General features: G+C 43.4%; 1 protein-coding gene across 1 annotated transcript; it reads left to right on the forward strand.

Moving 5' to 3' along the window:
- Positions 1–14,677: 14,677 nt before the first annotated feature.
- LOC115110676 (transmembrane protein 104-like) lies at positions 14,678–111,583 on the forward strand. The gene is made up of 10 exons (XM_029636518.2): positions 14,678–14,860; positions 15,404–15,476; positions 28,246–28,367; positions 29,065–29,146; positions 30,132–30,219; positions 31,462–31,548; positions 37,895–37,994; positions 39,747–39,843; positions 88,498–88,591; positions 107,647–111,583. The coding sequence occupies exons 2-10, from the start codon at positions 15,432–15,434 to the stop codon at positions 108,408–108,410; spliced, it is 1,479 nt and encodes a 492-aa protein (XP_029492378.2). The 5' UTR covers positions 14,678–14,860; positions 15,404–15,431; the 3' UTR covers positions 108,411–111,583.
- Positions 111,584–144,179: the final 32,596 nt, after the last annotated feature.

The raw sequence follows: 144,179 nt of genomic DNA on the forward strand, positions 1-144,179 counted from the left end.
TCAGGACAAAAAGTGAATTGCTTTGCCACATGGTTTGCAGTTCTAATTTAGTGCTTTGTTGTAAATCCCTGAGCGGTTTCCTTGCTCTCCGGCAATTGAGTTAGGAAGGACACCTGTATCTTTGTAGTGACTTTGGAAAAAAAATGTTTACCCATCTACCAATAGGTGCCCTTCTTTGGGAGGTGTTTGAAAACCTCCCTGGTCTTTGAGTTTATTTTATTTTTACAGGGACAGTGCACATTAATCAACGTTTCAGTAAAAGTGCCGGTTTTAGCCAGCCGGCTAATTTTCAACCTCATTCCCTGGGCAGGTTATTAAAAACAATTACAATATAGACAATCATTGAGCAGTGAGCACACACAGAGCAACAAAGGACAAGCAAGACATAGCATACAGACAGAGCAACATAGGACAAGCAAGACGTAGCATACAGACAGAGCAACATAGAACAAAAAGCAGCAAGACAAAATTCATAAAAGCAACAGTGTTTCCACACCTCACAAGCTACAGACAACATGGAAAGCGGCAATACACAGCTAGGGATTATGTTCACAAATCTGATTGACCTTTAGCCATGTCTTCATGCATTTTGTGAAAGTGTGATATGTGGTGCACTTATGTGTGTCGTCTGGCAGTGTATTCCAGACATAGGAAGCTCTCACAGAGAAAGCGGATTTACTAAAGGTGCTTTTCCTTAGTCACCTCATGGCAGACCTGGTGGATATGCTGCCATATGTATGGGTTTTCTATTTAACAAAAATACTGAGTGGCGGGGGAGCCAGGCCATTTAGGATCTTGAATATAAGACATGCGTCGGTGTATTGCACAACATTTTCCCAACTCAGGAGCTCATGCTTTCTGAGGATGTAACCGTAATGATGGCTATTAGGCTTCCTATCAAGCACGTTGAGAGCCTGTTTGTAGACAGACTGAATAGGTTTTAATGTTGTACAGCAAGCTTGGGCCCAACTAGCCAAGCAGTATGTTAAGTGGGGAAGTATCATAGATTTGAAGTACAGTTTTGCTACCTCTGTAGTCAAACAATTTCCTATAAATCGGAAATTAGCTAGGTTGAATTTGGTTATCTAAATTACTCTTTTCACATGCTTTTTAAAAGAGAGGTTGGAATCAAGTATGATGCCAAGGTACTTAAAATCAGATACCACTTGGAGCTTCTCCCCTGACACACAAACATCTGGCTCAGTAGCATCTGTTGCCCTCTTTGTGAAGAACATGCAAACAGTTTTTTTCACATTGAGATGCAAACACGAGTTACTGAGCCACTTTGTAACCTGGACCATTACAGTAGTGAGTTTTTGTGCAGCTTGTTGTTTGCTCTTTGCATGCACATATATCACTATCATCAGCATACATTTGAACTTCAGACCCAGTACAGACAGAAGGAAGATCATTAATGTACAGGCTGAACAGGAGGGGCCCCAGTATTGACCCTTGGGGCATGCCCACATCATAGCTAAGAGTGGGCGACAGCTCATTGCTCACTCTGCCACACTGAGTTCTGCCTTCAAGGTATGATTTCATCCATCTCAAGGCATCGGAGGAAAAGTTGAACTTGGACAATTTTGTGATGAGAATCTCATGGTTAACAGTATCAAAAGCCTTCCTTAGGTCCAGAAACACAGCCCCAACAACACCCCCATTATGCCCCCATTATCCATATTGGACATCACATTTTCCAGAAGAAAGCAGTTGGCCGTTCCTGTGGAGTGTTTCGCTCTGAAGCCAAACTGGATGGAGTGTAATGTGAAGGGGCTGTTGTTGAGGTGGGCAATCAGTTGTTCTGCTACACACTTTTCAACAACCTTTGACACCACAGGTAGTATACTAATGGGCCTGTAGTTACTCAGGTCAGCAGGGTCGCCCGATTTAAAGATGGACGTTATTATGGCCGGCTTCCATACCCTTGGAAACAACCCCAGACAAATAGATGTGTTGGTGACATTCCAGTTAATTCCCTTAATTGCATTTTCAAAATAGTTTTATTCACTCTTAGGTATTCTTAGTTGATCCGGCTTTCTAACAGTAGAGAGGTTAAACCTGCTCTTAGACAGCTTTCTGGCTATAAGTGTCAGATTATAATCAGATAGCCCAGTAACCACATTGAATGATTTAGTCACTCTCTGGTTTATTACTCAACACCAAATCAATCTGTTTTAGAGCAACAAGTCACCCTGGTTGGAACTTTTTAACTAGCTGTGTAAGGTCAAAGGTATTAGTGATCCGTTTGAGGGTTTCCTACAAGACTTGTCTTCATAATTAATATTAAAATCTCCCATTAAGATGACCTCTTTCCCAAAATCACCTTCCCTAAGCATGTTATTAAACTGATCGAAAACACACTTTTGGTGGAAGGTGGCCTATACATTCCAATAAGGGTAAAAGACATTTGGGGAGACAGTGTAACGTTCAGGCCAATACATTCTACTTCATTATGACATGACCACTCAATTTGTTTACATTGAATATGTTCTTTAATGTAAATCATCACACCCCCTCCTCTTCCTTCAATCCTTTCTCTCCAGAAAACATTGTAGCCAGGCACAATCAAAGCAGCATATGGAGAGGTTTTTATGGATCCATGTCTCTGAGAGGCAGAGGAAGTCAAGGTTGGAGTCTGAGTAGATGTTGAATTGTATCACTTTTTGGAATGACACTACGAATGTTCAAGTGCCCCCTAGTAGTCCCTTGGGCTTAGCTCGTGGGTCCCAGATGACTCGAGAGTAATTGACACATTGAAAAAAGTTACATTTTCTGTGTTTTCTGACGGCTGGGTTTAGGCCGTTTTGATTAGGGGCAGTTCGGTTCGGTAGCGCAATTAACAATCCCTCCCGTCTGCACTGGATGCGGGGAACTAATTAAACATCTTGCGTACCAGAAACAGAGTCAGGGATCGCATATAACGACTTGGGTATGTTTGAAGAGTCAAAATCTATCCTGGAGCCGGGCGAGTCGAGAGAAACCATGGGACCATAGCACTCACCCACTTCCACAGCGGCGACGATCAGTGGACGAGGCCATCCACTGCTTTCCACTCCATTATTCAGAACATTATGGTATGCTGTGTACTGTCCGCTCCCATGGAACGGTGAACCAATGTGTTTGGTGTTGATATTCTCCTGCAGTAGATTTATTGTGTCATCCCAGCAAGGAGGCACTGAGATTATCAGTAGAGCAGCTACATAACTGACAATCATGGCCAAGTACTGGAGATAAAACACATAATTGCGCTTTAAGTCTTTGCTTGAGTTACTTAGCTGGGGTTGGGGTACACCTGATGTTTTAGATAAAATAACAGCATTCGTATGAGAAGTGGCACCTGCCGCACCACCCTGTCTTCCGTCCGTCATTATCCTGTTAAGGTTAGGAGACAGATGTCATCGCGTGATGTGGTTCAATCTGTGTTTGAAATTCACTGCTAGAAAGATAATTATATGTGTGGGGTTCAGAGATGAGGTAGTCATTCTAAAATCATGTTAAACACTAGTATTGCACACAGAGTGAGTCCATGCTTATTATGTGACTGGTTGAGCACATTTTTATTCCTGAATTTATTTAGGCTTGCTATAACACGGGTTGAATACTTAATGACTCAAGACACTTCAGCCTTTCATTTGTAAAATAATAATAATTGAAAAACATAATTCCACTTTTACATTATGGGATGTTGTGTGTAGGCCAATCTGAAGTTAAGTTAATACTTGCTTTGAACAAATATTACAAATAAATAGCAAAACTTCGTATTTTCCTACCCTTTAATACTGCAATGTTGCCCCGAGTCAACAAATTACATTGTAGGCTAGGGGTACAAAATATTATGATTGGATTATAATTTGTAGCCCCAAACCTCATAAAACAAGAGCTAAAAAATGTTTTGGATGAAAAACAAAAAGGCATGTAGTATATGGTACTGTGGTGTTTATAGCTTAATGTGGTTATTTCAATAATGTCAGCAGTTTGTTAGGAAGTGTGCAATTGCATTTCTGTTAGTACAAATACATGGTACACTCTTAGAAAAAAAAGTGCTATCTAAAAGGGTTCTTTGGCTGTCCCAATAGGAGAACCCTTTGAAGAACCCTTTTTGGTTTCAGGTAGAACCATTTCCTCAGAGGGTTCCATGTAGAGCCCTTTCCATAGCCCTTTTCACATGTAGAGCCCTTTCCACTGGAACCAAAAAGGGTTCTGCTATGGAGACAGCCAAAGAACCCTTTTGGAACCCTTTTTTTCTAAGAGTGTATGTACAGTGCCTTGCGAAAGTATTCGGCCCCCTTGAACTTTGCGACCTTTTGCCACATTTCAGGCTTCAAACATAAAGATATAAAACTGTATTTTTTTGTGAAGAATCAACAACAAGTGGGACACAATCATGAAGTGGAACGACATTTATTGGATATTTCAAACTTTTTTAACAAATCAAAAACTGAAAAATTGGGCGTGCAAAATTATTCTGTTCCGAACACACTAGACAATCAGTTCTTATAGCCTTTAGCTGTACCCTTATCCTCCTCCTCCTCTGTTCCTCTGGTGATGTAGAGGTTAATCCAGAACCTGCAGGGCCTAGCTCCACTCCCATTCCCCAGGCGCTCTCATTTGTTGACTTCTGTAACCGTAAAAGCCTTGGTTTCATGCATGTTAACATTAGAAGCCTCCTCCCTAAGTTTGTTTCATTCACTGCTTTAGCACACTCTGCCAACCCAGATGTCCTAGCCATGTCTGAATCCTGGCTTAGGAAGGCCACCAAAAACCCTGAAATTTTCATCCCTATATACAACATTTTCAGACAAGATAGAACTGCCAAAGGGGGCGGAGTTGCAATCTACTGTCGTACTATCCAGGTCTGTGCCCAAACAATTTGAGCTTCTACTTTTAAAAATACACCTTTCCAGAAACTAGTCTCTCTCTGTTGCCACTTACTATAGACCACCACCTGCACCCAGTTGTGCCCTGGAAACCATATGTGAATATCTTCAGAGCTCGTGCTGTTAGGTGACCAAAACTGGGACATGCTTAACACACCGGCCGTCCTACAATCTAAGATAGATGCCCTCAATCTCACACAAATTATCAATGAACCTACCAGTTACAACCCCAAATCTGTAAACACGGGCACCCTCATAGATATTATCCTAACCAACCTGCCCTCCAAACACACCTCTGCTGTCTTCAACCAGGATCTCAGCGATCACTGCCTTCTTTGCCTGCGTCCGTAATGGGTCTGCGGTCAAACGACCACCCCTCATCACTGTCAAACGCTCCCTAAAACACTTCAGCGAGCAGACCTTTCTAATCGACCTGGCCCAGGTATCCTGAAAGGATATTGACCTCATTCCGTCAGTAGAGGATGCCTGGTTATTCTATAAAAGTGCTTTCCTCACCATCTTAAATAAGCATGCCCCATTCAAAAAAAATTGAACCAGGAACAGATATAGCCCTTGGTTCACTCCAGACATGACTACCCTTGACCAGCACAAAAACATTCTGTGGCGTACTGCATTAGCATCAAATACGATATGCAACTTTTCAGGGAAATTAGGAACCAATATACACAGGCAGACTAGCTTTTTCAAACAGAAATTTGCATCCTGTAGCACAAATTCCAAAAGGTTCTGGGACACTAAAGTCCATGGAGAATAAGAGCACCTCCTCCAAGCTGCTCACTGCACTGAGGCTAGGAAACACTGTCAACACCGATAAATCCACCAGAATTGAGAATTTCAATAAGCATTTTTCTACGGCTGGCCATGCTTCCCACCTGGCTACCCCTACCCCGGTCAACAGTCCTGCACCCCCCACAGCAAATTGCTCAAGCCTCCCCCATTTCTTCTTCACCCAAACAAATCCAGATAGCTGATGTTCTGAAAGAGCTGCAAAATCTGGACCCCTACAAATCAGCCGGGCTAGACAATCTGGACCCTCTCTTTCTAAAATGAATCGCCGCAATTGATGCAACCCCTATTACTAGCCTGTTCAACCTCTCCTTTGTATCGTCTGAAATCCCCAAAGATTGGAAATATGCCGCGGTCATCCCCCTCTTTAAAGGGGGAAACACTTAGACCCAAACTGTTACAGACCTATATCTATCCTACCCTGCCTCTTCGAAGGCCAAATTAACAAACAGATCACTGACCATTTTGAATCCCACCATACCTTCTCCACTATGCAATCTGGTTTCTGAGCTGGTCATGGGTGCACCTCAGCCACGCTCAAGGTCCTAAACAATATCATAACCGCTGTCGATATAAGACAATACTGTGCAGCCGTATTCATCGACCTGGCCAAGGCTTTTGACTCTGTCAATCACCACATTCTTATCAGCAGACTCAAAAGCCTTGGTTTCTCAAATGACTGCCTCGCCTGGTTCACCAACTACTTCTCAGACAAACTTCAGTGTGTCAAATCGGAGGACCTGTTGTCCGGACCTCTGGCAGATCTTATAACATCTGGATAGGTATTTTGCGTATCAGCTAACCACATCATGGTCGCGTTCCTCTGCTCACACGTTGTATGAAACAACCAATGGTTGCATGCCATTGCTATAACATATGATGTGGTTAGTTGATATGTAAAATGCCTATCCAGGTGTTGTAAGATCTGCAAGGAGTCAGCAATGCCTGGGCAGAGGAACACACCCAATATATTATAGCAATCTGGTGCCCAATCTCACGTAACCATTGGTTAATGCATGCAACGTCTGAGCAGGGGAACGCATCCAGTGCATACAAAAAAGATGCCATTACTATAGCCAAAGCCAGTACAGTATTGTAATATTTGTGTTGTGGAGAAATGACCAGGCAGGAGACAGGAGTACAGTTAGTTTTCGTTTAGTCAAAAACCCCTCGTGCTCTACAGTTCCCGGCACCCTAGTGCGCATGTGCATTTCCTATTAGGTGTTGTAACGTAACACTGCCGTAATACATTACTGCTTAGTAACAGCATAGTAACTAATATAAACAGATGTAGATCCCAGATACTACATGTATGAAGATAGAAATCCCTTACCATGCTTGATCAGACTTGTAGGCGATGTCATGGCGACATTAGCTGGCTAAACTCATGCCCAGAAACAAGTCATCAGGTCTAACCAATTATCTATATGAATCTTTATCTACATAAAGATTGATGATGCTATGCATTGGCCATTGAGAGGCTTTGAAGCCACCTGTCAGCCATATTGGCACCAATAGGAGCAGTCCTCCATAGGGATGAATGGGATTCTACAGTATTTACATTCAATATTTCAAGGACAAAATTAAATGTTTTCAAGTATTTAACATTAGTCTTCTCTAAAAAGTATACATTAAGGACATTTATAAACAGTACCGATCGAAAGTTCGGCCACCTACTCATTCCATTTAAAAAAAACTATTTTCTACATTGTAGAATAATAGTGAAGACATCAGCACTATGGAATAATGCATGGAATCATGTAGTAACCAAAAAAGTGTTAAACAAATCTAAATATATTTTATATTTGAGATTCTTCAAAGTAGCCACACTTTGCCTTGATGACAGCTTGGCACACTTGGCATTCTCTCAACCAGCTTCACTTGGAATGCTTTTCCAACAGTCTTGAAGGAGTTCTCACATAAGCTGAGCACTTGTTGGCTGCATCTCAGTGCTAGAGGCGTCACTACAGACCCTGGTTCGATTCCGGGCTGTATCACGACCGGCCGTGATTGGGAGTCCCATAAGGGGGTGCACAATTGGCCCAGCATTGTTAGGGTTTGGCTGAGGTAGGCCGTCATTGTAAATAAGAATTTGTCTTAACTGACTTGCCTAGTAAAATAAATAAATAAATATCAATAATATTCATGCAATTACAGAATACAGATAATCTTATACCTGAATCATGTCATGTAGGAGGATATCTGTCTATGCTATTGTGTAGAACCATATTAAAGTCTCCCCCAAATATCAGCTTTGCAGTAGGAAAATGATCTTGGAGTGAATTTGCATTCTCTTTTAGGTCTTCCAAAAGTTTTAAATGTGCATTTCTTGAGTTATAACCATAAATATTACAAAGTAAGAACTGTTTACCAGCAGTTTCAATTACTAAACATACCCAGTGACCTCTTGTATGAGTCTTAGTTGTTAATACAACAACAACAAATGCCCATGCTGAAGATGTCTATATCGGTCCACTAATACAGGACTAGTAAAAGCCCAGTGCACTAGTTTTGTGAAAACATTTGAACTAACTGTATTTTAGTGTTTACCAGCATTTGTAACCTGAGTCGGATAATTATCTGTACAAAACAATGAATATGATAATATGATAATACTTGTGGAATATAAAAATACTTGCTTGATATATGTTTTCCAGTTTATTGAAATACTTTGCAAATGCATCTTATTTCATACTTTTCCCCCGTGGGTATAGAACCCACAAATCTAGCATTGTAAGTGCCATGCTTTACCAACTGAGCCACATTATCACATAATCACAAACCACTTTGATGTCTCAATGTACTCAATTACTGTATTGTGCATTGTTTTTCTTCATGGGGATGGGAAGTCTTCAGTTACAAACCTAGATGACCAGCTGTACAATACAGTAATGCACATTTACATATGGATTTGTTGGCTCTTTCTATATTTCCAGAAGACCTTTGACACTGTAAGCCATACTGTTTTTTTATACCCTCCACAAAATTTGGACATGTCTTTATTAACTCAATAAGAACTCTATACAATGGAAGTAATAGCGCTCTAAAACTTGCCAATGGTACATCACCTAAATTTGAAGTCAACAAAAGAGTGAGGCAAGGTTGCCCAATAGTCCATTCCTCTACCTCTTGACAGCTCAGTTTTTACATCTACTAGTATCCCAGGATTAATTTACAGGTATTAAGATAGATAGATGAAAGAGAAATTAAGATATCCCAATTGGCAGATGATACCACTATTTCTTTTAAACCATTTGGAAGTTCCTCTAGCCTTTGATGTAATCATAACTTTTTCAAAGATCTCATATTTAAATCTGAATTTGAAAAAGTGTGACATTCTAGCATTGAAAGGTACTGATATCACTGAAGCTTGCAGTATTCCATTCAGACACAAACTTATTTAGGGATAAAAATGACAAAAGAAAAGGAGAGAAGAACCTTAATCTTTGCCCAGTTGTCTCAGCTATAAAAAAAACAAGTTTAACTCATGGTTAGGCAGAGATTTGTCCATTCAAGGAAGAGTTTTGCTGACTAAGGCTTGTCTAGAGCCTCTTATGCGTTCTCTTGTCTTAATAGTCCCAAATCTATTTGCTCCCAATTAGATGGAAAAATAAACCTCACAAAGGGAAAAATATGTTCTTACAAATAGTGTGTGAGGATGGTCTTAACATGTTGGACTTTACTACTTTTAACCAAGTCTTAAAAATGTATTGGATGAAGCATTACTTTAAAGACACAAACAGATTTTGGTTTACAATACCAAATCTTATTTTCAATACATTTGGTGGTTTAAGTTTCCTTTTGCAGTGTCCTTATGCGCTTGAAAAATGTCCTGTTAAACTTGCTGATTTCCACAAACAAATGCTTCATTGTTGGTCCCTTCTATACAAACATCATTTCCCCCCTCATAAGTATGTTATATGGAATAGTCTTGTCATAAAATATCAAAACAAGTCACTGTTTTTGGAACATTTGTTAAGGAAGGACATTTTACTTGTGGGCCAGCTGCTCAACTTCGATGGACATCTGTATATGTACAATCACTTTTTGAGAATGTATCAGCTCCCTGTCTCACCAAAGGAATATGAAATGGTGTGAAAAGCAATACCAGATGGTGATCTAACACTTTTGAAACAAACTAGGGTCAATACAGATCCATCACTTGTAAATTCAACCATAGTAAATATGAACAGTTTCTCAATTATTGATCAAAATGTCAATAATTAATTCATTAGAGAAGCTTTTTATTTTTATGTTCCAATAGCAAAATGTTGGTGGGACTTGCAATGTGTTGTAAATTGGCCAAAATAACTCATATTACCCCTCCAATGAAAGTATTTGTAAACATATTATAAATGTTGATGAGAAATGTCAATCTGGGACAGAATCACTTGGGCATTTGTATTCCAATGTGTGTATGTGACTATGTTCTGGGTGGATCTTCGGCTGGACTTGGTAGGGACATCCATCTGCAGGTGATTGTCTTTTTGATTTTGATAGTCCAAGATTCTCCACTAGAAGTATGTGATGAATTTGATTGTAATTCTTGCTAAACATTACATCCATAAAATGCATTTTTTAAAGAACAAAATCCTATTTTAAGATAGATTTAAATAATGACTTTGCCATATTGAATACTATGCTCAGTAAGAATAAGAAGGTAAGGAAATAAATTCATACTCGTTTAAGCTTTTCAAATAGATTTGTCTGTAAAAACCCTATTTGTTTTTGTGTTTGTTTGTGATGTTTTGTGTTACCATTTTTAAGAAGGATGTATAGATTTTTGTAACACATTTGAATTTGTATCCTTCAAAATGTATGGAATTTCAACAAAATTATAATAATAAAAAATACTGAGGTACCGTAAGTCCCTTCGGTATGGAAGTGCCATGAAAAAGAGTCTTTCCACAGAGTTTCTAAACCCAGAAGCGCAACATCGCGAGACTTCCGGGAACGCTTGAGAAACAGACGAGCCCAAGGTTTGGGGTTTGAGAAGTCAATGAGAGAAGTGAACATTTTTTATTTTCTTGAAATCTAAAGGCACTACCTAACTTCGAGCCAATGTCTTAAGTAGCTGAACTTATTACTCCAACCTCATGAGAGCGACAAACTGATACTTTTTCATTTTCGTCAATAAAGAACTTTATATACAAGGTTATATCAAAAAAGGTTGCTAGATTGAATCCCCGAGCTGACAAGTTAAAATCGTTCTTTCTGCCCCATAAAAAGCTAGTTGACCCACTGTTCCTAGGCCGTCATTGTAAATACGAATTTGTTTTTAACTGACTTGCCTAGTTAAAGGTTAAATAAATAAATAAATTATTACATGCCTTTGATTTGACGGCTTGTCCATGCGCAGTACGGCGCGGAAGACCGTTAGACCCGAGGACGTTTTCTATGCATGATCTTAGCTAACCAACTTCGCCATGACCACGCCTATATGTGTGATCGGGAATTTCAGTTTTAGCTCAAACAGGCGTCTCGAAATAGCTATGCATATTCATAGCATGACGAGTCTAGTTTATGCCTCATTCAAACACAACTGGGAACTGGAAAATACGAGGTCAAATCATGATGTCAGTGATCTTCAGGTCGGAGTTCTAGAAAGCGGCCCGAGTGATATATCAGTGATATAGAATCTAAACAGTGTGATGAACCCATCAAAGTTGAAGAGATGAGAGTCTATCAAACATCTAAAGAACAATAAATCACCAGGTGTTGATGGAATTACATCAGAATTTTACAAATTATTTTCTGAACAAGTAGCTCCCTTCCTATTTGAAGTCTTTTTTTTAGAGAGTATTAAAAACAATGTTCTCCCTCCTACAATGAGTCAGGGGTTAATAACACTGATACCTAAACCTAAAAAAGAAGTGCTGCTCATCGATAACTGGCGTCCAATTTGTCTTCTTAATAATGACTATAAGATATTATCCTTACTACTTGCAAAAATAATTTTAAAAGTCCTGGATGCAATCATTGATGAAACACAGTCTGGCTTCATGAGGAACAGACATATTTCTAACAATGTCAGACTAGTATTAGACATACTTGACTACTCGACCAAATAACTTCATATTATTTTTAGATTTTTATAAAGCATTTGACACAGTAGAGCATCAGTTTCTCTTCCACTCCCTTGAGAGATTTGGCTTTGGGGATTTTTTCTTTAAGGCTATTAAGACTCTCTATGCAAATGGTAACAGCTCTATCAAATTGAAATATGGCACCTCACCTAGATTTGAGTTAAAGAGAGGAATTAGGCAAGGTTGTCCTATCTCTCCGTACCTGTTTCTATTAATCACCCAACTTCTTGCAAATTCTTTAAATAATAGGCCTGTACAAGGTATTTCCATAGCTGGTAAAGAAATTATTATAAGCCAGCTGCCTGATGATACTACACTTTTTCTGAAAGATGCTAACCAAATTCCCATATCGATCAATGTGATACAATCCTTTTCCAAAGCGTCTGGTCTATCTTAACATTAATAAATGTGAACTCTGTCGTGGAAATGTCCTCTATTTACCAAATCATGGGAGCAAACCACACACACAAGTCAGAGTTAGTTATCAAAGTCCATCTTTAATTATATGAGCTCTATCACAATCCTGTGACTCAGGTAATTCAGTGTCTCTCAGTGAATTCTCTGAGAGCCCCCTCCACATTGCAATAGCATTTTGACTTTCAACAGTTCAGTATCTCTAATGAAAAGTTGAGAGTCCCAACACAATGGCAAAATGGGATCCTTTATAGCAAAGATACACAGGATAAAACAGCATCGGCATAATTCATTGTTCAGCTTTGTCTCCTCTCTCAAACTCAGAACCATAAACCAACCCTCCATATCAACAGGCATATATCAAATTGTCATTTAGATACAACCAATTCTAAATACAACCAATCCTGGACAAGATCACAGAGACACACTGACTGGCACACAGACATTGTGGAGCAAAAGATATGTTTACACATGATGACACTTTGACCTCTCCCCTCTCTGCGGGCCATGCAACTTAGTCTTGACATAGAACAGATAACTGCAACCCTGCCACAGTATTATACAAAAATAACATTCTTGATGAGAAGTAACTTACAAACATATGATGAATATAAAACATCTTACATATGTTACCAACAAATTCTGATTATTCCACGACAACTCATAGCTGTCAAAGATTGTGTGACACCTTCATATTATGGTATTCCAGTAAAAGAAGAACTTACATATTTAGGCATAACCATTACAAAGGATCAGAAGTCTAGAGGCTTACTAAATTTTAACCCTCGTATTAAAAAAACCCAGAAGAAGCTAAATCAATGGCTACCGAGGGACTTATCTTTAATAACCAAGGTCGAAGGTATCTCTAGACTAACATATGGTGCTCTATCTTTATATCTTGACAGTAAAATAAGCAAGGAGAAAGACCAGATGCTTTTCAACTTTCTTTGGAGAAACCGTACCCATTACATTAGGAAAACTGTTGTAATGAACACTTATGAGAATGGTGAACTGAATTTTCTGGACTTTACTACTTTAAAGAATACTTTTAAGATCAATTGGATAAAACAATTCCTAAGAAGACCCACTTCTATCTGGAATTTTATTCCTCATCATGTCTTCTCTACTTTTGATGGCCTTAACTTCATGTTGTTTTGCAATTATAATATTGACAAACATCTTTGTTTTACTCAGTTATAAAGAATTCTTATCACTTTACAAGGTCCCTGTAACACCTAAAGATTTTGCAATTGTTTTAGATGCCATTCCCTCAGGTGTTGCTATGTTATTCAGGAACATGTCAAGACCTGACCCTCAGAGCCTACCTTCTATTGACCCTGTTAAATCTTTCCTACTGATGAGTCGTTTCTCTTTTGGTCCATTCAACAACAGAGCGATACGAACCTTGTTTCAGCAGGATGTTGTATCTATACCTTATGTCATGCCTTATTGGAATGGATTAATTGATAATATCTGTTGGAAAAAAGTTTGGATGTTGCCACTGTTGGATGTACTGTTTGGATTCTTTACATACAATAGAAATAAGCTGAAACATTTTTATGTAATTAATTTAATTATTCTTTTGGCCAAATTTCATATACACAAATGTAAATTTACAAACAGAAAAACACATTTTCGTACCCTACAAAAATCAAATTTAACTGTATTTTAAGACGGTTAAATGCTCTACTAACAAAAAAGCTGTTCGAATTGTAAGTATATGTGTGTCCCTTAAGTTCCTTGTGTAATTGTAATGTGATATTGTACCCCCTAGCTCGATTGTCCATTGCTTGTAATCTCTGTATGCTTGTGTTCCCTCGTGCTTTATGTATTGATTTGTTGTTAATAAATAATAATAAAAGAAAAGAAAGCGGCCCGAGTTCGAATTCAGAATTAGATGACCGTTTCCCAGTCGGAGCTATTTTTTTCCCCCAGGTTGCCATTCTTTGAACGCACGGAAGTCAGAGATTTACGAGTTCCCAGTTGTTTTGAACGCAGCAGTAGCATATCTCTCTATTTAATACAGACATTTGACGTCAAATACAGTCATCGAATATTAAAAATATGATTACAATAATGTATCCACCAATGCAAAGAAAATAGGCCGCTAGACAGCCCACCGTGTCGCTTTATGGACACCGACTCAATCGTTAGGGCGGAGAGACCTGTAATCTTGTCAGTGTTTCCAGAATCTTTGATTTGACTCCCGGTGACGTTCCGAATTTTGTTGTCTCGTGACCTACTAGATAAAGTCATAAACCCCTAAAATTGTTATTTTAAAAATATAATTTTAACCTTAACCACAATGATAACCATAACCTTAAATTAAGACCAAAAGCACATGTTTGTTGTCATACATTTTAACGAAAAATTCATTACGCCAATTCTGTTGCAAAACATTTATTTAACGGAAGCAAACGGAACGAAACGGGGGAGGGACCTACCTTGATTTGTCCAATAGAAACTCTCGTTTTGCAACTGTTTGGCTAATGATTACACCCCTGTTGTGCACAAAGCCATTGAATGTGCATGAGACAGAAGAATGGACAAAACAAGTTTATTGGCGGAGGATGTTTATTTTCTGCACGAGTTATTTATTATTGCCATTCGCTGTCTTGTTGGCTTGAAATTGAGCTTTCTGGTTTAGTTACCCTGAAAAAGATTCACTGAACGCAGGTGCGTGTTGTTTACATCTTACTTTGACTTTTTAAAATACTGTTGCAAGTGCTTGAAAACAATGTCTAGAGGTGATAAACGTAGCTAGATAACCAGTTCAACGCTCATACTAAATTTAACTACAGTACACATTATGGTACTAGCTACGTTAACGTTAGACTGGAGAATGTGTCTAGACAGTGCTAGCTACTTACTGCTGTAGCTCAGTTAGGGCAGGTTGTTTAGCTAGCTATCGTTAGCCAACTAACGTTAGCTAGCGTAGTTAACGTTACCTAGTGAGTGCAATACATTTATGCCACATAGCAGCAGATATAATGGCCTTAGCCAACTACTCAAGACAATGCATCACTAGTGTGATGGCATGGAATAGTTATCAGTGCTAGCTAGCTATCTGCTCTCTCACAAGGTGTTCTGCATTTTTGAAGCTACAGTCAACTAGATTTGTATAAAAGCGGTATCTATGAAAGTGAAACATTATATGATTGGTAGGACACAGTTTTGTGAATAATTTGATTTAGGATTTGCCATTACTGTATCTCCCAGGTTGTGATCTCCAGTATTGTTGCCCATCATGGCAGGAGGCATCACAGAGACCGGGGAGCTCTACTCCCCGTATGTGAGTATCACTATTAGACCCTGCAGTGTTATGCTCATTCTCCTGTTTCATGTCAGGTATTGGTGTGCATTATTTTTTATGTTACAGTATTTTTGTAAAATGTCATTCCATATACGAATTTATACATAAGAACAACAACTTCCAGACACACACTAAAATGACTACATCTCATCTGCCCAGACCCGCATGCTCACACCCCCATCCCTAGTGCCTGTATTATTGTTTGCCATAGTGCTTGTATTATTGTTTGCCACTTGGCCTGAAATTGTATCAATTTGTTTGCTTTTCTCTGTCGCCCATGCTATTTCAATATTTACATAAATAATTAGATAAAAAATAAATTAAAAAAGTGTTAATGATTGGTGCATTGATTTGATTTCCAGTCTTCAGATAACGTTTTTTGAAGATGAGTGTAAAACTAATAATGACTCAATAATCCATGCTTTCTGGGAATTATATAGTCCGGAAGTTGTTGGCGGAGCTAGAAAGTTGACTGTTATAGGTATCACAATGTAAATGTACTTTTAATCCTTCTGTCTGCATATTTCAAGACATGACATAGGGGGGTGTAGTGAGAGACCCAATGGGCTGGACAATTCTCTTCTCATCACTCAAGACATGACTCTGCCATTGTGCTGTAGGATTTGTGAATTTAGTCTCTCGTGTATATAATATATTCTATATATTAGTTTCTACTGGATTAAGTGTAAATGTTAGTTAACTGTAATGTCGTTAGATATGCTCCAACTTTCCCTCCATCTTGTTCCAACATAAGTTATTTTTTAGGTCTTTGTTCCAATCGTTTTTTTTCCGAAGAGATTGTCATTTGGATATGGTCTCTGCCAGGTTTTTATATATTTTTTTATAGAGGTTGACAAATGAATAATGGATAGCAAATGCTGAAAAATTATCTAGGCTAAATTAGTTCAAGTTACCTGCATGAGTCCAAAGTCTACACAATATGTGACAAAATCATTTAAAATAGTGATGTGCACCTACTCTCGTATATATTACATTTTTATCTCTAAAAATGTTCATGAATTCTGCCGCTTGAACAATCGGACTTTCAGATCATGCCTTTGTCCGCCTCTGCTTTGACCTTTGTAAAAGCATCCCTTGATCAAAGAGCTGGAAATTCAACACCTCCATGCTATCAAATGAAGCATTCCATACATTGGTCACTACATGGATAGACAACTACACACAATTAGAATCACAGCCGCATATATTCTCCCCCAAGCAGACACATCGACGGCCCTGAAGGGACTTTATTTGACTCTATGTAAACTGGAAACCATATATCCTGAGGCTGCATTCATTGTAGCTGGGGATTTTAACGAGGATAATCTGAAAACAAGACTGCCTAAATTCTATCAGCATATTGATTGTGTTACCAGGGCTTGTAAAACCCTGGATCATTGTTATTCTAACTTCCACAACGCATATAAGGCCGTCCCCCACCCCCCTTTTGGAAAAGCTGACCACGACTCCATTTTGTTGCTCCCAGCCTATAGACAGAGACTAAAACAGGAAGCTCCCGCGCTCAGGTCTGTTCAACACTGGTTCGACCAATCTGATTCCACGCTTCAAGATTGCTTCTATCACATGGATTGGGATATGTTCCACATTGCGTCAAACAACAACATTGACGAATACGCTGATTCGGTTAGCGAGTTTAGCAAGTGCATAGGCGATGTCGTACCCACCGCAACTATTAAAACTTTCCCAAACCAGAAACCGTGGATTGATGGCAGCATTCGTGCGAAACTGAAAGTGCGAACCACTGCTTTTAACCAGGGCAAGGTGACCGGAAACATGACCGAATACAAACAGTGTAGCTATTCCCTCCGCAAGGCAATCAAACAAGCTAAGCGTCAGTATAGAGACAAAGTGGAGTCGCAATTCAACGGCTCAGACACAAGAGGTATGTGGCAGGGTCTACAGTCAATCACGGATTACAAAAAGAAAACCAGCCCTGTCACAGACCACGATGTCTTGCTCCCAGACAGACTAAACAACTTCTTTGCTCGCTTTGAGGACAATACAGAGGACGCGGCCCGCTACCAAAACCCGTGGACTCTCCTTCACTGCAGCCGACGTGAGTGAAACATTTAAAATTGTTAACCCTCGCAAGGCTGCAGGCCCAGACGGCACCCCCAGCCGCGTCCTCAGAGCATGTGCAGACCAGCTGGCTGGTGTGTTTACGGACATATTCAATCAATCCTTATCCCAGTCTGCTGTTCCCACATGCTTCAAGAGGGCCACCATTGTTCCTGTTCCCAAGAAAGCTAAGGTAACTGAGCTAAACGACCACCCCGTAGCACTCACTTCCGTCATCATGAAGTTCTTTGAGAGACTAGTCAAGGACCATGTCACCCTGGGTCTCGACCCCGCCCTGTGCAACTGGGTACTCAACTTCCTGACGGGCCGTCCCCCAGGTGGTGAGGGTAGGTAACAACTCCACCCCGCTGATCCTCAACACTGGGGCCCCACACGGGTGCGTTCTGAGCCCTCTCCTGTGTACTCCCTGTTCACCCACGACTGCGTGGCCATGCACGCCTCCAACTCAATCATCAAGTTTGCAGACGACACTACAGTGGTAGGCTTGATTACCAACAACTACGAGACGGCCTACAGGGAGGAGGTGAGGGCCCTCGGAGTGTGGTGTCAGGAAAATAACCTCACACTCAACGTCAACAAAACAGAGGAGATGATCATGGACTTCAGGAAACAGCAGAGGGAGCCACCCCCCTATCCACATCGACGGGACAGTAGTGGAGAGGGTAGTAAGTCTTAAGTTCCTCGGCGTACACATTAAGGACAAACTGAATTGGTCCACCCACACAGACAGCGTGGCGTAGAAGGTGCAGCAGCGCCTCTTCAACCTCAACCTCAGGAGGCTGAAGAAATTCGGCTTGTCACCAAAAGCACTCACAAACTTTTAACTCCAGCCACTTTAATAATGGAAAAAATGATGTAAAAATGTATCACTAGCCACTTTAAACAATGCCACTTAATATAATGTTTACATACCCTACATTACTCATCTCATATGTATATACTGTACTCTATACCATCTACTGGATCTTGCCTATGCCGTTCTGTACCATCACTCATTCATATATTTTTATGTACATATTCTTCATCCCTTTACACTTGTGTGTATAAGGTAGTTGTAGTGGAATTGTTAGGTTAGATTACTTGTTGGTTATTACTGTATTGTCAGAACTAGAAGCACAAGCATTTCGCTACACTCGCATTAACATCTGCTAACCATGTGTATGTGACAAATACAATTTGATTTGATTTGAAGACAGACTCCTGTTTCTCCGGCCAAATGCGAGATGCTGCCAAAGCCACCCTAAGAGGTCATCCGATTGTATATGATTCCTCAGAGAAAAAAAGCAATGGAAGCACACAGGTTCGAGCTTGAGAAGGAACTGGAAGTACATAAACAATCTCCAGACAGCGCCTCCTGGATTCAACTTAAAGCAGCCAAAGCAAAACTAAACTTGGACTATACTCGAGAGATATTGCATACCAATTAAAAAAGAGCAGTCTGAGCATACAATCATGGCCATCCGAATAGAAGATGACGAGGTCACATATGATCCAAATAAGATACATTTAACTTTTCATAATTTTTTTCACAAAGGTTTTTGGCCACTACAAAATTAATTACCATATTGCTCGACGAGACTAAACAGTCTTCTTCCCAAAATAATAAAAGCGTACCAAACTGGATTTATTAGAGACAGGTACTCTTTTGAAACATTTTACCCCTTTTTCTCCCCAATTTCGTGGTATCCAATAGTTTTTTTAGTAGCTACTATCTTGTCTCATCGCTACAAATCCCGTACGGGCTCGGGAGAGACGAAGGTTGAAAGTCATGCGTCCTCCGAAACACAACCCAACCAAGCCGCACTGCTTCTTAACACAGCGCGCATCCAACCCGGAAGCCAGCCGCACCAATGTGTCGGAGGAAACACCTCCCGGTCGGTTACGACAGAGCCTGGGCTCTTTTTGATATTATAGATCAAGTAAACGCACGGAAGACCCCTGTTCTGCTGGCTTCACTGGATGCTGAGAAAGCATCCAGTGGGCTCCCGAGTGGCGCAGTGGTCTAAGGCACTGCAACTCCGTGCTAGAAGCATCACTACAGACCCTGGTTAGATTCCAGGCTGTATCATCAAATCAAATCAAATGTATTTATATAGCCCTTCGTACATCAGCTGATATCTCAAAGTGCTGTACAGAAACCCAGCCTAAAACCCCCAAACAGCAAGCAATGCAGGTGTAGAAGCATGGTGGCTAGGAAAAACTCCCAAGAAAGGCCAAAACCTAGGAAGAAACCTAGAGAGGAACCAGGCTATGTGGGGTGGCCAGTCCTCTTCTGGCTGTGCCGGGTGGAGATTATAACAGAACATGGCCAAGATGTTCAAATGTTCATAAATGACCAGCATGGTCCAATAATAATAAGGCAGAACAGTTGAAACTGGAGCAGCAGCACGGCCAGGTGGACTGGGGACAGCAAGGAGTCATCATGTCAGGTAGTCCTGAGGCATGGTCCTAGGGCTCAGGTCCTAGGGCTCAGGTCCTCAGAGAGAGAGAGAATTAGAGAGAGCACACTTAAATTCACACAGGGCACCGAATAGGACAGGAGAAGTACTCCAGATACAACAAACTGACCCTAGCCCCCCGACACATAAACTACTGCAGCATAAATACTGGAGGCTGAGACAGGAGGGGTCAGGAGACACTGTGGACCCATCCGAGGCCACCCCGGCAGGGCCAAACAGGAAGGATATAACCCCACCCACTTTGCCAAAGCACAGCCCCCACACCACTAGAGGGATATCTTCAACCACCAAGTTACCATCCTCAGACAAGGCCGAGTATAGCCCATAAAGATCTACGCCACGGCATAACCCAAGGGGGGGGGGGGCGCCAACCCAGACAGGAAGATCACAAGTGGGTTGATTGGGAGTCCCATAGGGTGGTTCACAATTGGTCCAGAGTTGTTAGGGTTTGGCCGGGGTAGGCCGTCATTGTAAATTAGAATTTGTTCTTAACTGACTTGCCTAGTTAAAGAAAAGGTCAAATAAAATAAAAAGAAACGTTCGACAGGATGGAGTGAAGCTTTCTGTTCTCAGTCTTAGAGAAGTTTAATATGGGCCCAAACTTTATCAAATGGATGGTGGTGTCTACTAATGGTCTAAACTCTGAGAGATTCTCTTTGGGATGGGGCACAAGACAAGGATGCTCGCTGTCTCCTCTCTCTAAGTGGATGATATCAAACACTACATATCCAATTCTGAGAAATTCCTCCCTTCCATTTGAGACACAATTTCTCAGTACATCAAGTTTTCAGGATATAAGATCAATTTGAATAAATCCATTGTTTGCCCTCTCAATCTTACCGGCTCTATGGAGACACTCTGCCCGTTCCAATGGAAGACACAGGCTTTCAATACCTTGGAATCTTTGTAACACCAGATCTGAATTGCCTTTTCAACTACTTCTTCTGGATCGAATCAAGAATGACCTCCGAACCTGGAGGTCCCAATTAGCTTAGTCAGAAGAATCAATGTTATCCATATCAACATCCTCCCTAGATTGAACTATTTATCTCCCTCACCAACTTTAAACATCTGGTATCTGAGCAGCTAACCGATCGCTGCAGCTGTACATAGTCCATCTGTAAATAATCCACACAATTTACCTACCTCATCCCCATACTGTTTTTATTTATCTACTTTTCTGCTCTTTTACACACCAGTATATCTTCTTGCACATGACCATATGATCATTTATCACTCCAGTGTTAATCTGCTAAATTGTAATTATTCGCCTACCTCCTCATGCCTTTTGCACACAATGTATATAGACTCTCTTTTTTTTCTACTGTGTTATTGACTTGTTTATCGTTTACTCCATGTGTAACTCTGTTGTCTGTTCACACTGCTATGCTTTATCTTGGCCAGGTCACAGTTGTAAATGAGAACTTGTTCTCAACTAGCCTACCTGGTTAAATAAAGGTGAAATAAATAAATAGCATGGAAGCATCTGAAATAAATTATCTATCTCCCAGTTTCATTTTTCAAAACAACCAACCAACACATCACTATTATTCAAAGGTTTTTTTTGTTAATTAAAATAATATAAAATTGATCAGAAATGCAGTGTAGATATTGTTGTAAATTACTATGGCTGATTACTATTACTAATTATTACTAATGATTAATTACTAATGGATGATTTTTAATGGAATATCTACATAGGCGTACATGAGGCCCATTTATCAGCAACCATCATTCCTGTGTTTCAATGGCACGTTGTTAGCTAATCCAAGTTTATAATTTTAAAAGGCTAGTTGATCATTAGAAAACCCTTTTACAATTATGTTAGCGCAGCTGAAAACTGTTGTCCTGATTTAAAGAAGCAATAAAACTGGTCTTCTTTGGACTAGTCGAGTATCTGGAGTATCAGCATTTGTGGGTTTGATTACAGGCTCAAAATGGCTCTAGCCAGAATATAAAGAGGGTAAGGCCCCGGTGCACAACTGAGCAAGAGGACTACTACATTTGTGTGTCTGGTTTGAGAAACGGACGCATCACAAGTCCTCAACTGGCAGCTTCATTAAATGGTACCAACAAAACACCAGTCTCAACGTCAACAGTGAAGAGGCATCTCCGGGATGCTGGCCTTCTAGGCAGAAAAAAAACAAGGACATTTCTAAGTGACCCAAAACATTTGAACGGTAGTGTATATGGGGCAATAAAAAAAACTTAGAATAAAGTTCTCCACTCTATCAAAACCTGAATCTAAGGGTGGTCATGCCCTTCCCTGCCTTTAAATCAAATTGGATTTGTCACATGTGCCGAATACAGCAGGTGTAGTAAACCTGACAGTGAAATGCTTACTTACAAGCCCTTAACCAACATTGCACTTTTAAGAAAAATACCCCCCCCCTAAAAAATAATAAATAAAAGTAACAAATAATCAAAGAGCAGCAGTAAAATAGCGAGGCTATATACAGGGGGTACTGGTACACAGTCAATGTGCGGGGGCACCGGTTAGTCGAGGTAATTGAGATATGTACATGTAGGTAGAGTTATTAAAGTGACTATGCATAGATAATAACAGAGTAGGAGCAGTGTAAAGGGTGGGGGGCAGTGAAAATAGTCTGGGTAGCCATTTGAGTAGATATGCAGGAGTCTTATGGCTGTTTAGAAGCCTCTTGGACCTAGACATGGCACTCCGGTACCACTTGCCGTGCGGTAGCAGAGAAAACAGACTATGACTAGGGTGGCTGGAGTCTTTGACAATTTCCTTCCTCTGACACCGCCTGGTATAGAGGTCCTGGATGGCAGGAAGCTTGCCCCATTGATGTACCGGGCCGTAAGCACTACCCTCTGTAGTGCCTTGCAGTTGGAGGCCGAGCAGTTGCTATACCAGGCAGTGATGCAACTTGTCAGGATGCTCTCAATGGTGCAGCTGTAGAACTTTTTGAGGATCTGAGGACCATTCCAAATATTTTTCACTCTCCTGAGGGTAGTGGTTTTGTCGTGCCCTCTTCATGACTGTCTTGGTGTGCTTGGACCATGTTAGTTTGTTGGTGATATGGATGCAAGGAACTTGAAGCTCTCAACCTGCTCCACTACAGCCCCTTTGATGAGAATGTTGGTGTGCTCGGTCCTCCTTTTCCTGTAGTCCACAATCATCTCCTTTGTGTTGATCACGTTGAGGGAGAGGTTGTTGTCCTTACGTTACACTGGCAGGTCTCTGATCTCCCTAAAGGCTGTCTCATCGTTGTCGGTGATCAGGCCTACCACTGTTGTGTCATCAGCAAACTTAATGATGGTTTTGGAGTCGTGCCTGGCCGTGCAGTCATGAGTGAACAGGGAGTACAAGAGGGGACTGAGCATGCACCCCCGAGGGGCCCCTGTGTTGAGGATCAGCATGGCAGATGTGTTGTTACCTAATATTACCACCTGGGGGCGGCCCGTCAGGAAGTCCAGGATCCAGTTGCAGAGGGTGGTGTTTAGTCCCAGGGTCCTTAGCTTAGAGATGAGCTTTGAGGGCACTATGGTGTTGAATGCTGAGCTGAAGTCAATGAATAGCATTCTCACATAAGTGTTCCTTTTGTCCAGGTGTGAAAGGGCAGTGTGGAGTGCAATAGAGATTGCATCATCTGTTGGGGAGGTATGCAAATTGAAGTGGGTCTAGGGTTTCTGGGATAATGGTGATGATGTGAGCCATGACCAGCCTTTCAAAGCACTTCATGGCTACAGACCTGAGGTGCTACGGGTTGGTAGTCATTTAGGCAGGTTACTTTGGTGTTCTTGGGCACAGGGACTATGATGGTCTACTTGAAACATGTTGGTATTACGGTCTCAGACAGGGAGAGATTGAAAATGTCAGTGAAGACACTTGCTAGTTGGTCAGCGCATGCTCAGAGTACACGTCCTGGTAATCCGTATGGCCCTGCGGCCTTGTGAATGTTGACCTGTTTAAAGGTCTTACTTACAACGGCTGTGAAGAGAGTGATCACACAGTCGTCTGGAACAGCTGATGCTCTCATGCATGTTTCAGTGTTCCTTGCCTCGAATTGAGCATAGAAGTAATTTATCTCATCTGGTAGGTTCGTGTCACTGGGCAGCTCGGCTGTGCTTCCCTTTTTAGTCTAATAGTTTGCCAGCCCTGCCACATCTGATGAGTGTTGGAGCCGGTGTAGTCCGATTTGATCTTAGTCCTGTATTGATGCTTTGCCTGTTTGATGGTTCGTCGGAGGACATTGTGTGATTTCTTATAAGCGCCACCTCTGGATCAGCGTTTTCCTGTTTGCTTATGGGGGTACACAGCTCATTGAGTGCTGTCTTCGTGCCAGCATCGGTCTGTGGTGGTATGTAGACAGCTACAAAAAAATACAGATAGTGTGGTCTACAGCTTATCATGAGATACTCTACCTCAGGAAATCAAAACCTAGAGACTTCCTTAGATATCCTGCACCAGTTTTTGTTTACAAATATACATAGACCGCCACCCCTTGTCTTACCAGAGGCTTCTGTTCTATCCTGCCGATACAGTGTATAACCCACCAGCTGTATGTTATTCATATCGTCGTTCGTCCACGGCTCGGTGAAACACAAGATATTAGTTTTTAAAGTCCTGTTGGTAGGACATATGTGCTTTTAGTTTGTCCAAGTAATTATCCAGCAATTGTATGTTGGCCAATAGCAGGCAGATTAGCCACTCTTTGGCAGATCCTCAAAAGGCACCCCGATCTCCTTCCACGATACCTCTTCTGTCTCTTTCTCCTTCAAATGACGGGGATGAGGGCCTGTTCGGGTATCTGGAGTAAATCCCTCTCGTCCGACTCATTAAAGAAAAATTATTCATCCAATTCATGGTGAGTAATCACTGTTCTGATGTCCAGAAGCTCTTTTTGGTCATATGAGACGGTAGCAGCAACATTATGTACAATTGTACTACTGGTCTGCCCAAATCAGCAACATGTTAACATGGATCACAAACAGACAAGACTCAATGTGGATTCAGATAGAGGCCCAATCCTGTGGTCAATTTCCTCTAAACTCAATTATATTCATTAATGACTTTAGTGAAGTGGGGAACATACCCAAAACCTTTGATTTTACAACACCCTACTAGCATGGAAGGACTGCAAGAAATACCTTTGCATTTCCTCCCAGATATGCTCTCACTTGCCTATAGGAAACAACCCAGACTCGCCAAAACCCAGAGTGATGCCAACTTTCATCTTTGGCATACTCTCAGGATCAGGACCTATTCAGACCTGTTTCATCAGAACGCAACTACACTGAAATCCTTTGAAGAGCTCTGCAGGGAATTCGATGTGCACATTTTTTGTTCTTGATATCTTCAAATTAGACACGTAATTTCCTCATTCACTTCCAAGGAGAGGTTTAGAGCTGATCTCAATTAAGTTGAGACCCTTCTTGCTACAGCACAATCCATAAAAGGCAAAAACTTCAATATCTATATATTCCTATACGAGAGTGTGGGTTCCTCTTTACTCTTAAAATAATCTGGGAAAAGGACCTTTGTCTGATTATCAGTGATGAGTTATGAGCGGAGGTTTGCGACAGGATATGCTGCTCCTCTACTAATATAAAAATGAAAGTATATAATTACACATTTTTGTTCAAATTGTATTACACCCCAGTGAGACTCCATAGAATGAATACAGACATGTCTCCTTATTGTAAAATATGTACATCTGAAAGTAGAACTTACAGTGGGGCAAAAAAGTATTGTCAGCCACCAATTGTGCAAGTTCTCCCACTTAAAAAGATGAGAGAAGCCTGTAATTTTCATCATAGGTACACTTCAACTATGACAGACAAAATGAGAAAAAAAATCCAGAAAATCACATTGTAGGATTTTTAATGAATGTATTTGCAAATTATGGTGGAAAATAAGTATTTGGTCAATAACAAAAGTTTATCTCAATACTTTATATACCCTTTGTTGGCAATGACAGAGGTCAAATGTTTTCTGTAAGTCTTCACAAGGTTTTCACACACTGTTGCTGATATTTTGGCCCATTCCTCCATGCAGATCTCCTCTAGAGCAGTGATGTTTTGGAGCTGTTGCTGGGCAACACGGACTTTCAACTCCCTCCAAAGATTTTCTATGGGGTTGAGATCTGGAGACTGGCTAGGCCACTCCAGGACCTTGAAATGCTTCTTACGAAGCCACTCCTTCGTTGCCCGGGCGGTGTGTTTGGGATCATGGTCATGCTGAAAGACCCATCCACGTTTCATCTTCAGTGCCCTTGCTGATGGTAGGCTTTGTTACTTTGGTCCCATCTCTCTGCAGTTCATTCACTAGGTGTGGTTCTGGGATTTTTGCTCACCGTTCTTGTGATCATTTTGACCCCACAGGGTGAGATCTTGCGTGGAGTCCCATATCGAGGGAGATTGTCAGTGGTCTTGTATGTCTTCCATTTCCTAATAATTGCTCCCACAGTTGATTTCTTCAAACCAAGCTGCTTACCTATTGCAGATTCAGTCTTCCCAGCCTGGTGCAGGTCTACAATTTTGTTTCTGGTGTCCTTTGACAGCTCTTTGGTCTTGGCCATAGTGGAGTTTGGAGTGTGATTGTTTGAGGTTGTGGACAGGTGTCTTTTATACTGATAACAAGTTCAAACAGGTGCCATTAATACAGGTAACGAGTGGAGGACAGAGGAGCCTCTTAAAGAAGAAGTTACAGGTCTGTGAGAGCCAGAAATCTTGCTTGTTTGTAGGTGACCAAATACTTATTTTCCACCATAATTTGCAAATAAATTCATAAAAAATTCTACAATGTGATTTTCTGGATTTATTTTCTCATTTTGTCTGTCATAGTTGAAGTGTACCTATGATGAAAATTACAGGCCTCTCTCATATTTTTAAGTGGGAGAACTTGCACAATTGGTGGCTGACTAAATACTTTTTTGCCCCACTGTATATGCATGTATTTTGGAGTTGTAGAGAGATCTGGTCATCTATACATACTACTGCATGTACCGTTTGATATGACCCCGTGTCTCTATCTTCTTAATGTTCAGCAGGACTTTGTTCTTCATCCAGACTGAGATAATTTGTTTAAGACTCACATACTTTGCTATAAAATGTATTCTCCTGCTGGGGGCTTCTAATTCTTCCCCTGCATTTTAAAACGTGGATTGACCAGATTGTTGACTTTCTTCCTCTTGAAAAGCTCACTTACGACCTCCGCTAGAGACATCCCAGGTTTGATAGACTCTGGTCTCCACTACTCAAACTGGACAGAGTGAATGGGGTGATTTAAGGAAGTGTGTGTGTGTGTATATATACAGGAAGTGTAAGTTGCTCTAAAGCTAATTCTTTAATTGTTGTCTCTGCTAAAGCTGGAAATGTCTACACGATTACTGATAGTGCTGCTGCAATTTGTTTGTTTGATATTTTATTCTATAATTTGTCTGCCACATCTGTGAATATGGAATCTGTTTTGTTTGTTGATTTGAAAAACAATAACTTAATATCTTTAAGTTATACAATAGTGATGTAGAGCAGAAATGTTGTGGGGAGCACGTGTGGTGGTTACTCATCTAGTCAGGACACTGAAAAGAGGAAGAAGGAATGCTTAGGCACTGAAAAAGGCTACCAATGATGAAGTTTGATGACCCAAACCATAAATTCTGTTTAGCAATGCGTTATTGTGAGGCCTGTCTAGGTATGTCACAAGTTTCTGCAGGGACTGATATCAGCATGGTTGTGTCTGCTTCAGCTGTTTTAAGGCTAGTTGTCTTGTGATTAAAGTGCCCTTTCTAGATGAAATATTAACTGACTGAAGGAATGGATAGTGATAAGGGCTTTTTAGTGATCTGACCTTCTGTTCACTGGTCTACCTATATGTCACGGTGTCAGCCCTACGTCTACTGCTAGATGGGACTGTAATAGTCCACAGCTGAGGACAGTGTTTGAATAAGATCAAGATAATGTATTCAGTTGACCAGTGCGTTGCAACTTGGCAATGTGAGGTCAACATGTTTTTCTTTACATCGGTGCTAAACTGTCACATGATTTCCAGGGTTCAAACTTCACTCCCTTGACCAGAGTGGGGTGTTACGTTAAGTGAAGGGAGGATAATGTCCAGTAAACAGGAGCCTCCAGACCTACTGGCCTTTTGTGGACCCCCAAGACAACGACACCCTCTAATAGAGCACTCCCTTCGTCTTACTTATTGTTCTGTGTCTTTGCAGGTGGGCTTGGTGTACATGTTTAATCTGATCGTGGGCACGGGGGCACTGACGATGCCCAAGGCCTTTGCCCAAGCAGGTTGGGCGGTCAGCCTGGCGCTCATCTCCTTCCTGGCGTTTATGAGGCGAGTTCCTCGTAGGCTCACTGCCTTTCCATTCATTTCCACAACTGTTGCCTTACATCCACTTCCCCAGCTCTCACTTTAGTTTAAGCACACCATAGCGCAAGAGGAATTTACTATATTTAATCCTTATCGTCCACACCTAAGGTCCTCCCGGCCACCTAAATGGAGAGTTATTGCCCTCCCTATCAAATGGGATGCCACTGATGAGGCGTGTCAGTAATCTAGCAGGGAACAACCAGAGCAGGAGGAGTTGCAGATGAGTTGATGCAGCGTGTCAGTCAGCAGGAGGAAGTTGATGATGCAGGATGTGTTTCATTAGGGTAGTATGTGAGGAAAAAGGGGAGACAGTGGACACACAGAGATGCAGATCGGAGGCCAGTACTTTAGCTTTGTGATGTGGATTTAAACTTACACTGTGCCTTTTAACAGTTTCATCTTTTGATATTGCTTTGTTTTTAGATGATTGAGATCTAGAGATCCTATTTTATCACCAAGGATAGTGTGCAGTTAGGCAAGGTCACAGACTACAACAAATACAACACAATGATATTCTTTGACAGTTGTTGACAATGGGTCATACAATTCTACATTTGTATAAAATTGTTATGCTCAGTATATAATATGTGTAGACTTTTCAGGGCTAGTTTTTGTCATCTGAATATATTTTTCTGAACCCACTTTGTTTCATTTTCATCAGTTACATGACCACTACGTTTGTGATCGAGGCCATGGCAGCGGCCAACGCTCAGCTGTGCTGGAAGAGGAGGGAGCAGGAAGAGGTGAGTTAGCACATATAAATAACCAACAGGTGGAAGTAATGGAGGAATAGTGATAGTTGACACTCATACATACTGTCTTTTCCAGTGATCCCTACTCATCAAGTGAAGGCCCAGGTTTGCTAGTTCACTACCCCTTAAACCGCAACACCTTTACGTGAAGAATAACCTCAAGGCGGTCAATAGACCATTAAAGAATAATATGGAATAATATGGGGAATGGAGCGCTTGCCACTCCCACAAATGTGTGATTAAACAAGCCTTGTAGTGTCCTCTACTGACTCACTGGGGGGGCAGTTTAGTTTTTAATCATTGTTACTTTAGTCATTTTAAATACTAAGGGAAAGTCTTCTCGTGCAGAGATTGATAGAGCTGGTGGAGTTCATTTTCTTTTTTTACAGAAAAGCAGCAAGTCATTTTGCCTAATGTCCAAGGTTTCCGCTGGAGGAGTTATGAGCGTAAGGACAATGGGTCTGGCTTTGACAGAGCCCCAAACCCCATGGCCTTGATTCATGGATCACTTTGTCTTCCTCCAACATTTCCTCCCACATAATGGGAAGAAGGGAGGAACAGAGTGGGAATGTTTACCCTTGAACATTCTTTATTTCTTTCCGCTCGAATCAAGCACATAAAAAAAGTTAAGCCGTTCCTTTAAAGTCATATACTGGCCGACAAGTCCCATAAAAGTGTATTAGTTTGAATTTGGGGGGGACTGACTCTGCATCTCTCGGATGTGACGGAGAAATAGGATAGATCTGCTCTTTTGACTCAGCCAAGGCCACATCTGTCACTTTGATGTTAGATTCTTTGTTTCTGTTGCTGGCATATTCTGTTCCAGTGAGCCACCCACTTTTTAGTCTCTCCCACACCCTGCCCAACCAGCTGTAGCTGCTCTTGTTAATTCAACTGATAATTTGTAGATTAGGAGTGAAGTCAGTGTTGGGTGGAGGCAGGCTGGTTATCCTCTTTCCATCACCCTCATCTTCAGGTCCAAGACAGCGACTCCACCTCTGATTATTCGGATGATGATATCCGGGGACGATCAGAGCCAGAGATGAGGCCCATTTTGTCAGGCCGTGAGTATAGTGTTCCTCTCATCCCTCCTGAAGACTAGACACACTGCTAAGTTCGTGTTAAGAATGTGTTGAAAATAAGGTACACTACATGGCCAAAAGTATGTGAACATCTGCTCGTCGAACATCTCATTCCAAAATCATGGGCATTAATATGCAGTTGGTCCCCCCTTTGCTGCTATAATACCCTCCACTCTTTTGGGAAGGCTTTCCATTCAGCCATGAGCATTAGTGAGGTTGGATGTTGGGAGATTAGGCCTGACTCAGTCATTCCAATTCATCTCAAAGGTGTTTGATGGGGGTCAGGCTCTGTGCAGGCGAGTCAAGTTCTTCCACACCGATCTCGACAAACCATTTCTGTATGGACCTTGCTTTGTGAATTTGGGGGGCATTGTCCTGCTGAAACAGGATTGGGCCTTCCCCAAACTATTGCCACAAAGTTGGAAGCACAGAATTGTCTAGGATTTTATTGTATGCTGTAGCATCAATATTTCCCTTCACTGGAACTAAGGGGCCTAGACTACTGAACCATGAAAAACAGCCCCAGACAATTATTTATCCTCCACCAAACTTTACAGTTGGCACTATGCATTCGGGCAAGTAGCGTTCTCCTGGCATCCGCCAAACCCAGATTCGTATGTGAGACTGACAGATGGTGAAGTGTGATTCATCTAGAGAACGCGTTTCCACTGCTGCAGAGTCCAATGTCGGCAAGCTTTACACCACTCCAGCCGACGCTTGGCATTGCTCATGGTGATGTTATGCTTGTGTGCGGCTGCTCGACCATGGAAACCCATTTCATGAAGCTCCCAACTAACAGATATTGTGCTGACTTTGCTTCCAGAAGCTGTTTGGAACTCCGAAGTGAATGTTGCCACCAAAGACAGACTATTTTTACGCGCTATGAGCTTCAGCATTCCGCGGTCCCATTCTGTGATCTTGTGTGACCTACCACTTCGTGGCTGAGCCGTTGTTGCTCCTAGACGTATACCTCTGGCCATGTAGTGTATATATGAAAACATTGAGTCTTGTGGAGGATTTGGAATTCTCTTTTTTGTCGTCCCTCCTTTTTGAAGGTCTCAATTCTTAAGCATATGTTGATTGACATAATCAGATCAATCATACATTGTATGTATCCTCCATATGTCATTGGTTAATGTCAACGTTTTATAGAAGGAATGACATCAGAATGACTCTGATTGGAATGACTCACCACTGCATTCTCATGTCTATGCATTATCACAGAGCGAACAGGAGGAGGACACGTGGATCACTTTGACATTGTGGAGAGGGTAGAGATGGGTCAAATGGCCTCCATGTTCTTCAACAAAGGTAAGAGCCTATCCTCATTCAGTACTTTGAGGGGATATGATGAATCCACACTCTGTTATTGAATGAAGTGCTGCTGATGCCGCTATGTGCAGGGCATGGTAAAACCTGTCCTCCTTGTCTAACAGCTATGGAGGAGTCTTGACAGTTGTGTGGGATAATTTGGGGACAGTTTCTTAACCTTTAAATGGGAATCATTGTTAGATTCCAAAAGTGAGGCTGTTAGCTCTCTAATGGGGTGTAATTTTATACTGAGTGTACAAAACATTAGGAATACCTTCCTAATAGTGAGTTGCACCCCCTTTTGCCCTACAAGGTGTGGAAAGCATTCCACAGGGATGCTGGCCCAGGTTGACTCCAATGCTTCCCACAGTTGTGTCCAGTTGGCTGGTAGTAGATCTCTACTAGTAGCATCGTTCCATCTCATCCCACAGATGCTGAATTGGATTGAGATCTGGTGACTGGGTAGGCCACTGCAGTAAGCTGAATTCACTGTCATGTTCATGGAACCATTCCTGGACAATCCTTACCTTGTGCCATTGGGTATTATCCTGATAAAAAAAATACATTTGCAGATGGATACACTGCTGCCATGAAGGGATGCACCTGATTGGCAATAATGTTCAGATATCCTGTGGCATTCAAATGTTCCTCCATTTTTATCAAGGGGCCCCAATGTATGCCATGAAAACACACCCCACACCATTATACTACCACAACCACCACCAGCCCGCACACAGCATGATGGATGCATGTACTCGTGGTTTTCTCCATTCCCTTGTCCTCCCATCAGCAAGAACCAGGGTTCATTCAGATCAGGCAATGTTTTTCCAATTTTCCAGTGTCCATTGTTTTTATTCCTTAGCCCACTGCAACCACAGTTTCTTGTTTTTTGCTGAAAGAAGTGGAACTCTGTAAGGTGGTTGGCTGCCATACCCCATTTGTGTCAAGGTACGACTAGTTGTGCATTCTGTTATGAGTCTTTGGGCACCAATGTTGTACTGGACTATCAGTTGACTTAACTGTAGCCCGTCTGTTGCGCTGCACAATTTGTCAGCCTCCTTTGTCCTCTTTCATCAATGACCCGTTACCGACCACTGGCCTGCTATTGGCTGGATGTCGTTTGGGTGGTGGATCATTCTTGATGCACATGGGAAACAGTTGAGCGTGAAAAACCCAGCAGTGTTGCAGTTCTTGATGCACACCTGCTGCGCCTGGCACCTACTACCATACCCCATTCAAAGGCACTTAAATATTTTGTCTTGCCCATTCACCCTCTGAATGGCACACATACACAATCCATGTCTCAATTGTCTCAAGGCTTAAAAATCCTTCTTTAACCTGTCTCCTCCCCTTCATCTACACTGGTTGAAGTGGATTTACAGGTGACATCAATAAGGGATCAGCTTTCACCTGGTCAGTCTATGTCATGGAAACAGCAGGTGTTCCTAATGTTTGGTACTCTCGGTGTATATGGCTAAATGGTTGTATTTCCCAGGCCATCACACTGCTGCTGTTTTAGTCTCCCCAGCTGTGTGTGGGGGCCTCCTGCAGGCTGCTGCACCAGCGGCGGTGAACATGTTAAAGCCTCGGCAGCCTGAGTGATGAGCTAATTGAAAGCAGAATCATGTTCACCTTGAACCAGAAACCGAACACCCTTGCTGATTTACATTACTCACCTACGTCAGAGTAGACACTCCTCGGTGTGCTGGTCCCGCTCACTACCCCCTCCCCACCCTCTCCTCCTCTGCTGGCAGGTCGGCCTGTTTCTCAAGTAGTATTAACCAGGTAGGTGACTCAACAGTCTGCAGCATACGTACCTGCAGCGCCAATACTTCAACAGCATCGCTTTTGTCATCTCTGATGATAAAAAGGTCAAACCGTTCTGCTCCACTCTGACAATGTCATCTGTGTGCCGATCTCTTCCTGTGTTGTGATCCGGCTCTGGCCACTAGGTGGTGCACTTGGCACACTCGCACACAAAAATGATTCACTGACTCACACAAAGCCAGGCAGGCATGCAACATGCTGTTAGAGAAGCAGCGTGTTGTTCCCTTGTGGAACACTCCGGCTGCTGTCTCTTCTTTCCACTTTCTCTCAGCCCTATTAAAGTGTTAAAACACTCTTTGGTGATGACCTCTCTCTGTGTGTGTGGAGTGTGTCTGGTGTGGTGTTGTCCTCGGCTGCAGGTGAGGGTGAGGCGCCCTGAGGAAGTATCGATCGGTGGCAGAGATAAGAGTCCCCTCTATCTCTCTGTGTGATGTCGGAGTGCTGCCCAGTGACTCTAATCAGAAATGAATTAGATGGGCGCTGGGCCCAGCTCGCATGAGAGAGGAGTGAGATGCAGCTCTTTGACTCAGCTCAATGGCGCTCCAGCATAGTGAAAGTCTCGTTTGTCTCTCTACCCAGATATCCGCTGATATGAACTCTTCTTTGTGTAATTAGTGCTGGGAGGTAATATAAGATTAGTGGTATGTCTGATCAGGGAGTTTTACTGGTGTGGCAAAGCTGTCAGGCATTAAAACCAAATCTCTTGTTTTTTTTGTTGAGGGATTGGATAGTGGAGTGTTGTTGAATGTGTTGTTGGAGTTAATGGGCTTGGTTGTGTGTGTGAAGGGCTGAGGCCTGTGGTGGGGAAGGGCAGCTCACAGAGCCAATCAGCTGGCCTCTTGAATCCTTACTACCTCGGGCCGGTTCTGGTTATTGATGGGACTGTTCGACCACACTGGGCACCACTGGCAGGAAAGGCACATTTTCACTTAATGCGCAGATGCAGATTCAGTGTGGATGTGTGGGGGAATACTTTTTTTCAATGTTTTTTTTTTCTTCTCCTGTCCACTTCATGTAATTGAAAAATAATCACTATGAAAGGGCATTCGACTTCCTCCTGAGCTAAAATTGTCATAGCAGCAGAGCAAGCTTGGAATAAGGCCATGGGTATCGGCCCTGACAGAATTTTGATGGGGGCTGGTTTATCAGCGGAGCAGCGAGGAGAGTGCCTGTAGTGTTACTGTAACCTTCCTCATCCACAATTTGCAAGTTGATTAGAAGACGACTTTGGCTAATATCACAAAGGAGGTGAGCAGCAGAGGCTGGTCTGTGTGCTCCTGCTCCCATCTCAGCCCACCGTCCCTTTAGGTAGAAAAGGCAGTAGAAGTGATGTATGGGGAAATGGATGGTGTGCAGACAGAGGGAGAAGGTACAGGCTCTATAACATGCACCTACCACCCTTGACTTATAGAGACCATGGAGAGGAATACTAATCCAGTCTCTTTTATTACAGACCCCAGCTTTAATGAGTACCTAACACCGATGCATACATTTTTTTTTATACTTGAATGACTTTTCTTAAATGTCATACTTGTACGCTACGAGGGGCACTGACAAAAGGAAAATGGGGAGCAGCGCTGCCACTAAGAAGATGAATGGACATGTTTATGTCAGCCCCCCCCCTCCCACCACCCCAATTACATAAGCCTCAACTAAAATAGTTTTCAAGTCTCTATTGTATATGAACATAAAGGATGCGCTTTCCTTTTCAGTGGGCCTGCTGCTATTACTGCTCAACTCTATGATTACCCCGAGATCCAGATCAATATCCCAAGTTTTAGCACAGAGAATACATCTCACTCAATGAAAGCCCATTGGGGTTTCAAAATCAAACCTAAGGAAAGTAATTTCTGTTGCATCCAACAAACAGCCTTTAGTTGTCAGGCTCTCGCATTCACATTCCTGCCTGATGAAGCTCCACGATAGCAGACCGGAGCCCAGTACAGCTGTGGCTTCCAGCGTGGTTGGCATTCAACAACATGGCTGTGGATGTTGGAAGGAAGCAACTTCCTAACATACCTCTTCTGGGAACCACTCCCTCCTCCTCCAGACCCAACTAGAGAGGCTATCAGAGCCTCTGTCAGTCTGCAACAGTGGGGTGATGGATAGTGACGTGTGTCCGTGCCGCTAGGGGACTGAGTGGAGCTCCTAGGTGAAGAGTCATTTGCAGCAGCAGCGTGTGAGCCTCTGGCCGTGGGTAATGGGGGGGTATTAGTGACAGAGCCTGGCAGGGCAGCATCCTCTTGGTCATGCTGGGTCCTCACCTAGCTATCGCTCACTGACAGGGGTAGCACAGGCAGCCCTGATTCCCCCTATCCGAGGCAAAAGCTCTAACAGGCTTCCTTTCCATAGGGCCAGATGGAGACATGCAGGAATGGTAGAGAGTACTGTACAGTGCTAACTTCTGAAAGTGGGGTTGTCGGAGAGGAGGTGAAAATGGAATGTGTAGAATTGATGCAGAGAGAATCGAGTCCCCCCCCACCAACCTGTGAGATACTTTCATACATTGATCAGTGTGCAGATCAATACTGATAGGTACAGTATAGTCTTGAGTTATCAGTGTTTATTTTCCCCAGCCTGTGTTTTATGACCTCAGTGCACCACTGCACAATGATGTGATCTGGTGGTCCTGGAAGAGAATAAACACAACCTGGCTACCAAAGTGCCCTTTGGTTCCCTCTCCCACAGTACTTTAGCACCACATTATCCTCAATGGAGGTAAGATAAGTGGTGGTGCTAGCTAGGTAAATGTTTGCTGTCATCGCCCTTTCCCAGAGAATTTACCTGCTGTTAGACTCTCCATCTAACTCAAACAGGGCTGCAGCAACTTACTGTAGCAACTGTAATATAGCTTCATGTCATAATGCAGTCGACTGTAAGTATCCATCAATCCCTGCCATAAGACCGGTAATGACTGTTTTACATCTACATGGGCTTATCTGGCTGTTGGACCAGCTAGTCGTCTTCCATATCCCTTTTCTTGTTTCCCTCGGCTGTGTGATGGGCAGCAGAAGGTTGCCATTCGTCCCTTTACTCTCAGATCAGATGAATCCATTTAGCCCTGTAAAACTATAAACCCCTCACTTTTTAATGATTTTTAATGGACTCCACACTCTAATTTCCCTGTCAGTAATGAATTGGCTGCCAGGACCAGTAGGACACAGGAGCCTCCCACACGAGAACTCCAGTGTATGATGGATGCCTGGCACAACATGGCTATCGGTCTCCCGTTGTTGAAAGCTCTCAATCTCCGCTCGTTGCGCCAGCTTGGATGGGCCAGTAGTGTGTGGGGGATGTAATGAGGAGAATGTTCCTCATGAAGTGATTACTTTCTTAATTAGTGTGATTAATATTCTTCCGGAGGAGTGGAGAAATGTGCTGCTGCAGTTGTGGCTGCCATCCCGGAGGGAGAAGCCGGGGATTGATGGAGGAGTGGAGAAATGTGCTGCTGCAGTTGTGGCTGCCATCCCGGAGGGAGAAGCCGGGGATTGATGGAGGAGTGGAGAAATGTGCTGCTGCAGTTGTGGCTGCCATCCCGCAGGGAGAAGCCGGGGATTGATGGAGGAGTGGAGAAATGTGCTGCTGCAGTTGTGGCTGCCATCCCGGAGGGAGAAGCCGGGATTGATGGAGGAGTGGAGAAATGTGCTGCTGCAGTTGTGGCTGCCATCCCGGAGGGAGAAGCCGGGATTGATGGAGGAGTGGAGAAATGTGCTGCTGCAGTTGTGGCTGCCATCCCGGAGGGAGAAGCCGGGATTGATGGAGGAGTGGAGAAATGTACTGCTGCAGTTGTGGCTGCCATCCCGGAGGGAGAAGCCGGGATTGATGGAGGAGTGGAGAAATGTGCTGCTGCAGTTGTGGCTGCCATCCCGGAGGGAGAAGCCGGGATTGATGGAGGAGTGGAGAAATGTGCTGCTGCAGTTGTGGCTGCCATCCCGGAGGGAGAAGCCGGGATTGATGGAGGAGTGGAGAAATGTGCTGCTGCAGTTGTGGCTGCCATCCCGGAGGGAGAAGCCGGGGATTGATGGAGGAGTGGAGAAATGTGCTGCTGCAGTTGTGGCTGCCATCCCGGAGGGAGAAGCCGGGGATTGATGGAGGAGTGGAGAAATGTGCTGCTGCAGTTGTGGCTGCCATCCCGGAGGGAGAAGCCGGGATTGATGGAGGAGTGGAGAAATGTGCTGCTGCAGTTGTGGCTGCCATCCCGGAGGGAGAAGCCGGGGATTGATGGAGGAGTGGAGGTGTAGAGACGGAGGAGATTGCCTCTGATGGAGACTGCACGTTTAGCGGTTGAAGTTTGACACAAGTTGCATTGACCATATTTCATAATCAGGCATCTGACGGCTGTTAAAGATGAGGAATGGGTTAGCTAAGCTATCCCTGCATGTGTGTAGGCAGATTCTCTCAGAGATATGATGAACTGATAACACAGTCATATACACTAGAAATGTATAATGTATGACATTGTATGTATAGGTCCAGGTATAACCTGCTCATGTCTTAACCCTTTGGTTTTGTATTTCAGTTGGTGTCAACATGTTCTACATCTGCATGGTAGTCTACCTGTACGGAGACCTGGCCATCTATGCTGCTGCTGTGCCCATATCACTAATGGAAGTAGCCTGGTAAGACCAGCCAGCCAGCTTGCTGCTGATTCATTACATTCATGGGTTTCTTATTTGGGGGTGTTATTTCAAGCAACTGTATGACTAATGTGGGTGCAGCTGACTTTCCCAAGTACTTGGAGCATTTACTTTTGGCAGGACAAGGCATATCCCTTTCTCTCAGTTCTGTTTTTATCTCTGCACTTTGGCTGTTCCCTGACCTTCTGCCTCAGTAAAACTTTCTGATGAGGGGGCCTTTAGCCTTTCTGACCTCCCACCAGTGCTCTTGGCATTTACTTTTTGTTGACTGGCTCCCAGACAGGTTTTTATTACAAGTCCCCTCCACTGGCCCGGTGGGGCTGGGTGAATATCACATATTCCATATTGTCTAAGGGAGGCTCTTCTCTAGAGAAACTATTGTCCTGGTGAGACCACCTTAACCGTCAGGATCACAATTCAATTTGGTGTAGCTTTATGACAGAAAGATGATTGACTTTCTCATGGTGTTCCAAAAAGTACAATTTCAACCAAAGACCCCTCCCCAAACACTAAAGCGCTCTCCTATTTTGCCCAAATGACGTTAGATTATCAGTGACTTTTTAAGGGTTCAGTGAGCCCTGGGAGTGGCATATAGGGGTATCTTATGAACATAATGTGGTGAGGATGAGATCCTTAAACATTTATAGAGATACTTAACTTTTAAAGGACAAGGTGAGTGAATACATTTCAATTCAAGATTACAATTTAACCACTTACCACATCAGAGGAAGTTCTATTAACATACCACCATAATAGCATAAAAAATATACATTTGTCCCTCTCTGACTCAGCGGGGTCGAAAAGCCCCGTGGTAACTTTCTAGCTAAAATGTGAGGCGGAACAGACACTTAAAAAGGAATTACCCTATGGCACAGACCGGAGCTCCCCACTCGACTGGTTCTGCCACTGAGGAGAGCCAGGCGATTGAGATCGTAGAACAGTATCTCTTTGTAAAGCCTTGCCACAGCAGACTTCTCGGTGGCAGAGGCAGATTCTAATGATTATGTCCCATAATTGATGCTCAGTCTGCCGCATCTTGTTGGCAGCACTGAAAGGGTTTTGTGATTGCCTCAGAATGACAATTTGTAATTTTCCACCAGGAAGACTGGATCATCAAGTCTAGTGCAGTGATATAACTTTTACTGATACTTTTCTTACTGATAGTCTAACCGCTCAGAGGTAGTAGGAACTGACCTCGCTGATAATCTAACCGCTCAGAGGTAGTAAGAACTGACCTCGCTGATAATCTAACCGCTCAGAGGTAGTAGGAACTGACCTCGCTGATAGTCTAACCGCTCAGAGGTAGTAGGAACTGACCTCGCTGATATTCTAACCGCTTCGAGGTAGTAGGAACTGACCTCGCTGATAATCTAACCGCTCAGAGGTAGTAGGAACTGACCTCGCTGATAATCTAACCGCTCAGATGTAGGAACTGACCTCGCTGATAGTCTAACCGCTCAGAGGTAGTAGGAACTGACCTAGCTGATAATCTAAGCGCTCCGAGGTAGTAGGAACTGACCTCGCTGATAATCTAACCGCTCCGAGGTAGTAGGAACTGACAAGTCTGCAAATTTTTAGTAATTCTGCCCTGTCATATTTAATCTTTTATCATTGCTTCATGTTCTTTTGCAATATTGTAAACTAGTCTTTCCTGTCGTATGTTATTCTTGGACTGACTTGATCTGATCATGAAGGGATCTGTAATGATCACCAGTCTGTCTGTTCTCTCTGTAGTGGTAACCACTCATGCAGTGCTGGCAGTGTGAAATACGACGACACCGACTTGTGCTGGGGGCCTGTCACCAGGAAAGACGCCTACAAGGTGTTTCTGGTGAGTACATACTGCACCCCTGTTTCTCACCCCTGTCCTTCTACCCTCGTCCCAAAGGCCCCTGGAGGACACATGGTGTACCACACCTCTCTCTGTCAGCCCCTGCCATCGTGACTGAGCCCCAATGTGCCAACCCCTGTCTGTGTTAGTGTCAGAGAGCCCCTTCCAGCTCGGTCTCCCTCTCACGGCCTCCACTCCTGCAGCCCTGAGCAAGAGTGTGTGCCCTTGAAGTCTTAAGAGAGCGAAACTCCTGCGATTTCCACTTTTGCTTTAACTTTGCCGGCCGACAGTGATAGATGTGCTGATCTCCTCCTGTATTATTTCCCCCCTCCACTGTTCTCCCTCCACCCTCACTCATTTTCAACACAATGAGCATACCCAAACAATTCTCCAATAGATGCATTGTTGTTTTTTATCTCGTCTGGATAAGCCTCTTACATCATGTCAACGAATTGAAATTATGCTGATTTATAATCTCCTCCTGTATTTTTTGTTTACCTTGCAGTTTCACAAAGTTTCCTTTTAGGGAAAGGGACATTTCCACCTCTGTGTTAATGTATCTAACTGATTGCTTCTTATTATAGTAGATGTTGAGATTATTTCTGCTTGGTAATATTTTAAAATAATTGATTGTATCTGACAGAAAGTCAACTGTTCTCTGGTGTTTCTTAAAGAAGATGTTTCCTGATATTAGTTTTGGTCTCTCCTGCTTACAGACATTTGGACTTCTAGGGGCTTAGTTGTATTTTCTCCATGAAACCTTATTAGATTTCTTCCCATGGTGGACTTGTCCTTAAATAAATAATTGGGCTTTGATAAAACATTCATCAGCTTCTGTTAGCACACAGGGAGTGGAGTGTCTTCCTTCTCCTCAGCCCCCCTTTTGTCTTTGACGTGCCTGGGTCAAACGCTCTGGCCCCTTAGCCACTGCCCACCACTCCCCATGATCACTTTAAATAATTGATTGACTATTCCTTTTAAGCCCAGCCGCTCTCCATACACCGCTCTGTCCTGCCCAATGGAAATACCTCTCCTCTCCCCCCTACGCTATGCCTGCTTATGCTCTCTGACACGTCTCTGCCCCACCCCAAAGACCAAGGTGCCCTTCGTCCTAATGATGGGTCTATCTAGGCACAATGTCCACAGCATCTAGAGTCTTTGCCATCTGGAGTCATTATGCAGCCCAGTATTTTCCCTTTTCTTTACAACGTCCATATCATTTCACTGGAAGGCTTCAAGCTCCAAACCTAGTGACCTGCTTTATCACCCTACTGCCAGTCTCTTTATGAACTGAGTGAGTCACAGGGTGCTTTAGTATTGACTATTATAATATGCTTAATCAGACTTTGGAAAACATTGGAACAGTTGTCAGAAAGGCTGACAATACAGAATTGGGAAATACTTAATTATTTTGTTTTGGTTTAGCTAAAGAATTCAAATGAGCCTATTCATATATTATGCCGTCCCATTCTTTGAGTGTTTGAAAAAGGCATTACAAAAAGAACCATAATTACAATGCCTAATTACTTTTTTTGTTTTGGTTATGCAATTAGTTTGACTTAGTTTTGAGGCTCTAAGAGGGTGTAGGCATTAGCAAACACACTGCGTTCAATATGTTAGCATTAGTTGCTGCTCAGTTGTTGTATACCAATGGAATTGCTCAAAGCTGGTCTTTGAACTATGTTCAGGAGGTTCTCTGTGTTTCAGTGGTCATTACATTCTATCTGTTAATGGTTCTTCTCTCCTGTCCTCATCAACCACATTTCTCTCCTCACCATCACTTCTTCTCAACCTCAAAATCGAGTAGTCTCTCCTGGCAACAGATTGTCAGTTAATCCTCCATTTTTATCTTGACCAGGCATTTGTTGTTCCCAGTTTTATAGGTGTCATTGATAAGGGGCTTTAATCCCTTGATATGGTATTATCCGTTTCCTTAAGGGATTTTACTGTGGTAACTGCTCTGTACCATATTTATTCATCTTAAATAATCAATAGTGTGTGTAATGTGTAAGTTGTGGTTTTGTGCTAAGCAGTAATGCAACCTGAACTTCCTCAGTTGGGTGCGTATTTGGTCTGCCTGGGCTGCCGTTACTGTGTAGGGCACCACTGGCTGCCACAGGGGGAGTGGGATTGATGTCGGACACATTAGTCCAGCCACAGCGTTATTAGGGTTTAGAAAAGGAAGCAAGGAAAGATTAAAGGGCAGCCCGCATTACAGCATAACGGTGCACAGCTGTAATCCCCGTGTGGGTGGCTGTTTGAGAGAGAAGGAAAGAGAGAAGGAGAGAGCATGAGAACTCAGGCTAATGTCACAGACAGACAGAAGTAGGGTTGATGGAGTGGTTTCTCCAGGGGACCTTCTACCCTCTGCACCCTCAAATTGACTGTTGCCCATACAGACAGGCTTAAGAGCTTTTTTCACCTGCCCTGTATTGTGTTGGTCTGAAAGTTACAACCCTGGGCGTTGCATGTTTCGGGCCACCGGCCTCATCATCAGACCAGGTTTTTATAGATGCCACCTACATATCAGTGGTCTGCCTGGCCAGACTGCTCTAATCGTCATCAACTAATCGTTGGTCGATTTTGAATGTGCCAGTCCCTTTATCAGAACAAGATACAAGACACATTTCAGTTGAAGGCATTTGAATTCAGTTCTAGGTATCCCCCTTTCCCTGACATGACCAAAACTGTGGACACCTGCTCGTCGAACATCTCATTCCAAAGTCATGGTCTGTGCACTTCTACACTCGGCGGTCCCGTTCTTTGAGCTTGTCTGGCCTACCACTTTGCGGCTGAGTTATTGTTGCTCCTAGACGTTTCCACTTCACAACAATAGCACTTACAGTTGACCAGGGCAGCACTAACAGGGCAGAATTGTGACGTACTGATTTGTTGGAAAGGTGACATCCAATGATGGCGCCACGTTGAAAGTCACTGAACTCTTCAGTACGGGCCATTTTACTGCCAATGTTTGTCCGTGGATGTTGCATGGTTGTGTACTCGATTTTATACACCTGTCAGCAACAGGTGTGGTTGAAATAGCCAAATCGACTAATTTGAAGGTGTGTCCACACTTATGTGTGTGTCTGTGTGTGTATATATAGTGTACCTCACATTATGCTTGGAAATCTCTCATTTCATTTGTCATTTTTTTCCAGACAGTTGCCTCACGGTGGTTGCAGCAGTGTTTGTTGTGCTTGGACAACAGATTGTGGGTTATTTTTTAGTATGTGACAGAACAGCTGTCCCAGTTCAGAAAAGTAGTTCTGCTCTACTAGCAGACCCACAAGGTTCTGGGGATCAGCACAGAGAAGGGGAGAGAGGTGAGATAAACACTGACCAAATCAAGGATCATCTATTATATAGGAGGGACTATTTTGATAACCACTGTCAATAGATTTCTTCACCTTATCTGAACAAGCTACCGTCTTCACAGCCTGTCCAGGGCTGGGAATTTCCAGGGACCTCACGTTGTTATCACGATACTTAGGTGCCGATATGTATTGTGATTCTATATCTATTTCAATTCGATAATGCTGCAGAGAGACAAGAGAGCATGAGAAAATGAGTTTTGATCAGTCATTGAAATAAGTGCTGAAAACATGTTGGCTCACTATTTAAAAAGATGGAGAACAAGCCGTAGGATGAAAAATACCGGAGTTTTGACTTGCTCTAGCTTATGCTACCAAGAAACAAAAAAAGTGTGTGTATGTATGTATATATACACTGCTCCAAAAAATTAAGGGAACACTAAAATAACACATCCTAGATCTGAATGAATGAAATATTCTTATTAAATACTTTTTTCTTTACATAGTTGAATGTGTTGACAACAAAATCACACAAAAATTATCAATGGAAATCTAATTTATCAACCCATGGAGGTCTGGATTTGGAGTCACGCTCAAAATTAAAGTGGAAAACCACACTACAGGCTGATCCAACTTTGATGTAATGTCCTTAAAACAAGTCAAAATGAGTCTCAGTAGTGTGTGTGGCCTCCACGTGCCTGTATGACCTCCCTACAACGCCTGGGCATGCTCCTGATGAGGTGACGGATGGTCTAAAGCATCCGCCAACTCCTGGACAGTCTGTGATGCAACGCCACGTTGGTGGATGGAGCGAGACATGATGTCCCAGATGTGCTCAATTGGATTCAGGTCTGGGGAACGGGCGGGCCAGTCCATAGCATCAATGCCTTCCTCTTGCAGGAACTGCTGACACACTCTAGCCACATGAGGTCTAGCATTGTCTTGCATTAGGAGGAACCCAGGGCCAACCGCACCAGCATATGGTCTCACAAGGGGTCTGAGGATCTCATCTCGGTACCTAATGGCAGTCAGGCTACCTCTGGCGAGCACATGGAGGGCTGTGCGGCCCCCCAAAGAAATGCCACCCCACACCATGACTGACCCACTGCCAAACCGGTCATGCTGGAGGATGTTGCAGGCAGCAGAACGTTCTCCACGGCGTCTCCAGACTCTGTCACATCTGTCACATGTACTCAGTGTGAACCTGCTTTCATCTGTGAAGAGCACAGGGCGCCAGTGGCGAATTTGCCAATCTTGGTGTTCTCTGGCAAATGCCAAACGTCCTGCACGGTGTTGGGCTGTAAGCACAACCCCCACCTGTGGACGTCGGGCCCTCATACCACCCTCATAGAGTCTCTTTCTGACCGTTTGAGCAGACACATGCACATTTGTGGCCTGCTGGAGGTCATTTTGCAGGGCTCTGGCAGTGCTCCTCCTGCTCCTCCTTGCACAAAGGCGGAGGTAGCGGTCCTGCTGCTGGGTTGTTGCCCTCCTACGGCCTCCACGTCTCCTGATGTACTGGCCTTTCTCTTGGTAGCGCCTCCATGCTCTGGACACTACGCTGACAGACACAGCAAACCTTCTTGCCACAGCTCGCATTGATGTACCATCCTGGATGAGCTGCACTACCTGAGCCACTTGTGTGGGTTGTAGACTCCGTCTCATGCTACCACTAGAGTGAAAGCACCGCCAGCATTCAAAAGTGACCAAAACATCAGCCAGGAAGCATAGGAACTGAGAAGTGGTCTGTGGTCACCACCTGCAGAACCACTCCTTTATTGGGGGTGTCTTGCTAATTGCCTATAATTTCCACCTGTTGTCTATTCCATTTGCACAACAGCATGTGAAATGTATTGTCAATCAATGTTGCTTCCTAAGTGGACAGTTTGATTTCACAGAAGTGTGATTGACTTGGCGTTACATTGTGTTGTTTAAGTGTTCCCTTTATTTTTTTGAGCAGTGTACATGTATATATATATATCACACGCAGTTGAAGTCGGAAGTTTAGATCTTACATACACCTTAGCCAAATATATTTAAACTCAGTTTTTCATAATTCCTGACATTTAATCCTCGTAAGAATTCCCTGTCTTAGGTCAGTAAGTATCACCACTTTATTTTAAGAATGTGAAATGTCAGAATGATAGTAGAGAGAGTGATTTATTTCAGCTTTTATTTATTTTATTACATTCCTAGTGGGTCAGAAGTTTGCATATACTCAATTAGTATTTGGTAGCATTGCCTTTAAATTGTTTAACTTTGGTCAAACGTTTCGGGTAGCCTTCCACAGGTTTCCCACAATAAGTTGGGGGAATTTTGGCCCATTTCTCCTGACAAAGCTGATGTAACTGAGTCAGGTATGTAGGCCTCCTTGCTTGCACACGTCTTTTCAGTTCTGCCCACAAATCTTCTATAGGATTGAGGCCAGGGCTTTGTGATGGCAACTCCAATACCTTGACTTTGTTGTCCTTAAGCCATTTTGCCACAACTTTGGAAGTATGCTTGGGGTCATTGTCCATTTGAAAGACCCATTTGCGACCAAGCTTTAACTTCCTGACTGATGTCTTGAGATGTTGCTTCAATATATCCACATAATTGTCCTGCCTCATGATGCCATCTATTTTGTGAAGTGCACCAGTCCCTCCTGCAGCAAAGCACCCCCACAACATGACGCTGCCACCCCCGTGCTTCATGGTTAGGATGGTGTTCCTTGGCTTGCAAGCCTCCCTCTTTTTCCTCCAAACATAACGATGGTCGTTATGGCCAAACAGTTCTGTTTTTTTTTCATCAGACCAGAGGATATTTCTTCAGAAAGTACAATCTTTGTCCCCATGTGCAGTTGCAAACCGTGGTCTGGCTTTTTTATGGCGATTTTGGAGCAGTGGCTTCTTCCTTGCTGAGCGGCCTTTCAGGATATGTCGATATAGGACTCGTTTTACTGTGGATATAGATACTTTTGTACCTGTTTCCTCCAGCATCTTCACAGTGTCCTTTGCTGCTGTTCTGGGATTGATTTGAACTTTTCGCACCAAAGTACGTTCATCTCTAGGAGACAGAACGTGTCTCCTTCCTGAGCGTTATGACGGCTCCGTGGTCCCATGGTGTTTATGCTTGCGTACTATTGCTTGTACAGATGAACGTGGTACCTTCAGGCCTTTGGAAATTGCTCCCAATGATGAACCAGACTTGTGGAGGTCTAACATTTTTTTTCTGAGGTCTTGGCTGATTTCTTTAGATTTTCCCATGATGTCAAGCAAAGAGCCACTGAGTTTGAAGGTAGGTCTTGAAATACATCCACAGGTACACCTCCAATTGACTCAAATTATGTCAATTTGCCTATCAGAAGCTTCTAAAGCCATGACATCATTTTCTGTAATTTTCCAAGCTGTTTAAAGGCACAGTCAACTTAGTGTATGTCGGGCGCAGTGGTTAAGGGCGCTGTACTGCAGCGCCAGCTGTGCCACCAGAGTCTCTGGGTTCGCGCCCAGGCTCTGTCGTAACCGGCCGCGACCGGGAGGTCCGTGGGGCGACGCACAATTGGCCTAGCGTCGTCCGGGTTAGGGAGGGGTTGGCCGGTAGGGATATCCTTGTCTCATCGCGCACTAGCGACTCCTGTGGCGGCCCGGGTGCAGTGCGCGCTAACCAAGGTTGCCAGGTGCACGGTGTTCCTTCCGACACATTGGTGCGGCTGGCTTCCGGGTTGGATGCGCGCTGTGTTAAGAAGCAGTGTGGCTTGGTTGGGTTGTGTATTGGAGAACGCATGACTTTCAACCTTCGTCTCTCCCGAGCCCGTACGGGAGTTGTAGCGATGAGACAAGATAGTAGCTACTAAAACAATTGGATACCACGAAATTGGGGAGAAAACGGGGTACAATAAAAAATATAAAACATTTACGAAAAAAAACTTAGTGTATGTCAACTTCTGGTTGTGATTAAGTGAAACAATCTGTCTGTAAACAATTGTTGGAAAAATGACTTGTGTCATGCACAAAGTAGATGTCCTAACCGACTTGCCAAAACTGTAATTTGTTAACCAGAAATTTGTGGAGTGGTTGAAATACGAGTTTTAATGACTCCAACATGTATGTAATGTATGTATGTATGTATTACATTTTTTTTTTTTTTTTACAGATTGATTCTTTAAGTCAGTATCAATATAATATTGTCCAAAAATAATGCCCCGTATGTAACTGTATCGATCCCCCCAGTCACTAAGCCTGTCAAACCACTCTCTCTAGGATTGAGAGGTAGTGCCTACACAGTATGAACTTTGCACCTCATACATACATGCATGCAGAGGACATGAGTGAAACTCAATAACAATATTCACTGGATTGCACGGAATGGAATTCACAATTCTGGAGGTTAGCCTCACACTTTACCCTGAGGTGTCTGGACTATTTGTCAGTTTGACTTATCGTCAATGGCCAGCTCTGAAACTTAAAGTCATATCAGTTCATCCAGTGACTTTGTGACTGAAATGATAAAGGTATTCCAGGTGATCAAAGGTTTTCTCATTCTGTAAACCTTCAATGGACGTCAAGCTTTTCACACAGCTCGTGCTGGGCTGTACTTTGTCAGTTCCTTTCACATTCTTTAGTCCCTTTCAGACGGAGCTCAGACGACATTGATTGTAAACACACAGGCTTTTGTCATAGCAAGACGGACTAATAACAGCATACAAGCTGCAAGGTGGGTGGCCTTTTGGTTTGCTCTGACCTTTGGTTAGATCAATGGTATCCACACAAAATGCTGTGGAGCATGGCAGCCATTTTCTCCATCACGATCTGCAAAACCTCTTAACTTCTTGCTCCTACCCTCTACTTTTTTGAACATTTTGTTAAAAATCGCGCAACATTTCAGCGCCCTGCTACTCATGCCAGGAATATAGTACGTTCATATGGTTAGAATGTGTGTATAGGAAACCCTCGGACGTTTTTAAAACTGGTTAAATCACGACTGTGGCTATTACATAACGTGCGTTACATCGGAAAGCGCAGGAAAACCTGATCACAGAAAATGGAAATAAATATCCTTGCGCCACTTCCAGCAATTGTTAACAGTGAGCCGAATTAGATAAGACCGAGCATTCAACTCCCACAGCATCCCCATGTAGTCGAGTATCTTGTGAATTTAATCCTCTTTGATTCTTGGTTGAACCGAAAGAGGGGCACGACGTACCTCCGGTCTCCGCCCAGATCATTCCGGAAGAGCTCTCTCCTGAAATTTTTTCCAAGATGACAGCTAATGATATGTACATCGCCTACGGATGAATTTTATCGCTTATTAACGTTTACTAATACCTAAAGTAGCATTACAAACGTATTTCGAAGTGTTTTGTGAAAGTTTATCGTCTACTTTTTGAATTTTAAAAAATGACGTTACGTTGTGAAATCGCTGTTTTTTTCGTTTATCACACAGTCTACATATAACGATATCTTGGCTTTATATGGCCCGATTTAATCGAAATAAAGACCCAATAGTGTTTATGGGACATCTAGGAGTGCCAACAAAGAAGATGGTGAAAGGTAATGACTGTTTTCTATTTTATTGTGCGGTTTGTGTAACGCCGAAATGCTAATTATTTTGTTTACGTCCCCTGCTGTGCTTTTCTGTTGTAGTGTATTGGTGCATGCTATCAGATAATAGCTTCTCATGCTGTCGCCGAAAAGCATTTAAAAAATCTGACTTGTTGCCTGGATTCACAACGAGTGTAGCTTTAATTTGATACCCTGCATGTGTATTTTAATGAACTTTTGAGTTTTAACTAATACTATTAGCATTTAGCGTAGCACATTTGCATTTCCAGAGCTCTAGTTGGGACGCAAGCGTCCCAGGTAGAGGTAAGAGGTTAACCCTTTTACACTTGTAGGAATTGGCCTATATGGATAGGGCTACATTTAAATGTTTCTGACAGAAGAAATATGACAATGATATGCATAATCATGGTAGCAATTGAAAGGGAACAGTTTGGATATTATTGGAAAATGATTAGACCAAAGGTGAGGACACAACAGTTCACCTGACACAAGACTGAATCCAAAAATGACACTGTGAATTTTATGTTAATTTTACATTTATTGTACTTCTGTTGCATTTGTTGATAACAAAATCTGAAAAATACTCTGGATATATTCAGTAACATGAGAATATTCCTGGAAAATGTGGGGTAGGTGCAACATAAGACAAATAATTCCAAATGTTTGAGTGAGAGGACTAACTGGTGTATCCACTTGGCCACAAACCCCTCCAAAGTGTGCACGTATCCTAAGTAATTTTAATGCACTTTTATTACTCAGAGAAGAGTCTTCAAATACAGTGGGGAGAACAAGTATTTGATACACTGACGATTTCGCAGGTTTTCCTACTTACGGCGGCAGGGTAGCCTAGTGGTTAGAGCATTGGACTAGTAACCAAAAGGTTGCAAGTTCAAATCCCCGAGCTGACAAGGTACAAAATCTGTCGTTCTGCCCCTGAACAGGCAGTTAACCCACTGTTCCTAGGCCGTCATTGAAAATAAGAATTTGTTCTTAACTGACTTGCCTAGTAAAATAAAATTACAAAGCATGTAAAGGTCTGTAATTTTAATCATAGATACACTTCAACTGTGAGAGACGGAATCTTAAACAAAAATCCAGAAAATCACATTGTATGATTTTTAAGTAATTAATTTGCATTTTATTGCATGACATAAGTATTGATCACCTACCAACCAGTAAGAATTCCGGCTCTCACAGACCTGTGAGTTGTTTAATAAGAAGCCCTCCTGTTCTCCACTCATTACCTGTATTAACTGCACCTGTTTGAACTCGTTACCTGTATAAAAGACACCTGTCCACACACTCAATCAAACAGACTCCAACCTCTCCACAATGGCCAAGACCAGAGAGCTGTGTAAGGACATCAGGGATAAAATTGTAGACCTGCACAAGGCTGGGATGGGCTACAGGACAATAGGCAAGCAGCTTGGTGAGAAGGCAACAACTGTTGGCTCAATTATTAGAAAATGGAAGAAGTTCAAGATGACGGTCGATCACCCTCGGTCTGGGGCTCCATACAAGATCTCACCTCGTGAGGCATCAATGATCATAAGGAAGGTGAGGGATCAGCCCAGAACTACACGGCAGGACCTGGTCAATGACCTGAAGAGAGCTGGGACCACAGTCTCAAAGAAAACCATTAGTAACACACTACGCCGTCATGGATTAAAATCCTGCAGCGCAGGCAAGGTCCCCCTGCTCAAGCCAGCACATGTCCAGGCCCGTCTGAAGTTTGCCAATGACCATCTGGATGATCCAGAGGAGGAATGGGAGAAGGTCATGTGGTCTGATGAGACAAAACTAGAGCTTTTTGGTCTAAACTCCACTCGCCGTGTTTGGAGGAAGAAGGATGAGTACAACCCCAAGAACACCATCCCAACCGTGAAGCATGGAGGTGGAAACATCATTCTTTGGGGATGCTTTTCTGCAAAGGGGACAGGATGACGGCATCGTATTGAGGGGAGGATGGATGGGGCCATGTATCGCTAGATCTTGACCAACATCCTCCTTCCCTCAGTAAGAGCATTGAAGATGGGTCGTGGCTGGGTCTTCCAGCATGACAACGACCCGAAACACACAGCCAGGGCAACTAAGGAGTGGCTCCGTAAGAAGCGGCTCCGTAAGAAGCATCTCAAGGTCCTGGAGTGACCTAGCCAGTCTCCAGACCTGAACCCAATAGAACATCTTTGGAGGGAGCTGAAAATCCGTATTGCCCAGCGACAGCCCCGAAACCTGAAGGATCTGGAGAAGGTCTGTATGGAGGAGTGGGCCAAAATCCCTGCTGCAGTGTGTGCAAACCTGGTCAAGAACTACAGGAAACATATGATCTCTGTAATTGCAAACAAAGGTTTCTGCACCAAATATTTCTGATGTATCAAATACTTATGTCATGCAATAAAATGCAAATGAATTACTTAAAAATCATACAATGTGATTTTCTGGATTTTTGTTTTAGATTCCGTCTCTCACAGTATATTTAGACACTAAGAGAAATCTTACATCCTAACTACTCACTTAGATTGGGCTTTTCCTCAGTCATGCATATCCCAGCGTAAGGTTGTAGGTCATTGTGTGCTTGACCAATCCTAGCCGTTGACCTGCCCTTTACATTGGACCGCAGTTTTAATTGTAAGGATTATGTTTCTGCATGAAAGTGCAACAATGGAGTCTTTCTGGGGACTGGCTTAACCCCAGCAGAGATTTCCTGAGACCTCGATTAAATTAGGTTTACCTTTTGATTTTCAATTGCAATTTCAACACCATTGGGCCTTTACTGCATAAAAAAGGTCCTAGCTGTCCACTGGTTCAATAATGCATACATATACTGTTGCATAACCCAGCTGTGATTTAAATGGCTGATTTGATATATTTCTTGTGGTTGAGAAAGTGATGGAAATCAATACTGTATATCAAAATTAGGTTTTGCTGACACTGCGTTCTTTCCCTGTTTGTCTTTATGCATATGTGCGTATTAAAGGCTGTGTCTATTAGACCACTCAAGGGAGTGGATGCCCAGTGAATTGAAATATTCTCTCAGCGGGCGCCACCCACCATGAAACGAGGCCACCTTTGTGTCAACCATCTGTTTAGATCCACTCCATTGAACGAGTCCGACTCACACACTCGGGGACCCACAGAGAGAACAGACGCAGATAAGCCCAGATAATACACAGAGGTACAGTATTTGATGTGATGCTTTCTTCAGATGTTTGTGTGTTTCACTTTGGAGGAGAGGGAGCAAGGGTGCTGTAGTGTAGCTCTGTTGTGGTACAGCCACCCCAGAGCTGCAGGGAGATGACGACAGTGCAGATGGTTTAATAGAGATTACCTCAGCAGGGGGAAGTGTTGGAGTTGGGAACCACACAAGTAGAGTCCACTCCACACCAACACGAGGCAGAACCCAATCAGAGCTGCAGATCAGGACACTGCAGAGGAACACAGCCGTACTGGGAGAGGACTGGAGGGACTTGGAGGTCATGCAGGAGAGAGGATACAGCCTCTCTTAGTCAGAGAACAATAATGTAGGCTGAGGATCCAACTGATCATCCAGTCACTTTCAAAGACTTTTGAAAGACTAGAACCTATACTTACCCTGTTTAGGAAGAGCTTGTCCCATCTGTGTTTGCTAACTACAGCATATTGCTTCCACTCCAGCAGATTGAGCAGTTGTTAACCTTTTTTTGTGTGAGTGGTGCTGCTGTCACATTACCATAAAGAGTGGCAGTTAGCCACACGAGAGAAACTGCTAACGCCATCAAATGTGCTTACGGATCTCTTTGGCAGCTGTCACTACAGAACTCAATGTGGCTTGTGTGCCTGTGATTTGTAACCACGGTAATACATGGTTTAATTATTGCCTTCAGCCTATCCATTTAACTCAGTTTTCCCTCCGTCTTTTTGCTTATAGACGCTGCAGACGATCATCATTTGAGAAGTTATTTCACTCATTGGTTTTGAGAAAACAAAACAAGGGAGTGGTGTAGCCCATTGCTTTCTGTTACTTTTAATGGCATTGTCTATGTCAATTGTTTATTCTTTCCTTTTCTCAGGGGAGTGAGATAAAATAGACATATTTGGCCTGTCTAACACGTTAAAGTCCGTGCCTCGTGTTTAAGGAGAAAATCTACATGCTCAGTACAATATTGTTTTCTGTTTTGAAAAGCTGGTTATCTGGTACAACGACATTGCAGAATGATGTACGGGTCTTGCTCGGTGGGTGGCTGAACACTAACAAACGTGATTCTCATGGAATGAATCTGCCGCTTAAACGGAACACAGGCTCCCATTTAAAAAGGGACAGGTTTCAATAGACGTTTACCTTCAGACCCTGTGACCTTGGGCTGATTGCTTGTATGGCTGTGTGTTGGTGTATTTGTCTGGGCCTGCTGGTTAGGCTGACCAGACCCAGCCTCCTATTGAAAGAATGACCCAACCGTTTGCACCCTTCTCCAAAACCAGGAAATTAAAAGGGACAGTCCGCTTCCTCATATTCAGCTTGTCTTTTTCAATTACACTGTGACATGGAACATATTCATGACAAGGCCCCTTAGTTGATGTATTATTTAATTTATTCTTCATAGGGTCAATCGTCATAATTGAATGAGACCTTGTTCTCTGTGCGATATGGCACCCTCTTCTCCCCATCCCCCACAACCCCTACTAAAAGTTATAACGATCGGGAGAGTGAAATAGCCGAGGTCCTATTAAACCACAGGCAAATTATCGTTTCGAATTTGCTCCCAGTTATGTCCCTTGCCTGTCATAAATCTTCCCTTTGCGGTGTTGCTCGTTATTTTTTACCTAGGTGTATAATGGTTTCTTTTGAGGAGCCAGAGATTTTAATTAGGCAAACCAACTGGAAGGCAACTGCACCACAGGTCCCCATATGAAGTCATAATGGTTCAGTGTAGCAAATTAATGCTATGCTCATCATTGTTTACTTATTTTTATATTTAAAAATAAATAAACTGCTCATCATTGTTTACTTTGACAACTGATTATTGTTCCCAATTTCCTGTGGCTACCCAAATAGAGGCTGCTGGCACAAATGTATCCGCAACAGTTTTTTGGGGGTCTGGTTAAGCTAAACCCATACTTCTGGGAAGTTGTGAATGATAAAGTTGGAAATAGTTTTAAATGTTGGCTAAGAGTTTAGCTCATGTCTTATTCTTGGTATCCTCTCATCTCTCCAGAGAGAAGTGAATTTTGAGATCCAGTGTAAAGGCAGAGCTTTAGATCAGCCCCTCGATTGATCTGTTGAACTAAGAATGACCTATACAGGTCACACCCACGTTCAGTATTTGTTTACGCTGATGTTATGCCTGTTCAGTGATTGTTGTATGCCACAGCATTCTCTGATAGACTTCAAAGGCTTGAAACTCTGAACATCAGAGGGGTTTTGAAGCTAAGATGAATGGAGTAATACAGTCTTATCTGTACAGTATAGAGTTGATCATCCTCATCATTTCCTCTCCTTATTGCTTCACAGTCTCTTTCTGTTTCAGTAATGGCTTGGTGATATCACTGAAGTTACTAACTCATATCTATCAAATCAAACTTTATTTGTCAAATGCGCTGAATACAAGTGTAGACCTTACTGTGAAATGCGTACTTACAAAGCCTTAACCAACAGTGCAGTTCAAGAAGAGTTAAGAAAATATTTATCAAATTAACGAAAGATAAATAAAAAGTTACACATTAACATGACAGTAACGAGGCTATATACAAGGAGTACCGGCACCGATTCATTGTTCAGCAGTCTTATGGCTTGGGGGTAGAAGCTGTAAAGGAGCCTTTTGGTAGAAGCTGTAAAGGAGCTTGGCCCCAGTGATGTACTGGGCCGTACACACTACCCTCTGTAGTGCCTTATGGTCAGATGCCGAGCAGTTGCCATACCAGGCAATGGTGCAGCTGTAGAACTTTTTGAGGATCTGGGGACCCATGCCAAATCTTTTCAGTCTCCTGAGGGGGAAAAGGTTTTGTTGTGCCCTCTTCACGACTGTTAGTGTGTTTGGCCCATGATAAGTTCCTTGGCGTACACGGCACCAATGACCTAACTCTTGACCCGCTCCACTACAGCTCCGTTGATGTTAATAGGGGCCTATTCGGCCCGCCTATTCCTGTAGTCCATGATCAGCTCCTTTGTCTTGCTCACAATGAGGGAGAGGTTGTTGTCCTGGCACCACACTGCCTGTTCTCTGACATCCTCCCTCTAGGCTGTCTCATCAATTTCGGTGATCAGGGCTACCACTGCTGTGTCATCAGCAAACTTAATGATAGTGTTGGAGTCGTTTGGCCACGCAGTCGTGGGTGAAAAGGTAGTACAGGAGGAGACTAAGTACACACACCTGAGGGGCCCCATTGTTGAGTATCAGCGTGGCAGACGTGTTGTTGCCTACCCTTACTACCTGGGGGCAGCCCGTCAGGAAGTCCAGGATCCAGTTGCAGTGGGTCTAAGGTATCCGGGAGGATGCTGTTGATGTGAGCCATGACCAGCCTTTCAAAGCACTTCATACCGACGTAAGTACTACGGGTTGGTAATCATTTAGGCAGGTTACCTTCTCTTCCTTTGGCACAGGGACTATGGTGGTCTGCTTGAAGCATGTAGGTATTACAGACTCGGTCAGGGAGAGGTTGAAAATGTCAGTAAAGACACTTGCCAGTTGGTCTACGCATGCTTTGAGTATACGTCCTGGTAATCCATCTGGACCTGCGGCTTTGTAAATGTTGACCTGTTTTAAAGGTCTTGCTTACATTGGTTACCGAGAGCGTTATCACACAGTCATCCAGAACAGCTGGTGCGCTCGTGCGTGCTTCAGTGTTGCTTGCCTCGGAGCGAGCATAAAAGGCATTTAGCTCTTCTGGTAGGCTTGTGTCACTGGGCAGCTCGTGTCTGGGTTTCCCTTTGTAGTCTGTAATAGTTTTCAAGCCCTGCCACATCCGATGAGTGTCAGAGCCGGTGTAGTAAGATTCCATTTTTGGGATAGGGGGCAGCATTTTCACTTTTGGATGAATAGCGTGCCCAGAGTGAACTGCCTCCTTCTCTGTCCCAGATGCTAATATATGCCGATTATTATTAGTATTGGATAGAAAACACTCAAGTTTCTAAAACTGTTTGAATTATGTCTGTGAGTATAACAGAACTCATATGGCAGGCGAAAACCTGAGAAAAATCCAACCAGGAAGTGGGACATCTGAGGTTTGTAATTTTTCAAAGCTTGGCCTACCGAATACACATTGAGATATGGATGAAGTTGCACTTCCTACGGCTTCCAGTAGATGTCAATCATCTTTTGAAACTTGAATGAGGATTCTACTATGAAGGAGGGGCTCATGAGACCTCTTTGAGTCAGTGGTCTGGCAGAGAGCCTTGGTCTCATGACGCGCTCTCCTGACAGAGTTACCTCGCGTTCCAGTGCTATTTCTTCAGACAAAGGAATTCTCCGGTTGGAACATTATTGATGTTTTATGTTAAAAACATCCTAACGATTGATTCCATACATCGTTTGACATCTTTCTAAAGGACTGTAATGGAACTTTTCGAGTTTTTGTCTGGATGAAGTGCCTGCGCCTCATGAAGATGGATTACTGGGCTAACAACAAGTGGCTATTTGGACAAAAATGATGGAACAAATCAGTCATTAATAGTTGAACTGGGATTCCTGGGAGTGCCTTCTGATGAAGATCCATCAAAGGTAAGTGAATATTTATGGTGTTGTTTCTAATTTTGTTGATATTCCTCTGGCTGTTTTGGGCTCTGAGTGCCGTTCTCAGATTATACTTTTTTCCTACAGTTTTTTGGAAATCTGACACAGCAGTTGCATTAAGAAGAAGTCTATCTTTAATTATGTGAATAACACTAGTATCTTTTATCAATGTTTATTATGAGTATTTCTGCAAAATCACCGGATGTTTTGGAATCCAAACATTACTGCATGTAAGGCGCCAATGTAAACTGAGATTTTTGGATATAAATATGCACATTATCGAACAAAACATACATGATATCCTATGAGTGTCATCTGATGAAGATCATCAAAGGTTAGTGATTAATTTTATCTCTATTTCTGCTTTCTGTGACTGCTATCTTTGGCTGGGAAAATGGCTGTGTTTTTTCGACTTGGCGGTGATCTAACATGATCATATGTTGTGCTTTAGCTGTAAAGCATTTTTGAAATCGGACACGATGGGTAGATTAACAAGAAGTTTATCTTTCATTTGCTCTATTGAACTTGTTAATATGTGAAAGTTACACATATATATATATATATATATTTAAAAAAAAAAAAAATAATAATAATAATATTTCGCACGCTGCCTATCTTAACCTCTTAAGTCGACCCTCTACTTTTTTGAACATTCTGTTAAAAATCGCGCAACATTTCAGCGCCCTGCTACTCATGCCAGGAATATAGTATATGCATTTGCTTAGTCTGTGTGGATAGAAAACACTCAGACGTTTATAAAACTGGTTAAATCACTGCTGTGGCTTTACCAGAACGGCATTTACATCGAAAAGCACAGGAAAAACTGATCACTGAAAATGGGAAAATATATCCATGCGCTACTTGAACCCATTGATAAAGGTGAACCACAATGAATTGACTGAGGTTGCAGTACCTACAGCTTCCACACGGTGTCTAGAGTCTTGTCATTTCCCTTCGAGTTTTTTCTTGGTCAAACACATGCAGGGCACCGTATTTCCTTAGGTCTAGGACCGGATATTTTCGTTGAGTTTCTAGCCGGACATTTTTCCAGACGGACAGCTAATGATCTTTACATCGCCTCCTGATGAATTTTATCGCTTATTAACGTTTACTAATACCTAAAGTTGCATTACAAACGTATTTCGAAGTGTTTTGTGAAAGTTTATCGTCGACTTTTTGAATTAAAAAAATAACGTTACGTTTTGAAACGATGTTTTTTTCGTTTATCACACAGTCTACATATAACGATATCTTGGCTTTATATGGGCCGATTTAATCGAAATAAAGGCCCAATAGTGTTTATGGGACATCTAGGAGTGCCAACAAAGAAGATGGTGAAAGGTAATGACTTTTCTATTTTATTGTGCGGTTTGTGTAACGCCGAAATGCTAATTGTTTTGTTTACGTCCCCTGCGGGTCTTTTGGGGTGTTACATGCTATCAGATAATAGCTTCTCATGCTTTCGCCGAAAAGCATTTAAAAAATCTGACTTGTTGCCTGGATTCACAACGAGTGTAGCTTTAATTCGATACCCTGCATGTGTATTTTAATGAACGTTTGAGTTTTAACTAATACTATTAGCATTTAGCGTAGCGCATTTGCATTTCCAGAGCTCTAGTTGGGACGCAAGCGTCCCGAGTAGAAGCAAGAGGTTAAGTGTCCGGATTAGTGTTCCGCTCCTTGAAAGCGGCAGCTCTAGCCTTTAGCTTGATGCGGATGTTGCCTGTAATCCATGGCTTCGGGTTGGGATATGTATGCACGGTCACTGTGGGGACGACATTGTCGATGCACTTATTGATGAAGCCGATGACTGAGGTGACTTGTTTAATTGGTCCAGCTCCTTTTGGAGGATAAAGTGCCATTAGTAATCTTACTCTTGATTTCTAATGTTTAAACTTGGTCCAATGTAAATGTGACACAGGTAGAAAATTGTGAAATAATGCTATTTAGCCTATTAATTGATGGAAATACCAGTCGATGGAAATACATTTGACTGGTCATGCTTATCGGTCAATAGATTCATTTGCATAATTTAGTGGAATTAAATTGGCTCGTGTATTCGTTATGTATCTTATCATAGTGAGTGAAAAATCTGTCAGACAGCGCAAGAGCTCCCAAGTGGCGTAGCGGTCTAGAGATGTCACTACAGACACCCTGGTTCGATTCCAGGCAGTATCACAACCGGCCGTGATTGGGAGTCCCATAGGGCGGTGCACAATTGGTCCAGCGTCGTCCGGGTTTGGCCGGTGTAGGCTGTCATTGTAAATAAGAATTTGTTCTTAACTGACTTGTCTAGTTAAATTAAGGTTAAATAAAAACAAGATAATAATAATAATAATAATAATAATAATAATAATAATAGAAACTGTTTTTGTTTCTCCTTTTACTGCTTCACGATACTCATTCAGAAGAGTGAACACTTTCATATTGGTTGTACTGTCACAATGTGCACAGTGGCCACACTTGTAATTGCCATTGGGTGGGCCTGGTAGCCAAGTGTCATGCTTCTTAGGTAGCTTCATGCTATGCGTCATGGAATCGGCTATATTCTTGTATGGCCCCCCAAAAATGTGAGGGTGTAATATTGTGGACACTCGTAGGTTTGGACTACTTTTGAGAATGTTCCAGTGTTTTAATACATTGGATTTGACGCGACCGGCACGTGCTGTAAAACACAAACATGGGGTAGTTTTGTCAATTTTTTTATTTAACCTTTATTTTAACCAGGTAGGCCAGTTGAGAACAAGTTCTCATTTACAACTGCAACCTAACCAAGATAAAGCAAAGCAGTGCGACACAAACAACAACACAGAGTTACACATGGAATAAACAAGCGTACAGTCAATAACACAATTGAAAAGTCTATATACAGTGTGTGCAAATCAGGTAAGATTAGGGAGGTAAGGCAATAAAAAGGCCGTAGTGACAAAATAATTAAAATTTAGCAATTAAACACTGGTGTGGTAGATGTGCAGAAGATGAATGTGCAGGTAGAGATACTGGGGTGCAAAGGAGCAATTGGATGGGCTATTTACAGATGGGCTATGTACAGGTGCAATGATCTGAAAGCTGATGCTTAAAGTTAGTGAGGGAGATATGAGTCTCCAGCTTCAGTGATTTTTGCAATTCGTTCCAGTAATTGGCAGCAGAGAACTGGAAGGAAAGGTGGCCAAAGGAGGAATTGGCTTTGGGGGTGACCAGTGAAATATACCTGCTGGAGCGCTTGCTATGGGTGGGTGCTGCTATGGTGAACAGTGAGCTGAGATAAGGCGGGACTTAACAAAGACCTATAGATGACCTGGAGCCAGTGGGTTTGGCGATGAATATGAAGCGAGGGCCAGCCAACGAGAGCATACAGGTCGCAGTGGTGGGTAGTATATGGGGCTTTGGTGATGAAATGGATGGCACTGTGATAGACTGCATCCAATTTGCTGAGTAGAGTGTTGGAGGCTATTTTGTAAATGACATTGCCGAAGTCGAGTATCGGTAGGATAGTCAGTTTTACGAGGGTATGTTTGGCAGCATGAGTGAAGGATGCTTTGTTGTGAAATAGGAAGCTGATCCTAGATGTAATGTTGCATTGGAGATGCTTAATATGAGTCTGGAAGGAGAGTTTACAGTCTAACCAGACACCTAGGTATTTGTAGTTGTCCACATATTCTAAGTCAGAACCGTCCAGAGTAGTGATCCTAGGCGGGCGGGCAGGTGCGGGCAGCGATCGGTTGAAGCATGCATTTAAGGGCAGTTAGAGGCCACGGAAGGAGAGTTGTATGGCGTTGAAGCTCGTCTGGAGGTTCGTTAACACAGTGTCCAAAGAAGGGCCAGAAGTATACAGAATAGTGTCGTCTGCGTAGAGGTGGATCAGAGAATCACCACTATTAGTGCCAGTGAGTAGGCTTTGACGTTCAGTCTTTCTAACACGGGTATAGGCCTGTTCAATAACTCCCTTATCATTCCCACATTGCAGGAACCTAGTGTGCATACCATTAGCTTTGCGCTCAAAGTCTGTCTGTGAAACAGTTACTTCGGAGTCTTAGGAATTGAGATACCGGTGTGTAAAAGTGTATTCTTACTCTGCGGCTTGCAGAAGATAGTAGACTCCAAGTCTGTTTTCTTCTCTTCTCTCTATTGTGAATTTGAGATTTGGGTCAGATAAATTATAAGAAATTAACTCTGAGAGGAAACCTTCAGTACCGTTCCATACCAGTAGGATGTCGTCTATGTTTCTTTTCCAAAGGGTGATATTCTGGAAATATGGGTTTTTCTGGACATCATAAATGAAGGTCTCCTCCCAGTGTCCCATGAATACATTTGCATAGTTAGGAGTCAGCTCCCATTGCTGTACTCTGAATCTGTTGGTAGAAACTGCCCGCATATTGGAAGTAATTTGATGTGAGGGCTTTTCAGTATCTCCTAAAAAGGCTGGCAATGCTGGCACAAATGTTAAGATGAATAAATCACCATATTGAGATGGGTGTTCAACAGGGCTACTGTTACCTGACACTATGGGACGTAAAGGAGGTTCATCCATACTTTTACATGTATTTTCGGTAAGCCATCATAAACTGGACAGGCTGGATTAAAGTGAGTAATAAGAAATCGATCTCTGCCTTTTTTGTTGTTGAGTGCCCTAACTTAATTTGACCTCAAATGAGTCCTTTTGGAAGTTTTTCTTGGTAAGCCCTTCTTGTAGTTATTCTAACATGTTCAAAGTGCACATCAGAAGTCAGAACTACAAGGACCACATATAGTTGCATCCTCGACATGCATGTTCTTCTGAATGCGATTTCTGTCACTGAGCACGGTGTGTGGATGCCCTAATCAGGTTACGCACCCAATGCATATGGGTCCTGTACATTTAAAATGTTGCTGGTCAAATGTCCGGCACAGCCATTTCCTAATGGTAACCCTCATGTGACATCGTTATTCAAACAAAGCGGCAGTGTGTGAGGGTATACATTTGAGACCTCAGTGGTCCTCACCATTTAGTCTCAAATAGACTCACACAAGTGGAACCCTGCAATCACTTGCTTAATCACGCTGTAAATGGTTCTTAATAGTTGAGCGATTGCCTTTTAAAAAGTTTAGGCCTACACATGGATTCTCTGTCAGACTGTCTTGAGACTGGATGCTGACCTAGGAATGCTGGTGGATTGTGAAAGTCTTGGCCTGACAAATAATAGTTGGCCATGACAAGCCCAGCCAGTGTGATTTATTAGTACTGCAGTGAAATAAATAAAGATGCATCTATATGCATGCTTTAGTCTTCATGTTGCCCTACAGCAGTGTGTACATTTTGAAATACCACAGGTTAAACTTTTTTGATTTGACTGACGTCTGCTTCAACTTCCTTCATTAGTTTTCTGTCATCTCCCACTGAGACAAAGTGAAGAGGAATTGGGCTCAACTGCGTTACTGTAGTGTTGAGCAATTCTGATGTGTTGAATAGTCACAGGCATGTGGCAAAAATATCCCATCTACACTTACCTCACCCTCCTCCATGTTCTGTCCAATCCCATTCTCTGGCTGCTGCCATCCTTCCTCTCATTACAGTCATCTTTAATTGCATAGATACTAGACGGTTGTCTCCTGGGTCATCTACTTAATTAACAGTAAAAGCGTCTGTGTTGAGTATATCCCACTTCCACTGAGAGCGGGCTGTGTATGAGAAAGATGAGTGTTGAGGTTGTTTTTATTCTTTTCACACATCTCACAGTGATGGTAGCCATGAGCTAACCATTAGGCTTATACATCTGGACATTAGCTTGACCTTGGTGAGTGTGAAGCTAATGGAATCAAGACTAAATGTGTTCCTTGTCAAAGTTGCAATTTTCTAATTTAGCATTGTAAGGTCATATTTTATTCAGTTATTGAGGCAAGCTCACTTCTGGGTAGAGTCCTTGTGTACTGGGTGCGTCATTGAGTGTTTGTGGGTCAGCTGTAACACGTGGAGGTCCAGTGGGTGTTAACTCGAAATGACACAACGACAAGGTTCCAGTTTAACAAAGTTTACTATATCGTATGAACACACTACAAGGTAGCCATTCCACTCAAGGCTAGGTCCATCTACAACAAGACTTCCCGCGCAGGCGCACTCTTGACTGAGTGGTAGCCCCTGAATAAAATAAATATAGGGATACGTAAAACATCAATTTAACAATCTCCTCCTTTTCTTTAAAGACAAAACATCAACAACATAATTAAATGTCCAAGTATTATTCAAGTTCCTCATTACAAATTGGTTGTGTGACAGTTTTGTATTACTCAAGCTGCCACATTCCATTACTGAGAGCCTGTAGGAGCACAAGACCGGATGCTCCTTTTTTAGTCAGACAGTCAGCAAGCTGTTCCTTTGGTCGACCACAGAATCCGCTGGATTCTCTGTGTTTGAATAAGTTCCTTGATGCTGCTAATCTCAAGACAAAGTATTTTCTCTGTGACAGACTTGGTTGACTTCACAGCATCAACTAATGAGTAGTTGTCAGTGACACACTGCAGGTAGAATGTGCCGTTTTGTCTCACCAGTGGTAAGCTCTTTTTAAAATGTATTTTACCTTTATTTAACTAGGCAAGTCACTTCTTATGGTATAGGGGATGGTTGCATCCCACTTGGGAAAATGCAGCGTGGCAAATTCAAAAAATGATATAAAAATCAAACTTTCATTAAATCACACATGTAAGATATTCAATTAAAGCTACACTCGTTGTGAATCCAGCCAACATGTCAGATTTTATAAAGCTTTTTGGCGAAAGCATAAGAAGCTATTATCTGCACAATGTCAACAAAGAGAGCAGCATATTTCAACCTGCAGGCGCTACACAAAACACTGAAATAAAATATAAAACATGCATTACCTTTGACGAGCTTCTTTTGTTGGCACTCCAATATGTCCCATAAACATCACAATTGGTCCTTTTGTTCGATTAATTCCGCCCATATATATCCAAATGTCCATTTATTTGACGCATTTGATCCAGAAAAAAACGCAACGTCACTACAAAACATTTCAAAAGTTGCCTATAAACGTAGCCAAAATATTTCAAACTACTTTTGTAATACAACTTTTAAGTATTTTTAACGTTAATAATCGATCAAATTGTGGACGGGGCTATCTGTGTTCAATACAGGAAGTAAACAAACCATGCTCCTTTTTACGTCTTGCGCAACTCTCAATAGTGTAAAGTTGTTCCAGGATGTGCTGCTACTTCGTTGCACAAATGAATAACCTCAACCAAATTCCAAAGACTGGTGACATCCAGTGGAAGCGGGTGGGAACTGAAAACGGGTTCCTAAGAAATATCCCTTGGCAAAGACAGGGAACAGTCAGAGGCACAAAATAAATCTGAACAGTTAGTCCTCAAGGTTTTGCCTGCTACATAAGTTCTGTTATACTCACAGACATGATTCAAACAGTTTTAGAAACTTCAGTGTTTTCTGTCCACATCTACTAATAATATGCATATCTTAGATTCCTGGCATGAGTAGCAGGAAGTTGAAATTGGGCACGCTATTTATCCAAAAGTGAAAATGCTGCCCCCTAAGAACAATTTCTTATTTTCAATGACGGCCTAGGAACAGTGGGTTAACTGCCTTGTTCAAGGGCAGAACGACAGATTTGTACCTTGTCAGCTCGGGATTTGAACTTGTGAAATTACCTATAACTATATACAACAGTGCAAATAACTATATACAACATATCAAAAAGCAATTCTAACACACACAAAAATATATAAAAATGTTTTTAAAAATATTAGAAAAATAAATATTTAAAAAATAACAGGGGTTTGGAAGTCCTCTACACAATATTTTGCTGCCTGTGCCATGTCCCATAGCAGTCTCTTTCTGATGTAAAGCAGAGGCAAACTGAACAACTGGTGCAGGTGATGGGGGACTTCATGTGACAAAGAACACAACGACGACTCCATGCTTTGCCCTTTTGGCCCTGAGGCACAGTCATGCCTGCAGTAATGAACTGTGGCATATGAACACCACTGGAGGCAGGAGTAGAGCTGGTAGAGGTAGAGGGGGCAGAATGTGATGCAGTGGACTTTTTGCTATAGCCAGCAAGCTCCCAGATGAGCAGCTCCCCGAAGGCTAGCTGTGAGATGGGGGGGCTGTCCACAGCTCTTCACTGTTTCCTTCTGCAGGATGAAGGAATTCACCACAGCAATGTCAATGAAATGGTAAAACAATGTCTTGTACCATTTCTTTGTCTTATGTAGAACATTGTTGTATCAGTGCGTCTGATAGGTCTACACCTCCCATGCTCTTGTTGTAGTCCTTGATGGCTGCAGGAATGGGGACATTTTTGGTGGTCCATGCCCCAGTAGCGTCCTTCACACGCCTGACGACGTGATCGCCACTGAAGGACTTGTGGATAGTGGAGTACATCACCACCTCTCTGGTGTCCATCCACTTCACAAACAGCAGGCCATCTTCACGGATCCATCGCATGGTAACCCGCTCACCCCGCTTATGCATGTCATTTACCTTGGTCTTCGGAAAGCCCACTCTGTTGGTCCGAATGGTGCCACAAGCCCACACATCCCGCTTCCTCAGGTCTGCAAACAGGGCAGGGCTTGTGTAAAAGTTGTCCACAAAGAGTTTGTAGCCCTTCCCCAGCAGTTGAAAATCCAATAACTCCATTACAGAGTTATTGGAGTCCTTTATCAGTCGCACAAGTGTTCTTCCCCTCATAGACAAAACAATTGCATGTGTATGCACACACAGAATCAGCCAAAACAAACAGCTTGTAACCCCACTTAGTTGGTTTGTTACGCATGTATTGTTTTAGGCCAATTCTGGCCTTTGAGGCTACCATCCTCTCATCTATGGACAAGTTCTGGGCGGGCTGAAAATGGATCTTGCAGGCCTCAACCAAGCTGGGGTAGAGAGGTTTGACTTTGCAGAGCCTGTCAAACCTTGCAGTGCCTCTCCTCCTGTCATTCTCCTCATCAACTTCTGGGTCACTGATGTGAAGTGCCCGTGAGATACTTAAAAACCTTGTAGAGGGCATGACAGTGGGGGGAAAGGCAGGTGATAGAGTGGGGATGTTTTTCAGTCATCCTTTAGGGTTTTTAACTTCACCAGCCCCATGTAAATTACCAGTGAAAAGTAGCAGAAAAGGTCTGACATGGAAATGGGCTTCCATGCTTCTTTCTTTCCTGCTTGCTTCCTAGCCCCATACTTGTTAGTATTACACACCAGGGAATCAACAACTGCCAGGGTGAAAAACAATTGAAAAAGTTGCATGGGGCTGTATTTTGATGTCATGTCGAGCTGAGGTCCTGGTGGCCTTTTTGGTCGGAATATTGGAGGATGTGGCTCCACAGCCTCCTCCAGCACAGAGTGCCATTGCCCCTCTACCGCCGGGCGGGGGTAGGTGTGGAGCCGGAGGCAGCAGGAGTCCGGCTGGATGAACCCGCTTTAGTGGGGGATGGGCACCTTGGCACAGGGGCCTCCCAGTCAGAGTCGCTATCACTGTGAAGGAAAACATATATTTGTATTGTATGAGCCTTTTATCATCACATAAAATAAACAGATATGTATTGTATAGAGCAGAGGGAACAGTCACTAAGGTGAAGTACTGTTCCATTCAACTCTGGCCATTGTTGTGGGCTTGCCCTCCCCCCAGGCGCAGTGGCCATGTGTGTGTTTGTTGTTCTACTCCATTCCATATGAATGGAAAATATATATATATCTGACATGGAATATATATATATATATATATATATATATACACTGCTCAAAAATAAAGGGAACACTAAAATAACACTTCCTAGATCTGAATGAATGAAATATTCTTATTAAATACTTTTTTCTTTACATATTTGAATGTGCTGACAACAAAATCACACAAAAATGATCAATGGAAATCAAATTTATCAACCCATGGAGGTCTGGATTTGGAGTCACACTCAAAATTGAAGTGGGAAACCACACTAAAGGCTGATCCAACTTTGATGTAATGTCCTTAAAACAAGTCAAAATGAGGCTCAGTAGTGTGTGTGGCCTCCACGTGCCTGTATGACCTCCCTATAACGCCTGGGCATGCTCCTGATGAGGTGGCGGATGGTCTCCTGAGGGATCTCCTCCCAGACCTGGACTAAAGCATCCGCCAACTCCTGGACAGTCTGTGGTGCAACGTGCCGTTGGTGGATGGAGCGAGACATGGTGTCCCAGATGTACTCAATTGGATTCAGGTCTGGGGAACGGGCGGGCCAGTCCATAGCATCAATGCCTTCCTCTTGCAGGAACTGCTGACACACTCCAGCCACATGAGGTCTAGCATTGTTTTGCATTGGGAGGGCCAGGGCCAACAGCACCAGCATATGGTCTCACAAGGGGTCTGAGGATCTCATCTCGGTACCTAATGGCAGTCAGGATACCTCTGGCGAGCACATGGAGGGCTGTGCGGCCCCCCAAAGAAATGCCACCCCTCACCATGACTGACCCACCGCCAAACCGGTCATGCTGGAGGATGTTGCAGGCAGCAGAACGTTCTCCACGGCATCTCCAGACTCTGTCACGTCTGTCACATGTGCTCAGTGTGAACCTGCTTTCATCTGTGAAGCGCACAGGGCGCCAGTGGCGAATTTGCCAATCTTGGTGTTCTCTGGCAAATGCCAAACGTCCTGCACGGTGTTGGGCTGTAAGCACTACCCCCACCTGTGGACGTCGGGCCCTCATACCACCCTCATGGAGTCTGTTTCTGACCGTTTGAGCAGACACATGCACATTTGTGGCCTGCTGGAGGTCATTTTGCAGGGCTCTGGCAGTGCCTTACACAAAGGCGGAGGTAGCGGTCTCCTGATGTACTGGCCTGTCTCCTGGTAGCGCCTCCATGCTCTGGACACTACGCCGACAGACACAGCAAACCTTCTTGCCACAGCTCGCATTGATGTACCATCCTGGATGAGCTGCACTACCTGAGCCACTTGTGTGGGTTGTAGACTCTGTCTCATACTACCACTAGAGTAAAAGCACCGCCAGCATTCAAAAGTGACCAAAACATCAGCCAGGAAGCATAGGAACTGAGAAGTGTCTGTGGTCACCACCTACAGAACCACTCCTTTATTGGGGGTGTCTTGCTAATTGCCTATAATTTCCACCTGTTGTCTATTCCATTTGCACAACAGCATGTGAAATGTATTGTCAATCAGTGTTGCTTCCTAAGTGGACAGTTTGATTTCACAGAAGTGTGATTGACTTGGAGTTACATTGTGTTGTTTAAGTGTTCCCTTTATTTTTTTGAGCAGTGTGTGTGTGTGTGTATGTGTATATATTTATATATATATATATATATATATATATATATATATATATATACACACACACACTATAGCCAATGTGTACTTTACACATTTCATCACACATTTCATTGCAAAAAAGATATATATTTATATTTCATAAAACGGCATTAGCACTTACCAGTCCAGAAGTACGTCCAGTCCTTGCAGAAACAGCTCCTCAATGTTTGAATCATAACTGTGTTCACTCAAAGATTCCTCAAACAAAAAATCTGTCTCACTTTCCCGATCAATCTCTTCTATAATCTGGTGCAAATCTGTATACTTAGACTTGGACTTCGCTTTTCCTGATTCATTCGCCATGATGTCTTCAATGAAATCGTTGAAAAAACACTTTCAAAAATACTGCTTCCAAAATACTATTGTCCCAAACACTGCTGTGCGTAACAAGCGTGACTGCAACGAATCTGCAGTCAAAGGCGAGAATGGAGTTCGTTACACGTGCGTTTACAAACAAGGAATGGTGGTCCAACCCAAAACCATTACATACTGGTGTTTACCTCAGCTCATTGGCTATCTACCCAGCTAGATTTCAAGAAGCTCATTGGGCAGAAATACAGTCAACGAAGCTTCGCTCAAATTATTGGTGCACAATGAGATGGAATTCACGACACACGGTTTACAAAATGTTTCGATTTAGGCTATAAAAATGGATTTTTATCAAAGAAAACGCCACTTCATTTGATCACTGGGACCCTCAGGAATAGAAATAAGAGCAAGATATCAGAATGTAAGTCATAATTTTACCTTCAGATGTGAATGTGTAAAAACTGTCATGGCGGAAAATGTTTTTGTTGTTGATCGCTCTTCTCAAACAAAAGCATGGCATTTGTTCTCTGTAATAGCTATTTTAAATCGGAAAACGTAGTTTGATTACCAAGATTCTAATCTTTTGAAGGATGTAAGACACTTGCATTTTCAAGAATGTTTAATGTTACGACGTATTTTTAGTTGTCACTGAAATTTCCCCTGATGTTGATCCCTGTACGGGGATCGCAACGCAGGACACGCTAGATAAACTAGTAATATCATCAACCGTGTGTAGTTATAACTAGTGATTATGATTGATTAAGTTTAATGCTAGCTAGCAACTTACCTTGGCTTCTTACTGCATTCGCGTAACAGGCGGGCTCCTCGTGAGGCAGGTGGTTAGAGCGTTGGACTAGTTAACCGTAAGGTTGCAAGATTGAATCCCTGAGCTGACAAGGTAAAAATCTGTAATTCTGCCCCTGAACAAGGCAGTTAACCCACCGTTCGTTCCTAGGCCATCATTGAAAGTAAGAATGTGTTCTTAACTGACTCTGTGAATGTCAGAATCTCCATGTGCTCTGTGTCAATCAGAATCTCATTTCTACATGGACTCTGTGTGATGTCTTTGTCTAAAATGTTTACACAATAGTTGCCTGAGGTAGTAAGTTCAAGAGTCACTGGTTGTTTAAACATCACTGCCTTATCATTTTTTACGTCTTGTACAGCCCCTGCCTTCTTGAGGGAAGCTTCGCTTAATAGTAAGGAGATATCTGTAGGGACCACCTCTGTTTCAATGTGACACTTAGTCTGACCAATTTTGCTGGTATCTTAACTCTCTTGGTAGAATGGACAATTCTCCCATCTCCAAATTTGATCTCAGTATCAGATTCATTTGAAAACAGTGTAATGTTACACTGCTCTATCTCTGTGTTTACATTTTCCTCTGTTAGTTTAACTTGTTCATTTTTATGAGGACAGTCTAACCCAATGGTAAGTGCTTTGACAAATAGCACATTTTGTTCTCCTTCCATATTTGTCCAGTGGATTTGTGCCGGGAAATTGCGCCCTCTTCTGGTTGTCTTGAGAACGTGACTTGTTGGCGCCTTTTCTCTGCTGCTCAGTGTAATATGCTGCGTCACTCACTTGCATTCCATCTGTTATTGGTGCGACAGACATCTTTTCACCCCAAAATATCAGCACAGTAAAAAAAGTCAGCACAGTGCAAGCAGTCAAAGCCAACTGTTTCTCCCTCCCATCTAGACAGGCAGTATCTAGCAAGATAACACTGCATCCAGGAGAACCATGTTGTACTTGCGTATCCTATCGTACCTCTGTTCGAAATCAATAATGTAGACCGTCATTGCAAACGAAATATCTCTCGTAACACTGTAGGCACGGTCTTTCTCTTTAATAAATACAGAATCCAGTGCTCTGATCAAAGTTTCCATACCATCATCCTTGTTCAAATCCTCAACGGATATTTTTAGTGCTGTATCTCTCGCTCTTCCCTCCAGTGATAATACATTTTACATTTACATTTAAGTCATTTAGCAGACGCTCTTATCCAGAGCGACTTACAAATTGGTGCATTCACCTTATGACATCCAGTGGAACGGTAGTGCATCTAAATCTTTTAAGGGGGTTGGGGGGTGAGAGGGATTACTTTATCCTATCCTAGGTATTCCTTAAAGAGGTGGGGTTTCAGGTGTCTCCGGAAGGTGGTGATTGACTCCGCTGTCCTGGCGTCGTGAGGGAGTTCAGCGGAGTCAATCACCACCTTCCGGAGACACCTGAAACCCCACCTCTTTAAGGAATACCTAGGATAGATAAAGTAATCCCTCTCACCCCCCTTAAAAGATTTAGATGCACTACTGTTCCACTGGATGTCATAAGGTGAATGCACCACCGCAAGTGCTTGCTTTTTCGCGTCCAGATTAATATATATATATATATTATTTATTATTTATTTATTTGAATTTTACCCCTTTTTCTCCCCAATTTCGTGGTATCCAATTGTTGTAGTAGCTACTATCTTGTCTCATCGCTACAACTCCCGTACGGGCTCGGGAGAGACGAAGGTTGAAAGTCATGCGTCCTCCGATACACAACCCAACCAGCCGTACTCCTTCTTAACTTGTTCACGCTACCACGTTCCCCAAGGGCACCCCCCCCACGCTCAACTCAAAAGATGGCGCACAGAATGCAAAAATATTCTTAGAAATATTTAACCTCCACACATTAACAAGTCCAATAGCTCAAATGAAAGATAAACACCTTGTTCATCTATCCAGCGACTCAGATTTCTAAAATGTTTTACGTCGAAAACATAGCACATATTTATGTCAAACCACCACCAAAGACACAGCCAATATATAGCCATTTTGTCGAACAAAAGATGCAATCACAAACGCAGGATTAAAAGAAAAATAATTCACTAACCTTTTGAAAATCTTCATCAGATGACAGTAATAGGACATGTTACACAGTACATTTTTTTTTTCAATAATATGCCATTTATATCCATAAATCTCTGTTTACATTGACGCCATGTTCAAAAAATGCTACAAAAATGTCCGGAGAATTTTCGATAACTCCGCCAGATAACTCCAGATAACAGCAATACACATCATAAACTTTGACTAAATATACATGTTCTACATATAGTTAGAAAGATACACTGCTTCTTAATGCAATCGCTTTGTCACATTTCTTTTTAACGTTACAGAAATCATTTTTCAATAATCTGAGACGGCGCTCAGACATAAGCAATATTTCTCTGCTATGTTGGAGTCAACAGAAACACAAAATTACAACATAAATATTCCCTTACCTTTGATGGTCTTCGATCAGAAGTAGTGGAAGGACTCATACTTACCCAAAACAGCGTTTGATTTCAAGTCGTGTGTCTTTGTGCTATCTAACGCGACAAATTCCGGCTGAAATGCAGCCAAAATTCGAGGGGTTGCGCATCAAAACTTCAAAATTACATATTATATGTTGACTAAACTGGTCAAACTAAGTGCAAGAATCAAGCTTTAGGATGTTTTAAACGTACAAAACGATTCTCAAGTCTACTAGACAACCGTGCTTCTTCTGAGGCAAGCTGGAACAAAGACAGATCTGTTCCCAACGCGCGCTCTTGCCCCCATGTGTTTTCTCGCGACGTCCACTCTTTCGCTTCGCAAAGGGTCACAGTTCGCAGGATTTGCACAATTAAACGCTGTACTGAATGAGGACATCTAGTGGAAGACATAGAAAGTGTCTCCAGATCCATAGCTGGTTGGGAAGGGTGGGGGCGACGACGTCAAAGTTGGCCCAACTTTCCTGATGAGAGAAATAGTTTGGAAGATTGGCTGCCCTGTGAGTTCTGCTATACTTACAGACATAATTGAAACGATTTTAGAAGCTTTAGAGTGTTTTCTATCCAATAATAGTTATTATATGCATATATTAGCAATTTTGGACAGATTTATTTTCAGTTTACTATGGGCACGCAATTCCTCCAAAGGGGCAGTATTCTGCCTATCCTTAACAGGTTTTAACACAGCGCGCATCCAACCCGGAAGCCAGCCGCACCAATGTGTCGGAGGGTACACAGTGCACCTGGCAACCTTGGTTAGCGCACACTGTGCCCGGCCCGCCACAGGAGTTGCTGGTGCGCGATGAGACAAGGACATCCCTACCGACCAAGCCCTCCCTAACCCGGACGTGCGTCGCCCCACGGACCTCCCGGTCGCGGCTGGTTACGACAGAGCCTGGGCGCGAACCCAGGGACTCTGATGGCACAGCTGGCGCTGCAGTACAGCGCCCTTAACCACTGCGCCACCCGAGAGGCGCGTCCAGATTAATAACGCGTGTCCAGATTCCAAGTTCATTTTTCCAACTTTCGTACTACCTCTTCTCGTCGAAGTGAGGTGGCACATTGTAGTTATTAGCCATCCTCTGCTACCATTGTTAACTTGAAATGACACAACGGCAAGGTTCCAGTTTAAAAAAGTTTACTATACTGTATGAACACACTACAAGGTAGCCATTCCACTCAAGGCTAGGTCCATCAACAACAAGACTCCCCGCGCAGGCGCACTCTTGACTGAGTGATAGCCCCGTAATAACAGAAATATAGGGATACTTAAAACATGAACTTAACAGTGGGAACCCTGTATGTCAGGCTACTTGGGTCCACACACCTCTGTATAAAGATCCTGTCAGAGACACTGACCCATTCTATCTGACAGGGTTCCAACCCGTCCATAGTCTCAGCCTGGCTCACTGACTTCCTGAAGCCTCCTCCATAGGTGGACTTTCACACACAAGCCATGTCTACGGAGAGAGACTGTGTTATTTATTCATCTCTGGTGGTTTTATATCCCTGTTTTATTTTGGAAGTGTTCAGTTTCCGCTTGCCTGATAGTGACCTCGGTGCCTGCAGGGCCAGTGATGCATCCACAGTTGATGGAGAGGAGATCTGACATTGATGAGTCTATGGCTGTTCGTCACACAGGGGGATGGCAAGGCTGCTGCTACCACAAGATAAGCTCTCCTTTATATCCAATAAAGCCTCTGTCTCTGTGTGTTTCTCCTACACTCACTGAGGGGAAAATAATGAATGAGCCCACGTCTAACATCCCTTCAAGTCATTTATGTATTTTGTGTTTGTACAGTAGAATTGCTTTTTGTTGGGGAGGGGGGGTCAAAACAAGTTGTTCGATGCAGCTCTACGAATGTATTCTTCTGAAGACTGCAGGAGTTGGGGCTCACACACGTCACACCGAATGTGGATCTAGCGTTGGTCTGCAGATCGTTCAGCACGCTGTTTTAGGGACCACCCGCTGTAGACGTCAGACTGCCTACATTTGTCATGTGATTCTATTTATAATGACGTCTTCAACGTATCTCAATCATTGTCATGTGGTTTTTCAAAATTCTATCTAAATGAAAATGATACAAACCTAAAAAAGTAACTTCTATTGCCATTTCTGACTATGCAGAAATTGCCTATATAAAGTCACAAATCAAAACATTGCAGATAGAAATATCCAGATTAATAAGATATATATATATCTTTTTAATCTGGATATTTCTACCTGCAATGTTTTTATCCTTTAAATCACATTGGCTACACATGGCCTGGCCTGTCTGCAACAAAGTTTAAACATGGTATCAACTATTAACTTGGGTCTGGCCCAAAGCTTGCGCTAGTGAACTTGCAACATTGAATAAAATATTCTGGGCCCTCAGTTTCCTGCGCCAGTGAGCTCGGTACAGACACAGCTGAAGGCTAAGAAGCAGTGCTCGACTTGGGCTGGAGCTCACTGGAGCTGAGAGCTTTTCCTCTTATAGAATATTAGCTCAAAATGATTGTGGAGCTCCTGCACCTAAATATAAACCGTACCAACTAAAATGAGTACCGGATCCTAAGTCCAGCACTGATAAGAAGCCTGTTTTCTGACTTTTCCACTGGATCAGGGCATGACATTTTTCCCTTTCATGCCGAGTGGTTATCGAAAGGGAGAGAGCTGTAAATGGATGTAAAAACAGACTTTGTTTGCTTGCTGTTTGAGGTGAAGAAAACATCACTTTGAGAAGCTCCACAGGTCATTCATTAGTGGTGGTGTGTTAAGCCAATCAGAAATACTATCAGATCCCCAAATGGGAATATTTATATGCCTACATTTGTGCGCAGGCCAGGTGGCCTATAGGCCTACTTCCATGCGTGGGCATCCTTACTCAACATTGACAGGAGCGCTCCAAACAAAATACAATGCCTAAATTGACAGAACTCGTAAATGGAATTAAACAAACCAAGAGTAGCTTAGGTTGTGCACTCTGCAAACAATGTGTTCACTTCGACAATGAGAACAGGAAGACTGGAATAATATTGAATGCATTAAATTAAATTACCATACCCAAAGTAACAAACATTGGAGATCAAAACAATTATAGGAATTTACCTTACATGTACTACTGGTGATATACAGTGCATTCAGAAACTATTCAGACCCCTTCCCTTTTTAAACATTTTGTTACGTTACAGCCTTATTCTGTGGTAAGTTAATTTGACTGGACATGATTTGGAAAGGCACACACCTGTCTATACAAGGTCCCACAGTTGACAGTGCATGGCAAAGCAAAAACTAAGCTATGAGGTTGAAGGAATTGGCCGTAGAGCTCCGAGACTGTGTCGAGGCACAGATCTGGGGAAGGGTACCAAAACATTTCTGCAACATTGAAGGTCCCCAAGAACACAGTGGCCTCCATCATTCTTAAATGGAAGAAGTTTGGAACCACCAAGACTTCCTAGATCTGGCCGACCGGCCAAACTGCGCAATCGGGGGAGAAGGGTTTTGGTCAGGGAGAGGTGACCAAGAACCCGATGGTCACTCTGACAGAGCTCCAGAGTTCCTCTGTGGAGATGGGAGAACCTTCCAGAAGGAAATCCATCTCTGCAGCACTTAACCAATCAGGCCTTTATGATAGTGGCCTGACGGAAGCCACTCCTCAGTAGAAGGCACAGCCCGCTTGGAGTTTGCCAAAGGGCACATAAAGGACTCTGACCATGAGAAACAAGATTTCTCTGGTCTGATGAAACCAAGATTGAACTATTTGGCCAGAATGCCAAGCTTCACGTCTGGAAGAAACCTGGCACCATCCCTACAGTGAAGCATGGTGGTGGCAGCATCATGCTGTGGGGATGTTTTTCAGTGGCAGGGACTGGGGGACTAGTCAGGACTGAGGGAAATATGAACGGAGCAAAGTACAGAGAGATCCTTTCATAAAAACCTTCTCAAGAGCACTCAGGACCTCACTGGGACGAAGGTTCACCTTCCAACAGGACAATGACCAAGACAATGTAGGAGTGGCTTCGGGAAAAGTCTCTGAATGTCCTGGAATGCCCAGCCAGAGCCCAGACTTGAACCCCATCTAACATTTCTGGAGAGACCTGAAAGTAGCTGTGCAGCGACGCTCCCCATCCAACCTGACAGAGCTTGAGAGGAACTGCAGAGAGGAATGGGAGAAACTTCCTAAATACATGTGTGCCAAGTGTCATACTCAAGAAGACTCAAGGCTGTAATTGCTGCCAAAGGTGCTTCAACAAAGTACTGAGTAAAGGGTCTGAATACTTATGTAAATGTGATTTTTATTTTTAATAAATTTGCCAAAATTCTAAAAAATATATTTTTGCTTTGTCATTATGGGGTATTGTGTGTAGATTGACGAGGGGGGGAAAACTATTTTATCCACTTTAGAATAAGGCTGTAACATAACAAAGTGGAAAAAGTCTAGGGGTCTGAACACTTTCTGAATGCACCGTATGTAAGGGGGAATTGACATATACTAGCAATCGAACGTTAACAATTCACACACAGTGCATTCTTTGTGTGAATTGGAGAGAGTGCATTCTGGAGAGGGAAGTGCATTGTGCATCTGGGCACATGGTCAATCAGTCGTCAGCATTGGCCATGATGCATTTACGGTGAAATGGTCTCAGCTGAAGTCAGGGCAAGAATGGCCTCAGCAGAAGTCAGGGCATTCATACTTCTTGCCCTTCAGAGCAATGCACAGCTGTTGTCAAGGAAGTGAGTTTGTTTTTATACAGGATGTACCGCCCCCACCTACCATCTCAATGCGGAGCTGTATAGAGCCCTCTGCATTGTTAAACAATTTGGGAGGCGCATGGTGAAGAGGTACAGAGCTCGATTTGGCCTCTGGAGGTTCCTCTATTGCTTCACACACTCCATATGGAGCCTCCAACCACATTTTTGAATCAAGCATACATTGGCTTTTAGTCTAGGCCTCCACAATCAATTAGTTCACTGACATGATATATATATATATATGGTCTCCTGAGGGATCTCCTCCCAGACCTGGACTAAAGCATCCGCCAACTCCTGGACAGTCTGTGGTGCAACGTGGCGTTGGTGGATGGAGCGAGACATGATGTCCCAGATGTGCTCAATTGGATTCAGGTCTGGGGAACGGGCGGGCCAGTCCATAGCATCAATGCCTTCCTCTTGCAGGAACTGCTGACACACTCCAGCCACATGAGGTCTAGCATGGTCTTGCATTAGGAGGAACCCAGGGCCAACAGCACCAGCATATGGTCTCACAAGGGGTCTGAGGATCTCATCTTGGTACCTAATGGCAATCAGGCAACCTCTGGCGAGCACATGGAGGGCTGTGCGGCCCCCCCAAAGAAATGCCACCCCACACCAAACCGGTCATGCTGGAGGATGTTGCAGGCAGCAGAACGTTCTCCACGGCGTCTCCAGACTCTGTCACATGTGCTCAGTGTGAACCTGCTTTCATCTGTGAAGAGCACAGGGCGCCAGTGGCGAATTTGCCAATCTTGGTGTTCTCTGGCAAATGCCAAACGTCCTGCACGGTGTTGGGCTGTAAGCACAACCCCCACCTATGGACGTCGGGCCCTCATACCACCTTCATGGAGTCTGTTTCTGACCGTTTGAGCAGACACATGCACATTTGTGGCCTGCTGGAGGTCATTTTGCAGGGCTCTGGCTGTGGTCCTCCTGCTCCTCTTTGCACAAAGGCAGAGGTAGCGGTCCTGCTGCTGGGTTCTTGCCCTCCTACGGCCTCCTCCACGTCTCCTGATGTACTGGCCTGTCTCCTGGTAGCGCCTCCATGCTCTGTACACTACGCTGACAGACACAGCAAACCTTCTTGCCACAGCTCGCATTGATGTGCCATCCTGGATGAGCTGCACTACCTGAGCCACTTGTGTGGGTTGTAGACTCCGTCTCATGCTACCACTAAAGTGAAAGCACCGCCAGCATTCAAAAGTGACCAAAACATCAGCCAGGAAGCATAGGAACTGAGAAGTGGTCTGTGGTCACCACCTGCAGAACCACTCCTTTATTGGGGATGTCTTGCTAATTGCCTATAATTTCCACCTATTGTCTATGCCATTTGCACAACAGCATGTGAAATGTATTGTCAATCAGTGTTGCTTCCTAAGTGGACAGTTTGATTTCACAGAAGTGTGATTGACTTGGAGTTACATTGTGTTGTTTAAGTGTTCCCTTTATTTTTTTGAGCTGTGTGTATGTATGTTATGTTATGTTATTCGTTACTTCTCTACTAAAGCAATCTCGGTCGACCAACAACTTAACGACCAAACAATCGACCAGTCGACTAATTGGGGTCGTTCCTATAAATAGGTGCGCACTCAGTTCGCAAATTAATTTCAGAGGTGCTAAACACTGTCGGCCAGCAAAAGCTATTGACGTGTCTGAGCCCTTAGTTTCAGTTTTGAAGATCGTCTTTGTGCAGTTACGGTGACACCAATGGGAAGCGTGCTCCTGATTTTGAAAACTTTAGGCCTATCTGAATCAAACTCTGTTGTAACTGAATATCTACAACATAAAAAAAAAACATTTTTGCTCGTCAAGAATGCAGGTTTGAACTGTCATTTTCTAATTAGAAGAAAAAATTATGTTCATGGTGTGAAAAAACTGTACTTGATACATTTTAATTCAAACATTCCCCCTCGCTGCAATTAAAGAATGGTGTTTATGATATATGCCTCTTAAAACTGAATTGAGCCCCCTTGGTCCATGCAGTAGAAACATCCCAATCCTCCTACACTGTGTTAGTACCCTTCTACCCTTGTTGAATATGTGATTATGGATGAGTTTGAGACACTTTCGTGACAGTCTATGGTGTTCCTCTGCACACAGATTATCATGGAGAGGCCTAATGTTTGTATCCCTAAATCAGTTATTTCAATTTGTCTCAATAATTTGACTGAGGCAAAATATAGCCTTGTTTCTTAATTGCTTTCATTTTTTTCATTAGAGCAAGGGCTGGGTGTTGGTTGTTTAGGAAATTCGGCAAGGCAATCTTTTCTATTTAAGCATCAATTTATTTGGTAATTAATTTAGTTTTTCAATTATGGCTGCGTGATAGTAATGCATTTTGGTGATTAATGATGTCGGAGGTAGTCTCTCTTTCATCTTGACAGACGCAAAGTGCCAGAACGTTTGAGAGTACTGTCCCATAAGCCCTCTTTCCTTCTCATATGTGTTGCCCCTCGTTTTAATCGCACTCTCACTTTCTCCTCTCATTTCTCTCCTTGTTCCCCTTGCTCTCACCATGTTCAATGAATCAATTGACTTGTTATCACCATCAGTTTGGGTTTATACATCCCTTATGGGCTTTTATGGCCTATTGGATGTACAGTTGAAGTCGGAAGTTTACATACATACACCTTAGCCAACTACATTTCAACTCAATTTTTCACAACAATTCCTGAGGTCAGGGCTTTGTGATGGCCACTCTAATACCTTGACTTTGTTGTCCTTAAGCCATTTTGCCACAACTTTGGAAGTATGCATGGGGTCATTGTCCATTTGGAAGAGCCATTTGCGACCAAGCTTTAACTTTCTGACTGATGTCTTGAGATGTTGCTTCAATATATCCACCTAATTTTACTTCCTCATGATGCCATCTATTTTGTGAAGTGCACCAGTCCCTCCTGCAGCAAAGCACCCCCACAACGGGATGCTGCCTCTCCCGTGCTTCACGATTGGGATGGTGTTCTTGGGCTTGCAAGCCTCCCCTTTTCCTCCAAACATAACGATGGTCATTATGGCCAAACAGTTTTATTTTTGTTTCATCAGACCAGGGGACATTTCTCCAAAAAGTACGATCTTTGTCCCCATGTGCAGCCTCAAACCGTAATCTGTCTTTTTTATGGCAGTTTTGGAGCTGTCGCTTCTTCCTTGCTGAGCGGCCATGCAAATAGTCTGGTGGGTAGCCATTTGATTAGATGTTCAGGAGTCTTATGGCTTGGGGTAGAAGCTATTTAGGAACCTCTTGTACCTAGACTTGGCGCGTCGGTACCGCGTGCGGTAGCAGAGAGAGCAGTTTATGACTAGGGTGGCTGGAGTCTTTGACAATTTGTAGGGCCTTCCTCTGACACCGCCTGGTATAGAGGTCCTGGATGGCAGGAAGCTTGGCCCCAGTGACATACTGGGCCGTATGCACCACCCTCTGTAGTGCCTTGCGGATCACGTTGAGGGAGAGGTTGTTGTCCTTGCACCACACGGTCAGGTCTCTGACCTCCTCCCTATAGGCTGTCTCATCGTTGTCGGTGATCAGGCCTACCGTTGTTGCCATCAGCAAACTTAATGATGTTGTTGGAGTCGTGCCTAGCCCTGCAGTCATGAGTGAACAGGGAGCACTGGAGGGGACAACACACACCCCTGAGGGGGCCCCGTGTTGAGGATCAGTGTGGCGGATGTGTTGTTACCCACCCTTACCACCTGGGGGTGGCCCGTCAGGAAGTCCAGGATCCAGTTGCATAGGGAGATGTTTAGTCCCAGGGTCCTTAGCTTAGTGATGAGCTTTGAGGGCACTGTGGTGTTGAACGCTGAGCTGTAGTCGATGAGTAGCATTCTCCCATAGGTGTTCCTTTTGTCCAGGTGTGAAAGGGCAGTGTGGAGTGCAATAGAGATTGCATCATCTGTGGATCTGTTCCTGCGGTATGCAAATTGGAGTGGGTCTAGGGTTTCTGGGATAATGGTGTTGATGTGAGCCATGACCAGCCTTTCAAAGCATTTCATGGCTACAGACGTGAGTGCTATGGGTCAGTAGTCATTTAGGCAGGTTACCTTCCTGTTCTTGGGCACAGGGACATTGAAACATGTTGGTTTTACAGACTCCGACAGGGAGAGGTTGAAAATTTTATTGAAGACACTTGCCAGTTGGTCAGCGCATGCTCGGAGTTGGGAATAACCCTGTTTTTTTGTTCTCACATTCTCAATACATACTATTGAGGCTCATCATCAGTGTCACTTATGAGTGTGAGGGAAAGCAACAGCCCAGTGATGAAGAGCCTTGGCAGAGCCCACTTAGATCTCTGAGATCAGTGGGCCTGTGCTGTCAGTAGTGGATCATAGTTTCTGTGTTCGCCACCATACCTTCACACTCCTCCTGTTGCTGTATAACGTCCCTCCACTGCGTGCCAGCTGGGAGAGACACTGTCGCTTCAGTGTTCATCACACGTTGACCCAGTCTCCCACCCATCAGTCACTACAGGGTTGCAACCACAGACCTGCTCTCACTGGCCTCTAAATAATGGTTCCAGTGGTACAGTCACTCCGAATGGACAAACCCGTTCCCTATCTGAATCACAGGAAATACCACCAGAGTAGAGATAGTGATGGTTCTGAGAATGAAAGGAGTCTGAATATTTAACAATGAATATGCATTGAGTAGGATGGAATTTGGTTGAAGGCAAATCAATGGACCTGGCATTTTTATTCAAATATGTGAATGTTTGGTTTGTAGCAGTCGTCCATCTGGTTTGCCTATCCGCTTGTGCACCTGCTGATTTTTCCATGCGAGATGCTGATATCCTGTCAAGCAGTCTTCCGTAAATTAAACACAACAAACACATTCTAAAAGATGGTACCTCACTCCACTGTGTCTGTATAAATCAGTAGAACCGCATCCACCCATCCTCTCTTGTTTTCCCTTTTCTTTCGAAGGAAGTTGAAAGGAAACCGGTGACCTCAGTTGAATTGTTATTTAATGTATTTTATCATTTATCCTCATTAGTCAGAAATGAGCCGGAATGGAATCCTATCTCCCTCCTCCCACCCATGTAGGTTTTTCCATGTGAAATCTGTCCGGAATGAAGATTAACATCTGAAACAAATGGCTGGGGATCTTGGGACTGTGGGGATTGGGAATAGTAATCCTTGTTCGGCTGTTTTGATGGTGGGTGGATTACAGTGTTCCAGGCTGCATGACCACATGTCATTCTCATGACCACGACCGTAGAGAATTAACCATGAGTGGTCTCTGGCTTCTGTGTTTTCATCCATTAACCCCCCCTGCCTCCGCCTCCACCCAAACACCAGAAATAACACAATGGCCAGAACACTAAGCAATATAAAAGCAAGATGCCAAACAGCTTTGTAGCAGTCAAGTGATGCAGTATTCTATGATTTGAATCCAATCCCTGTAACCAACCTATCCTAGAGCACCAAGACAGCTGTGTGGTGGTGGTAACTGGCTGACCCCTCCAGAATGAGGTAACCAATATGGTGATTAATTATTCAAATGGGTGCATGGATCAGAGATGTGTTATGTGGGCCAACTGTAATGGCTGAAGTGCCCACGTGAAATACTCACACATGCAGTGATTAACCAGACCAACGGATTGACTCAAAGATGACGCAAGCCAAAGCTAATCAAAGGCTGTTGCATACACATGACTCCCTCACACACACACACATCTTTCACATAAAATAGTGATTACTTGTTGACATTGATTGTCAGCCCCTTTTTCCACCATGATCTTTGGAGAGATTATGGACACCGGCAGATTAAACAAACCAATGATTTGGGTTTTTAAGTTTGATTGATATCAATGAATTTGTAGTTCCCACAACACTACTAGTATATTTCATGATCACACACCATCTCCCTTTCTATAACCAAACTGCGAGGGCCTTAGGAGCCATACTGTTGCACTTTCAACAAAAGCACCAAACCCAGAAAGTCTTCTTCTCCAGCACTTTGGTGACTCTAGTCCCATGGTGATTGAACTGACAGGTGTGTCATTCCCAGCACTCCAGTGAATGAGCTCACCTCCCCACCATGCACAGGAGGTGGCCTGCTCGGCTGGGGAGCTCATTACTGTAGCCACATGGCTGTCTGGAGTGGGATGGCCTGCTCGAGATACCTACTGTGTGAAGAGGAAGAGAGAGAGATGGAGAATGTGAGAGAGGAGGCGGCAGGAGATTTCCAGGCCCTCTGGCCCTGACATTGGGACATGATGAGAAACGGATGGTGTCCTTTGAGCCTTCTCTTTTTCTGGGTCACCTTCAACGTTCCATCATTTCTTTCGGCACTGAGCAAATTTTTAGGTCTGCTGAGTACAAACTTGAACCTTGTAGAAATTCTGTGCAACTTCCGGCGCTTTTACTGTGAACACTGGCTGTACCCACTTTTTAAGTTAAGTGGCAAAGTAGACGACTGGCTATTTGATCATAATGCAGGCCCTACAAGAGTGGCCTACCATCAAAAACAATGGAGAAATGCATCCCATAACATTTTAACATGGAAATAGCTATTGAAAGCTGTTCTATGATACAGCCTACAGTAGCAGCCATTGCGGTGTTCATTGTAAGCAGCTTTTGAAAACATTAACATTAACCTGTTTAGCCACTTGTCCTTCAGACAAGGAGGTGACTGGAAATGTAGTTGTATTGTGCTTAATGCAAGAAACCACTTTACAAAATAAAATGTATTATTATCCCCATACATTATTATAACAAATAACCATATAAAACTGTATGCTACCCTCACTATTGGCTTCTTAGCTTGTATAAGCCTGTCTTAAAATACAACACTGCCCCTTCAAGACATAAACAGCTCTTTACCTGACTCGCTTTTCAAAGATGGACAGAAAAGTACACGTTTGGGACAAACAAACTAGTAAAGATGAGTGAAGTTCACCTTTGTGCGTCTCTGTGCAGGCTGGCAATTGTGGGCGTCAGTCCTGGGGAGCTGCGTGCAGGAACATTGGTCACAATCTAAATTAAGGGTCTGTGTATTGTGGTTAAAACACAATCTTACTGTGTGTTCACCTGGCAACAAACCTCATGTTGACTAATTATTATGGCAAAAACAGAACTACGACATGTTCTACTGTCATTGTTATCAGATAGGATATTGTCCCTAGGGGGTCTGTTCGCTTGTCTCTTGCTTCCAGAAGTGCTCTAATGGTCTGTGGAGAGAGTGTGTACCCTTTCAGCCGGGGTAATAGAATAAATCAGTGTTTGTATCCGTCTTCAGCCTGGTCACTTTTGCAGTTTTCATCTCTGACTTATTGTTTATTGCATTTCACTCAAGTGTGTGATTGTGGCAGGTTTGGTGTTGCTCACCGTTGTCTGATATTGAGGCAAGAAATGGCTGATGCTTAAGAATGTCATTGTCGTCAAAAATGAAACACTCCTAGTCATGATTGAGGGTGTCACTCTGCCGGAACAAAATCATCAGCACACCGCGAAGAGAGGAAAGGAAAATAATGTTTTCTCCATGACAGGGTTTGTTCTCACTATGGATACTTTTATTGCATAAGTTTGAAACGTAAGCACTCTGGGTCAGGAAAGAACATGCATAGACAAAAATCTATTTCAGTGCAGCGCAGGGAAGAGTGAGATGAACAAATCAGTAGAGCATCTTGAATGTAGAATTAAATGCATCGAAACCAAGTGCCAGTCAATCTTCCTAAGACATGGAACTCTACCTATATTGCCTTTGTTTTTCCCCTTTGTGTACTTGGCAGGGAGTGCTTTGCTTCCTGTGTCTCCTTGACAGTCCTAAATAAGTCCACCTGAGTGCTTGGCTGGCCCGTGGGCACTGACTCCGTCTACACCAAACCTTATTAATAGCAGAACCGCCTTTCAAATGAAAGATCACTGAACACAGATGGCGCTGAGGGCTAGGGATTTGAAAGGACATGTTTTCACTGTCATTGGTTTTGAGGATTATAATAGCTGGCCCAAAATGGATTTGAATTGAATCACAATCCCAACTGCTTTATTAGTGATGTTGTCCTCAAGTCTCAGTCAGAAGCCATGAATGAAATAGCCTTTGATTAGTGAAGACTGACATTATCCCCATTAATATATCCTGTCACAACAATTTTCAAAGGTGTGTGTGTGTGTACTAGCTACACCACCAACCATCACAAAATGGTGTTATGCCGGCAGTCGGTATACATTTCATCTGTCAATCTAAAGCCTAGTTTATTGACTCTGTGAAGTTCATTGTTCAGGAGAGGAGATTTGTGTGTTGACCTGCCAGTTCAGTCAGCTATGGCGACATGACTCACTGACCACATGCAGACTACCTCCAGATGCCCCTCTCCATTTCCTATAGCTCTAAAAACGTCCGTCTAAGGCTCTGAATTGGCAGAGTTTATTTGAATGAGCTTTCTTTTGGCCTTTTCACCTCCTTGTCCCTGTCTCTAGGCTCATTTTCCATCCTATAGTAAGATGGTGCAGTGTGTGTAGTTCTATGGAGAGTGACTAGGTAAGTGTTATCTCCTGCAGCAGTGCCTCTTGTCGCTCTGTCTGTTCCTCCGTCTCTCTCTCTCTGCCCCCCCCCTGTGCCCTCCTGCTCCTAAGGCCCTGCCAACACTGGGTCTGAGTCACTCTACAGCACATGGCACCTGATGCCCTCTCCCCTCACCCACACTCCCTCTGTTCCTCTCCCCCCCCATACTGTACACAAGCCATGCCTCTCTTGCCTCCAGCCCTGCCCCTCTGCCAGCCTTCCCTTCCGGTCCTGGCCTTGGCATCGCTTGCCAGTGTGATGCCACCCCATTCCCCATCCCATTTGTCATTACCATCACAAAACCTTGTTGGCAAAATGGTTTCTTCCATCTCTGCTCTCTCTGTCAGAGATGAAAGGCTCTCCAACTCTCTGTAAGTCACTGCAAGTCACTGCTAGCCTTCACCGACAAATCCTTATCAACATACAGCACAGAGCTTTATTTGCTATTTGTATTCTTTATCCATTTCAATTGTTTTGTGTTGCTTCCTGTGGCTGTTGTGCTGTGGTTAAGTGCAGTCCAGTGTCCTGAGGCCTTATTGTCTGGCTGTGGTGGGAGGTTGTAATTGGTTAGAGGAGGGGTCTTGATTCATGTGTGGTGCTGACTGCACAAGAAGGGTGAAATTCATCAGCCACTATGCCTCCCCACTCTTATTTTTATATTTTTATAAACAAGATCAGTTTTAAAATGTTAACTTTGTTTCTTTTCTCGTTTGCATCATCTCCTGTTTTCTTTACTTTTTTGTTTGTTTTAAAAATGTCTTCATTTCATAGCAGACCCCTCCAGCCACATGTGCACTACTGCTTTAACACCAGAGTCTCATCCACAGAACTATCTCCTCTTCTGTAGAGACCATATGTTGCCTCCAGCTATGGCAGTGAAAAGGTCCCGTTCTAACATGCTCTTCACGTTCATGGAGAATCTCTGTTGATATGGGTCTTTGTCCGGTCCAGTAGACTCTCTCTCTCTCCAATGTAAAGCCTTGAGGGCCCTTTTTATTTTACCTTTATTTAACTCTGCAAGTCAGTTAAGAACCAATTCTTATTTTCAATGACTGCCTAGGAACAGTGGGTAAACTGCCTTGTTCAGGGGCAGAACGACAGATTTTTACCTTGTCAACTCGGGGATTTGATCTTGCAACCTTTCGGTACTAGTCCAACGCTCTAACCACTAGGCTACCTGCTGCCCTATTCTTGACAAGCACATATCCCCCACCTCTGAGATGGCATATACCATGTCTTCTCAGGCCAAGAGTGGTAGCAGTCCATCACTTGGTGGCAGATGGATGGGAGGTATCATCAGGCCTGTGATGGACTGTTGTCTGGCTGGAGGATGAAGTATGACACGTTAGACTGTCTCATACCACAGGTACAGAGACAGACCCAGGCACCACTGACCATTCAGCGCTGAAATATGTCTCACTGTCACTCAACCTTCTTCTTTAGGACAGTCCACACTTTCCATAATACCTCCTCCATTACACATTAATGAGTATTGCAAATTTATGTCCGTCGCTCCAAGATGTAGTACATTTTCGGGAATTCTGCACTGATTTGTAGCAGTCACTCATAGCTGGTATTAAGTACTATTCAGCACTTTCATCTCCTGACACGTGGGATTCGCAATTCTCCTCCATAATTCAGGAAATAATAAGGTCTTAACGTCTTATGGTTGGGGGGCAATATTGAGTAGCTTGGATGAATAAGGTGCCCAGAGTAAACTGCCTGCTACTCAAGCACAGAAGCTAAGATATGTATATTATTAGTAGATTAGGATATAAACCACTCTGAAGTTTCTAAAACTGCTTGAATGATGTCTGTGAGTATAACAGAACTCCTATGGCAGGCAAAAACCTGAGAAAATATCCAACCAGGAAGTCGGAAATCTGAGGTTTGTAGTTTTTCAACTCTTTGCCTATCCAAGATAGTGTACATTTGGTCCGATTGCACTTCCTAAGGCTTCCACTAGATGTCAACAGTCTTTAGAACCTTGTTTGAGGCTTCTACTGTGAGGGGGAGAGAATGAGAGCTGTTTCAACCAGAGGTCTGGTAGAAGGCCATGAGCTCAGTCAGGCGCGCGCCCGTGAGAGGTAGCTGCGTTCCATTGCATTTCTAAAGACAAAGGAATTCTCCGGTTGAAACATTATTGAAGTTTTATGTTAAAAACATCCTAAAGATTGATTCTATACATTGTTTGACATGTTTCTACGAACTGTAACAGAACTTTTTGACTTTTCGTCTGGCCTGCGCGTCGTGAATATTGATTTGTGAACTAAATGCGAGAACAAAAAGGAGGTATTTGGACATAAATGATGGACTTTATCGAACAAAGCAAACATTTATTGTGGAACTGGGATTCCTGGGAGTGCATTCTGAATATCAAAGTTAAGTGACTGACTTCTGTTGACTCCACAACATGGCGGGTATCTGTATGGCTTGTTTTTGTGTCTGAGCGCCGTATTCAGATTATTGGTGTGCTTTAAAAAAAAAAAAATCTGACACAGCGGTTGCATTAATAAGGAGAAATGTATCTAAAGTTCCATGCATAACACTTGTGTATCTTTTATCAATGTTTATTATGAGTATTTCTGTAAATTGATGTGGCTCTCTCTGTTTTGGAAGCAAAACATTACTGAACTTAACGCGCCAATGTAAACTCAGATTTGTTGATATAAATATGAACTTTATCGAACAAAACATACATGTATTGTGTAACATGAAGTCCTATGAGTGTCATCTGATGAAGATCATCAAAGGTTAGTGATTAATTTTTATCTCTTTCTGCTTTTTGTGACTCCTGTCTTTGGCTGGAAAAATGGCTGTGTTTTTCTGTGACTAGGTACTGACCTAACATAATTGTTTGGTGTGCTCTCATCGTAAAGCCTTTTTGAAATCGGACACTGTGGTGGGATTAACAAGAAGTGTATCTTTAAATTGGTGTGAAATACTTGTATGATTGAGGAATTTTAATTATGAGATTTCTGTTGTTTGAATTTGGCGCCCTGCACTTTCACTGGCTATCGATCCCGTTAGCGGGATCTCAGCCGTAAGAAGTTTTTAAATGAGTCTGGTCCCACCCTTCCCTGTCAGCTGGTCTCTCTGTTGCGTCCTTGGCATTAGCATCCAGCCAGCACTGTACCCTTCCCTGTCCCCAGTGGATGGCCTCCTTGTGCAGGTAGAGGCTGTCAACATTCTCTGTCCTGTCTCACACTTATGTCACCAACACTGACCACTGTGTCCTGCCCTCACAACCCATGGGCCCACCCTGTAAATACAGCACAAAGGGAAGGGGAGAGCTGAGGGTGGAGTTAGGGAAGTTCATGGGAGGGGTCAGAGGTCCTGGAAATGGAGAGTGACTGGAGCAGATCAGTTTTCTGAGTGGAACATTTCTCCATCTGTATCTTTCTGTCTCCACTTTGGTCTCCTGATTGAGCTCTCACCCCCAGGCCCTGTTAGAGATTATTGTGTCTGACTGTGTGAGTTCTACCCTGCAGGCTCCTCTTCAGATGACATGCCACTGAAGTGACTGGCCTTGAGATCACACGTCACTCAACCTCCGCTATCAGACATGGGATTGTCAGAGAGAATGTGATAGATGGGGAATAGAGAGAGGGGGCTGAATCCACTGATGATTGCAACTCTCGATAAGACCTATCTTTGTTATGAGGCAATCGGTACTATGATGGCTTCAAAGAATTTCAACTTAAATGTTTTATTTTGGGGTTTGGCATCTTGGTGTATATTGGGTGGAAAGGGAATAAATAGCCTCATGTTCTCATGAGACAGAGTTTTATCTCTATTTTCATCTTGGAAAATCCAATTGTACCATTTGTCATTTATTTCCCATGCTGTGGAAGTATAAACACAAACCAAACACACACTGGTTTGTGAATATGTTGTATAAAGTGATTTCCAATGTGTTTTAAGATGATCTCTCCCTCTCTACAGAGCATCTTCACTGTGATGTTGGGCCCTTTCGTCTTCTTCGATGCTCAGAAGACTAAATACCTCCAGATCCTCACCTCACTCATGCGCTGGATCGGTAAGAGTAACCTATCTTACCTTAAGGTATACAAACACCATAGGCTGATAAAGGTTGCTCTGGACAGACTCAAGGCATGCATCTTCAAATAATCACATTAAATGTGGATCTCAATTTATTTTGTAGGTAGAGCAATTCAAGCTGTGAAATTCCCAGGAACTTTATCGAAATGGTAAATCGGTCATGGGTATTTATTTAGGAAGCGCTTTAATGTGCATTATCTCTTCCAAGTTTGTCTGCATGATGGAGGGTGTGTCTTTCCTTCCATTAAATATCACACTCCATTATCCCCGGGTCACGGTCTCACGCCTTCTCCCAGATTGATCTTTGTCACTGTTGCAAATGTTTAGAAAAAAAACACTTTATTCCACCTGGCTGACGGTCTGAACCTTGGTGAGAGCAGTCCTCCTCTTCCTCTCCCTCTTTCATTCCTCTCCCCTCTCCTCTCTGTGGCTCCTGTACCTGGGTCCGTCGATCATATTGCAGTCCTGCTCCGTGTCCTGATTCCCATCTCCTCTCATCCCTCAGCCTGACAGCCCGTCCCAGGCCTGATTGGACCGTCACTCACAGGGCGACGGACGAAAATAAACCGCCCGTCCTGGACCTGCTGTTAAAATCACAACACTACTGAATCATGGCTCTGCCGCCACCCCCGTGTGGGCATACTACTGGCACCCACAACAACACACAGGGCAGACACACACACACACACACAGGCACGCATGCACACACACACACAGTTGCGTGCACATAAACAACACACACTGTCCATTATCTGGCTATCTACAAAGCACCCTGGGATTCTGGCTACACCCCTTCCACTCCCTTTTATTATATCCCCGCCCTCCCCTGGTTCTGCCTGTGATTGATTGGCTGTGTCACCTCTACAGGCCTCTCTACAGCACCAGCTAATGATTCAAAATGGCCGCAGTGGCAGCTCTTTGTTTCCTTACTGCACCGGTGCCACGGAGCATGGGGATAGATGGCCTGCCTTCAAAGCATAGGGCACTGAAAGCTGAGGGGTTTATGCAGCCATCAAACACAGGGTTGGAGACCGTTTTAAATCCTATAAGAAAAACATTATGGGCCAAGGTTTAGGAGGAAAAGACGGCTGAAGAAAAATGAATGGGCTGGACAGCATGCTTGAGTCCTAAATCTCTAGTGTCAATTTTTATTTATTTTTTCAGTTTAGGTAAGTTTCTAATGTTTAGCTCATCTCAGAGGAATTCACTTTGGAGACCTAACCTAATTGATCAATTTAAGTACTGCTTTTATTTTTTTCATGAAAGGCAAGTGGCTGTCTAAAGACGTATTCAACTGATTTTGCCCTCTGAAATGTGTGTTGAAGAGTTTTCTGGCAATTTATGTGGTGCTGTTATCAGGACAGGGGCAGCATAGCCTGTCTGACCTCTCCACCCTGTCTCTACAGAGTCTCTAGTCTCATTTTGACACAGAAACAGCATCTGTCTGTACTAGATTTGCTGCTAAACGTTTAGGGCTTGTTTGTCTGGCTATAGCAGCCTATCCAACCCTGAAAGAGAGAGCTCACTGACAAAGGTCTCGAGTAATTGGATGCGCAATAAAAAATACATCCGGCAAATGGAAAAATGTTACTCCATTCGGTAACGCATAAATACACTGAACAAAAATATAAATGCATCATGCAACAATTTCAAAGACAATTTCACTTAGTTACAGTTTAAGGAAATTAGTCAATTGAATCAATTCATTAGGCCCTAATATATGGACTTCACATGACACGGACTGCAGCTGTGCATTTATTGGTCACAGATACCTTTTTTTTTTTTTAAAGGTAGGGGTGTTGTCAGAAAACCAGTCAGTATCTGGTGTGACCACCATTTGCCTCATGCAGCGCGACATCTCTTGTTGATTGTGGCCTGTGGAATGTTTTTCCGCTGTGTGAATTTGCTGGATATTGGCGGGAACTGGAACATGCTGTCGTACAGGTTGTATCCAGAGCATCCCAAACATGTTCAATGGGTGATATGTCTGGTGAGTATGCAGGCCATGGAAGAACAGGGACATTTTCAGCTTCCAGGAATTGTGTACAAATCCTTGCGACATGGGGCTGTGCATTATGCTGAAACATGAGGTGATGGCGGCAGATGAATGGCAATGGGCATGACAATGGGCATCAGGATCTCGTCACAGTATCTCAGTGCATTCAAAATGTGATTGTGTTTGAGGTCTGTAGCTTATGCCTGCTCCTACCATAACCCCACCGCCATCATTGGGCACTCTGTTCACAATGTTGACATCAGCAAACCACTCGCCCACACATCTGCCTAGTACAGTTAATTATCGGGTTTCATCCGGTCTCAGAAGATCTGCAGGTGAAGAAGCCAGCTGTGAAGGTCCTGGGCTAGCATGGTTACAGGCCAGTTGGACGTACTGTCAAATTCTCTACACTGACGGCTTATGGTAGAGAAATTAACATTCAATTTTCTGGCAACAGATCTGAAGGATTTACTGTGGTCAGCATGCCAATTCATGCTTCCTCAACTTGCGACATCTGTGGCATTGTGACAAAACATCTCTGACAAAACTGCACATTTTAATGGCCTTTTATTGTCCCCAGGGATGTAAACAAATGTGTACACAACATTTTACTGAAATACGCTATTTGTGCATATGGGACATTTTTGGGATCTTTTATGAAACATGGGACCAGCACTTTACATGTTGCGTATATATTTTTGTTCAGTGTATATATTAGTTTTTTATGGCATGATGCTCTGGCCATAAACTTAAAGCGAGCGAGTGGGTTCAGCATAAAGGGTACCACTTCAAGGCAAATAATTGATTACCGAGCCAATGCATCGTCAGCCAGAATGTATTCTGTGTCTTTTTCTCCATGACTGTTATTGGGTCATTTATACAATCTTTAGCTGTCCTTCTCTCAAAGTTACAGCCTCTGGCACCAGTTCAATGTTTCCGAGGTAACCTATGTGTTCCAATTCCTCAAACGTTTCCCATTTAAAAGCGATTTTGATTATGTATGTGGTCATTTCGAGGGCCTTGTGGTTAAAGAGGATGTGTTATGCTCTCAAGGCATTGATTGTCTGTCCTGTTAAAGATACTGTGCTTTATCGTTGCCCTGCAGCAAGAAAATGGGACTCGGGAGTGATTCACGTGTCCTCTGACTCATCTCCTCACTCTGATTTAGCTCCACTCTTTTCACCCACTGAAGCTGCTGAATTGGACACGTTGTTGGGCTTGAATGCCGGGGCGGCAGGGTAGCCTAGTGGTTAGAGCGTTGGACTAGTAACCGAAAGGTTGCAAATTCAAATCCCTGAGCTGTCATTCTGCCCCCGAACAGGCAGTTTAACCCACTGTTCCTAGGCCGTCATTGAAAATAAGAATTTGTTCTTAACTGACTTGCCTAGTTAAATAAAGGTAAAATAAAATACGCGTGTACTGTAGCATAGCTAATGTCTTGGCGAAGGTTGTGACTTAACAAAGCTTTGGTCTCAAGGGAGGAATTTAATACCAACGATATAGTGAAAGTAATAGTAAACCTCTTATTTCTGTCACGATGATGCGATTCATGATTGTTTTAAGAATGTCATTAGTATGCACTGTGAATACGTCTCTGGATTAGGCCCATGGTTTTACACCTTCCTGTACCAGGTATCTCTGAATCATCCTGTGACTCCTTCTCCGCACCTTAAAGCCCCCAAATAAGCATGAACAACAGATCCTCATTAATGTTAATGAAGTGTCGCTAACAAAACAAAACCCTCAAGTGTAAGAATATATATATTTTTTTTATGAGACAGCTTATGAGGAGACTGAGAATGTCTTAAGACGTGTTTGAAACAAGTCCTCCAGGGTTTTTTGTTTTCAGTCAAATGATTTCCATGATGACACTGATGTTGTACAGTATGATACGTTTTTAGACAGCAATTATATTAATGTTCTTGTCACTCTGAAACCATATCACAACATCGAACCACAGGATTCTCACCTATTGACAACTCGTATATTTTAATAAGCAATTAGTACTACTGAGCTTTTCCTTTTTTTCTAGTGCCAACCAGTATGCAGTTATCCTTTAAAATATAACTGCATTATAGCAAACTGTCTGACAAAACTGACTGCATGTTAGTCACCTTTTTCTTCATTTTTACAGTAGCCTGCATTTGCCGGATTTAATGACTTTCCACCATTCTTGTCTTCTAAGATACCAGATATTGATACCTGCGTAGTTATGTCCCCCGTTCAGCCACTTCCATCTCCATTATTTTCTCATGGCCCTTCTCTTTCATACTGATTACTCGCCCTAGACAAGGGGCCAGGTGGCCAGGCTCACCTGCCTGCCTCTCCACTCACCCATGATGCCCTATTGGGCGGGGGGGGGGGGGGGCAGGGTGATGATAGTGGTGGATGAGTGGTGCAGAGCAGGGGGGGGGGAATGTTAGGCGAGGCGAGATGTGCTGAAGCCCTGTGCCCTGCTAACTGCCTGTGGCCTTGTCAGTGTCACTCAGCTGAGCCCCCCTGTCCAACCAAGCTCACTACACACGTTTTGTCTTCCCCCACTGAGGACACGACTTACATAGTAGTCCATATGTGTATTCCTCTTGTAACTCCATCTCCTGTCCTGGTTGTGATCCCATCACTCTGCTTGTAGCTGCTTCTGTCCATGGTCCCACTTCGCTAGAGCCATTAGAAACTTTGTGTAGCCCTGTTTCCAGACCCATTTGCGTTTCCCGTTCGTGTTCCTGTTTATTATTCCTCCTACTCTATACTCGGTTCCCCTGACCCATCTTTTAATGTCACAGTTCTGTTGCCTGATGACCTCATAGGCTCTTAGTTGAATGACTATATCGCTCACATACTGCACCCAGTCTCTATGAACTCCCGTAGGTGCTCACACGCTTGTTTGTTGAAACCCATCTCCATTGGGTGAGTTATGTGAATAGATAAAGCTTGCTGCCTTGTTACCTTGTCCCCATCCTCTCTAGCAGCACACTGTGAAGAGAAAGAGGGGGATCATTATCTGACAGCAGACCGGGAGAAGGGTTAAGAGCCGGCACTTTAATTGATATTGAGTGGAGAGGAATAGACGGAAAGGCACCTAGCTCGGTAAACGAGCATTAATCACCCCGCTTCAGTCTCCACAGGGATGGATGGATGGATAGGTGAAGAGCCTCCGAGGCACTATTTATTACCCTTACAGCCATGGCATATAGATCCTACTGTATGCTGGGAATGGAGAAATCATGCATTCTGAGAACACTGTCCTCCCACTGTCACATTTGTTTTTCTAGACATGGTGAACTACACCACCACCCCAGCCAGCTTTGTGTGGAGTAACCTCCAGCTCAATAGGAAAAGAGGCTGTGAAATGAACTAGGGCTGTTACTCTCTCTGGAGAAATGAATAGCTGGAACCACAGGCCCCAGCCCACAGTGATCTGTGGATCCCTATCCAGTCCATCCCACTGTCTTGGTTTAGGGAGTAACCAGGGAGCGTTACAGCTACCTATTGCCATTTCAAGCAGAGAGAGAGGGTAGTATTTGTTTTTGAAGGTCAGGGAGGGACCTCTACTAGTGGCTGATTGAGCGGAACCTAAGAGTTTGTCCAGAGAGGCTAATGCAGAGTACGTCTCAGGGGGAATGTTGAAGTATGGCTGGGCGTTCATGAACTTTCCAACATCAGCACAGCTCAGAAGTCCTGAAATTAGCATTAAAGGAAAACTGCAGATTGGAATGCATCATTCCTTTTCTTGTCACAACGGACATTACTTCTAGTCAACATTGACCATGGAGTTGTTCAGATAGAAAATATGTCTTCAATCAAATGTATTTATAATGCCCTTTTGACATCAGCCGATGTCACAAAGTGCTGTACAGAAACCCAGCCAAAACCCCAAACAGCAACCAATGCAGATGTAGATATCTTAGTTTGACACTTCTCTTTCAGAAACAAAACATAAACCGAGCTCAGATCCTAAGTCCGCTATACTCACATCTCTGTTGAGTTTTGATATATACAGTGGGGCAAAAAAGTATTTAGTCAGCCACCAATTGTGCAAGTTCTCCCACTTAAAAAGATGAGAGAGGCCAGTAATTTTCATCATAGGTACACTTAAACTATGACAGACAAAATGAGAAAAGAAAATCCAGAAAATCACATTGTAGGATTTTTAATGAATTTATTTGCAAATTATGGTGGAAAATAAGTATTTGGTCACCTACAAACAAGCAAGATTTCTGGCTCTCACAGACCTGTAACTTCTTCTTTAAGAGGCTCCTCTGTCCTCCACTCGTGACCTGTATTAATGGCACCTGTTTGAACTTGTTATCAGTATAAAAGACACCTGTCCACAACCTCAAACAGTCACACTCCAAACTCCACTATGGCCAAGACCAAAGAGCTGTCAAAGGACACCAGAAACAAAATTGTAGACCTGCACCAGGCTGGGAAGACTGAATCTGCAATAGGTAAGCAGCTTGGTTTGAAGAAATCAACTGTGGGAGCAATTATTAGGAAATGGAAGACATACAAGACCACTGATAACCTCCCTCGATCTGGGGCTCCACGCAAGATCTCACCCCGTGGGGTCAAAATGATCTCAAGAACGGTGAGCAAAAATCCCAGAACCACACGGGGAGACCTAGTGAATGACCTGCAGAGAGCTGGGACCAAAGTAACGAAGCCTACCATAAGTAACACACTACGCCGCCAGGGACTCAAATCCTGCAGTGCCAGACGTGTCCCCCTGCTTAAGCCAGTACATGTCCAGGCCCGTCTGAAGTTTGCTAGAGAGCATTTGGATGATCCAGAAGAAGATTGGGAGAATGTCATATGGTCAGATGAAACCAAAATATAACTTTTTGGTAAAAACTCAACTCGTCATGTTTGGAGGACAAAGAATGCTGAGTTGCATCCAAAGAACACCATACCTACTGTGAAGCATGGGGGTGGAAACATCATGCTTTGGGGCTGTTTTTCTGCAAAGGGACCAGGACGACTGATCCGTGTAAAGGAAAGAATGAATGGGGCCATGTATCGTGAGATTTTGAGTGAAAACCTCCTTCCATCAGCAAGGGCATTGAAGATGAAACGTAGCTGGGTCTTTCAGCATGACAATGATCCCAAACACACCGCCCGGGCAACGAAGGAGTGGCTTCGTAAGAAGCATTTTAAGGTCCTGGAGTGGCCTAGCCAGTCTCCAGATCTCAACCCCATAGAAAATTATTGGAGGGAGTTAAAAGTCCATGTTGACCAGCAACAGCTCCAAAACATCACTGCTCTAGAGGAGATCTGCATGGAGGAATGGGCCAAAATACCAGCAACAGTGTGTGAAAACCTTGTGAAGACTTACAGAAAACGTTTGACCTCTGTCATTGCCAACAAAGGGTATATAACAAAGTATTGCGATTAACTTTTGTTATTGACCAAATACTTATTTTCCACCACAATTTGCAAATAAATTCATTAAAAATCCTACAATGTGATTTTCTGGATTTTATTTTCTCATTTTGTCTGTCATAGTTGAAGTGTACCTATGATGAAAATTACAGGCCTCTCATCTTTTTAAGTGGGAGAACTTGCACAATTGGTGGCTGACTAAATACTTTTTTGCCCCACTGTATATATAGAGAAATACACGTGGGCAGCTTTTTTCCCTATTTGTTTTTGGGCACCTCTCCTTGATCCTTTTTAGTATTGGTGTTTGGTGTTTCATTTTGTAATGAGACCTTAGTTTTGATAGTGAACACAATTTCTAGGAGGTGATTAGGGGAAAACTTGTAGGATTTCTCTGCTGTGGTGTTGCCTGGGGTCAGTTGTAGCTCAATACCCTGACAACTAAGCCCTTAATCATGACTGTTGACTTCCGTCCCCCTCTCACCTCACTGTGTTGTTGTCATCGCCTCCATTTCCTTGTCTGAGAGGGAGGTGAGGGAGGATTGAGAATGTAAGACACAGTGCTTCTAGAATGTAGTTTTAACTGCAGTCTGGTGTTGTAGTGTACACTCTTTCTTTGGGTTTCGTCATTGATCGGCAGGAATACTAGAGGTCAAATGCACAACTTGCTTTGAACATTTTACGTTTGTCTCATTTGAAAAAAATGTCAGACCTGAACAGGATTTGATATTGAAGACAGAAGCAGACGAGAATTTGGTTTATTTATATCTTGTCTGCCTTGTACGTCCATTGCATCACGAGCCAAGCTTTCTATGCTCAATAAATGATTTGATATGGTCAGAAGAAAAAATACATTTATATTCTGCACTCACTGAATGTTTAGTTACTGTTGGATGGGTGTTTTAACTAACCTGGTGCAACCACCCACTGAATTTACATAAACATTTGACTTCTATTAGTTTGTTAAACAATTTTAAAAATGTCAGCAGTAGCACAGAAGAGGTTGTTGGTTTTAAACATTTACGGTTGAGAAGTTAAGGGGGGGGGGGGCAGCCTCAAGCGGATGTGTTTTCGAGATCCCAGTGTTTGGAGCGTGGCTTAGCTCAGCCTTATGGTAAGGAAGGTAGGTGCATTTTGTTTCTTATCTTTGGCCGAATGTGCAATTTGCAGCGGCATGGCTGAGTGATTGGACTAATTGATGTTTTCGTGAACACTGTAGATAACGTCATGGAGTTGAACTCTGCTCTGCCCGGTGGAGTTGAGCTGCTGTATGGGGTGTTAAGTGGCAGCCCTGCTGCGATACTGCACACCCTGATCGCGGGGCTTGTCTTGAAGTAGCCAGGCTAGCAGGCCATTATCACCAGCTATCACACACGCCGTGGCTGTTCTCTCCCCCTGCTTCTGATAACCAAGACTATGCCATTATAGGATATCACCAAAAAACATCTGCAGTAAAAGATTCTGCAAACCTAGAAATCGGGCAAACTGCCAGAGCTGCTCATTGCCACTGAGACTCAACCAATTGGTCTCATCATGGAGCACCTGATTTAAAGGGCAACTCCTCCACTTTTCAAACTCATTTTCATTATCTCCAGCACAATACCAGTGTCTACATATGTGAAAACTGTGCATTTCTATGTTTTATAGGAAAAAAATGGTTAAAATGTTTTAAACACCATGAGATTCGTGGTGACGTGGGGAGCAAGAAAATACCCTCCCTCTGGCTAAACACTTTTTGCAGGTTTTACATCTTACCCTGTGATGAGAGAATGTCCTTTCTTATTGTTTTAACCACAGATCATAGAAACACTGTTTTCACAAATTATGTAAACATTGGTTTGGTGCTGGAGATAATGAAAATGAGTTTGAAAAGTGGTGGAGTTGCCCTTTAATTAATGATGGGATGATTGCTGCAAAGGAGTGCTGCTGGAGTGGGACTTGGATTTGAATCTGTTAGGCAATGGAAGTAGCAAGAGGTCAGTTTGTATACCAGTAGAGATTAATGTTCCTATCTACTGTCAAAGCCTTTGCTAGAATAATATCCCGTATGTCTTTTAAATGTCAGAAAGATGAAAGCACATGAAAAGCCCTTGACCTGTCAACTGTTATTATAGACACTTCTTCCCACATCAAGCGCAAAAGCAATGGTACAGGGAGTGTACTACTCACAAAATTAGAACAGTGGTGTGCTTCAAAGCTCCTCACCTGAAGTCTGAAGTCATTTTGTGCTCCTTAATGAAGTCAAGGAAACCCGTCACAGGGCAGCGGCTGAAGAGGAGAGTCCCTCTTCCACAGATACTGTATTCTACAGTTCCTTGGTGGGTTGAGAGTGCCGGCCAAACTCTTTGTTTGCTACCACTGGAGATACAACTGTAAGTGCCTCCTCTGGGGGGCGTTTAAGTTGAAACATTCCCCACAAGGTCATGGCCATCCCCATTGAAGTGCTATATATCACTGGTAGCAGTTATGTGGATGTGATATGTGACTGTTTGACACCTACACAATGCACTCAGTCCCTCCCCGATGCCGTGTGACGAGTGTAACCTGCAGACAGGCGTGAAGAGCAGAGAGTGTTAATGTAAAAGTCCAGGTAATCACCATATCATCAGAGATATTCCTGCAAAGAAAATGGCTCATCCCATCTGAATTAATTAGTTTTTCACCTGAGTGTCCATCGATGGAGAGGCAAGAAGGAGTGTCCATTGTTGATTGAGGATTACCAGGAGGGTGAAAAGAGTGCTTCAGAGTAGACTCCATCAGGAAGTCAATGACACTGCCCTTTAGAGGGAGGAGAGCAATATGGCCGCAAGAAGGAATGTAAAATGTACCATTTTTTAAAATATTTTTTTAATCATTACGGCGGTTGAAAAATATTTAATTTGCTGTGAATTTATGATGCAATGACTTATTTAATGCTGGCTCTATGCTATTACCAATGGCTTGTAATCTGACTAACTACGTTGGATTTTCTCTCCAGACACACTGTCCCCGTGCCTCTAAAGCACTCCTAGTGATCAAAGATTTCCTCCTATTCCTCGCAGTTAGACAGATAAAACATTGAGATTCTCAGCTAAGGCTCCACCAAGTACTATAAAACCCACACATGGTTGCCCTAACTCGTGTAGCATGATCCAGTTGCAACGGAATGATGAATGAGTACATTATCAAAATGTACTTTGTTCTACTTAGTGTCCAGTTCTTTCATCTTATCAATTATCATTCTCTTTCAAAGATAAGAGGAGTTAGTTCAGTGCCTTAAGTAAGACAAATGAGGCCTTGTCTTTAATGAGCACTAAAGCATGATAGTCGGGATCAGAGCCATAGAGAAATTCTGTCACTCCATCTCCTCTGTCATAGGAGAGAAATTCTCTGTCACTCCATCTCCTCTGCCATAGGAGAGAAATTCTCTGTCACTCCATCTCCTCTGCCATAGGAGAGAAATTCTCTGTCACTCCAGCTTGATGCCTTGATAAGCTCCTTTCCTGAGGACGGCTCACCTCTCACAGTTCTGGGCGACTTTAACCTCCCCACGTCTACCTTTGACTCATTCCTCTCTGCCTCCTTCTTTCCACTCCTCTCCTCTTTTGACCTCTCCCTCTCACCTTCCCCCCCTACTCACAAGGCAGGCAATACGCTCGACCTCATCTTTACTAGATGCTGTTCTTCCACTAACCTCATTGCAACTCCCCTCCAAGTCTCCGACCACTACCTTGTATCCTTTTCCCTCTCGCTCTCATCCAACACTTCCCACACTGCCCCTACTCGGATGGTATCGCGCCGTCCCAACCTTCGCTCTCTCTCCCCGCTACTCTCTCCTCTTCCATCCTATCATCTCTTCCCTCTGCTCAAACCTTCTCCAACCTATCTCCTGATTCTGCCTCCTCAACCCTCCTCTCCTCCCTTTCTGCATCCTTTGACTCTCTATGTCCCCTATCCTCCAGGCCGGCTCGGTCCTCCCCTCCCGCTCCGTGGCTCGACGACTCATTGCGAGCTCACAGAACAGGGCTCCGGGCAGCCGAGCGGAAATGGAGGAAAACTCGCCTCCCTGCGGACCTGGCATCCTTTCACTCCCTCCTCTCTACATTTTCCTCTTCTGTCGCTGCTACTAAAGCCACTTTCTACCACTCTAAATTCCAAGCATCTGCCTCTAACCCTAGGAAGCTCTTTGCCACCTTCTCCTCCCTCCTGAATCCCCCTCCCCCTCCTCCCTTTCTGCAGATGACTTCGTCAACCATTTTGAAAAGAAGGTCGACGACATCCGATCCTCGTTTGCTAAGTCAAACGACACCGCTGGTTCTGCTCACACTGCCCTACCCTGTGCTCTGACCTCTTTCTCCCCTCTCTCTCCAGATGAAATCTCGCGTCTTGTGACGGCCGGCCGCCCAACAACCTGCCCGCTTGACCCTATCCCCTCCTCTCTTCTCCAGACCATTTCCGGAGACCTTCTCCCTTACCTCACCTCGCTCATCAACTCATCCCTGACCGCTGGCTACGTCCCTTCCGTCTTCAAGAGAGCGAGAGTTGCACCCCTTCTGAAAAAACCTACACTCGATCCCTCCGATGTCAACAACTACAGACCAGTATCCCTTCTTTCTTTTCTCTCCAAAACCCTTGAACGTGCCGTCCTTGGCCAGCTCTCCCGCTATCTCTCTCAGAATGACCTTCTTGATCCAAATCAGTCAGGTTTCAAGACTAGTCATTCAACTGAGACTGCTCTTCTCTGTATCACGGAGGCGCTCCGCACTGCTAAAGCTAACTCTCTCTCCTCTGCTCTCATCCTTCTAGAACTATCGGCTGCCTTCGATACTGTGAACCATCAGATCCTCCTCTCCACCCTCTCCGAGTTGGGCATCTCCGGCGCGGCCCACGCTTGGATTGCGTCCTACCTGACAGGTCGCTCCTACCAGGTGGCGTGGCGAGAATCCGTCTCCTCACCACGTGCTCTCACCACTGGTGTCCCCAGGGCTCTGTTCTAGGCCCTCTCCTATTCTCGCTATACACCAAGTCACTTGGCTCTGTCATAACCTCACATGGTCTCTCCTATCATTGCTATGCAGACGACACACAATTAATCTTCTCCTTTCCCCCTTCTGATGACCAGGTGGTGAATCGCATCTCTGCATGTCTGGCAGACATATCAGTGTGGATGACGGATCACCACCTCAAGCTGAACCTCGGCAAGACGGAGCTGCTCTTCCTCCCGGGGAAGGACTGCCCGTTCCATGATCTCGCCATCACGGTTGACAACTACACTGTGTCCTCCTCCCAGAGCGCTAAGAACCTTGGCGTGATCCTGGACAACACCCTGTCGTTCTCAACTAACATCAAGGCGGTGGCCCGTTCATGTAGGTTCATGCTCTACAACATCCGCAGAGTACGACCCTGCCTCACACAGGAAGCGGCGCAGGTCCTAATCCAGGCACTTGTCATCTCCCGTCTGGATTACTGCAACTCGCTGTTGGCTGGGCTCCCTGCCTGTGCCATTAAACCCCTACAACTCATCCAGAACGCCGCAGCCCGTCTGGTGTTCAACCTTCCCAAGTTCTCTCACGTCACCCCGCTCCTCCGCTCTCTCCACTGGCTTCCAGTTGAAGCTCGCATCCGCTACAAGACCATGGTGCTTGCCTACGGAGCTGTGAGGGGAACGGCACCTCAGTACCTCCAGGCTCTGATCAGGCCCTACACCCAAACAAGGGCACTGCGTTCATCCACCTCTGGCCTGCTCGCCTCCCTACCACTGAGGAAGTACAGTTCCCGCTCAGCCCAGTCAAAACTGTTCGCTGCTCTGGCCCCCCAATGGTGGAACAAACTCCCTCACGACGCCAGGACAGCGGAGTCAATCACCACCTTCCGGAGACACCTGAAACCCCACCTCTTTAAGGAATACCTAGGATAGGATAAAGTAATCCTTCTCACCCCTCCCCCCCCTTAAAAGATTTAGATGCACTATTGTAAAGTGGCTGCTCCACTGGATGTCATAAGGTGAATGCACCAATTTGTAAGTCGCTCTGGATAAGAGCGTCTGCTAAATGACTTAAAATGTAAATGTAATCTCTGTCACTCCATCTCCTCTGCCATAGGAGAGAAATTCTCTGTCACTCCATCTCCTCTGCCATAGGAGAGAAATTCTCTGTCACTCCATCTCCTTTGCCATAGGAGAGAAATTCTCTGTCACTCCATCTCCTCTGCCATAGGAGAGAAACTCTCTGTCACTCCATCTCCTCTGCCATAGGAGAGAAATTCTCTGTCACTCCATCTCCTCTGCCATAGGAGAGAAACTCTCTGTCACTCCATCTCCTTTGCCATAGGAGAGAAACTTTAGGACAGAACTACAGTAGAAGGGTCGAATATGCTTTTTTACAGATCATTGTTTACCTTTGAACCTCACTTGTTCTCTATCACAGACGTGTGTTTGTCAAGCAGCTGCCAAAGTCATTATTTAAGTTGTGACCTGGCTATGGCTTCCCGATCTATAACCCAGAAGGTAGCACCAGTTATTTGGGTGGGTTCTATTCAGCCGCTCCGGTATACCTGCTCAAAATGGAGCCAGGTCAAAGATTGCTGCCAATGTCATTCCACTCTAATACCATGTGATACATCTTGACCTGAAAGTCATGGTTAAAAAAAAGATATTTCACCCAAACTCTCCCTGCCCTTCACACTGTCTGATCAGCCTGTGTTGATACCCGCGGAGCCGCTATGCCTTTTTGCCATTCACTATCAATTTGAGGCGCGATGCCGACCCTCCTTGTCCCAACCTTAGCCTGTGCCGCCGTACGGTAGGAAAAGAGCAAAGTTTTCTACCAGCTTTTTAAAGCGTTGCCCTTCCCTCATAAAGGAGCCAGTCACTGACCGTGTCGCCAGGGGTTTTACAGTTCAAACCCTGCCGAGAGGAGCGCGCTGGGCTGCGGCATCAGAGGCAGATACATCAAGATGAAGAAGACTGTAACATAAATACCAGTGCCATCTTCCTCCAGGCTTCCATGGGCCTCACCGAGGGGATACGAGGGGAGTGTGATGAATCACTGTAATTGTTGCACAGTGACAACCTAACATTTCAGCGTTGCTGGCAGAGAAAAGACCTGTTGCTCTGGTGAAGGTTAAGCATCTGTACACTAGGTGTGCGTGGCGTCCCGTCCTATAAGACTCTTAATTAAACGCCCTCCGCCCATGTTCCTTCCTGTATAGCCTGTTACCGTTAATGTCAGGGAATAGAGGAGAAGCGTCTCTTTTGATGGCTGTTTCACACACAGCGGACGTACATTACTTCTCGGGGAGAGAGAGGGAGAGTACAGCAGACAGACTGTCATACAGCACATTCTGTTCCATGCCTGAAGTGAGAGGGACAGCTGATAACCACCCCCACTGACAGTCTCTCATGTCCAGTCAGATGAAGATACAAAGACAACGTCACTACAATACATAGTGTATTCTCAGAGTCCCAATGTGGCTCATGTTAGCACATTGAGTGTTGACCTCATCTGCATAGTTTTTCCATATGTTTTGATGTGATGTCTTTGGGGATTATACTTGTTGTGAAGGTGTTATTTGCTCTTATTTGCCGATGTCCTTGAGTGCTGGTCCACTGCCCACTGTCCCATTCTCTACATAGACTGTGTTAAAACAGGATTCTGCTCTGGCTGCTTCTCCTGTCCTGAGCCAATGTTGACAATGGATGTAGGCCAGGTATACTTTAAATCTTGACTATCTGAGCTGAAATCCTCAACAGGTAGGACTTTGGCCACTGCTGGGCATCTTTATCTCAGTGTCCACCCCAAAGTCCACATAAAGCACAAGGAAAAACTTGTTTTTAAGAGTATCTTGTCCTATTTTAAGATGAGTAAGTAATCACATTAGTCAAAATAAGATGTTTGTATTTAGCCTGTTAACAACTCTTGACTTATTTCTGCTTGTTCTCTCCAAAGGCATAATCCCACTACTTGTTAGCTATCCTACTACCTCTGTCATTGGTCGTTTTTCCCCCATCCCCTCCTCGGAACATTTTGTCCTTGTAATTGGAGTGAATCATTTCATCCCCCTGACATACATTAAAGTGCCACGGCAGAAGTACACAGTACCTGATTAATAGGGGCAGATTAAAACTCCCGTTCCCAGCCCCTTTCCCCCTTGCTAGCTCTGGAATATTTCACCTGTGCCCTGAAGAGTTTAAAATAACAAACATTGAAGGATTGGAGCAGAGGACTCCACTCCTGTACTGACCTCACCTGATGCTAGTGAGAGACCTTGAAGGAGGATGAGGCTGCCGGTGGCACCCCTCTCCCCCGTCTCCTCCCTATACCCCCTCCCACCGCCCCAGTAGCTGCAGATGAATTGGTAATCCGCTGGTCCCTCACTCAGGCCCTATCTAAAGAGCCAATCCATCCTCCCCCCTGACACTGATGGGTTGCCTCTCCTGGCAATTGGGCCCAGATAGATTCTGAGATATTGCCGGCAAGTACAAAAGAGCTTTGGCTCTAGTCTAACCTGCATAGCTACACAGGGCTGTGTGGGTGTGTTTTGAAGTGGGATCCTAGTGGTATGGTGTAGTGGGGTGAGTAGTGAATCAATGTGCGTTCTGAACGTCACCCCGTGTGAGTGTGATGAAAGCTGAGGAGTGGGCCGTGGAGTGCGTCTGTGACTGATTCCCAGTTTAATGGCCTGATTTGGATTTGGGAAGGTGAGGGGATGGGGGGGGGGGGGGGCATGACTCTGAGCCTTTTAATAAGACTGGCATCCATGCTTAAAGCTCTCATTTAGTAACGCCCAGACCAACAGCCACAGAGGCAGTCGCACCAATCGATTTGGGGATGGCCTTTGCGCAAACAGTAGGAGGTGGAGACGCTGACGCCTTTTGTACCACCCAGCCTCCAACCTCTGCTGACTTTAGGTTGAATGAACTGAGAGTCAGAGAGCCTTCACACACTGTATATAATCCATAGCTTTCCTATAGGCTGTAGTCTTTGCCTGCGGGATAGTTTCTGGATCAGGCAACTGGAAGGCAATATCTCAGTATTATCCTCATGAGGCATAAAGCCTCCTGCCCTTTGATGGGGGGGAGTTTAGGTCATATTGTTTCTGCAGTCAGCTGACTGATGCTGGCTTGTGTTTCTACCTGGATGGCCATGCTCAGCCATTAGCAGCATGGAGGACAGAGGAGGAAGCTGAGTTATGTGTCCATCCTGGCCAGCTCAGCACTCTTCCCACAGCCCATTAGGGCCTAAACGATCTTGCCTTGTCAACATTAATCGCTTTCAGATTAGCAATGGTAGAAGGCTTGTCCTTTAAAAGGTATTTTTAAAAACAGTGGTGCTATAATTAAAGGTAGGGGTGGATTAGGGGAGGGCTACATAAAGGGATCATTCCAGAGGTTTGGCCCTAATCTGACCTCTGGGATGTTGCAATATCTGGACCCATCAAAAGCATTCAGCGATTAAGCGGTGTGTAGCTTTGCCTAGTTGGCATGCACCGGATCACAATTTGGCATCAGAAATATGCAATAATGTGAACCCGGGGACCCGAAGTCGAATGTCCCAAAAAATTATATTTATTATCTGTATCCTTAAATGCCTCCATGTCATTTCTTTACTCGGCCAATCCTATTACTGTTGTCATGAGATGATGTAGGTGTATTATAGATTTGGCCAATATTTAGCTTACAATTTAATTCACTTTTTACATTAAATATTTTACTTTACTCTGAGGATTTTTGTGTTTTAGTTTGCATGCAACCAAGTAAAATATGGGTTTGATTTGGTCTAAAGGAAATTTGAGCTTTATTTTACCGTAACAGCTTCCCTTTCAACTCTCCTAGTAGATAGCCTCAAGGGAGCCTTGATTTAAACTGCATGAGGCTATAACAGTCCCTCTGTGGGAGCTGATTTTACCTTTTTGAAATGTCGTACACACAAATCAAATTTATTTATATAGCCCTTCTTACATCAGCTGATATCTCAAAGTGCTGTACAGAAACCCAGCCTAAAACCCCAAACAGCAAGCAATGCAGGTGTAGAAGCACGGTAGCTAGGGAAAAACTCCCTAGAAAGGCCAAAACCTAGGAAGAAACCTAGAGAGGAACCAGGCTATGAGGGGTGGCCAGTCCTCTTCTGGCTGTTCCGGGTGGAGATTATAACAGAACATGGCCACGGTGTTCAAATGTTCATAAATGACCAGCATGGTCAAATAATAATAATCACAGTAGTGCAGCAAGTCAGCACCTCAGGAGTAAATGTCAGTTGGCTTTTCATAGCCGATCATTAAGAGTATCTCTACCGCTCCTGCTGTCTCCAGAGAGTTGAAAACAGCAGGTCTGGGACAGGTACCACATTCGGTGAACAGGTCAGTGTTCCATAGCCGCAGGCAGAACAGTTGAAACTGGAGCAGCAGTACGGCCAGGTGGACTGGGGACAGCAAGGAGTCCTCATGCCAGGTAGACCTGAGGTATGGTCCTAGGGCCCAGGTCCTCCGAGAGAGAGAAAGAGAGAATTAGAGAGAGCATACTTAAATTCACACAGGACTCCGGATAAGAGAGGAGAAGTACTCCAGATATAACAGACTGACCCTAGCCCCCCGACACAAACTACTGCAGCATAAATACTGGAGGCTGAGACAGGAGGGGTCAGGAGACACTGTGGCCCCATTCGATGATACCCCCAAACAGGGCCAAACAGGCAGGATATAACCCCACCCACTTTGCCAAAGCACAGCCCCCACACCACTAGAGGGATATCTTCAACCACCAACTTACCATCCTGAGACAAGGCCGAGTATAGCCCACAAAGATCTCCGCCAAGGGGGGGCGCCAACCCAGACAGGAAGATCACGTCAGGTACGTGACACACCCCTCCTAGGGACGGCATGGAAGAGCCAGTAAGCCAGTGACTCAGCCCCTGTAATAGGGTTAGAGGCAGAGAATCCCAGTGGAGAGAGGGGAACCGGCCAGGCAGAGACAGCAAGGGCGGTTCGTTGCTCCAGGGCCTTTCCGTTCACCTTCACACTCCTGGGCCAGACTACACTCAATCATATGAACCACTGAAGAGATGAGTCTTCAGTAAAGACTTAAAGGTTGAGACCGAGTCTGCGTCTCTCACATGGGTAGGCATACCATTCCATAAAAATGGAGCTCTATAGGAGAAAGCCCTGCCTCCAGCTGTTTGCTTAGAAATTCTAGGGACAATTAGGAGTCCTGCGTCTTGTGACCGTAGCGTACGTGTAGGTATGTACGGCAGGACCAAATTGGAAAGATGGGTAGGAGCAAGCCCATGTAATGCTTTGTAGGTTAGCAGTAAAACCTTGAAATCAGCCCTTTTCTTGACAGGAAGCCAGTGTAGGGAGGCTAGCACTGGAGTAATATGATCAAATTTTGGGGTTCTAGTCAGGATTCTAGCAGCCGTATTTAGCACTAAACAAAGTTTATTTAGTGCTTTATCCGGGTAGCCGGAAAATAGAGCATTGCAGTTGTCTAACCTAGAAGTAACAAAAGCATGGATACATTTTTCTGCATCATTTTTGGACAGAAAGTTTTTCATATTTTTGTAATGTTACGTAGATGGAAAAAAGCTGTCCTTGAAACAGTCTTAATATGTTCACACACACACTACTTGTTTGTTTTGGTGTTACATCACTTAACTCCAGTACCCGTTGTTTTTCTGTGTGTCTTTCAGCATTCACCATGATGATTATCCTGGCTCTGATCCGTATTGGTAAAGGCCGGGGCGAAGGCCACCCCCGTATGGCCCAGATCTCTGGGGTGCCAAACCTGTTTGGAGTGTGTGTCTACTCCTTCATGTGCCAGCACTCTCTGCCCTCCCTGGTGACGCCCATCTCTGATAAGAGGCGTGTGGGTACCCTGGTGGTGTGTGACTATGTCCTCATCCTTGGCTTCTACGGCCTGCTCTCCTTCACAGCCATCTTCTGCTTCGACAGCTCGCTGCTACACGACATGTACACCCTCAACTTCACTGACAACTGTGACGTGCTGGACATCCCCGCTTTGCGCTACTTCCTGGGCCTCTTCCCCATCTTCACCATCAGCACCAACTTCCCCATCATCGCAGTCACGCTGCGCAACAACTGGAAGACCCTCTTCCACCGCGACGGGGGCACCTACCCCTGGGTGGTTGACCGCATCGTCTTCCCCCTCATCACTCTGGTTCCGCCCATCATCGTGGCCTTCTGCACCCACAACCTGGAGTCCCTGGTGGGCATCACGGGCGCCTACGCTGGCACGGGCATCCAGTACGTCTTCCCCGCCCTACTGGTGTACTACGGCCGGCGCCACCTGGTGCCTATGCTGGGCACGGACGAGGTCAACAAGCACCAGTCCCCGTTCCGCCACACCTTCTGGGTGTGGTTCGTAGTGGTGTGGGCTACCTTCTGCCTCATGTTTGTCACAGCCAACATCATCCTGGAGGACACCAAGAAATGAGGACACGGACTGGTTGTGAAAGACCGGTTTCTCTGTGTGGGTGTCTTGTATTTCTACATTCTCTCTACCTGAGGCCTTCCAGAACTTGGTACAGGTCGGACGGTGTGCCTTTTTTATGCTGCTCTTGTAGCATGGGAAACCCTTTTAATTACAGCGGTAATCAGCAGTTGAAACCATTATAAAGTGTCCTCCCCACCCCTGTGTCAGTACAAAGGATGGGACTGGAGAAATGTAACCATTATAAAGTGTCCTCCCCACCCCTGTGTCAGTAAAAAGGATGGGACTGGAGAAATGTAACCATTATAAAGTGTCCTCCCCACCCCTGTGTCAGTAAAAAGGATGGGACTGGAGAAATGTAACCATTATAAAGTGTCCTCCCCACCCCTGTGTCAGTAAAAAGGATGGGACTGGAGAAATGTAACCATTATCAAATTCATAGACCGAGCTATGCATGTAAGGACTAGCCATCCATGATATCAAAATTATAGTTTTAAACATGTTTTTAGGCTATATAGTGTTTATTTACATTTACTTTGTTTACAAACAGTTCCTGTTTCGGTAAAAAGCTTGAGGTTGGGGCTGGAGATGTAAACCATTATCAAATTCATAGATCAAGCTATGCATACAAGGACCAGCCTTCCATAATTTCACAATTATAATTTTAAACATGTTTTTAGGCTATATAGTGTTTATTTAAATTTACTTTGTTTACAACATTGGAGTACAACAAGCTTATATTATAGGTACTGATCAGTTTTGAGAGTTGAACTAAGCGGATGAGGCATTTATAAGTTATATTCTTCAAGAATCAATGAGCACATACATTTATTAATTATATCAACTGCAGATCACCCCTTTTAAGAGTAATCTATACCATTTGTGGAAAGGGACCAAATATCTCGTGATTGTATGAAAGCTGCTACCGTATGTAGGAACACAAGGAAGAGGACCTTGTTCACTCTGTTCCAGTGTCCCTCTGTAGAAAAATACAAGCTGAACAATCGGACTGTATTAGCAAGGCATTGCACTACAACAGCACTGTTTTTAAGCATATACAAAGAGCTGGTCAACTTGTTTCCAAATGCCTCATTTCAAAATAACTGAAGGAAGGATCGAGCCGGGAGGTGTCAGTGTTCCTCTGGACCTTCAGAAACAGTGTTGCGCCTAAAGACAGAATATGCTGAAACTATGGAGAGAGGTCAGTGGAGGAAAAATAGAACCTGACAACTAACTCAACGCTCCTGTTCCTAATGGCAAAATGCAGAGAGACTTTAATGTGGCTTTAAAATGAACTTGGGATGGTGAAAAAAGCAAGCTAAATGAATCTGTTATAATCAGTTTATTATGGCTGGTATTTCTACATTCCTCACTGGTGGCTCTGCCTCAGTTCTCCTCGTCTTCCCTGTGAACAATGAACCTTTGTCCATGACAGATCCCTGACTGATGGGCCTGATGACAGAGCTCCGTCTCTGGTCATCAGGAGACCGATCTTGAGTTCAAACTCTGTACACATACCACCCTCATGTTTTACTGTTCACCACCAAATCATCAGCCCTTCATCAACTCCATGTCAGCACCCGACTGCTCTCTGTTGAACTTTGACCCCAGAAAGTTATCAATGGACACAGGAAGGTTTATGTTGGCTACATCACCAGGAGCCAACTGGTACAGTGCCTACTGTGCCACACAAAGACACCTCTACAGTAGTCCCAGTATATCTCTTTTTGCAATCACTGTTGGTTAAGGTCTTGCAAGTAAGCATTACACGGTAAAGTCTACACTTGTTGTATTCGGCGCATATGGCAAATAAAGTTTGATTTGATTTTAACCATCTGTCTCGTGCTCTCTCGTAACGAGAACTTCTCAGCTGGCTGATTTGTCGTCAGCTCTTTACTTGAGGTTTTATTACAGTTTCCTGGTAGCTCAGTTTGATCGACTAATTAGATTTTACTTCCAGACATGTGGGAACATCCTCTTCGCCCCAAGCTCTGCTCATGCTAATGTCCACATTATACGCTTCTGTCTCCTCATTGTCATGTCCTCTGGTTCTATATATCTATATATATATCTCTGCTCTATAGAATATATATTATGTCCCATTATAGTCATTGAGTTTGGAGCCCAACTACAGGAGTCATATCTTTGTGAAACAGTATTGTTGTTGGGGAATGTAAATCGTGTTTTGTGGTGTAGGGTTCCATATTACATGGTCACATTTTAGAATAGTGGTTTTCTTTTACTATGTAAGTGCTAAAGTAATAGCTAAAGTGTATCGTTAGCTGGCTGTCATGAGCACACTGCTGGTCAAAAAGGGAAATACTTATTGCCATTCATGGTTTGCACCTGCAACATTGCACAAGTTTGCACATAATTGCCTTGGGTTTGACCTTGTGTGTTTTACGTAGACTTTTGCAAATGGTTTATCATCAAGATGTTTGTAAGGGTTGATAACTATGGTATTTATCTAACAGTCTTCAATGATATTCTTAACCCATCAATATATACAGCTTGACACTATTTAAAATGCATTAGACTAATAGTCATGCATTGTAGCATATTGATGGCAGTACAGTATTGTTGAGGACTATTGAATGAGAGTCCTCTGCATGTTGTTGGTATTGTGTGTGTTGGGACAGAAAAAGAGTGCTGACTATTTCTGTAACACTGCTTCTCTCAATATTGGGTTCCTTTCTTCAATCTTGTGTTCCTTCTGGTCATTATTGTCAACATTACATTTCTGCATGCAGCTCCTTCCAAAATTCAGTAGTCAGTTGTTCCTTTAAGCCTCCAGATTGTGATGATAGTTACTCCTCTTCTTATTTTTCCTCGTCTTCTTTTCAATACAAATGTGCAATATGCTTTGAACTGGGTTGGGGAAGTAAGATTTCAAGCGAATATTGACTGTTTCTGAGAGTGTTTGTGTGTGTGTTCTTCTGTGTCAGTGTATGTGTCACTTTGAAAAGATTTTAAATGCGTGTGTCTGACTCTTCTTTGGAGTTGTGAAATGTGCCTTTTTCCCGGGGTTATTGTTTCCATTCATTTGTTGACTGTTGTTTTTCCTGGCACGTCTTTGTTTTAAGCAGCCTGTCAGATAAGATCTGCATGTAAGCCAGTTAAATGAACTGACAACCAATGTCTCCTCAAAATAAACTGGGATATCCTTGTCTTCTAAAGTGTGGGTTTGCCTCGTCTTTGTGACTTTGAGACAGTTCTGTGATTATTAAAGAGATATAAAACATTAACATTTCCTTAATATGTCAACATTTTAATAGTGGAATGATAGTTTTTCACAATATTTTGTGTTTTTCTTATTGGCCAACAAAAGATGGACTGGCTCTTGTCAAATTAATTCTGAGTCTGTTTTATGCTTTTTGAGGGTGTTTAGGTTTCGCACATTTATAAAACAAATGCACTATGCATTATGTGGGTTGAATGCTGTAACACAGAATAAAACGATGAATAAAAGTCCCATGACGGTAGACTGCCCCTTACTACATATAATCTTTTAACCGTCATTTATTCACATTACTTTAATAAAATATTTCAGTCGTGTATATTACATTAGTTCTATTTCATGACTTTATTCCGTCATCTCATCTATATAGAGCTTCTGTCTGACAAAATCACTAATTTTAGTGATTCTTCAAAGTAAATAAGGTACTTTTAGGGCTCCCGTGTGGCGCAGCGATCTAGGGCACTGCATCTCAGTGCTAGGGGCGTCATTACAGACCCTGGTTCGATTTCAGGCTGTATCACAACCTGCTGTGATTGGGAGTCCCATAGGGCAGCACACAATTGGCACAGCGTCGTTAGGGTTTGGCCGGGGTAGGCTGTCATTGTAAATAAAAATGTGTTAACTGACTTGCCTAGTTAAATACATTTTATAATTGTTGATACCAATACACATTTTGTCACGTGCCAAATACAACAGGTGTAGACCTTACAGTGAAATGGGCTTACTTACAAGCCTTTAACCAACAATGCCATTTTAAGAAAAAATACCTTAAAAAAAGAAATACAAGTAACAGCAAGGGGGTACAGGGGGTACCGGTACAGAGTCGATGTGCGGGGGCACCATTTAGTCAAGGTAATTGAGGTAATATATACATGTGGGTAGAGTTATTAAAGTGACTTATGCATAGATAATAACAGAGAGTAGCAGCTTCACTTAGATCATGTATTTTCAGGTAGAGATACCTCACGCAACTGCTCTCTATCACGTGTTTTTCTGTCTCCTCTTCTCTCCCTCTCGGTGTATGCCCCACACAGACTGGACAAGTAGGCATGCAATGGATTATGGTCATTGTAGTTAATTACCGTGTTTTCTGCGCTAAACTACGTAGAATATTGGCCTGTTGGAATCTACAACTCCCTACTACCTTACATTGCACAGTTTGGCTTGATCTGATTTATATCTAGAGAAATTGCTGTAAGAAAATGCCCATTGAGCTCACAGAAAAAACTAAATGGAATTCAATAATTTAACCAAGGTCAGTCAATGAGTTGTTTAAAAACTGAAAGATAACTGAAATGTTGGTTAATTGCTCAGCACTGTCTAATTGACTGGAGCCAGCAAATCTCTTGTCAATTTGATCATAGACCAGTAAATTTGACAAGAGATTTGCTGGCTATAGTCAATTTGACAAGATATTCGCTGGCAATCGTCAATTTGACAAGAGATTTGCTGGCTATAGTCAATTTGACAAGAGATTTGCTGGCTATAGTCAATTTGACAAGAGATTTGCTGGCTATAGTCAATTTGACAAGAGATTTGCTGGCCTCAGTCAATTTGACAAGAGATTTGCTGGCTATAGTCAATTTGACAACGAGATTTGCTGGCTCCAGTCAATTTGACAACGAGATTTGCTGGCTATAGTCAATTTGACAAGAGATTTGCTGTCTCCAGTCAATTTGACAAGAGATTTGCTGTCTCCAGTCAATTTGACAAGAGATTTGCTGGCCTCAGTCAATTTGACAAGAGATTTGCTGGCTATAGTCAATTTGACAAGAGATTTGCTGTCTCCAGTCAATTTGACAAGAGATTTGCTGTCTCCAGTCAATTTGACAACGAGATTTGCTGGCTATAGTCAATTTGACAACGAGATTTGCTGTCTCCAGTCAATTTGACAAGAGATTTGCTGTCTCCAGTCAATTTGACAACCACAAAGACCACGGAGCTTTTCCAATGCCTCACATTAAAAAAGCAGACATTGATTATACCTTTGAGCAGGGTGAAGTTATTAATTACACTTTGGATGGTGTCTCAATACACCCAGTCACTACAAAGATACAGACGTCCTTCTTAACTAAAAAAAAAACACTCAGGGATTTCACCATGGTGACTTTAAAACAGTTTAATGGCTGTGATAGGAGAAAACTGAGGATGGATCAACAACATTGTAGTTACTCTACAATACTAACCTAATTGACAGAGTGAAAAGAAGAAAGCCTGTACAGAATAAAAAATATTCCAAAACAAGCCACTAAAGTAATACTGCAAAAATGTGGCAAAGCAATTACGTTTTTGTTCTGAATATAAAGCTTTATGTTTGGGGCAAATCCAATACAAAACGTTACTGAGTACCACTCTCCATATTTTCTAGCATAGTGGTGGCTGCATAATGTGGGTATGCTTGTAAAATCCCAGAGGAAAACCTAGTTCAGTCTACTTTCCACCAGACACTGGGAGATGAATTCCACTTTCAGCAGGACAATAACCTAAAACACAAGGTCAAATCTACACTGGAGTTGCTTACCAAGAAGACGGTGAATGTTTGTCTGCAATGATCAACATCCAATTTGGCATTTTAAAAAGAACACAATCCAGGTGTGGAGATCTCTTAAAGATTTACCCAGAAAGACTCAACGCTGCCAAAGGTAATTGTAGCATGTATTGACTCAGGGGGTTGAATTCTTATCTAATGAAGATACATTTGTCTTTTATTTTTCATATATTACATTTTTTACAAATGTACGAATTTTTCTTCCACTTTGACATTATAGAATATTTTGGTTAGATCGTTGAAAAAAAATACAATTAAATCCATTTTAATCCCACTTTGTAACACAACAAAATGTGGAAAAAGTCAAGGGGTGTGAATACTTTCTGGAGGCACTGTGTGTGGGTGTGTGTTTGCGGGTAGAGCTGTAATTGGAAATTAAAACTTTGCTTGGCTTAATTTATTCACAGCTTATTTAATGTCTTCATGATTTATACCATGTTTGGATGGAGAGGGGAAGAGGGGAAGGAAGAGGGTATGGGGTGTTACTGAAATTGACTGCACTGCTTTAATTGGATCAAATTAGGATTTTTCTCTGACCTGGTTGGCCTCATCAGTACTCCCCCAGCACAGGGTCAGTGACACGTGGTTAGTTAGAAACGAGACCATTCCCAATGCTGGCTCAGTTAACAATATAATGACTCATCCTCAGACACATGCAATAGGCCTACAGAAGTGTTGTCTGTATTTGCTACTACTCATTATGTGATCTGCATTAGAGATTGTTCAACTGGCTGGCTCAAACTGATCCCCTGATCCATGCTGATCGACCATGTCTATTCCGCTGTGCTGACCATACCAGCCTTTGCTGTGCACTGATTCCACCATGTTTTCACCCACAACACAATCTTCATCACTGAACTTCATTTTGTGCTGTAGTCTTTGATCATGATGTTATTGATGTGGGAGAGGAGCCTATTGATCATGTATCTGCTGTCTTAACCAGCATTGATAGAGAGCAGCAGGCAGGTGCATGATTCTGGGTGCCAGGTAGGTAGCACAGGGAAGCATGAGGCAGGGCTCTCTGCTACTGGAACTGCTGCAGCCCTGAGTCACAGAGGAGGACACCACCTGCTCCTTATCAGTAGACACCTTCTGTCCTCCCTAAACTCTCCTTCGTTCTCTCTCCTCCACACCCTGGGGGAAGAGAGGATGTGATCAACATGGCAATGCCAGGCTAGAGAGGCTTATTCTAGGTGTTGTATTAGGAGAGATGCCCAAACTGACATAGCAGAGGAAGTCAATAAAGAGAAAGCAGTAGGAGCAGTTGGATAGAAGATCCCCTTATTCTAACGATGGTGCTGGAGGCTAGAATATCCGCTTATTCTAATGAGGGTGCTGGAGGCTCGAAGATCTGCTTATTCTAACAAGAGGGTGCTGGAGGCTAGAAGGTCCCCTTATTCTTTAAAGGCTGCACTCTTGTTATTCTGGCCATAGGTTATCAGGGTATTAGAACCTGTTCCGGTGTCGACCCATCCTATATGATAGTCTAATTTTGAATACAGATAGTTTAATTGCTAAAGTGGATATTCATTAGTAGAGTAATATATTTTTCATGACATGCAGTATGTATCATGTATTTCAGCCACCTTAGCAGTCTGTGGGTTTAATGGAAGTCTGTGGGAGAGATTCAAGTCACACTGGAAGAAGTGTTTTAGGGACAATGGCCAAGCCCTGCGTGGTGAAAAGCTCCTAGCGTCTTATTGGCTAGCATCGGGAAGGGAATAGACAGGCATCGATAGTAGGGATAATAGGTTCCAACTAAATTGCCCCTCCTCTCCAGCTACCTGTCTTAAATTGTTTTTAAATTGCTCTCCCTTTTTCTCTCTCCATCGATAGGTAGGTATCAACTTTATCAGCCTACTGTCCCAATACTCAATATTCATTCGGTCTGCACTGGTTCCTCAAAAGCAGCATCGTAACAGGCTATAGATGGAATACCAAAATGTGTGAATAGCTTATCTCATGCTGAGCTGTAGAGAGTTCAAATTGATGTTTAATCCATGCCTGGAATACTGCATATACATGTAGAGGAATATCTGTTTGGGAAAATTGATAGTAGAAAGCGTGTTCTGTATAAGTGACAGACAGACTACATGATGGTATCTTTATGTACCATTACAGCTGTTCAGGATTCAGGACACAGGTGGCTAGAACAGGTTAATCCTATCTGCTGTCTCCTATCTCACTGCTGTCTACAGGGGGGGGGGGGAGGGGTTAACACACTCTAAATGGCATGAAATTGCCTGTGACATTACATGAGTTTTTCCAGTCCATACACACCTCTTACCCTTTCTCCGCCCCTACAGTACAACACTGACAGTGTCCCCTCAAGGGTGTCCTAGTAGAAGATGATCTGTCTGGTTAGCTATCAGTCACCTGGAGGTCAGTGTTTAGGGGGGTAGCACTAGGAAAGGTCCCAGTCGGGATGCAGACATGCACTCATACTGTAGGCCTGCTACACGGAGCCTTACTCTCTGTCTTGTTGCGTGTTTGCATAGCTCCATGTTGACAGCATGGCGGCCCAGCCTCAGACCGGACCGGGCTCTCAATCTGCCGTATTTACCCAGGATTCACAAGGGTTTCTCACTGAGGATCACAGTGAGTGAGCAAACACCATGGACAGGGTTGTCTCGCTGGCTGGCTGCTGTTTACTCTCGCTACAGTGTCAGGATTGTCCTTGGGACAGTGTGCAAACAGTCAGTTATCAATCTGCAGACGCTGGCAAACCCATATTATTTCAATATAATTCTCTCATGTCTCGGATTTACCTCAATGTGTGTTATTGATGTTTTTAAAATGTTTTTAAATCGGTTTATCTTGGCGAGCCCATGTGACAACGTAATGCTTAGTCAAGATGATTTATATGGGAGTCTTAGTTACTGTCTGATTGCATCAATATTTTCTTTAGAATAAAGGTTTATCTTAAACCCCTATTCCCTCACTCTTAAGCTATTGCTGACCACAAACTGCTGTGGTTTTGGTTTAGACATTTGACCAATCGACTGGCTCCGTACAGGGAGTGCGGTCCTCTCCTCTCCAAAAAACTGATAATAGATTGTAGATGATAGGAGGGTAGGAGGAAGAGGGGGTGGGTGCTGGTAAGAGGGGGTGGAGGTGTGTGAATTTGATCTGGGCGATAAGGCTCTCTCTCTTTCTCTATCAGTGCCCAGAGCTGTTTGAGCCCTGCCTCGTCATCCATCACTGGTCCGGGGAGCCGCCACCTCCACCATCGCACCGCCACAATGTGTGCTGCATAGCAGATGTGGCAGAGTGCAGCAGTACACCCCCCCCCCCCCCCCCCCACACACACACCAGACACATGGTTTCTTATGTTTTTCACATGCCATGTTAGTTACAGTCCCTATACACGTTTTGGCTCAACAGCAGTGCAGCACAAGGACTGGAACATTCACTGCCTCTGACACACCTGTAGGAAAACCCGTGGCAAGGTTAATATAGTTAATTACCACAGTACTACACATTCTCTTTGAGGATGACAGTGGCAGTTGCTAATCATGCATTCTCTCAATAACCTGCTCTCTCATTATTTATAAGCTACCTTTCCCATGTAGGTAATCAGTATGGGGGAAGGTATAGGGATATTTCACACTGGGCCTGAACATTTAAATGGGCCATCACTCAACTTCTGGACAGCACTGAGTCTTTGTGATCACATTTCCCACAGACACCCGTGCTTGATCACATTCCCCAGATATGGAGAAGGTCATGGGTGGTAATATGACAGGCATGCTACATCTGTGTGTGTGCTGGGTGGGTAATTGGCATGAATGAGTGATCTGAGACTAGCAGTCCACAGCTTCTCAGACAGGATGCAGCCCATGGACTTCCCATGGGCTAGCTAGCTCGTCTGACAAAAACGGTGATAATTTAAACTCTGTGTGTTTGTGTGATTGTGTAAGTATGTGAGTGTGTGGATGTGATTGAGTAAGTGTGTGTACCCACCCGTTGACAATCCCTCCCCCTTCCCCAAGGGCTCTGACCGTCGGCAGGAGGAAGGAGGCAGGCCAGCGTGCGCCTGGCAGGAGAGGATTAAGAGACATAGTTTGGATTGATGCGGTCTGACAGTGTCAGACAGTCAGCTCCACGCCTCTCATTAGGATACGCCGGTGGAATGTAAAATGTCTGCCGCTGATGGCAGCTTAAGCCCCGTAGAGTGATGATGCCGAAACAGCCGCAGAGGGACTTGAGAGAGACACGCGGCAGCCAGGCAGCAGCTTTGGTCACTGTCACCTCTCCTGTCAGTGTCTTTGTCCTCGTACTGTCTCTGTCCCTGTCTCTGTCCCCCTCCCTGTCCCCGTCCGTCTCTGTCCCTGTCCGTCTCTGTCCCCATCTGTCTCTGTCCCTGTCCCCGTCTGTCTTTGTCAGTGTCTCTGTCTCTGTTCCTGTCTTGGTCCATGTCTCTGTCCCTGTTTCTGTCCCTGTCTCTGTTCCTTACACACTGACAATTTGTCGCTTTGTCAACTGGAGTATGAATCAACTACTGTGTGTATCAACTACAGTGTGTATCAACTACAGTGTGTATCAACTACAGTGTGTATCAACTAGAATGTGTATCGACTAGAATATATATCAACTAGAATGTGTATCAACTAGAATGTATATCAACTAGAATGTGTTTCAACTAGAATGTATATCTACTGGAATGTATGTATATCAACTAGAATGTGTATCTACTAGAATGTATGTATATCAACTAGAATGTATATCTACTAGAATGTATGTATATCAACTAGAATGTATATCTACTAGAATGTATGTATATCAACTAGAATGTATATCTACTAGAATGTATGTATATCAACTAGAATGTGTTTCAACTAGAATGTGTATCTACTATAATGTATGTATATCAACTAGAATGTGTTTCAACTAGAATGTGTATCGACTAGAATGTGTGTCTACTAGAATGTATGTATATCAACTAGAAAGTGTTTCAACTAGAATGTGTATCGACTAGAATGTATATCTACTAGAATGTGTTTCAACTAGAATGTGTATCTACTAGAATGTATGTATATCAACTAGAATGTGTTTAAACTAGAATATATATTTACTAGAATGTGTATCTACTAGAATGTGTATTTACTAGAATGTATATCAACTAGAATGTGTATCAACTAGAATGTGTATTTACTAGAATGTATATCAACGAGAATGTGTATCTACTAGAATGTGTATCTACTAGAATGTGTATCAACTAGAATGTGTTTCAACTAGAATGTGTATTTACTAGAATGTGTATCTACTAGAATGTGTATCAACTTGAATGTGTATCTACTAGAATGTGTTTAAACTAGAATGTGTATCTAATATAATGTGTATCTACTATAATGTGTATCTACTAGAATGTATATCAACTAGAATATGTATTTACTAGAATGTGTATCTACTAGAATGTGTATCAACTAGAATGTGTTTCAACTAGAATGTATATCAACTAGACTGTGTATCAACTAGAAAGTCTATCTACTAGAATGTGTATCTACTAGAATGTCTATCTACTAGAATGTGTATCTACTAGAATGTATATCAACTAGACTGTGTATCAACTAGAATGTGTATCTACTAGAATGTGTATCTACTAGAATGTATATCAACTAGACTGTGTATCAACTAGAATGTGTTTCAACTAGAATGTGTATTTACTAGAATGTGTATCTACTAGAATGTGTATCAACTTGAATGTGTATCTACTAGAATGTGTTTAAACTAGAATGTGTATCTAATATAATGTGTATCTACTATAATGTGTATCTACTAGAATGTATATCAACTAGAATATGTATTTACTAGAATGTGTATCTACTAGAATGTGTATCAACTAGAATGTGTTTCAACTAGAATGTATATCAACTAGACTGTGTATCAACTAGAAAGTCTATCTACTAGAATGTGTATCTACTAGAATGTCTATCTACTAGAATGTGTATCTACTAGAATGTATATCAACTAGACTGTGTATCAACTAGAATGTGTATCTACTAGAATGTGTATCTACTAGAATGTATATCAAGTGAACAGTCCTCTATGCATCCATCTAGTGAACAGTCCTCTATGCATCCATTTAGTGAACAGTCCTCTATGCATCCATTTAGTGAACAGTCCTCTATGCATCCATCTAGTGAACAGTCCTCTATGCATCCATTTAGTGAACAGTCCTCTATGCATCCATCTAGTGAACAGTCCTCTATGCATCCATCTAGTGAACAGTCCTCTATGCATCCATCTAGTGAACAGTCCTCTATGCATCCATCTAGTGAACAGTCCTCTATGCATCCATTTAGTGAACAGTCCTCTATGCATCCATCTAGTGAACAGTCTTCTATGCATCCATCTAGTGAACAGCCCCCTGTCCCTGGGACCCAGGCCCTGCCTCCATGTGCTGAATGGGCTAGTATTGATTCACAAGATCTCTATCACATTCCTGACAAGGACACCTGCATTTAGACAACCTTTATTTTACACAGTTGTTAATTACGTTGATGTTTGTTGAAAGTGTCTTTAATCTACAGTATAGTGCTGAGCGATTAGTGCTTTTTGAGGTTGGTTCTGTTTTGGTTTGATTATAAAATAAAAATCACGGTTCTCATCATTTTTGAAAATGTTAAATGCGTTATGAAATAATGACATTAAAATGATTTTAGAGCTTTTCTCAGCCATCACCTGCCTTTTCCATGACCCTGACAGTGGATTGAATTTTGTAACAAAACCAAATAAAACAATTAATAAGAGCCCCATGATGCTAGTGAATATTCATTACTGCTTATCACTTATTAACCATAATGTATTCACATGACTTATTTTATGATTATTTTTCCTTGAAGTCATCATCAAATCTCTGCTCAGGCAGTATCAGCCAGCCATTGTGCTCCCCATTGAAGGAGTCATCCTATTTAGCTAAGCTAGTAGTAGTACCTAGCTGGATGACAAAATAATTTCACAAAATAATTTCACTAGTTCACACATATTTTCAAGACTGCCTATTACCAACTACCTCAACTGTCAATCAAGTAGAGCTACCTCACAAACGGTCTCTATCTGCGGCATGTAGCCTAGCGGTTAAGAGCGTTGGGCCAGTATAAGAAATCCCGCCATGCTCTCCGACGAACCATCAAACAGGCAAAGCGTCAATACAGGACTAAGATTGAATCATACTACACCGGCTCCGACGCTCGTCAGATGTGGCAGGGCTTGCAAACTATTACAGACTACAAAGGGAAGCATAGCCACGAGAAGCCCATTGACACGAGCCTACCAGATGAGCTAAATTACTTCTATGCCCGCTTTGAGCAACACTGAAGCATACATGAGAGCATCAGCTGTTCTAGACTACTGTATGATCGCTCTCTCCATATCAAATCAAATCAAATGTATTTATATAGCCCTTCGTACATCAGCTGATATCTCAAAGTGCTGTACAGAAACCCAGCCTAAAACCCCAAACAGCAAGCAATGCAGGTGTAGAAGCACGGTGGCTAGGAAAAACTCCCTAGAAAGACCAAAACCTAGGAAGAAACCTAGAGAGGAACCAGGCTATGTGCGGTGGCCAGTCCTCTTCTGGCTGTGCCGGGTGGAGATTATAACAGAACATGGCCAAGATGTTCAAATGTTCATAAATGACCAGCATGGTCCAATAATAATAAGGCAGAACAGTTGAAACTGGAGCAGCAGCACTGTCTCTCATTTGTCTCTAGTAACACTGGAACAGGTGCAATGGATTATGGTCAATGTAGTTAATTACCATGTTTCTGCACTGAACTAGATTGAATATTTGCCTACAACTTCCAATTAGCCCAGCGTCCCACATAGATCTTGACTTAATTTCTCAAGTGAACGATTTGATTTCTTTCTAGAGAAACAATGTTTTGAGCTCACAAAAGACCCTAACTAAATCGAAATTCAAGTCATTGAACCGACGTCAGTCAATTAGTTCTATGGGCTCGGTGTCCCTACCACGGGATGGTTGAGCTAACGTAGGCTAATGCGATTAGCATGAGGTTGTACGTAACAAGAACATTTCCCAGGACATAGAAATATCTGATATTGGCAGAAAGCTTAAATTCTTGTTAATCTAACTGCACTGTCCAATTTACAGTAGCTATTACAGTGAAAAAATACCATGCTATTGTTTGAGGAGAGTGCACAGTTTTGAGTGCACATGAAAATTATTCATAACCCCCCAAAATTAAACTGACATTTTGGTGAATCGTTCATTACTATTATGCTATCTAGTCACCCTCTCTGTCCTCTGTGATAATACGCAGGCCTGTTTCAATTTTAACCTCAATTCAGAGGTCAGGTCTTTAGTAAAACGAGTCAAAAACTCGTCCGTGCACGATTTTCCAGCGCACTACCTCCAGGCACAGGGAGAGATATTTAGATCCGGCACTTCGAAGGACCAAATTGATAGAGGAATTCTAAATTCCTTTATGTTTTATTGCCAAAACCAATTTCGCACTCGTTTCTAATTCATTAATGAGGTGTAAGTTCATTAATTATGCATGAAGTAGATCGAGACCAGTCTTAAAAGCCAGGTAAGAGCGTTTTATTCCAGAGAGTACTCAATGCTTACACACATTTCCACAGGTTATAAACTGAAAATGACGTCAGCGTTTTCCAAAGGTTCCATTTCACAAACAGAGGGCCCCTCTAGCTCTTGAGCCCTCGCGTTATCAGCACGAAGTCAAGGCCAGTCAGCATAAATCAACATTCCCGACAATCTGGAGATTGCCCGTTCCCACCACCTGGAGATTTGTACAACTGAATGAACTAAGGAACAGACCTTCATTGTTACTAAAATTCACATGTACAGTACATTATAGCATTTGGACTAGTCAATTCTGATTGGAATGTATACATAATTAGTCATTTCAACCATAATTTCCTCTATCAATCCTCCCTTTGATCAAATATTATACATTCAAACCTACATCTAGTTTACATTATATCATAAAAATGAAACTATCAACCTACTCATACTAACCTTATTATAACGGTTTATCAGATTATCATATGAATAGTCACATAATCAACAAATCAACATTATTATAAATGTTTATCCAACTCTTCACATATCATTAATCAAATCTAACCTTAACTCCAACTGTTTTTAAACCTACATCAGAATCATAACTCTTCCTTCCGGATTTTCGTCACGACCTTCATTTTTAAAAAAAAACAGTTTAATCATGGAAACAAATTACAATCTAATTCCCCTTCATCTCAACACTAGTCTCATCAAACATAAATTCCCCACAAATGACAGATTCAGATTCGTCCACTTCCTCTGTAGACATGCCTTCAGTCCTCCACAGGTCAGAACCTGGAATCAGCCCATAACGCCCCATCTGTAGTGTCATTGATCTCTCCAGAGTCCTGGAAACAAGGCCTCGCACACAGGGAATTAGACAACAGCCGCATAAATTTAAAACAGTCATGCAGGTGGATACCGCCCATAACACAGTGATCATAAAAATTTTCCATTTTCCAAATGTACTATCAAACCAATTAGTCAGGGAAGTATTCACCCCAGAGTTTTCTGCCAACCCATGAGCCAGGGTGGTCAAACCAGCTGAGGCTTCGGGCACTGATTCGTCCGGAGCTGTGTTACCCCGGGATGTAAGACATGGTCCTGATTATCACGCCCACTTCCCCCTTTTATCTAATGCAATTCTATTCTGTCAGGTCTTCCAGCTGGTTGCTTCAGTCTGTTCTACAAAACCTTTAATAACACCTTTGGTATTCCTGCTAAAGCGCTGTTGATTATCATAACTATAATTAATCCAGTCCATGCTCTTATTGAGAGTAGACCCCCGGAAATGCTTAACTCTAATCATGCTAGGATCTGATTTCTTGCTTTGACTCATCTGACACCTCCCCTGGAACCCCAATGTTATCAATGTATACCTTGTCATCAAATGACCCAGTTGGAGTGCTTCTCTTTTCCCTTTTAGATAACTTCATGTCCTGTTGTCTGAATGTGTAAAGACATCCAACGCACCTGACCCACACAACAGACATGGTCTCGTCAGTGGTCATATTCTCTGTACTAACTTTGTTCCTGGGGATATAAATAGTGCAAATCAATACAACTGTCATTATCTGGCATTCCTGCTTTCATGAACAGCTTTACCATACCGACCCACACTCCTCTACCCAGAACCGTACTAGGGTGTCGACCAAGACCTGGTCATCTCCCTACCACAACCCTTGACCCTCCTTCATTTCTATTTAAAGAGTTAAGCATTTCCTTATGCCACTCCACTCTACCTTTTTCCATACTGGGTGAGTGGATTCATATAGCCCTCTCTCCCATGGGGTATGACCTGTGTATGGGAACCTGCACCGATATCTCTTACCACTCTCCGCATCTCTAGTAGGACGTGCTGTATCAGGAACATGTCACCCACGATAAAACAGCTTCAGACTAACAGCTTCCATGTGAAGCCCCACCCTCTCCCCTAGAACACATCGCTCAGCAAGAGCCAGACACATCTTCACTTCTATGAACAAAAACAGGGGTGACAGGACAGGGAGGGTTACTTCATTCGAGAGATGGCCCCCGGAATTCTGTTAATTCCAGTTCTCCTCTCGAACACTGTTTATTGTTCGACAATGATATATGTATCTTACCCTCCCGCAGTGCGATATGAATCCGGGTGGCCCATGGGACTGGATTGAGTGTCTTCACCTGTAGTTCACCTGTAGTGCATAAACTCTTGGACATACAGGTTTGGTTAATAAAACAGTTTCTTATTCGTCAAATCAATTAGCTAAAAAAAAAAATTAGTTAAAAAAATTATTAGTTAATTATCCCGTAGGTCACATCCTATTCTAGAACACTATTTACCCATCCCCCTTTTGTTACCTGGCTCTGCCCAGGCAACAACCTTGCCTTATTCTTACACAATGACTTAGGTAAGATTTAGTGAATTATCCTTATGTCTGACATTTTCATTTAGGAGTGTCCCTTTCATTTTCCACATGTCCAATTCTCGCTTTTGTCTCCACTCAGTAACTGTTATCTACACACTATGTTATCTTTGCTCGTCCTGGCTCCCCTTCTAAAACTTCTCTGTTCTCCAACCTTCAAGGTCTCTGCAGTGCGGGGGAGGGCTCTTCTCTCTGCCTGTGGCTCTGTTTTTTCACATTCCCAAATTTGAACTACATGCCTCACTGTTTGGCTTTCTATACTCATGGATTTTCTTTTAGAAAGAACATGTCTATGATCGACTTTTCTCTAAAGTCCTTACATTTCCTTAATCAATCTATCTTAATCCTAACAATAATCCTAAATCATCATAGATGTCCTATATTCCTGTTAAATGTAATACTATTTAAAAACGTATAATCTAATAAATGCTAACCATATTAAAAATCCTTCCTACACTAACAAGCCCTCTCCTTGGGGACCCTCAGTATTCTATCTGACAATAACATGGATTTAATATGTGTTGCAAAGTGTGGAATAAAACTTTGGTCATGGAAAACAGAGTAAAGCAGAACAAAGCATTCTTATAACCCATCTGGTCCTCTCAGCTATTCCTATTCTGCACCAGGTGGGCACCATACCACCCTTCACGACAGGGAGAACAAACATACATGGGTCATCCTCAGTCAGTCTCATCCTCCCCTGAAAGCATGCTTCACCTCAGCCTCTCCAACTGGAGCATCAAGCAAAGGCATCATGCCTGAAGCCTTCACCACATCTGTAACAGACTTCTTAAAACACGGTATGATGCAAGCAGCACATCACATCAATAACAATAATACAAGAATTAGGGTCAGAAATCCAGTAACCACCATACCAGTGTACTTACCTAACCAGGTTCCCAACTAAGAGAACAGTCAGACTCCTCCACCCCCGCCATGGTCCTCATCTCAGCAGATAGTGCATCAAGTCCATTAAGGCCCTTAGATATACTACCATCTGGACTGGTGTTATTAGGGATATACGTACAACATTGTTCACCGAACATCTTGCAGACGCCCCCCTGACTAGCAAGAAGCATATCCTAAGCAAGTCTATTCTGTATAAGACAGCCACAAATTGTCCCTACCATCAAAACCAGTCTCCGTGCCTAATTGATCAATAGCTGAATAGTCTAACATTAATTACCTGAATGGGATTTTTAACACAGTGGTGGCAGGTTCGGTCCAGGGGTGGTAGAGGAGTGTGTCTGGCCCTGGTTCGTCTGGGACCTCTGGTTTTGGCAGTACCTTAATAGAAAACACACCCATCGTGTCTGTCCCGGTCCTTTGTAGTCCGGGGGTGTAAGTGCCTGCATCAGAGAGTTTAATAGTTTTGATGGTTAGTAGGATTTCATCACCTTTACAAAGTTCAACAGTGCTCCCAGGTTTCCCCCATATCATGGAAAACCTATCCACCTTTGTGGGATCCCCTATGCTATAAGGATATCCTCTTCTCCAATCCCAGAACTGTCCCAAGTTGGTTATCATGTAATCCCCATACGGACACCCTCCCCCATTACACAGGTAATGTCCCCCGTCTTTTGGCACTCCTGTACACAGGTGTTAAAACCAAACAAAAATATCTCAATTTCTTCCCTGCCCTGTTGGCTCAAAATATGTTATCTTCCCCTATTTATTCTCAATGATAAATATGACTTTCTCTCTGTTACAATACCAAATCACTAATAGCCCATTCAACAACTTCACAGCTAATGTTATAAGACAGAATCCTGAACCACTTTCTCATTTGCGGTTCAAACAGTAATTCTAACCCCTCAACCAAAACTGCTTCATTTGTAATGAATTTACCTTAAAACTAGTAACTCAATATGACACCATTCATTATACAAATGACTCTCCCCTGAGGCTGATCAGACCTCAGAAGCCAGTCATGATAAGGTCAAAAGGTCATACCGTATTAGACATAAAGAACCCTTTATCCTTAAAATCTAAATTCACTTGTGTAATTTAAAACTCATAAAATAAAAACTCATAAAGTTCCATATTTGAGCGTGCCTCTTTAAAATACCTTTGCACCAAAACAAATAGTCCTAACAAATGTTTTATGTGTATATATTTGCAAACCTTAATGATTAATCAAAACTTCCAGGCCTTTCCAATTTGGTCGTTTATGGCCTCATTCTCCCAAAGATTATAATCCCAGATATTTAATAAAAATATAACGTATTTTCCCTTGGCTCCTTCAATTTACATTTACATCTCAATAAAACAACACACCATCCTCAAGGAAAAACAACTTGCCCCTGTTACGTATGTCTACGTATCAAGGGAAAAGCTCAAATGACCAAATTCAACCTAGCTACTTTCCCGAAACATATACAATTATGTTTTACTATAGAGGTTGCTTTTCACCATTAATACCCTGACACTGTTCCACATAATGGAAACAGTGCTCAAATTAACTGGTGTTACTTAAACAATCAAACCAAGAATCAATAACCATCAGAATCTATTCTCACGATGTTTTACGATTCAGACATTCAATTTCCCTTTCTCATGGCCTAATTACAGTCCAAATAAACGCCACAAATCAATGATACCCACCTAGCGAATCAGCTGCTAGTTTTTAGCATCTTTCCTGACGACTTACATACTCCTTTTAAAAATGTATTTTGAAATTTTTATCACCTTCTGAAAAGTGACTCAACAATAATGCACGCATTTTCCTTCTAAAAGACACAAACCATTTTCTCCGTTACCCCCAGTCACGACATCATTTCCGTGGCGACAGAAGCCTCACGAGTGATGTCATCAACAAGCGCTCAACCTTGACTCATATCGCAACGATTTTCAACTCATTGTAAATTCGATAAACCAAACCTAATTTATCACATCTGTTGAATCCTGAATTAGAGTCTACAACATCAATCAACATCTCTCAATTCGCTAATTTTATAAAAACATTTCGATGGGCATAATGGGCATGAATTATAGTTGTCTCTTTGTTATCATTTAGAATCCATTTTGCTCTAAGTACCTGTCTCGTCTTTGACTTAGTATTTTAATTACAACTCTATTCCCAATACGTTATTCACTTGTCTAATTACAAACTCAGACTAGCATTAGTGAGTGTACGCCTTTAAAATGCCTTGTCTCTGGGAACAGGGAAATCCCCTTAACCCACTTTTACTCCTACAACGACACCCAATAATTCTGATGATCCCTTCACATCGTTCGTTTTAAATCTCTTGATGTATCATGTAACTTATTTTTCTATCTTCGACTTGTCGTCCCACAATATTTTTTCCCCTGTCATACACTCAAACCACTGTGATTACCGTGCACTGTCCCTTTTAAGATAAGACATTTTATTTGTTCCCCGCAATGAGAACGGAATTCAGATTATTTTTAGAATACGTTACTTTTTGTTCAAATTCACTGGCGTTACCTTAACCAAAAATCAATACTCGGAAAAACAATCACAACTTTTTACGATTAAACTATTCTTACCTAATTTATAGTCCAAAGCGTTACACTATATAGCCCCATTTGAGTGTCTAGCAATTCCGTTGCTGGCTATAGCCACAAATCTGCCCCCCTTTGTAAAATATATATTCCCTATTCAGATTGAGTTCAGTTTTAAATTCTAATCATCAGAGTAAACCCAACCGAACTTCTCAACTTACTATACCCTAACATTTAAACGCCCCATGTTTTTGTGTTCAACTTCTCATATCCCAAATAGCCCGAAATTATCGTATCTCTCCGTTATCCCCTATTTAACTTTATGTAACTCTCTCTTCTATGATACATTTATTTGAATACGACTCCCATCTCAATACATTATTCCACCAGATCATTTTGGGCGAAATAGCGTTTTACATCGAAATTGTCTCGCCATTATTTTTAATGACTTATTTTATCAATTCTATCTAGAACACATAATATCCGTTCAGTTATATCTTTTGCAAACACTGGCGACCGTATTTTTCAGGCAAAACATGCAAATAGGTCAATACGATCTAAAATCAATTTTAGTTAAACGCCTCGGCCGGGAACCGAACCGTGGATTACCGTTGGTGAGACTGTTGCGCTCGCCACTATACTAGCCGCTATGAATTTGACTGAGACTCTCCGCAAATATACCCATTTTCACAGTTATCTTTATTTGTTACTCCGACATCTAGACAACAGAAAATAGCCCCAATTTAGACGCCCAACGTTTTCCCTCAGTTTAGGATTCTCATTAATCTCGCTCCCTTTGTATCTGTTTTAGAAGGGATTCTAACTTTTCGACATCTAGGCGTCCGTCAAAACCATTCCTCTTTTTTTTTTCCATTTAGGACAGAAATCTACGTTCCTTCGATCTTTTTGTTTCATATAACGGTAATCTTCCGTCTCTTTCTTCAGAAAGCAGTTTAGAAGGGTTTACTACCCATTATAATAAATTCCTGCCCTTCCTAATAATTCCAATCTTCAACCCTTTATGTTAATTTCTCTTTATTGGAATCCTTATCTACTTACGCCTAGTAATTCCAATATTTAACACCTTATGGTTAATATCTCTTTTATTGGAATCCTCATCTACTAAAGTCTGACATTAAGTCTCACCCGTATACAATACATTACTGTTCCTTTAGGACTTTTGACTTAAACTATGTCGCTCCAAACATAGCCTACTTGTAAAGTTGACCGAAAACAAATGGACCGAGGCCAGTCCCAAAACAAACCCTGCAGTGTCTATTCTTGAAAGCTGATGGTATAAAATCACCTGTTCCATTTCTTTATAATTTTTAAATTCTATGTGCGTGCAGTTCTATAAATTTGTAATTTACCGTTACTTAGTTACTTCTAGTTATTATACTGTCTGCCTATGTATGTGTTCCTTTAAAAATAATCAGTATGTATTTTCCATCCTGTGAACCGCGTCCATAGAAGACTTTTGATCGGACATCACATTTCACCCATAGGATATTCCTTTTGGGACTTTCAACGTTAATGTCTCGAATCTCACTACTCTAGACTAAGTTGACCTCTCCTGTGAACCACGTCTATAGAAGACTTTTGATCGGACATCCCATTTACCCATAGGATATTCCTTTTGGGACTTTCAACGTTAATGTCTCAAATCTCACTACTCTAGACTAATCACTTATCATTTGATATTAATTTCTTTCAGCATTGTACAGGTTCATTTATTCTGTTCGCCTAGAATTACCCTGCCTTCTCACCAAGCCTAATTTATCCTCACCTGTTTTAACATATCTATCTGCTACTTTCCACAGTCAGACTACTTCCCATATACAGATAGACTATTAGGTAAAAACTTTATTTAGGTATGTTTATTGAATTATTGGCCATCCTATTTGTACGGAACAAGCGTCCTAATTCTCCAATGCGTACTATATCACTGCTTAATAATCCTTCTGGCTTGCAAGACCAGGCTTTATTAAGCTCTAGTTTATTTGATGGTAGCGCACCTTACCTCAGACCAATTTCGGACCTGCTTCCTTTTTATCGATATCCTGGTTAATACCCCCGGTAGAAACCCATTTTATTTGTTCGGAATATTCAAGCACCTATTATTGATCAAATTCAAACTCCTTCATAACATTTTAATCAATAAATATCCTAAATAATCCCTCCCAAATTCGAGAATAAAAGCTACTTTACCTGCTCCCGACTGGGATAAGCATTGTTCGTTTGAATCTAGTCACCCTCTCTGTCCTCTGTGATAATACGCAGGCCTGTTTCAATTTTAACCTCAATTCAGAGGTCAGGTCTTTAGTAAAACGAGTCAAAAACTCGTCCGTGCACGATTTTCCAGCGTACTACCTCCAGGCACAGGGAGAGATATTTAGATCCGGCACTTCGAAGGACCAAATTGATAGAGGAATTCTAAATTCCTTTATGTTTTATTGCCAAAACCAATTTCGCACTCGTTTCTAATTCATTAATGAGGCGTAAGTTCATTAATTATGCATGAAGTAGATCGAGACCAGTCTTAAAAACCAGGTAAGAGCGTTTTATTCCAGAGAGTACTCAATGCTTACACACATTTCCACAGGTTATAAACTGAAAATGACGTCAGCGTTTTCCAAACGTTCCATTTCATAAACAGAGGGCCCCTCTAGCTCTTGAGCCCTCGCGTTATCAGCACGAAGTCAAGGCCAGTCAGCATAAATCAACAAGTCAGTTAAGAACAAATTGTGATTGTCAATGACGGCCTAGGAAAAATGGGTTAACTGCCTTGTTCAGGGGCAGAACGACAGATTTCTTTTTACTTTGTCAGCTTAGGGATTTGAACTTGCAACCTTTCGGTTACCAGTCCAATGCTCTAACCACTAAGCTACCCTGCTGCCCCAGAGAGATAGAGAGCAGAGTGGGGAGTGGAGGGGGTACGGGGTCAAGGTCATTCTTCATCTTTATCCTCTTATCGAGGAGTAGAGAAGGCAACAACAGCCCTCATTGAAATACACTTCACAGAACATAAAGAAAATGTTTTAAAGGTCTAATCTTTTCTCCAAAAAGTGGTTTTATACACAGAAAATATGCATTCAAATGTTAGGATTTAATACTGAATGTTGGGGTTTATTACTCTATATAGTGAGACAGGCACAGTGAAATACCATCCACATTCCTCAATCGGTAGAGTTATATTGCTGTCTTACTACCTTATTTACAGGGAGGAGAGGTGGGGTTAGGGAGGAAGGGGTTCAGTGATGAGAGGGTCTTAATTGCATTCGACGGGGGACATCGCCTTCCCATTGTTAGGCAGAGTAAATGGCTGAAAGTCTAAATTCATTGTGAAGCTGTCGCCATAGTGATATATGCCTGTGACCAATCGCAGGAACCCTCTTCATTTACTCTCCCCCAAAGCACTTCCCTGTGATGTCCTGTTGAAACGTGAGAGCATTGGTGACGCGGAGGCCCCATAAAACAGGCCAGGGTTCAATTTAAGTCAACCCACTTCAGTATATAATGGCCAGCCTTAATTGCATTCAGCACGGTGTTGTTAAAGGAGAAGTTAGCTTTTTTCAACCAAATCTCTATTTTTGATGGGATTTTGCTTGTTTTTGAAAAACTTACCCCAACCATCGATTCACTTCCTCATCCTCATTGTGCAGTACGTTGTGCAGTACGTTGTGCAGTACTCTGAAAAAGCATGAACAAACGCTCCAAAAACACCCAAATACATCCTTTTAGAATCTGAAACGCCTTCAGTATAGTGATGCAGGTCTTTAGATGTTGTACACATCCCAAACATTATTTGCAATGTTATATTCTGTTTTGTGCAACTTGAGCTGTTTCCCTTATCCAGCTGTTCCATTCTCAGTGTAGCTGCTAGAGTGGATGGAGAGGTATCACTTGAGTCACAACCAAATGGAATATAACTCATCTTGAAAATCCGCCATCGTTAATAGAATGGAAAAATCAAATGATTTATTATGTAAATATTGAAATAGCATGAGCAACCCAGAAAAACTAATTGATACAATTTCAGGCAAACAATAATGCTGGCACTAAGGATGGGGTTGTGAGTATGCAGGTCTGGGCAGATAATAGTAGTCGTTGTTTGTGTGCGCGTCTGTAAATTGTTTTTCTTATGTATAAATATGTATCTGGTGTGAGGAAAAAAATGGAAGAAGATGAAAATGTTGCGGATAAAGTTCCGAATGACACAATTTCATGTGTACAACTTCTAAAGACCTGCGTCACTATACTGAGAGCTTAGTTGGGTGTTTTTGGAGCCATTGCTCTTGTTTTTTCAGAGCCCCGTACTGCACAACGAGGATGAGGAAGTGAATTGCTGCTTGGGGTATGTTTTTCAAAATCAAGTGAAAATCAAATCGCAAAAGAAAAGTGTCTGGGCCCTTCCATAACATGCCATTTACATCAAAAAGTAAAAGTGTCTGGGCCCTTCCATAACATACCATTTACATCAAAAAGTAAAAGTGTCTGGGCCCTTCCATAACAGGCCATTTACATCAAAAAGTAAAAGTGTCTGGGCCCTTCCATAACATACCATTTACATCAAAAAGTAAAAGTGTCTGGGCCCTTCCATAACAGGCCATTTACATCAAAAAGTAAAAGTGTCTGGGCCCTTCCATAACAGGCCATTTACATCAACAAATAGAGATTTGGTGGTAAAAAAGGAAAGTTCTCCTTTAAGGCCTCTACTCTGTCGAAGTCATCCTTGACTTACTGTACATATCTCTTTCAAGCATACTGTAATAGATGGTCAATGTTCATTTCCACAGCCATGGCTTTCTTCAAATGTTAAAAGTGGTTCTGCAGTTGTGGCACGTGACGTATCAACAAGGTTTATGTTTTTTCCTCCTAACTTGCCCTTCCTCTAGGTCAGTCTGTGTGTGGTGTTTGGGGTATAAATTGATAGCAGGCTTTGGATGTCTTATCTAATTAGTTTCAGTGTGCCCCCCAACCCCATCCTCTCTCCCCCACCCCATCCTCTCTCCCCCACCCCATCCTCTCTCCCCCACCCCATCCTCTCTCCCCCCACCCCATCCTCTCTTCCCCCACCCCATCCTCTCTCCCCCACCCCATCCTCTCTCCCCCACCCCATCCTCTCCCCCACACCCCATCCTCTCCCCCACCCCATCCTCTCCCCCCACCCCATCCTCTCTCCCCCACCCCATCCTCTCTTCCCCCACCCCATCCTCTCTTCCCCCACCCCATCCTCTCTTCCCCCACCCCATCCTCTCTCCCCCACCCCATCCTCTCCCCCACACCCCATCCTCTCCCATCCTCTCTCCCCCCACCCCATCCTCTCCCCCACACCCCATCCTCTCCCCACACCCCATCCTCTCCCCCACCCCATCCTCTCCCCAACACCCCATCCTCTCCCCCCACCCCATCCTCCCCCACACCCCATCCTGTCTCCCCCACACCTCATTCTCTCCCCACACCTCATCCCCTCTTCCTACACATCATCCCTCTCCCCACACCTCATCCTCTCTCTCCACACCCCACCCTCTCTCCCCACACCCCATCCTCTCTCCCCACACCTCATCCTCTCTCCCCACACCGCATTCTCTCCCCCACACCCCATCCTCTCTCCCCCCACCTCATCTTCTCTCCCCATACACATTGTTTCTCTCCCCAAACCCCATCCTCTCTCCCCACACCTCATCCTCTCTCCCCACACCTCATCCTTTCTCCCCACACCCCATCCTTTCTCCCCAAACCCCATCCTCTCTCCCCCACCTCATCCTCTTTTCCCCCACACCTCATCCTCTCTCTCCCCACACCTCATCCTCTCTCTCCCCACACCTCATTCTCTCTCTCCCCACACCTCATTCTCTCTCTCCCACACCCCATCCCCTCTCTCCCCACACCTCATCCTCTCTCTCCCCACACCTCATCCTCTCTCTCCCCCACACCTCATCCTCTCTCTCCCCACACCCCATCCCCTCTCTTCCCACACCTCATCCTCTCTCTCCCCACACCCCATCCCCTCTCTCCCCACACCTCATCCTCTCTCCCCCACACCTCATCCTCTCTCTCCCCACACCTCATCCTCTCTCTCCCCACACCCCATCCCTCTCTCTCCCCACACCCCATCCCCTCTCTCTCCACTCCTCATCCTCTCTCTCCCCACACCCCATCCTCTCTCTCCCCACACCCCATCCCCTCTCTCTCCACTCCTCATCCTCTCTCTCCCCACACCCCATTCCCTCTCTCCCCACACCCCATCCCCTCTCTCCCCACACCTCATCCTCTCTCCCCCACACCTCATCCTCTCTCTCCCCACACCTCATCCTCTCTCTCCCACACCTCATTCTCTCTCTCCCCACACCTCATTCTCTCTCTCCCCACACCCCATCCCCTCTCTCCCCACACCTCATCCTCTCTCTCCCACACCTCATCCTCTCTCTCCCCCACACCCCATCCCCTCTCTCTCCCCACACCCCATCCCCTCTCTCTCCACTCCTCATCCTCTCTCTCCCACACCCCATTCCCTCTCTCCCACACCCCATCCCCTCTCTCCCCACACCTCATCCTCTCTCCCCCCACACCTCATCCTCTCTCTCCCCACACCTCATCCCCTCTCTCCCCACACCTCATCCCCTCTCTCCCCACACCTCATCCTCTCTCTCTGTCACCCCACCCTTTTTCTTTCTCCGTGACTTTGTTTTATTAATGTCAGCTTGAAACTCCAATTTGTTTTCACCCAAATTACTTGTCAATAGGCCTGCTTAAGCGCACCCCATTTGGCCGCCAAGTATAAGGAATCAGCCAATCGGTCACATCTGCAGTTCCTGGAGTTCATCCACTCACGACTCTGCCGACTGAAGGTGAGGAGCTTTGGAGACTTAATTCAGCAGAAGTTTTATTCATCGATTTAACGATTGAAGTCACGGTGTGGTGACCCCTGCCTCTCCATCTCTCTCTCTCTCTTCTTTTGTCTCTGCTGCTGTCAACTTAATGAAAGGTCCAAATGGAAGACAATATAACACCTTCATAAACCTCCTTTACAAGCTCCTAGTTAGGTCTATTTCGCCTTTTAACAGACAGCAGCACTTACCTTTAAAAGGGCTCGTTTTATAAGAGGATGGCAGTGGACTTATAACACACACATTCTGGAACTGGAATAGGTTCAATGACTCTGCAATGTTGTAAATATCAGTATGGGCTACATATTGTTGTCATTTCCTACCTTGCTTTCAATTGCCTCTTGTGGCAAACACACCAGAGATACAAGTTGATACACATGGACACATGGTGCCATTGTTGCCTCAGTATTCTGGGTTGATTTGCTGAGAGCTGTTGGAGGTCCTGAGGATGCTTCTGTTTTTACAGTCACTATTTATGGTTCTGATGTGTAATGTTTGTCTGCTTCTTTGCTGCTTCTTCCCCCCGAAATGCTGTGGAGATTTACACTAGTCCTTCTCACCGCCTTCCTCCTCGCCCTCTCTTTTCCCAGGAGCCCCAGCTCTCTGTTTCCTTCCCCAGGGACACAGTGGACACCACAGCTAAATCACTTAATGCTCCTTGGCACGTGCCAGACACAGGCCGTTTTGTGGACCTGGGAATGGTACTATTTCACCCAGCAGGGCTTTGGTTTAGGTGTCCTCCTGACTGCCTGTGAGCCTCCCTAAAGCCTCTGGTCCTCATTGTCTCTTAATTGGTGTTAGATTCCCACCACCTTTGTTCCACTTAGAATTAGAAGCAGCCAATTAGAATGGGAGACAGCAGAGTAAATCTGGGTTGCTGGAGGTTTGTGGGAAGGTTTCCTAGTAGTATCAAACAGTGTTTGCTTCACATCTAATGTCTATCAACAGAATGTAACTGAGTTTACATTGCTGAAGAGAGAAGGGCTTAGTTGGTGAAATGGCAGCAACATGATTAAAATTAAATGTTGACGTGTCTTTTCTTTTCATCATATCCAATTGGTAGTTCCAGTCTTGGCCCATCGCTGCAACTCCCGTACAGACTCAGGAGAGGCGAAGGTCGAGAGCCGCACTGCTTCGTCCTCCAAAAAACAACCCCGCCAAGCCGCACTGCTTCTTGACACAATATACACTTAACCAGCCGCACCAATGTGTCGGAGGAAACACCGTACACCTGGCGACCATGTATACACCCGGCCCACCACAGGAGTCGCTAGAGAGCAATGGGACAAGGACATCCCGGCCGGCCAAACCCTCCCCTGACCTGTACGACGCTGGGCAATGTGGGCAATGGTGCGTCACCCCATGGTCGCGGCCAGCTGTGACACAGCCCGGTATCGAACCAGGATCTGTAGTAACGCAGCTAGCACTGTGATGCAGTACCTTAGACAGCTGCGCCACTCAGGTGGCCTTCCACACTGTATTTGTCTTTCTCCCAAATCTCCTCCCCCCTTTCCTCTGATCCCCTCCTTCCATCCCTGAATCCCTCCTGCCCCCGCTCTTTCCATCCCTCCCTATGGATAATGTTAATCCATAACATGTCTTTCACAGCAACTCTGACACACACACCGACACCCATAAATCCACAGGCTTGTTCCTGTAGTAGCTTGGGGAAGCAAGTTGTTAGGGCACAGTGCAATGGCTCATCACTTTGCTAAGTGACCAAAGTAATTTGAAAATCTAACTATTTCCCCATTTACGTTTTCTTAAAGCCCAACTGAGAGAATCTCCCAATGGGTTGTATATACCTCTAACTATTACTTTCTGAAAATGACTTTTAAAGCACTTTCAAGGTCTGCTTATGGCCAGTAGTTTGTCGTTGTGGTTCTGTGGAACTAGAAATAATTTGCCACATCCACAGCCCCTAAATTGGTTCATGGTAATTGCTGATGTACAAGAAAGCATAGCTTTTGCATCATATGGGGACAGATGTGTTAATTCACAACTAAACTAATTACTCTCATGCAAACTAGCCAGTCAAGCTAAATGGGTTTTATTATGCCAGGGATTTGTCGGCTCAGGTGGTTCAACCAGGTCGCATTGCGCTGTAATGATCAATGCTAATGTATCTGTGGACTCTAATGTGTTCTGTAATTATGGGATATTCGCCCAGCAAGTTATGGATGAGCACATTATTGCTCCTCTTACCAGTGTTTCCCCCATTCAATCTCAATCCTGTATGCATTAACTCATGGTTAGACCAATGACCTCAGCACTTTGGTTACGGCTTAAGAGACAACTATAGCACTGTCAGAAGCCCACATATCCCTCCAACAAGCTGTTCAGCTCCAAACAAATCCCAAACAAATTGAACATGACATTGAATCAGGAGCAACCTTGATGTCAGCGCGTCTGTCTCTCTACAAGTTGCACAAATTAGAATGCTGATTTAGCCACGTAGTTAGCATAGACACAGTCGAGTAGACGCTGGGGTACTGAAGGATCACCTGACGCTCTGCTACTGATTAGTGGAGCAATCTGAACGCTGCTGCTCCACTTATCAGGGAGACCTCTCTGTGGACCGATGCCCTCTGAAGGTCGCTCCTGGTGAAGGTCGCTCTCTTCCTCACGCTGATCTGACGTCAGCCATTAGCTTCTCGTTCCACTCCCTCCGAGTCCAAAGCCTGACACAATTAAGATGAATTAGCGTGAACATAACCTTTGATGTCTCTCAGACAGCCTAGAGAGCAAAATAGAGAGAGAGAGAAAGGAGGGAGGGAGGGAGATTGAGTTTATTGGAAAGTTTCAAATGGAGAGAAAGCAATAAAAACACACCACACTGTGACTTTCAGCCTGGAGGGTAAGCTTGTTAGAGTGTATTGCTACTTTATAGGGTGGAAAATTGCACTGTGACATCCTGACACAGGTCAGGTGGCAGCAGCAGGCAGTGAGTATGAGGAGTACTGGACATTAGGGTGGGAGGACGGCCTGTGTGGAGAAACAAACGGGTCCAGTTGATTCCAGCTGAAATGCATAATGGACTTTATAGAAATATTGACCGCTGCATCCTAATTCTCCTTCAAAACAGTAAATGCGTTTGGTTTTAAAAGCTTTGTAGCGCTGTATAATAGCGTCCTGTCCGGTGACCTCCTTTCCATTGCCACAACACATACCTGTTGTACACACACTCATCTTTGTAAGTCGCTCTGGATAAGAGCGTCTGCTAAATGACTTAAATGTAAATGTAAATGTATTACCAATCATTCCCTCCAGTTGCAGACAGTCAACCAGCAGAGCTGGTAGCTTTTCTAATGCGTCCAAAATATCCAGTTACCACAGCTGCTAATAACAGTCCACACTGTCTGTAATACCAGAGCCTGATGTCCATTGAGACATGCTCTATGTGGTCTTACAGAGCCTGGATCCTGGTAACCATGGCACTCACCTCACCCTGTCAGCAATGTTCATTTAAAACAAAACAAAAACCGCAGACAGACAGACAGACAGACAGACAGACAGACAGACAGACAGACAGACAGACAGACAGACAGACAGACAGACAGACAGACAGACAGACAGACAGACAGACAGACAGACAGACAGACAGACAGACAGACAGACAGACAGACAGACACACACACACAGACAGACAGACAGACTTACAGACAGACAGACAGACAGACAGACAGACAGACAGACACAGACAGACAGACACACACAGACACACACAGAGACACACAGAGACAGACAGACAGACAGACAGACAGACAGACAGACAGACAGACAGACAGACAGACAGACAGACAGACAGACAGACAGACAGACACAGACACACAGACACACAGACAGACAGACAGACAGACACACACAGACACACACACACACAGACACACAGACACACACACACAGACACACACACACACACACTGTATGGGGTTTTAATTTCTAAGTGGGCTGTATAATAACCCATCCCTTTTAATCATTTAATAAAAGTGAAGTGTTATTTTTTAATTAATTGAGTGTTAAGAAATTACCCTACTTCTCTTTGGGCTGTCAAGGTAAAAACAAAAAGTGATCATGCATTTGAGTGATGACAGGGATGTTGCATATTTTAAAAAGAAATACCCTATGGGATGTCCTTCCAAGCTTCACTGTGCTATGTTAGAGTTATTAAATGTTTTTGAGTTTGGATTTCTGGCACCTAAATACTCACATTCTTTACTCACAACGGTCCACCATTTTGGCATCCACAAATGATGTGCCTGTTTGGTAGAAACAAGTGACTAGAAGCAACCTTCCATACCACAGTATATGGTGCTGATCTGAGGGGACTGGGAGACTGAGTGGAGAAGAGGCAGAAGGCAGCTCTGTGCTGGTCTGGTTGGGCAACTCCAGGGACTTTGGCACTAATTGACAGAGGGAAGAGGATGGGTGTTGGCTAAAGGAAGGATCTATTTGTTAACCCATCGACCCTCATGATTTCAGACAGGGAATTTATCCATTCATTGTCTGCCAGTTGATTGTTGTTGTTCTGACTCCCTGGAGGCTGTACAGTGGTTCTATGCATCTCAAAATGACTATCGGCTCACTGTAAAAACATAATTTTAGTCTTTGTCATTCATAAGAAATGAGAGCAACATCAATCAGTATCGAGTATACAGTAGTTGCTGCCACTTGTTGCCAAGTGCACCTGTATCAAATCTTGAACAAAAGATTTCCTCATTGAAAAACCCCTAACAACTATGGAAATGGATGACAAACAACATCAATGTAATGTGCACTAGTGAAATTAAAATAGGAAATAACCTCTCAATAAAATAAATGATTGACTGCATGCGTCCCATTCAAACGTGTTTCTCTCTACGGGGGGAATATGTTCATGCGTTTTTGGATAGCGAATGCAATGTTTAATTGTACAGAAATTACTTTTAATGTATGAGTTTTCATCACTGTTAGCTTGATAAATAGTGTTTGAGATAGATGACTCCTTCTATGATAGAGAGGAGCATATTGGAAACAGCACCAAGATGAGTCCTAAAACCTCAGTTCTACCACGTTCCTATCATGGCCATCAAGTTCACAGGCAACACTGTGGGATGGTTATTCAGACCAACTTATCACACTTTTGGTGTAAGTCAGGCTAATTCAACAAATGGAGTTATTTATTTTATTTAACCATGTAAGTTGACCGAAAACACATTCTCACTTACAGCAACAACCTGGGGAAAAGTTACAGGGGAGAGGAAGGGGGATGAATGAGACAATTGTAAGCTGGGGATGATTAGATGACCATGATGGTACGAAGGCCAGATTGGGAATTTAGCCAGGACACCAGGGTTAACACCCCTACTCTTACAATAAGTGCCATGGGATCTTTAGTGACCACAGAGAGTCAGGACACCTGTTTAACATCCCAGCCAAAAGAAAGCACCCTACACAGGGCAATGTCCCCAATCACTGCTCTGTGGCATATTTTCTCCTACTGGCCTCCTACTGGCCCTCCAACACCATCTGGTCTCCCATCAGGGACTGACCAGGACCAACCCTGCTTAGCTTCAGAAGCAAGCCAGCAGTGGGATGCATGGTGGTATTCTCCTGCCCATATTTGATATAGATAGATGTTAGAAACTGGCCTGACCCTGACCTTGACACTGACCCTGACATGCAGTCACCATTACTAGCCTCCCAGACCCCACCCAGTAACATATCCTCCCCAGCCTAGTAACACCTCTGTCTTAGTGTCCAGCCATCTCCTGGTAAATCATGAAGGACCCCAGAGGAGAGAGGCCTGCTGGAATTGGAATCTGAAGAAGTGTGTAAATCCGATCTATAGGGCAAGTTGAGTCCACTGTGAATGACAAACGTGCTGCCACAGGTCTGTGAGGACGGCAGTAGCAGGCGTATCAGGAGCAGAAGTGACGGGAGTGAAAGACAAGACTTGTTTCCGACTGATGAAATAGCCATTGCCTCCCTTTCCCATTTCAGCTGTCCTGTTTATTGCATCACCTAAAATGCTGGAAAAATTTATTTTGGAAAGCAAGAGGAGAGTCTCATTTTTATAGGCCGTCACATCATTTTCCTCCAGACAGTCGGAGGTAGAGGTACTTTCTCCATCACCTAACCCCTCCCTCCCTCGCTCCCTCCCTCCCTCCCTCCCTCCCTCCCTTTGCTCAAAGTTGTTCTAGGAATTACATTGGATCAATATAATGTTATTTGTCTGTCCATGTTCCTCAAGGTGTGAAATGAAACCTATCAGTAAGCAGGTTTCCATCCAGTCATTTCAGGCGGATGAATTACTTGATGCATAAAAAACACCAGGCCTTATGGAAACAGCTAATTTGTTGGTCAAATGTCCCAATGTCAACAAAACAAAATACGCAAGACAAGGTGGGATTTTTTGGGGGTCTGTGAAATAGATTATGAAAAAATTCCAGTGGAAATGCTTTTATGGACAAATATTGATATTAAAAGCATAAATTCGTAGTAAACTTGGAGTCACACGATAATTTGTTTAGATTGAGGGTAGGCTATCATTTGAATGGGGACATGATGATTGGTGAATGGCTGCAATTATAAAATACAAATGATCTGGCTTTTATCCATAGCTCATCATAACCTACCCTGTCCAATTTATCAGCGAACTGTCTATAGAGCATGCACCAAAACCAGATTGGGCAAGTTTGCAATATTATCGCAATAGGTTTTGTGACAAAACCATTGATAGAGTTGAAAATGCCATGGAAACCCATTTAACTTATATTCTTTGGTAAATGGAAACTTAACCACAAAAGTTTTTTATGTGCACTACATTATCATTCACAGCCTTTTATAACAAGTCAGTTTGATGGAAATACCCCTCTGGTGGTAATGTGCATATTGTTTTTAATGCAGATTTTAGAATGTTCGCATGAAAATCTGTTGCCAATTGGATGGAAACCTAGTTACTCCTGCCTTTTACACAACAGGAAGACACCTTCCACTTTGTCTGTCTCTGTTTGGACTTTAATGGCTTCATTTAAGTCAATAATATGAGCCCAGTAGCCATGCATTATTTCCACGTTCTTTACGATAGAGGAGTTCCTTTGAAAAGAGATATAGTAAATAGAACACATTGTTATGCAGGTGTGAGGACCCAACAGCGATTCAACAGAAACAGAGTCTTTTAATGTCCAAACAGGGAAAACATAAATCCTCAATCTTTACAGGAGATGTCCAAACAGGGAAAACATAAATCCTCTATCTTTGCAGGAGAGTCCTCCTTCTAGTAGTAGAGGAGAATTGCAGGGCTAGCGGCAACAGACTGCAGGTCCCTCTGGGTAGGCGCGGGCCGTAGAGGACAGAGACACCTGCTCACACGCAGCATCTGATGAAGAGGCAGATTACGACAGGACGGAACAAGGGCAAAGCAAACAAGAATCCGACAAGGACAGAAGCAGAAACAGAGAGAGAAATAGAGACTTAATCAGAGGGCAAAAGAGGAGACAGGTGTGAGAGAGTAAACGAGGTCGTTAGGAGAATGGGGAACAGCTGGGAGCAGGAACGGAACGATAGAGAGAGAGAGAGATAGTAACCTAATACGACCAGCAGGGGGAAACGAAGAGAAGAGAAAGCACAGGGACAAGACATAACATGACAGTACCCCCCCACTCACCGAGCGCCTCCTGGCGCACTCGAGGAGGAAACCTGGCGGCAACGGAGGAAATCATCGATCAGCGAACGGTCCAGCACGTCTCGAGATGGAACCCAACTCCTCTCCTCAGGACCGTAACCCTCCCAATCCACTAGGTACTGATGACCACGGCCCCGAGGACGCATGTCCATAATCTTCCGGACCCTGTAGATAGGTGCGCCCTCGACAAGGACGGGGAAGAGAACGGGGCGCGAAGAAAAGGCTTGACACAGGAGACATGGAAGACCGGGTGGACGCGACGAAGATGTCGCGGAAGAAGAAGTCGCACTGCGACAGGATTAACGACCTGAGAAATACGGAACGGACCAATGAACCGCGGGGTCAACTTGCGAGAAGCTGTCATAAGGGGAAGGTTACGAGTGGAGAGCCATTCTCTCTGACCGCGACAATACCTAGGACTCTTAGTCCTACGCTTATTAGCGGCTCTCACAGTCTGCGTCCTATAACGGCAAAGTGCAGACCTGACCCTCTTCCAGGTGCGCTCACAACGTTGGACAAAAGCCTGAGCGGAGGGGACGCTGGACTCGGCGAGCTGGGACGAGAACAGAGGAGGCTGGTACCCGAGGCTACTCTGAAAAGGAGATAGCCCGGTCGCAGACGAAGGAAGCGAGTTGTGAGCGTATTCTGCCCAGGGGAGCTGTTCTGCCCAAGACGCAGGGTTTCGAAAGGAAAGACTGCGTAAGATGCGACCAATCGTCTGATTGGCCCGTTCTGCTTGACCGTTAGACTGGGGGTGAAAACCGGAAGAGAGACTGACGGAAGCCCCAATCAAACGGCAAAACTCCCTCCAAAATTGAGACGTGAATTGCGGACCCCTGTCCGAAACGGCGTCTGACGGAAGGCCATGAATTCTGAAAACATTCTCAATGATGATTTGTGCCGTCTCTTTAGCAGAAGGAAGCTTAGCGAGGGTAATAAAATGAGCCGCCTTAGAGAACCTATCGACAACCGTTAGAATAACAGTCTTCCCCGCTGACGAAGGAAGACCGGT

The sequence above is a fragment of the Oncorhynchus nerka genome, linkage group LG21 (assembly GCF_034236695.1).
Source record: "Oncorhynchus nerka isolate Pitt River linkage group LG21, Oner_Uvic_2.0, whole genome shotgun sequence".
In the NCBI taxonomy this organism is placed as follows: Eukaryota; Metazoa; Chordata; class Actinopteri; order Salmoniformes; family Salmonidae; genus Oncorhynchus; species Oncorhynchus nerka.

What these genes read in the sequence shown, in the direction of transcription:
- LOC115110676 (XM_029636518.2), top strand. Translation starts at nt 15,432, where the DNA reads ATGGCAGGAGGCATCACAGAGACCGGGGAGCTCTACTCCCCGTAT. An exon ending in CTCCATGTTCTTCAACAAAG is followed by an intron (nt 31,549 to 37,894) that starts GTAAGAGCCTAT and finishes TTTGTATTTCAG; the next exon opens with TTGGTGTCAACATGTTCTAC. An exon ending in CTCACTCATGCGCTGGATCG is followed by an intron (nt 88,592 to 107,646) that starts GTAAGAGTAACC and finishes TGTGTCTTTCAG; the next exon opens with CATTCACCATGATGATTATC.